The 144,179-nt window shown below is 39.4% G+C and overlaps 3 protein-coding genes across 14 annotated transcripts in view; 1 reads left to right on the top strand and 2 right to left on the bottom strand.

Moving 5' to 3' along the window:
• LOC104150291 (nucleoredoxin-like protein 2) overlaps window positions 1–15,360 on the bottom strand; it is a 17,908-nt gene extending 2,548 nt beyond the window's left edge. Inside the window, exons 1-5 of one of the 2 annotated variants that reach the window (XM_068925561.1) lie at window positions 15,275–15,352; window positions 14,715–15,123; window positions 5,669–5,925; window positions 4,891–4,985; window positions 2,981–3,101 (exon numbers count right to left, since the gene is read on the bottom strand). In XM_068925561.1, coding sequence (XP_068781662.1) covers window positions 5,757–5,925; window positions 14,715–15,016 — 471 coding nt within the window. In that variant the 5' untranslated portion in view covers window positions 15,017–15,123; window positions 15,275–15,352 and the 3' untranslated portion in view covers window positions 2,981–3,101; window positions 4,891–4,985; window positions 5,669–5,756. Of the gene's footprint in view, window positions 1–2,980; window positions 3,102–4,890; window positions 4,986–5,334; window positions 5,926–14,714; window positions 15,124–15,274 lie in introns of those variants that run through there. The other variant, XM_068925560.1, reaches the window with a different exon arrangement.
• Window positions 15,361–29,735: 14,375 nt separating this feature from the next.
• LOC138060861 (spindlin-Z) lies at window positions 29,736–92,583 on the bottom strand. 11 transcript variants are annotated; one of them, XM_068924360.1, is made up of 7 exons: window positions 92,496–92,547; window positions 84,703–84,837; window positions 62,672–62,897; window positions 45,219–45,267; window positions 37,972–38,225; window positions 36,799–37,032; window positions 29,736–33,586 (listed from the first exon to the last, which is right to left on the bottom strand). In XM_068924360.1, the coding sequence occupies exons 3-7, from the start codon at window positions 62,721–62,723 to the stop codon at window positions 33,387–33,389; spliced, it is 789 nt and encodes a 262-aa protein (XP_068780461.1). In that variant the 5' UTR covers window positions 62,724–62,897; window positions 84,703–84,837; window positions 92,496–92,547; the 3' UTR covers window positions 29,736–33,386. The 11 variants fall into 11 exon arrangements, with proteins under 11 accessions (XP_068780461.1, XP_068780452.1, XP_068780462.1 ...); XM_068924351.1 differs by lacking the exon at window positions 92,496–92,547 and adding an exon at window positions 91,013–91,448; XM_068924361.1 differs by lacking the exon at window positions 92,496–92,547 and adding an exon at window positions 91,257–91,431.
• On the top strand, window positions 85,502–120,364 carry LOC138064235 (uncharacterized). The gene is made up of 5 exons (XM_068925916.1): window positions 85,502–85,505; window positions 92,145–92,509; window positions 96,999–97,110; window positions 98,923–99,027; window positions 119,879–120,364. The coding sequence occupies exons 1-5, from the start codon at window positions 85,502–85,504 to the stop codon at window positions 119,941–119,943; spliced, it is 651 nt and encodes a 216-aa protein (XP_068782017.1). The 3' UTR covers window positions 119,944–120,364.
• The last annotated feature ends 23,815 nt before the right edge of the window (window positions 120,365–144,179 follow it).

Here is a 144,179-nt window from a genome sequence, read left to right as displayed (position 1 = left end):
CTGCCTAGGCAAAACAGTAGTTTACCATTCTAAGAAGCTATTCATTTATCAACTGCTTATAAATCACAGCAGGCACAGTTACATTATGAGCATAACGTAAAAGACTTCTCAGGCAACATTTTTATCTATTCAAAACCTGCCTGTGCAGTCTTGTTTATCTAATTGAATTGTCAGGGCTCACATCTAGATTCCCAGCGTTACAGGAGCCTGAGAACACTCCTGTGCTAAATTATATCAACTTTTATTTACCCAGGAGTGTACTGCTGTGCTCAAATTCAGATCTGTTGGATAGAAACAGCATTCCCCTTAGTAACTTCTGCAGTTCGCATTGACAGCATTTCTTAACATCAGAGTCAAGAATTGCATTGAACCTGATTTAGGGAGATTTAAACAAAACGGAGAAGGTAGAAGGTTTAAATCCATCTCTATTACAGATTGGCTCATGTATTTGTCCATGTTCATCGGAACTGACAGAAGAGAATTTAGGGTTGCCTATTCGTTAATACTGCATATACATAGGACATGAAAGTGCTAGAGGTGACTCTTCTCAGTACCTGGTCTTCACAAATAACTCAATCACACGAAAAGCAAAGTCAGCTTGTGCACAGGTTGGAAATGGCATGGAAAGCAAAAGGCTGTTATATATGTTATCAACTGTACCTTTTTTCAAAAGGTTACTTCTTCGCAGTCTACTCTTTCCTGTAGTTGCACAAAGTTACTATTATTTCTTCTTGTATTTACTGTCAACTAAATGCTAAATGAAAGATTAAACTTGTATTGAAAATGCATATGCAAGAAATCATTATAGCATTTGAAGAAACTTCCAAGGGGGCACTACCCACTTTAGATCTTTGTCCTACAGATAAAACCGCATAATTATACACTTTTTAGCTTATGATTAAACAATTGTTAATTTATATTTTCTACTCCCAGAGGAAGCCTAAGATTTTTGATAAACATCACTGTTTTCTGCCTAGGTATATCTCATGCTCCTATCACATCCTAGCATAATAGGTATAGTTTTCTTCCCAGAGCTCTCCAAGGAGTCTTCTAGATAACAGACCCAAAGACTAAAATGTGAGCTTGAAAATTCTTTCACGGCAAGTCATCCAAAAATTGTAACACACATGCATCTATTTTAATGTTTCTGGGACATCATCTCTAAGTAATGCTATTAACTTTGTGTGACATAACCCTGTAGAAACTAGAAGAAAAATAGGACAAAGTTTACTGGCTTGGTCTTTAGTGTTTTTAATGCATTCCATATCTTATTGAACTACACAGAATGCATATGTAACTGAGCTGTTCTATACTATTTAATGTACATTATACAACTGTGCTCGGTAAAAGGAACAGCCACAATTTACATTTTACACAGGTGACATGGTGTGAATTGGAAACAGACATTGTATTAAGTACCCAAGGTAACTGACCTCACTCACATAAGTAATGATTTTTGACATTCGATTCCAAAACCTAGATCTAGAGGAATAGAAGATGTAACTATGAACCACAGGAATTCTCTCTATTGGCAAAAAAAGGACATACAGCAAGGACAAAGCAGCAGACATATTGCAGCTCTAGGTAAAGTATCATCTCTCAGAACCAAAAAACTTCTCATGCTTACTCAGAACATGCGAACCTCACCTTGGACATAAAATCTCAAAGGAAACTGACTTTAGTCAAATTTATATGGTAGTATTAATGCACCCTTTGCAACAAATTTTTGGTTTTTTTTTCAGAGCAAGCCCATTCAGGCTGCTGAAGGTTTTACTGGCTAGATCCAATGACAGACTAACTAGACTATTGTGTTAACAGCTAAACAATATTTGATTTTAGGACAATTAAGCGTGATCTGAAACTGTAACTAGATCAATTATCTGCTTTTTACCCCATAATGCACAAAAAATTGAACTTGGCCTTTTCCATCTGGTACACTATTGCTATTTTATCCCTAAATTGATAATGGCCAATTCTTAGAATATCCATGAACTTTATTCATGGGCACACTTAGCCTTTAGCTGGGGATCATAAAGAAAGTAGTGATCCGTTGTCTTCAGGAAGGCACAACATATGCCACTACTTCTGACTAAATGCAGGTTTTAGACCAGCTGAGAAAGTGTCTGGTTTGTGTTCTTCCACAGGCCAGCCAGCAGTAGGGCAAGAGAGACAAACCACATACGGGCAGTGGAATCCAAGCACGTCCTTTGCAGTGAAGTGATGTCAGATTTAGACTGGCCTAAAAATCCAGTCATTCTAACTCCTTCAGTTTCTGTCTTGAAGGTCTCTGTATAGACAACTGTCCATAGACAATAGCATTTTATACCTATTTGGTTTTTTTTAAAAAAAATCAATGTCTGACATAATTAACAACTTTATTTGCAATAATGACACTGCAAGAAAAAAGTGGGTCAGAAATAGGAATTCTTGTGCAGCACAGTTGACTTGCTAATTAGAAGACAGATATACACAAATTATACCCCAGAGGAAGCAAAGAGTTTGGCATCTGCAACAGAGAAATATTCCTATGGTAAAGGATCATTATTCAGTAGGGAGATAGCTTTGGTGATTAATGCTGAAAGACTCGTTGTGACCCTAGCTGAGAAAGGATCAAAACCCAGAAGAATTAAAAATGAATCCAGGTCTACAACTTTAAGAGAGAACATACTTCGGGGTTTGTGTTTTAGATACCTGTAACGAAATGAATTATGCTCAAAATTTTGCATCTTAAGCATATAGCACCATTTTGCCTTTTAAAATTTATTACCGCTAAGCAATCTTGCCCTTAAAAATTCTACTATTATAAGCATATTACTTATTTGAAAATATTGAATGGGAACAGAACTATTGAAGTTTCACAACAGTAGCTCTTCAGGAAGAAGAAAGAACACTTAGTAGGGAGCAGTGCAATACATGAAGGGGGATTACAGAAATAAAAAATGAGCTGAATATACCAGGAAAAGATGTTGGGTTCACTTACTAATGAAATAAGCAGTATCACCGCAAGTCTGCCACCATACTTTGTCTCTTCCCAAACAATATGCTCAGGGGTCACAGGAGAGCCTGCAGCGTTCATCTGAACATAAAAGCTAGTCATCTTCCTCAAAAAAACCAAAAAACACACTATGAATCAATTCAAAACACGAACAGATAATCCCTACCATTTCTCTTAGCAAAATACTTTCCTATGAACCTATAATAGCTCAACACTGTAGGTTCTTAAGCCATCTTAAGATACATTGTTCCGTAAGTCATTTGCTAATAATGGGCAGTATCTTACCCAATGGAGTAAGAACAGATATTGTTCCTCTTAAGGTTAGATTCTTAACACTTACAAAGGAATTAACCAAAAACCAACTATCAAAGCCACTATGCTACCATCTATTGTTACATAGGAAAAATGTTCTTTCCCTGCTCTTCCCCCATGGAAAAGGGCTAGGTCCCCACTAATATTTCCAAGGTAACTGTAATAGAAGGAAGAGATGGTAGAAAGCTGCTAGAGAATAAGGCATATTTAACACTTTGGCTTTAAGGAAGTTAAAGGGCCAATAATTCCATGAATTCAAGTATTAATATGTAAATAAGTCTGGTTCCCAGTAGACACTGGTTCAAAGAACTAACAAACCTTACTTCTACCATTGCCCCATTGAGATCTGCTCCTCCAACTTCACATGCACAAGGTGCTACTAACAAGCAAATATTTTTTACTACTCTATACCTCCTGTATGTCAAATAGGCATTAATTTAGCACTCGCAAGGAAAATAAGTATTTTGAGATTCCAAACACTGACATGCAAAAATAAGAGCCCTAGGCAGGAGTTAAAACAGATACTCTGTATAATATATAGCTTTACTTCATCATTACAAAAGTCCTGGCTTAATTTGAACCTGTGTTATTGAATCGGTGTGTTTTAACCTATTGAAGGATCTAACTCCATTTCAGATTTAAAATACCAAGTTCTTCCATTTACACACAACCAGCCTATCTTAGCTTAAAGAATGCCTGACATCTAGTATTAGGTCTCAGTAGGCACTTCCACCAATGTGAAGTATTCTGCATTCAGGTAACTTTATTTGTATAATCTTTTGGAAGCACTTTACTATTCTTTTCTCATCTTACAGTTGAGCTGTTGTTTGAAAAACATTTGCCATCAGCTGATCCCAGAAGAACAAGCGGTGCCTGCATATCACTTCCACAGAAAATTCACTAGGGAGCTTAGTATTTGTTAAGAGGTGCACCTAGAGAACTGTTTATACAGTTAGACAATGAAAATTAAAAGTTGTCTGCAGTATCCCCAAATTTAATTTTAAGAACAGCTATGAGACACTAACTTGCAACTCTGCTGATCATTTCAGAGATCTAATACTGTCCATTTTCAATTCAGTTTACTTGGTTTTTTGCTTGTTTTAGAGGAGTACATGACCTCTTATATATTTCTATTCCCCAGACACACATCGGGGGAAAATTTTTCCCTTAAAAAAGAGTACCACTTAATAATCCAGTTGTGTTAAAGTTATCCACACACTCATCTCAGGCCATTCTTTCTATACAATAGTTTCTTCATGTTCAGAGTTGAAAATGAATGCACTGGAATGTACATATATTCTGTCTAAGATCAGACCCTGGGAGCTGAGTAAAACTAGTCTTAGGGATAACAAAAACTTCCAATATATGTAAAGCATATTATATAGATTAAGTCACATAACATGGAAGTGCAAACCAATGAATAAACAACAAGTAAGCAGACCTCATGAGCAAATTGCTAATACAATGATGAACAGACCCCAGAGTAAGGATAAAAAGAAAACAAACAATCAGCATCCTGGTAAAGAAATCCCCATGATGAACGTCTGCCTCCCAGCCAAGAACTCAGGAGGCTAATGACTCACCATAAACCCCCTTTTCTTCTTAGCCCACCAACTGCATGAATATTTGGCCTGGGCCCTCCATCATGAACACTGGCTGTCAAATCTGGATGCAACAACTGGGGGAGGAAGTGCTCAAATTAGACTAATTTAGTTGCATCATCATGCCCATTCATCTCAGATAGACGGTATTTTGTGATATTTCTGTTCCCACATACTTTGGCAAAGGGACAAGATGGAACATACTTTCTCCTCTTACATGCTGATATTCTTTGACTCGACATTAACTTGGGATATAACAACTCCCCTTACAGAACCATACTCAGAACTCCACATAAACCAAAACAAAAAACAAAGTAGTATTTATTCAGTACTGACAATTCAACTAACATGACCCATTTAAAAATCATGCCATTTTCAGTCTAGATGAAGGCAGGCAGAAGACAGACATTAAACACATACTTCATAAACATTTAAAGCAAATAATTTATTTTTCTTGATTAAATGTGCTAATCACCAGAAAAATTGTGATAAAGAAAAATAGGTTTGTATGTATACATAGTTTTAACTGTACAGATCTGCAAAAATCAGATATTTGCATAGATTTCAGAGCTCCACTGTTATTGTCTAAAAAAGGTTTTCCTCCAGTATTATCAGAAATGCTTTGGTTCATACTGAACATAATAAAACAATACAAATAAAACAGTAATTATTTCTTTTTCTGACTTACTGGAATATCTAATCTTCAAGTTGAACTGGAACAAAATTTGTTTACAAGTAAAGACAAATAACACAGCCTTACCAGTTTTGTTTTGAACAAGGCAACACTCTCAAGAGCCCTACAAAATTTTCCATGATGCCTTGTCTTGCTTCTATCTGCAAAATTTTGTTTAGCTAGAAAAATTCTGAAAGATATCTGCACCCTCAAGCCAGTTTCGGAAACAGGATAGCCCTTTGTCTCTGATTTGTTTTCTTCCTTTGTCAGTAATGACTTCTCCGGTTTGTTTCACAATCACCAGTTTAGGAATGGCTGTTATGTTGTATTTCTTCTTCAGATCACTGGGGGAGAAAAAATAAAATACACCATTAGGGAGCATCTTAGGAAACCTTTTAGCCTCTCATGAAGTAAATTCTGGTCAGTATGCATGGGAGAGCAGAAGTGATGGGTGTCTGGGCTTCCCGAGAGCTTGGAGCACAGAACTGGTCAACACAGGGGGATGGATGAGGCTGCAATAGCAGTTGCCCAGCTTCCTTCCTGTAACCAGAAGTTTACACAGTGCAACTTAAGCAGCTCAGGGAGCAATGAGAGTCGCAGCAGCCTTCCTGCAACTGCTCCTCGCTGCAGTCGCAGCAGCCTTCCTGCAACTGCTCCTCGCTGCAGTCGCAGCAGCCTTCCTGCAACTGCTCCTCGCTGCAGTCGCAGCAGCCTTCCTGCAACTGCTCCTCGCTGCAGTCGCAGCAGCCTTCCTGCAACTGCTCCTCGCTGCAGTCGCAGCAGCCTTCCTGCAACTGCTCCTCGCTGCAGTCGCAGCAGCCTTCCTGCAACTGCTCCTCGCTGCAGTCTGTAGTTTCCACAGGAGGGGAGACTGACTCTTGGGGTCTATGAAGAGGCTCATGTAACAGAAGGGCAACACTCACTCCCACCTTGTGTTTACTGGCAAGAACTGGATGCCTTCAGGTCCCTTCTACTGGATAGGGAGGCAACAAAGGAGAAGGATCTCACTTAAATAACTCTGAGGGAAAATATCTAAAGCTGGTTTAAGTGTGGCCAATTCCACATAGCCATTTTTTGAAATCCTCATTAAAGCATGGCATATAATTCTCTATTGTAAGCAGAAGAGGTTATAATTATAGAAACACCTTAAATTCCTTGAGTGAGATAAATTTTTTTTTCCTATAGAAAGCCTAAGCAATACAAAGATTTGGAAAAAGAACCACAAAGATTTAGAATTAGGAGCAAACATCTAAAGTATCCAGGAAAAAATTTCAATTCCTCCTCCTCCAGACACAAACATTTCTAGTGCTCATTTCTCTATGTCAGGAGATAGAAAAATCCAGATAGTCTTTAAGTCTGAGCTATTTGCAATCTATTGTTTTTTGAGAAACTAGTTAAAAACATTTAAAAGCTATACAAACAGCAGTGTTCCATGAAAGAAATCAGGATCTGTTCAAAAACTGATGAGGAGGGAACCTAGGAAAAATTAATCGGGAAAGATTTCTCATACTGAAAGGCAGGAATTAAATCAGGTCAAATTAATGATATATGGAAATTAACATATGGAATGTTAATACTGGAAGTAAAATTAACATTAGAGGAGAAAAAACCCAGTGCAAACAAAAGATCCAAAGAGAAACAAAAACACTTGCTGATACTGGCACACGATAAATTAGAAGGCCGGACTACTCATTACACGCCACAGAGAAGAAAGTACACCAATGGCAGGCTATCAGCCACATGAAGTAGTAAAACAGAATTCATTGTTTACATACATGAGTTGAAAGAGAGGAGCAGCAGGCAAACAAAAGGACTACGCAGCAACAGAAAAGATATCATGGAACACCACATAGCAAACCATTTGTTGCCTGTGTCATGCTCAACTGAAAAGTACAAGAGAAAAAACTTTTCCAAGGAAAACAGTTTAACAACGATGACAGATTTTGTCCTGTAATGAGCAAACAAAATAAAAAGGAGGAAAGAATATGGCATCTACATCTATTTTCATAGATCCTGAATAAACAGGCATAGAATTCTGAACTGAAAGTGGAGCACAAATAAGTATCTTTATTGAGAAAGAAAACCAGAAAGTCTTCCACACAAGAAATTCACTTAGAGTGCTGTGGATGGGATACGCAAAGCATAAGTTTTGTCTACTTGAAAATAGTAATTTACCATGTAGGTGACAAAGTAAGATTTAGGAAACAAGCAAGCCAGCAAAATCAATATTGTGACTAAGACTCAAAAAACCATGAGCATTGACAACCACCTACTGGCAAGAACTTTAAATTTCTTCCGCTATGGCTTAAGAAGTCTTGAGTTTACTGCCATCACAGCACAAAGCTCTGACGCCAAATAAAGAGCAGAGTTCTCGGTTCAGAGTGCTCCTCAACAGGAAGAGCCCCAGGTGTTTCCTGGAACTCCAGAACCAGTTCACAGCACTCCCACTCCAAATCAGAAAGAAAAGCAGAGGAGGAATGCCTGAAGTCTGCCTTTCAGGACTTCACAAAAAAAGTTAAGCTCCTTCCAAATGTATGGCAATAGCAAAAATATTAATTTTCACTAATACCAAAGAAAGGAAATCATGTGTTGGATATGAAGAAACAGGTAGAAAAGTCAGTTTAGAATGTTGATCACAAGAGTCAGAACTGCCCTAGGGTATTTCCCCACCCCTTTTCAAGCTAAGGGACAACACAGCAACACTACTGTATGCCTATCACAAGGTATATTCCTAGGTCATCCTCCACATGTGGATTCATTGAACTAGATGTTCAAATCAGAGACCAGTGAATTAAAATGAATTTGTAATGTTCATTTGGAAGGTAACATTCAAGAGAATATCTTCCAGCATATCATCTTCACAAGAGATAGTCCAGAAATTTAGTGGTAGGAGTGAAAGCTACTGTCACAGACATCCTAATATCTAACAGCAAAACTGAAGAACAAAAAATCCATTCCTCAGCTGCAAGTAGTGCAGCCTATCAAGGAATCCTACAAAGAGTGCCATCCTCATAGAGGAAGATGTCTTGTCTTTCAGAAGAGGTATCAGAAAGAAGTGTGGCTGACATATTGCAGTTCACTTAAAGTACTCTCTCAAGAGATGTAGTCCATCATGAAAAACGACCTTACACTGGCTTACATCAAAACAAGCAGAAATCAAGCACCTTTAGAAGACTCAGAAGAGAAACACCACAATAAGGGGAGCGCCATCCTCCAAAATATGAGGGATATTCTCAAAAAAAATGTAAACGCTAAATAGAAATGGCATGCCTGAGCACCATAGCTACATGCAAGAACTTCTGCTGTATAGGGCCCAAGTACCATACAGTTTTGATTAACTAGAAAAAATATTCATAGCCATTGTGGAAAAATATCAGAAATTGGTACGTGCACAGCTATTCTATGTTCTCCTTGAAAACAGGAGGAGTTAAAACATCACATCTTTAGAACTAAATAAAGCTCAATACGAGTGTTAAAAAAAACACAAGAGGTAAAACTTAAGTGAAGTATAGACCGGGGGAAATATTCCCAAAACAGATCTTCTCTTACAGAAAGATACAAAAGGAAAGAAAAAAACACAACAGGTGAAGGATACCAAAACGTGTCAGTAAGCTGATAGAGCAACACCACAAAATATTTCAAAAGAAACTATATAGTGTAGCCTAGCAACAGGCTTGCTTGCTTACCAGAGAACTCCAAAATGAAAATAAGCAAAGAATCCCCACAAGACTGTCTGAAGTTCTGCAAAAATAGGAGCAAAAAAATCATTCTAAAGAAAATCCATGTAGAAACTAAGTAAAGTTTGCTATCTTGTACCACTGGCACCATAAACAAGATGGGTGGAAGATGCATTTTATTGGTCCAGTGGACAACAGAAATAGCCTGAGGTGTCTGACACAGCTGTAACAGACAGACAAGAACAGCAGGAAACTAAAGGTAATTTGCCATAGAGACTGGCAGGAACTAACAATTTCCATTCCTAAGGAAATGCTTATACAGCTTATCCACTCCACCACAGCACCATGTATATACACAGCTTCTGGACTGAAGGTAGCTTGCACCCAGACTGAAGTATGCACACAAATGCAGGCAAAATCTGAGCAATCAAAATGTGTACCCGAACAGATCTGCAGAGAACACTTCTTGATCACCATGCATGCATGTGCAGGTGCTTGCAAAAACAGCTTTTTAAAACCTACTAAGTTCACCCTCTCCTGTAGGGATCTCAGATGCTATGACTCACCTGCACAGACAACGTATGTACCATATATTAGATGGGCTAACTCCAGCAGCAATTTATGAAATCACTAGCCATAAATAGAAATATCACATGCCACAAAAGCAAACTCAATTCTTTCAGTAAAATAAAGTGATATAAGTAATGACATTTTTAAAATCAGTTACCTAGATACTTCCAGTTAAGCATTAAAGGTACCTTCAGCATCTTCCCGAATGGAGAAGTCTAAGGCCCAAACAGAGAAAGCAGAAGAGAAAACTGTATAAAAGAAAGCTGGGGGACACTGAACTAGCAACATCAGTGCAGACACAGAATGTTTTAGCTAAATACTGTTAGAGATCAGTCCTTGGCCGTACAGAGGGTTAGAATGTGAGAGGGCAATCTTTTATTTATATATGAAATACAAAAATCTAAGCTAAGATTATTCAGACAAATTGGAAAAAGTCATTGTAATTGTTAGGTCTTTGATTCTGAGAAGCCTAGATGAAGGTTTTGAGGGCAAAGTTTTTATGCTACTAGCTGACTAGCTGTATAAGAGGGTTTAAGACTTATATGCAAGAAGGTTTTTGATATATAGACCACGTAACACACCATTTCCATTCCAAATATGGTACTAACCATAAATATTGTATGCTAGGATAATGTGATAACATTTTGACAATATTGGAACTTAACAGCTTTCACTGACTATTTTCGCATGTTTAAATGGTAAGGTTAAGCAGCCACTCTAAGAAATATAAAAAGGCTTTTCTGAACGAAATGCCACGCTTAGCATTTTGCCTCATGACAAACTTATGGCACAAGTACCAAGTCATAAGCTATGAAGCAGCAGACAAAGGGGGAATTTAAGCATTTTTGTATATTGGACAGAGATTCCTGACAGTGATGCTTCATTGTTAATAGCTAGTTTTGTTGTATACAATGTTTTTATTCACCTGTCTTTGAACAGTCTTATATTTCACCCATTCTGTCAAGGCCTTCACACACTTATTAGACAGAACTAGAATGAAACATGAGCTCATATTTTAATTCAAAGAGCAAAGAAAGCTTAAGTCATTTCTTACTCCCTGCTCCTTCAAAAAAATACATAGTTAGTACACACAAAGGAAACCAAAAAGTAAAACAGAGGAAACCAAAGGTGATATACTTTTGTAATATATGACAAAGTGATAAACTTACATTCAAAAGGAGAGCATAAGGCTCTAGCTCAAAGGACCTTTATCTCTAAGTGTCAGAAGCCTTGCTAATCTGCTTCTAGCAGATTACACCGTAACACACAGCTCCACCTTACACCGTAACACACAGCTCCACCTTACACCGTAACACACAGCTCCACCTTACACCGTAACACACAGCTCCACCTTACACCGTAACACACAGCTCCACCTTACACCGTAACACACAGCTCCACCTTACACCGTAACACACAGCTCCACCTTACACCGTAACACACAGCTCCACCTTACACCGTAACACACAGCTCCACCTTACACCGTAACACACAGCTCCACCTTACACCGTAACACACAGCTCCACCTTACACCTTGTTTTAGCAGTGAACTGTTTGCATTGTTAAATGTTAGGGGGTTTATGCTTGTTTATGTGACTAAGAATGGGGCTTAATTTTAAGATGTCTGTTGAGATTTCCAGATAACAGTTGAAAGGGAACTGTTGAGGCTATAGTTCTGAACTGCTCAGATATCTTCACCTTCTTCCTTCTACCTTCCTCTTAGCCTCTCTCTCAACTCTGTAGGTACCAATTCACCCTCACACCTAAAGCTTCTGAATCAAAGCTTAAGCAGGCCCTTTTTATTTTCCTTTTTCAGTAATCTTCTGGGATTCTGATTTTCATTGAGGTGGACAGAACACAAATCCAGAACACACCTGCCTATCTGGCAGCCTGCAAGAACTACTAGCGTGCCATGCACAGCCCACAGAAAGAATGACTGATTTCAGCAGGGCTTCGTATAAACAGCACAGCTGTGGACCTCAGTAAAAACACGGATCCTCATTTGCTAAAATTGGTTGTTAACATGTGCCTTCCTACTCCTCTCCGCTAGCCCCTTCCTTTTCCCTGTTGTTCACTTCCTTCTGGATTGTCTCCATTCCCCCCCCCGCAAGGATCAAAAGCCCATGCCTCCAGCATCAAAATCAACATTTAAGTTGAAAGCAGTCAAGTCATCAGGACCTTTATTTCTTGTTACTCATACTACAGACTATATGAAGTAGTAAAGGTGCAGCTGCACCTCAGGAAAATACTCAGGATTACTGGACTGTTAGTGAAGAGCCCTGAGATCAAGCTCTGAATTCAGATTTTTGCTTCTCTGCAGGTACATGCAAAGCATTACACTTAGTACACTTAGTCCACTATGTTGTGGACTATTTCTTGACACAATTCACCCCAAAAATCATTCCAGATTTCCAAGTATAGATTGCATTATAGATGGCAAATTTAAAATTGGCTCTGTTGTCGCTAGAAGGAACTTCAGACTGCACTGCAAATACATCTTAAGCATTGAAGTCATTAGCTAGCATATTTTAACTTCATTGAAACTTTTAAAGTTTAAACTTTAAACTCATTTAAAGTTAACTTCATTTAACTTTAAAAAACATCCTGTTCTAAATAGCCAGACTGATTTTACAATTATGTTCTTGTTGAGCATTAAAGTAACTAGCATGAATTATAATCTGGTTTTAACCAACACATCTGTCTAGTCTAATGCCTGCTATGACTCACCAGTATCTCTGGAGTCAAACTACCAATTAATTCAAGTTAAGCTTCTTAGGAACTCCTTTATTGTTGTATCTAGGTATCTAAGAAAACTTCAAAGTCATTGACTTTTTACACCCCTCTGCGCTTTGCTCTTTAATCAGCCCCTTCAAACACCACAATATCACAGCTACATGACAGGACAGGCTGTGTTCCTTAGCAGGATTCTAAAGGACTTTGTGGACTGCCATAGAAGAGAGAGTTATCTCCATACCCAAGTCATGTGGAATGGAGGTAAGTCACAGCACAGTTAGAAAGAGAACCCTAATCCCAAGAGGTTGAAGCTGTAAACACATTCCTGCGGCCAGGCCAAACAGCTCGCTGGTTGCAATACCTGTCTGAATCCCATTAGTAGTGGCCAAATACAGTCACTACCTGAGGAGCATCTGGAGAACTACAGAAAATAGCATTGTTATTTTAATCTACTTTTGAGTTAGCGGAAGCTGTCATTGAAAAGACAGACCTAACATTAACTCACAGCATCCTCAGTAGCACCACCCGCAAAAGAACCGACAAAGGATGAAACAGCTTCAGGTTGTCTGCTCTTGAGGCAGTCAAAGTACACTGACAAAACAACATTAGTTAACCTACTCTGAGTTGAATGAGCAGTTAGGGAGTTAGATAGCTCTATACTGGGTAGCACACAGGTATGGATCTAGTGTTAAATGAAATAGCATAGTTACTAGAAAAACGGGAATTGAGTCTTTTGTTAGCTGTAACCATAAGACTTCCAAATCTTCTTCTTGACTTTAGTTACCCAGTCCTTGTTTGAAAGCCATGCATACCCCTTGACTTTGATGACATCTGTAACAGTGAACCCTACTGTCTATGTGCATTTTATCTGAAAGGAAGGAAGTTTCTCTTTACCAGTTTTGAATTCACCACTTATTTCACTGCATGAAACCTTGCTGTTCCTACTTTACAAGATATAGACTATCTGTACCTTCTACTTCTGCTATATAGCCCAAAGTTTAAAAAAGTGTAAAAAAAAATCCCATCTTTTCAGTCTCCAATTACAGGTATTTCAGTGCCCCTAAACAGTTTGTATCTGTAATCCCACTCTATCCTTCTTGAGATGAGGTAAATCATACTTCCGACGGTACTTCAGGCAGATGCTGCATCCCTTGACCTACAGTAACAGTTTTTGGTATTAGCATGTGCAAACAACAGGATAAAGGATAACATCCCTTTTCTTTGTTGTTTTGACCTCAGCAGCAAATTGAGGAAGCTGCCTTCATGAACACCTATTTGGAAACCTACAAGCACAGGACTTTCTCCCTCCAACTTTTACCATTTGTGTTTGTCACAGCCAAACTGTGACACCTGTTATTACATTTCCTCCTCACCTAGGTTACCAGCATCTCTGAAATTCTTCATAGCTTGCTCTGCTCTCCTCCAAGTTCATCAGCTGTAACTTTTACTAATCCTTCCTCTGCCTTTATTCCAGAGGATTAATAAATTAGACAACCCAGCACATCCTTAATGATAACTTCTTCTGGACTAAAACACAATCACTTGATCCTTACTCCCCATTAGTGTTTTTTGGATTCACTATCTATGTCACCTTGTTATTACTCAGGTCCTTCATTGAACCTTCCTTGACACACATCTTTTAATGCCTCAATTATGTAAAACTAACTGTCCTTTATCCATTGCATTCTTTACATACGTAACATGTTAAAGCCAAGATACTATTTTGAGGAAAGTAAGTTTAGTTTTATTTCAGCTAGAGCCTACCTAGAAGTAGGGGAGAGCCAGCTAGTAACAGAGCCACTCTTTAGAGAGCAGGATGAAAGCAGAACCAGACTGTTCAGATGCTGGATTAGCAGTTACTGGCATTTTACATTACAGAAGACGCTGCAACCCGAATTTCTTCCTGTACAAGGAGAAGAGAGAGACTGGATCAGAAGGGTAGGGGGTAGTCCTGTGGAGATGCTGTATCTGAGGCTTGACAGTTAGAGCTACCTTATTAAGACACCAGTACTTTTTGTTCTCATGTATACTTTAGAAACAGGGATACTAACAAAGATGAGGGGGAGGGCACAGCGGTTGAAACCGGACACGCTCTCTCTAGCTGTTACTGCCTCGAGCACCTGCGAGGGAGGCCCGGGGCCGGCGGTACTCACTGCTTGTAGGGGTCGTGGTAGGGCAGGGCCAGCCAGTCGCCGTGCATGGCGCGCATGTAGCCCGCCATCTCCTCGGCGCTGTGGTCGGACGAGACGAAGACGACCTCGAAGGGGGCGGGCGGCTCGCTCTCCTCCAGCAGCTCGGTGTAGAAGTCGCAGAGGACGGGGGTGAAGTCGCGGCACGGGGCGCACCAGGCGGCCGAGAAGTACAAGCCCACCACCTTGTTCTGCAGGGCCTCCTCGGGGTCCACGCTGCGGCCGGCCTTGTCGACGAGGAGCCGCCCGCTGAACACATCCACCATGCTGGCCCCGCCGGCGACCCGGGCAGGGCGCTTCCTCCTCCCGCTGCCCTTACGCCGCCGCCGGCCTTCCCGGCTCGCTCCTCCGGCCGCTGCCCGCCGCCGGCTACCTGAGGGGACACAGCACGGGGAAGGGTGGCACCGCGACTACGAGGCCACACGGCGCCCCCCTTCCCATCTCGCCCCCCAGCAAGGCGAACACGGGACCGCGGCGAGGGCGCCCGCCGGGCCGGGCCTCCCCGGCGGCAGCGCGCCGCTCACCTCGCCCAACGAAACGGCTCCGCGCGGCTCCCGCATGCCCGCGCACGCCACGCCCCCCCTCCCCGCCGGGGCCGCGCGGCGCCCGCAGCCCCTCTCCCCGCCCCCGCCGCCGGCCTTTATAGCCACCCGCCGCCGCCGGCCCCGCCCCCTTCGACTGACAGCAGCTCCCGCCAATTGGCCGCCGCGGGCGGGCGGGCGGGCGGGGCCGCGCCCCGCCCCCTGCTCGCGTCCTCGGGCCGGGGGATAACGGACCCAACAACGGTCGGCGAATTGGAATCGCGGCGGCAGCGCTACACGCCCGAGGGGTCCGCCCTCACCTCACTGCCCGCTGCGGCCGGCCGGGCCCCCGGCTCAGCGGACCTCCCCGTTCCTCCCTCGGGCCGTCCTGGTTCTCTTAGGCAGGAAACCCTGCTGTTGGGGCCGAACACATGGGTATGGCACACGCAGCAGCGTAGGCGGCCGGTATTTTTAACCGTGTAGGGTTACAACTAAAGAGCGCCCACCCGTGCCCGCCCGACTCGCCCACTGAGCAACGTTTCTCTACAGCTGTGTTACCCCTCCAGCAAGCAGACGCTGCTACCGTAGTCCAAAAAAACATAGCGTTTTTCAGAAGAGTTTTTGGAAGTACAGCTTCTCCGTGCAGATTTTATCCTGCTAAACCTTACCAAACAAATAAGATTAATGCACAGGCACGCAGTCTGGATGTACTAAATACAGGCGATCAGGTGATTATCTAAAGCACAGTGAAGTATTAAGGTCAATGAAACGTTCAGGGGCAGGGAGCTGTGAACGTAAGCTATTTGGCTGGGAAAGGATTGCCGGAAGAGCCTACTTGTACAGGGTGGTGTTTTCTAGGTTACCTAGGATCAAGCTGCTTGTTTCACAGGAGGGAAAAATGATCCTATTCATTTTCCTCATAGGCATATATTATTGCCTTAATAGGCTATTACTGAAAACAAGGCTTGATGAACGTTTGATTTTCCTCATTTTTCTGTAAATGCATAAAGGCAAAGTTGCCTTTTTGAGAAAGTAAAGTACCTTTCAAGACTTATTAGAAGTTCAGTATTTTCGATAAGTTTAGTAAGTTAAACAGTCCAGTCTATCTCATACTAGCATCAGATCTCTATCTTTTCACAGAATTGACCCTCTCTCTCATGAAGATATCATCCAAAGGCTGGGATCTGCTTTGGCAGTTTTTGCTGGACATATGCCACTGAAATCTGCTTGTGTAAGAGGCTAGCTATTCTCTATCCAAGGAGAGGAGAAAGCCTCATTTTATTCCAGAGAGTTTACCGTGTGTTTGGCTTGAATAATGTCTTTTGACCCCCAGCTGATACTGAGAAATTAATAAAAATATCTTTATATTACACATACACAATCTTTTTTCTCTCTAAATCAACCAGGATAAAGGAAATTAATGGAGCAAGATTTGGCTATAGGAGATTCTAAATTTTAATTAAAGTGAAATGATGGGATGATAACCACACTTGGTACATAGTCTCATTTTTGTAAATTACACAGTAACTGATTTAAGAAGAATACGAGAAAGTATCAATATCCCACAAAAACAAGTGCTATTTATACTACTTCAAGGTTCTAATTATGAGGCTACTTAAGAATTTTTTTTCAACTATGGCTCCAACTGCATTGCAATCTTTGAATATTCAGTTGATATCCCCCTCTCCCCTCCCCGCCCCCCTACCTTTTTTTAAGCTGTAGTCCTTCAAAAATCTATCAATCAGTTGTACATTTGGAAAAGACAGACTAGTGCCAGGTGTATATCATGATAAAAATACTGAACATTAGACTGGAACTAAGGAAAATGCATCTATACCACATCTACAGGTTGGAAAGCTGATTATCCAGGTACTATACCATACGATGAGACAAGGACATACAGAGATCATCTTTTAGGCCTCTTTTTCCCTTTGGGCTTGCAGGGAAAAATTCCCAGCTACATACAACTCCACAGGGAGAAACAACTGGATGCACAAGGGTGAGCGTAGAGCTGTCTGTACAGAGGTTGATGACAAATGTAACAAGAAGGAAAAGGAATCCAGGCTGGCAGTGCATATAGCTAAAGAAGTTTGATACTTTGCTGCTTTCTGTATCAGTAACTTGCTGAAATCCTATCTGCATGCAAAGGCAACCACTGTTTTCTGGTATTTCTTCTCGCTAGTGCCAAGGACAATCTCATATATGAGAAGTGATCTGTACTATCGTCCGTAAATTGTGTTAGATTATTATACCTCCTCCCTCCCCAAGCATAGAAGGAACAGAAGAAAAGAAAAAGGTTTAGAATTTACTTTAAAATTTGCTTGGATGGCTGTATGGCCAGAACGACACCCTATCTATGTAGGAAGCAGGCACATGCACACATTTAGCATGTGAAGAAAATTATAAGTCATTGGCTGATGTGCTTCAGATCTTAAGTCTCAATGACAGTCAAATTAAACTTCTTGAAACTATTTAAAAAGTAACTATTAAACCTGAGAAACCTCTTTGGGAGGCTTAGTGTGATCAACGCTGCCAGGACATCACAGATTCACAAAAAAAAAACCCAGCGTGAAATCACAAAAATCATATCTTGCACCTCCCTTTGATTTGATTGCAAAAACAATGACACCAACATGTACCAATATAAAAAGGGTTGATTTTATAATTCATCTCAATCAGGCTAGAGCCTTTTTTGGCTATGCATGTTATCTAGGACTCTTCTTATTAAAGGCATTAACACTGCTGTGCTTTCTTCCATTCCCTAATCTTCACTTGGACTGAAAATAACAGAGCTATTTATATAGAGCCTGTGATCCTTTCTCAAGGGAGCATATTAGCTTTAACTAAGACGACACTATCTCAAAACTTGTAAACAATACTCATCCTGTGGAAACCTCTGGCAAATTTCACGGTAAAATAACTGAGATAAAAACTTCCGACCATAAAATATTTGATTTCTGGTTTTGTTAGAAAATAAGCTTTTAAATATTTAATTTACTGTATTACGTTAAGGTGCCAGTAGTTAGTTCTATTTTTTAATCTAAAAGCAAGACTTTCATTTTATTTGCACTTATTGCAAGGATGATCCTGCTTCCCTTGGGTGTTTTGCTTGAGTTACCATTTAAGTTAATTTGCTTATCAAAACCTGGGCTTATAATGAGAATTAAAAAAAAATTATATTAAGAGCTTGCATCATTAAAATCATGTTTTCAATGATGAAATGCTACAAAAGAGACATGAAAGAAATGAAATGAAGGAAAAATTGCCTAAACTAGCCAATATTGCTAACTCCTATATAATATACACTCAAAGCAGCATAAGTCCATACCCCTGTAGTTGCAGAACTAATATTTCTATAAGCTTTGTACATGTTAATGGGGGGGAAAACTGAAAGTTTGTCCTTTTTTTTTTATATGAACATACCCTTTATTCTCTCCTTAGACCACATTCTCCATAGCTGGCACTGTTCTGAGTAGTAAAGGATTTGATTCAATAACCGTTTCTAGAAAGCAGTTCCTTAAGAATACTTAAAATCATTTGCAGTGTGTGCGTGACACTGGATTTTTAAGTGAAAGGGTGCACCAGATTTCAATTTGCTTATAATTCTTAAGCAGTATATAGGAAATACATACCCATATAACACAACTCACATTGACAGATCACATATAAGTTTAGTGGAGCCGTAAGTCCATCTCTTATAAGATAGTAGCAATACACCTTCGATACCCTTGAAAATAACCTCTGTAAGGTAAAACATACCAATAGCTTAACCCCCCTTCTTTAGTCCCTCCCCCAAAAACCAAGCCAGAACAAATGAAATCTCTCCTTAGCACTTCATCTTTAAAGTGCCTTAGTTACCATGAGGCACAAGCACACATCTTTCTGAAACCTATAAAAGTCTCCAAAGATAACTGTAAATAATTTTACACTATACACGAAGCACCTGCACAACAAATGGTATCTCACAACTCTGTAGGGTCAAGATTCTCTCCTTAAAATTAGGAAGAAGTCCTATTCCAAATCCCATTGGGGACTCCACCGTACTTGAGATATGTGTTGTTTCCACACAGATGATTTTTTGACTTATAATAAAGTAAACAATACCTGTTTTCATTTGTCCGGGGAAGCTGGAACGCCAGAGGATATCTCAGGACTGTAACTCCAGATACGGCTACTATAGCCACTCTAGGACAATCACTCTCCATGAATTCATGTCCCTTTCATGCTGTCGGCGAATTTCTACTATTTCAGATGTGATCCACAGAAATCAATGGGAGACTGTTTCTGAACAGCAAATGTTCACTGAATCTTCATGGGTGGAAAAAAAGATGAAGAAGAAAGCGAAAAAGTATTTATGTAACAATATAGTTGTAACAGCAAATGGAAACTCTCCTCTACCAGCTGGTGGTTAAACTCACTTGAGAGGTGAGCAGACCACAGACTCTCAGTATTTTGGACGCTGGCAGAGAAGATGAAACTGAGGGTCAGTCATGAGCCGGAGAGGTTACAGACCTCATTGCCTTTCCCTGCCTTAAAACGAAGTGCAGCCCTCATCAGTCCCCAGCTAGACAGGGGCTTTAAAGTACAGCAAATGCAGGTCTGAACTACACGAGGTTTAATTACTACTGCTACGTAACTTAAGGGGAGATGGAGAGAGCCGCTGACAAGCCAGCTAGGTAACAGACCGATGAAGAGGATGCCTGTAGACCAATGTCCAACAACCTCAACAAGACTCCTGGATGACACTGAGCAGATTGGGAAAGGGGTGTGTGGGTGTGGGTATTTTATTACTTTTATTTTATTTTTTTAATCTATACAACATGAACACATGGTTTGCTGATGTTCCAAGTTTGTGACTGCATGCTTAGGATGTTGATAAAATAATTAGCTGCTTAGGACTGCACAGTACATGATAAGCATACAAAATTTATGATACAATATAAAAACTGATTAAATATACTCAAAGAGGAGCGTTACTTGGATGAGAGCTTGCTGAACCTGTGTTCAGTTTACTCATCGGCACGTGGTTACTGTGTACTCAAAGTACACAAGATGTGTGCTTAATTATACTTTACTTAAAAAATGAAGATGACAAACCTAATTAAGATGAATTTTGTTTGGGCAAAGCTAAACTGAACATTAACTTTGAGGAAGTAAAACTAACAACTGACCTTGGAGCATCCACTTACGTGTGACTACTAGCCAGTCAGAAAAGCTGACCCCAGTGGAGATGTCAGCAAAAGGAAGGCCTAGAAAAAAAGGGAAATATCAGTGGATTAAAGAGTTAAATAGACAGGATAGTTGATACAACTAGATAAACTAGTTGTTTTTTAATTCACTTTTACCTTAGATGGCAATATGCTTTACAGGAGACATTAATTATGTCTGTTATGATAAGAAAACAAGTAAAATTCTTTTCCACAGTGTACACAGTGACTTACAAAAGAGGAAGAAAGCTTTTTAATCTCAACCCAATACATTAACCGGTAAGCTGTGAAAAGCGACCAGTGTATAAAGAAGAAAATACTGAGCCAAAAAAACCAATTTACTATGCACAATCTGTCAACTAAAATAGCTACTGGACATTCATAAGGCTATTTGGGTCTGCCACAGTCGATGCACTGTTTCCTCAGCTGGGGTCACGAGACCCAAACACAAGGGTCGTTATTGCGTAGTGAGCAGTAACAAATAAAATTCCATCACAAATGTTCCTGGCTCTACTGTCCCTGTGTAACCTGAGCAGCCTCCAAACATGAAAGAAATAACTGTATGTTTTCTTAAGTAGGAAAAATAAACCAAATACATAGCACAAGGGTTCTGTAGATTATGATTTTATTACTGTTATTCAAACTGCCAAGCACAAGCATACAACAACATACTGCAGCTATAAAAGGCTAGTTGTAAGCACAGTCTTGCTATTCCTGGGGAAAAGAGATACTGGGACATAGCTCAGTCTTACCAGGAAGAGATCCAGCATCGAGTAAGGACTGAATAAAAGCTGCAATAGTTAATCATTAACCAAAGTATTTTACTATAGAAGATATCATTTAGGTAAGAAATATCCTCTTTTTGAAGCAACAGATTTCATAATTGTTATAGTAAATTTTGGGACACGTCTGTGGGTCCCAGTTTAATACTCATTCTTGGCATAAATAAACAATAGCAAGCATAGCAGGGAGAAAAGAATGGCATGACAAAGACTGGATTTAAGGGGTGGCAAGGAATATTTTTCTTTTAATCAGAAAATACTCAAACCTGTTAATAGATTTTAACTAAGCAAGAAATCCATTATAAGAAAGGCAATAAAACCAGGACTGCATTCTTAGCATTGCTTCCTGGGCTGGAAATTACAGCAGCTTTGAGCATTGAGAAATCAGCATACGTATGCCAATTTCTCCTTTCAGAACATAAAGCCAGATTCAAACATCCTTTGTGTCTAACTTTATCCTCGCTAGTAGGCATCAAATTGCCAATTAGCGTTAGATACTCTAAATGTCAGTACTGTCGCATTTTTGAGTTCCAAACAGGTACGCTAGGGAAGCAATTCTGAGTGATCTAATACAGCAGCAGCAGCAGCATGGCAACAAGGAACAACATTTGTGCCTGCAGCAATGGAAAAATACTGAAATAAAATTCTGCTCAAGTTCACTTGAGTTCAAACACTCTTTCCTCAAGTCTTTTGGCAGTCTGGTATAATTAAGTAGACATTTCTTTGTGATGAGATCTCTGACTAGCTCCCCCCCCCTCTCTCTCAGAGTCCGAATCATCTAACATTAGATCCTGCGTTTCTATACCTTATTAGAAACGTAAGGCTGGATGAAACTTCCTGTGTAATCTAGTTTAGTGCACTACAGTCGCCAGGAATCGTCATCTAATCCTATTTGTGCCCAGAGCTTTGGCCAGGAGGAGTTGGCCTGATCGTCACAAGGACTCTGGCAGGAGGGATTCCAGAGTGTTGTTGCTAGTTCCAGTCACTTTGCTTCAGTAACTTCATAGGCACATAACAAGTAAATGGGCTGTCTATGTAAATACAGCCTCCTATGGCAAGAATCCAACTGAAAAATCGGAGCTGGCTTCAGTCACAGAAAGGACAATATGCATATAATTCTGTCATTCTTGGTAGCAGCCTCTATTCTACCTAGGTTGGCTTACTTAGAACAATTTAATTAATCCAAATATTTCAGAGGATCATTCACAGCACCTAATAAACGTGTTTTCCACAAAGAACTCAAGTCTTGCTTAAAATGAAGCACTTCCTTCCTAGGTTTCTAAATCACATGGCAATGCCTAATACAAAAAGGTTAACTTACTTATTTTACAACAATCTCCAAGTTTTTGGTAACGAAAATTGTATATTATGCATTTTCCATATTTACTGAGAATTTAGGCTGAATAAAACCATTGACAGAACTAGACAGCAAAGTCTAACATTCATGTCAGAACATACAGGTAATATTGTAGTATTTTCAGCCTTCTAAGAAATGCATCATTTAAGGAATCATTTCTGTTTTGGGAAGGTTACACAGATGTCTGCCTAGCCAATCTTTCATATTTCCGAAAAAGAAAAAAAGAGGGGGTCAGTTTAAACACATTTTTTCTTCAATGTAGTTTGTGCTTGTAAATTATGATCCCTGCATATTAGGAACTTGGATTTCCTCGCAAAGAAATAATGCAAAAAATGAGCTAATTTTCTCCTGGCCGACTGTGTAGTAATAGAGCACATATGGGCATGCCCATGTGCACCCACCACATAAGAAGGGCTATTTTCTCAATTATTTATCTACTATAATCCATTTGAAGAGATGCATTTCATGGTAGACAATCTTTTTACTTATTAGTGACAGGGAAGCTTTAGCTTTGGAGAAACGTTAGATGAAGAACCATACTGATTCAGACAAATACACTCTCAAGAACTAAAATTAGGTTGACAAATGAATTCAGTAAACATGCAACTGGCTCACAATTTGTTCCTGAAACAACTCAGTAATAAACATGCTGCAAGAATCATATGCTTCATCTCACAAAGCAGTACGTCTATAAATGCAGTTATTGGTTTATTAGTTTGTTTATATTGGTATATTGGTTTATTTATATGTCTAATGTCCTAAAAAGCAAGCTGAATGCAGCAAGAGCTGTGGACACCGTATGCAATTTATAGTGACAAAGACAAAGTTAATGCTATCTATTTTTTAAATATGTTCTTAACACAACTGCATCCTACCAACACTTGTAGATAATAGCTTGTAAACAACACTTACAAAGCTGTTCATAGAAAAAACCAAAGGCTTGTTCCAGCTGAGCTGAAAGTTTTCTCTTAAAGAATAAAAATAAAGAAAACCTATCGTCTCCCTTTCTATAAATAAGAACGCTACTAAAAAGGCATTTCATGCATAATGGCATCATTTCAGCTTATCAAAAAAGTTTCAGCTTGATTTTAAGGAGAGATGCATGGAATGACCTTTTGTTTCATTAGATTATCATTTTAATTACAGATACATACTGGGGATGACTGTTGCAGAGACAGAGCATGCTTTGAATACTATACATTGTTTTGTAAGCGTACCCTCGTTCCAATTCCCTGTTACGTACCTTTCATCGTTACCAGATAAAGGTCCAGGTCCAGGAAAAGAGGTAAGTCCATGTAAAACATTACAAGGCTGACAGCTAGGAATACTGTCCTGCAAAAAAGGAGGCTGCCAATGCACCTATGTTGCAGCTGCTAGTAGGAGTTTTGGCAGTTTTGCTAGTAGGAGTTTTAGCTGCTAATAGGAGTTTTGGCAGAGCACGTTGACCCCACTGCTATCACTTTACCCAGATGGCTGCAAACGGTCTTCAGAGAGAGTCATGTCTGGCATGCTCATTTTCACTTGGGAACCTCCACTTTTGCTGCTTGCATAAAGGGAATGTTATTTTAATGCTATAATTCTTTGTTATTTATATGATACACACTTTTTCTAACCACTAGACAATCCCAAGACCTTCCCCTTGCTTCTAATGATCACCAGCAAATGGATAGATGTTGAGAACACCTCCACTATGGAAAGGCTGGCGAGGGGAAGGTGGAGTGGGAGGGGATTAAAGAAAGCGGTGATTTTATTTCAAAACTCTGGAATGACATTTAATTTGGGAGAATGAAAGATTTTTAAGACTCATATATCACCTGTTGGTCTCTCTGCCTCATGACATTTGTTTTTCATATAATCACATAGTTTTCAATTAGATACAAAGTTATCTACACCTAGCCAAAGGAACAACAACAACAACAACAACAACAAAATCATGCAAAAGGTTGTAGAGTAGAAAAAGTTCTTATGATATTTTATTCTTGCCTTCAAAGGAAAGAGTAACCTCATCCCAAAGTTTGTTCCAGGACTGAAACAGTTCAAAAGAGGAAATATTTGAATGTAAGTACCTTTACCTTCTTCCTATTCCAGAATGCTGGGAAAGGCAAGATGCAATTCACAGGCTGAGGATCCTGAAGTACCTAGACAGCCTTCTAGCTGTACCCAATAGGACCTCCTTTACTGTCTTGCCCAAAGTCATTTTCCAGCAATCACAACACACCCGAGAAAACTGTGTTAACTCTAAAACAGGTTGCTCCAGGGATGGTTCTGGGGCCAAGGCACAGGAACGGATAATCACAAATGAAACACAGCAAAGAGGCTGGAAGGACCTGGAAGCTTTGAAGCACCATTCTGGATATATGGGCAGATTTGTTGTCCTCATAGAGGAAGATTTAAGTTTTACAGAAGCCTCAGAACATAAGTCTTCAGTACTCACAGCAAAATCACTTCACAGTCCACAGCTCAGGTTGGCTATGGCACAACTTCTTCCTTCAAGATGGACTTGGATGAGCTTGAAAACAAATAACGGAGACTTAGAAGGGGACAGGACTCCCTCACTACCACTGCGTATTGAGACAGAGCCTTCCTTACCTACTGTTTATCACCTTGCAAAGAGCAATACTACGGTATGGGACAGGACCAACCTTAATCTGGCCCAAGGATTAAAGGATTATTGCTTCAGAGTGAGCATTACCTCCTTATAGCAACGGTAGAGAGCCTAAACAAATCCATCAGTCTATTCAGTTGCCCATTGTCCTTTGCTGGAGCCTGCTCTCTCACTGCCATCCCAACAGGGAGTTCGATATTTCAGAGGCTGTTGGCCAGGTGACCCCACCACTCTGCTACACCCTTTCTTCCAGCAGTTATTTCTGCAGCAGCCATGCAAATAGCTAATCCCAGTTTAAAAATACAAAAAACAAAAACAAACCCGACAGAAAATATTTAGAAAAAATAAAAACCATGAAAGTGAATCGATTATTTATAATCGATTATATCAATTATCTAATCAATAAGAAGTTTGCCACGGATATAATCAGACAGTTAATGGAAAAGTAGAAATTTAGTTGGAAGGTGGAGTCCACAGATTCAGTTTTCTCTCTTCAGCAGCACAGGGTAGAATTTCTTTTACTCTTTATTGATCTGAGTGGAAAAAGTCATCAGCAGCGTTTGTCTTTGCAATTTAGATCCTGTCTTGAATGCAAAGAAGCTTTTACCGCATAAAGGAACATCTCGACGTAAAGTGGGAAGCAAATGATGTTTCTGAGGGAGATGAACGCATGCATCACAGTTTTTCTGCAGTGATATTGTTAGCACTCCTCACATTTTCTTTCCTTCTACACACTATTATATTCTATGAATTTCAGGCAATTCTGATCGCCCTTTCCATATTCTTTCAAATTATCCATAAATGAACAGTATAAGGCAACTTTATTTGTTGGATTGTAAGAATTCTGAATTTAGAGCACATCCGAGGTTAATCTGGCCATTTGCCTACCTGAGATTTTAAAATATGAGACGTTGCACACGTTAAACTAATTCCCTGGAGGCCAAGATGCTATGCATCTTCCCCTTTGTACACTCTTAGTTTTTTATTATCAAGTTAAGGACCAGCAGAATGCTGTTTGGACTTACAGAATTAGACAGCACTGTCCATCCCAGGCAACAATGAAACCTAGATTTTTTTTCTTCAGCAAAATATAAACCCCTGAGTTTATTATATATTACTAGCGTCCTCTTAGTTAGCCCTACTTTCATTTTATTGTAATGAACCCTCACTGCCAGTTCCTGATTCAGTAGTTATTGGCTCCATATATGCTATAGTTTCCTACCATCAGGAATTCTGACTCAGGGAGTTAGCTTTTCCATATCAGTTTTTCAGGAAACTGTAAGACAGTTCTCACTTTTTTTAAAAAAAAAATCTTTCCATAATGCCAGCTTTTGAATAGACAACTCAGAGTCTCACTAACAATGAAGTAATTTTGCATTAGGCAGAGTGAATATTTTTTGAAGGTAGAAAGCTGAGAATGGGTGTACAAAACCTGAGATTAGCGAGGATTCCTCATGAGATATAGTTTCATTCTCCCCCAATGCTGTAATGTCTCAGTAGCAAAAAGTTACTTGCACAACTTGCTGTTGCCGTCCTTAAATTTTTGCGTGTGATCTTTGAACGATATTATAGATTTTGTTCTGAATCATTACAGATGTTCTGTACTGCTTCTGCTATTAATGCTTGTTGTTCTTACAGCTTAAAGGTTACTTTGTTTTCTGATTCATTAAATTCATGAGAATTTAAGGTAGACATCTGCTTTTATAAGTTAAAAATGGCTAAGGGTCAGTAATCAGTGCTGTAAAATCCAGTTAATTCCAATTTTTATGGAAAGCAAAACAGTGTTCCCGGCACATATGACTCCAGTGGTAGATCAAAATGTTTGTGAAGATGATTTAAGAAGTCATCCCACAATTCAGTTCAAAGGTGATTATAATACCACATGTAGCTAGTTAGTTCAACAGTATTAAAAATCAGCAGTGCAAATTCTGCTTCTGGTGTAAAACACATAAGAATCTTACTTTTCCTTATTCATATTTAAAGCACTAGAAGCCACTTCAAATAGCCATCTTCCACATAAACTATTATTACACATCCTAGGAACAAAACAGCCCTCCCTCCTAAAACAGTGATTGCTTACATAACATTGCATCGATTTAATTTGAATGTGCATTTAAAGTAGTGTAAAATGTCCTTTTAAATTGCAGTGATTATCTTAATTTATTAACAAAAACAATTCTCTCAAACATTAGTCTAGGTGGAACATGCTCAAGAAAAAATAGGATTGCTGAAATGAAAGTAAGCATACAGAGGTCTATATTCATTGCCAGAGTTTGCTTCAAACAGGTCGGTCTTGGGTACAGACCTGATTAACAACGTGGCATCAAAAAGCATAGAGATGTTAAAAAAGGACTTTGTGGAATACAAATAAATTTAAGGATTGATTTAAAAAATGTGCCAAAATATACGGGTATTTAAACTGTCAGGCTACAAAAGCCATTTGCACAAGTTTTCTACAACCGAAATATGTAAACCGTAACAGTAAATTAAGAAAAGGGACACACAGCAGAAACGTTAACATCCAAATAGAGGAGGAAAGACAGGAAAGCGTTAGGCAGACACCAGTTCATTTACAATGGTTAGACCTCAGCTGCTGCATGTTGTGCATAAACTGCTTCTGTGCTTCAAATTTGGAAGAGAAATTAATTCAGAGCAGCGGAACTAGTAACATGGGAAGAAGAGAGCCTGAAAAGAATGCTTAGAAGCCTGATATCTTTTCCCAGTCTGCCAATCCTAAAAATGACTTTTAAAATGGTAGAATATTGATACTGGCAGAAAAAAAAAAAAACAGTTAAATGATATAACATGTCAAGGCAGAAACTTCCTTGCTAGAAAAGCAAAGCAGAATCAGACTGAGGAAAAAAAAAAAAAAAAACAACCCCACTAAATGTATAAAGCTAGCATCATTTATTACCCAATGCCAGAGGATGGAAGAACATACCTGTCTTCCCCTCAACCTTGTTCTTACTTCTCCTTTTAGTACTTCTCAACCGTGAAGTGCAGCAGCCCAAGGTTCTCAAGAGTACCCTTACAAAAGCTCATTCTTTCCTAAAAACAAGACTCTACCAAAGTCATCAGTAGCTCAGTTACTTGCAGCATGAGTATTACAAAAAATAATTTCAAAATAATTACCTCACTGAGCAAAGAAAAGAACAAGCTATTTCTTTTTGCAAATTTAAGCTGTTTATAGGCACAAGGAGAATTCCAACAGATGTGAAAACAGAGTACAGTATTATGGATTAAAGCTGCTGTGCCAGCAAGGATCCCTCTCCTCACCTCCTAAATCTGAGAGATGTTACTGCCTTCAAGGCACAGACCTCGGCACTGCCTGTAAACCCCCTCCTGAGCAACCCATTTTCAGAGGCAGTTTGCATTACTATGATCACTGAGAACAAAATGTCTTTTTGCTTTTAGAAAGCTCCTTCCCCTCTAAAGGGGCAAAAGAGATGCTACAGGACTGAGCTTGGTTTACCAGCTGCAACGTAGAACAGATTCAGGCATTACAGTCGTAAAATTTTAGTATCCGTGCTTTTTAATTGTAATTTAAGGCAGAAGGCTCACGTAGATTAACATCTGCTTTTGGAATCTGATGCTTTTGTTAAGCAAAGCCTTAGACTCTCCCTAATTAGAAGAATATAAGCAGAACATAAACCTTCATTGGGACCAGTTTCTTAGGCAACAGAACACAGTAAGCAGGACACTGAACTAAGGGAACTGAAGAGGCCTGGGTATTGATCCCAACTGCACCGCCAATACGCTGCACCAGCTTCGGAATACTTCTAGTAGACTTGCTAAGCTTGGTGCCAAAAATATATTTTGGGGGTATCCATATAAGCAGCCTGACTTTCTCCTTTAAAATCAGGGAAGAGGGAGGAATAATGACAATCTCTTCATGTCAGTATTCACAGTCAGGGTTGGTAATTTACCCTTTAACAACATAAAAGAACTAAGTCTTCATGCGTTAGTATGAACTTACCCATCTTAAGAAAATCTGCAGCATTGTTACATTACTCTCTTCACTGTTCGTCACCGCTAATTTGGCTCTATTCTACTTTTTACAGTGAGTAAAACAAAATTCAAAATTTAGTTAAGCACATTAAGTTAAAGCAGACAAACATATCACCTCAACACTGACAAATGCTTCTAGTGTTCCCCACTGCTGAACTACTGCTAACAGTGTGAGCCGTGATGTGCTCTAGAAAGAGAGGCTCCTTCACAGACTTGCATAGCCCCCTGAAGGGGAGTTTTTGTGCCTTTGGTGAAATATAGTTTAAGCTTTATGCTTTACCTCAGTCAAATTCCTTCTGATCAACATTCATACTTACTTAGCATAAAAGAATAAAGACCTGGTTCAATAAGCAAACTTATTTCACAGGGAAAGTATTATACCAGCATACATGGCTCAACATTAAAATAACAGATCCCTTTTTAATTAAAAAACTGAAGAAACTGCTTCTTCACAATCTGAAATCACATCACTACATTTTGCTCATGAGAACAAAGTTTACAGTCATAAGTTGCACATAAAGGGTTTATTTTAAATGTTTTAAGGATAGAGTTACATCATAATTATAAAAATTACTTACAGAATTAAGTAACAGATTTAAAGTGTTTATACTTCTAAATGCAGAGAACAGGGAACTGTCTACATTGTTCAAAATAAAATAAAAATAATGAAACCAAGCTCTAAAGATGAAGTCATTACCTAATTTTAAAATGTGAACACGAAGACCTTTGAACTATACACATACCAAGAACCATCCAAATTGCACTAATGATGTAAAATACAAAAAGCACAGCATTTTCAAGGAACCAGAAACTGTTTTTAACCATAATTCTTTTTCCCTGAAGTGACTGTAGTCAATTCTATCTATAAAGATAAGAAGATAAAGCCTCCATTTTTAAATAACGCATTTATAGAAGGCTTCTACCTGTTGCAATAAAGAGGGTTTTCCCCAAAGTATTTCAGTCTTCATGTAGTCTACTCTAACTTAGTTTAGGGTTTGGCACTCAAAAGAAAGAAGAAAAAAATGTAGTGTTTTGCTAATCAATTGTGATTTTATTTATTCTTGAACAGAATACATGGTCCCTTCAAATGCTGTATGACACATACAACTGGAAAATTACCTTCCGTTGGCACTATGCTCGCCTCACCGGTGCATTTAATCCTACTAACAACCATTAAAACAGCACAATAAGCAAATTCACAAAAAACTGAACACAAAATAAAAACAGAACAAAACCAAAACCTAAACATTTTAACATGCAACTTTAGTTTGTTACATTGAACGTTCTAACCCTCTAAGCATGCAAAAAAGGATGGTCTGCATTTAAGTTTTTTTTCGTTTTTCAAAGTTTTACATGGCAGCCTGACATCACGCACACGCACACACACAATATACAACAATACTACAGCAGGTAAATGAGAAAGGCCAATAACTTTTATACAAAGATCCATAGCTTGTGCCATCACAAGCCCTATGATAATTTTGGAAAGTAATGTTGAACCCCTAGAACAAGGAACCAACATTTAGTTACCAGGGTAACGCAAGCACTGCATGCAGATCTGAAACATGAGCCTAAAACAAAGCCCAAAGCAGATGGGCAGGGAGTGGAATTAGTCTCAAGCCTCAAAAAGGTGGTTTAAGCTATCAAAAGAAATTTTAAGAAAAAGGAAAAGGAAAAAGAAAAAAAGGATGAAAAGAAAAACCCACGCAACAGACAACGGGGACATCTAAAAACAACCATAAAATTTACAGTTTATAGATTATACTCTAATTGGCAGAATATGTGGTGTATTAAAGCGGCTTGCAGAAAACCCACAAATGCAAGCCTAACGCTAAAAATGTTTCAGTAGACCTAAACCTCAGATATTTCAAAACAAACCTTGTATTCCTTAGATGTGTAGCCCAAAATTCACTGTACTAAGTTATTCATGTATCTTGTGTATAATCAATACACTCACTCATTCTTGTGCCACAAATATCAACTTGGGCTCATGGAGCCAGGCTCAGCTTTGAGATTTACATGCAGGACTCTTAAGAGTCAATAGAAAACACATAACAGATCTGCAGGATGAAAACACTGTGTTGCAAATCTGCTCACTTTGTTCAAAACACAAGGAACATTTACGACTCAGGTACTTAGTGCTTAAGGACTGCATTGAGAAGCTATTCACTGAAAGACAATAGCCTGCCTTTGGTTGCCCATGATGAAATACTGGACATAATGCAATATAGTAGCCATGGACAAAGAATTAAGGTATCATATTTATATGATGAGTATTTATTACCATTCAACAGCATAATGAGGCACAAGCCTTAAGGCTAAAATATGAAATCAGGCAAAAAAATTGACAGAAAGGGGCTTAAACCACTGAGTCTTCGATATCAAGAATACCCACAACTGAGGTCATCCGGACCTCTGATCTCTGATTAACAGCACCTCTCCTGCTATCCCTTCCACTAACGGCATAAGGTTGGATAACTGTATTCCTTCCTTCCATCAGCAGTGCTGACTGTCTTCACACACTGCATTTCTGTGAAGCAGTACTTTGAAACTTGCAGAGCTCTGCCTTAATGTAACATGACAATTTTGTTGCTGTGCTGATCATTGTTGCAATTCTGATACTTTTAAAAGCTGCCACACTTAAAAAAAAACTAACCTTGATTTACAACTATCTTGCAAGATTAAAACTGTGAAAGGACTCCGCTCTCGTGGGCTGCTATTTACATCCACAGCCTAATGCAGATGACTGAACCACTGAGACTGCCTATAGCTTCCATTAGATAGTACACCACTGGCATGCAGAACTCTAGTGTTCGTAGAATGAAATTCACGTTAACAGCATACCTCAAAGCAAGTACAACGTACACCACAAAAGGCAACAACAGGTTTAAGCTGTAGATTTGTCCGGACACTCCTTATGTGGAAAAGCCAGAAAAAAGAATATGTTGGGTAGATGCCTTCTTGAAAATAAATGGTTTTTAAAAAAAAGAAAACAAACAAACAAAAAACAAAAACAAAATGAAACAACAACAACAACAACAACAACAAAGAAATGCAGCAGACTGAGCAGAAGGCAAAAAATGCTTCTCCTTCTCTAAAGTAAGTCTTCAAGGTAAAACGATTTTCCCCTTCCCCGCCACGAGACTGCGTTTACCATGTTTAAGGTTAACTACTGTTAGGCTTCTGAGTCCACACACAAACACTCAGGTTGCTAGGTTCTGATATTAAATGAGAGACTACTGATTGCCAATGCGTAGTCTAAAGTCTTCTGGAGTAGCATATACACTGTTACATTAATTTGTGGCACCAAGCACTTGGGTTTTGCTGAGAAGTGTGTATAACAAAACAAATAAAGAAGTACAACATTTAGGACTGAAGGCAGCCTTGTTGCGTGTATATTACTGGTTCCTACGACTTCTAAATATGGGCCATTAACCTGCATTTTCTAATTAACTGGTTATACAGATTAAATATATTTTTATAGTTTAAAGCCTTTTCACTGAAAGGTGCATAAGTCAAACACTTGATATCCTACTGCCCTGTGACTACTAAAAATGCACAAGTATTTCCATGTACTGCAAGTTCTTAAAAAGCTAAATTTGAAATAAAGTGTAGAAACACAGTAGATTGATGTTACTTGGGTTAGGCACTCCTTAATGCTTCACAAACCATTTATACCTTTCAGGAAAGTCACCTCTGACCCAACCCTGAAAACAAGGACTGCCAGTAGCCAAGAAATTAAATTTAATGTTACAAAAGAAGGCATATCAAAAATATCAAACTACACTTGCATGTGGCAGTTGAACAGGTGAGTGCAAGGTTGAAGAAAAAGTTAAAATCTATGAAAAAATTTAGATTAATGATTACAATACTAGATCAACTTTACACAGCTTGAATTTGCAGCTGTTCTTTGCTTTTAACTCCCTCCCGCCCAAATATATTGACTTCCTTCAAGAAAAGGAGTTCTCACACACAAAATGTGTCACGTTCACATAAATCTGTTTGTATTATTCAGAACAAAACAGTTTTGCTGGCAGAGATTGTGGGTTCGCAGGGACATTTAAGCTTTCATTAAACTGGAAAGCAGTCAAGTCTTTGTGTCTACAAATTTTACATTTAATAGTTCCACAAATTTGGCAAAAGTTCACGATGACGTCTAGGATGTCTTCACCAAATCGTAGACATAAATATGGAAATCATCATCAAACTTGATGAAATAGACAGATGGTTTGGCTTCAACTTGATGAATGACCATGCCAGTCCTTTTTGAGCCATCTTCTTTGGCATATTCCACTTGTTTGCCTACCAGGCTGTCCACAACTTCACCTGGTTCCCGTTCTGCAGGAGGTGAATCATCTGCAATACAAAAACACAATGGGCTCTGGTAGATATTTATGGATTTTTCAATATAGAAAACACCTGCAAAGTCTTAAGATGTGTAAGAAATATCACAAGTCTTAAATGCTGAATATGTCCAATACAAGTTGTGTTGGCCCAACACCTAACTATTGTTATGCTTCTAGGAAGTATGACCACAGATGTTTTTTTTTTTTAAGCAATACTGCCTTTAGTTTTATGAAGGTAAAAATGACATCTCAGTTGGTTAGATAACCTTTATGTCAAAAGATACACTTAACACACAAGTTACAAGAAACAAAGATAACTGAACTTAAGCCCACAGCAAAACAAGGCATCGGGGGGGCCCCTTTAACAGAAAGGAGTCATATAAAACCTCTCTCCCCGCACACTTCATTCAAAATTTCAATGCAAGCGTGCTGCTCCCACAAAAACATATCTTCTAAAATGATAATAAATATAACTTCCACAACCAATAACGCTACTAAAAGGGGTTTTTGACTCTACACTGGAATGGATGCTAAGTTTCCTAGAGTCTTTAACTATATTATTTGCTCATCGAGTAAAATCTACCCAGAAGTATCCTCAGATTTTAGACAAGGCCTATGGCAAGTCTGGATACAAAGAGGTGCGCTATTATAACGTGCGTTATTATAACAATCTGCTAATTTCCAAGGGGTTAGTTATAAGCCAATCACAGAACAAATGGGATAAAAGGTATAGATAGCATTGTACCACAGAATTGGAAACTAACCACACCCAACCACAACCAACTGCACCTTCTTTCTCAGCATGCCGTCTGTATGAATAGGGAGAGCTAAACTTGTGTTTTGCATTCCAGGAAGGAATTTTCTTAGTAATGGCCAGACAGCTGTGCCTTTTACTCTGGGAAACCCAAGCCTTTAAATTAATGTCCCTGTTCTGAGTTTGAGTTGGGAATCTCTTACAGATTGCAGCTATCTTCCTTTCAATTCAGTGAGTTGCAAAAAAAATTGGGAGCGAATAGATTGTCTTGACCTACTTACATTTAGAAATCAGTTCGCCCTTACAAATGAAGCAGTATGACAGCTTCACAAACCCTAATGCAATCTGGTATTATGACGACCAAAGTGCATACCCAATTCTAAAGTAGAATTGTTTTTTATGATGCTATTTTTTCTTAAACGATGGCTCATTATTCAAGAGCATCTCTGACAGGAAAAAAAAATGAGATACAAACATCTGCCTGTTTCAATGATTCACTGCTCTTGGTCACTTATTCAGCATTCTGCACTAAACTACTTGCTAGTCAACCCAAACTGAACACTGAGAATAAGGCCAACAGTACTATGTCATGCAAATTGTTACGCTGTAGCTATCAGCGCTAAACTAGAGATTCAGATGGCTCCTTGTGCTCCCCCCACCAGCCACAGACCGCAAACTATGATAGAACTGAGGCTGTCAAACATCTTTCCAAACTTAATAAGTTTCTTCATAAAGTTTTGTTCCATTTCTTCTATGAATGCATTGTCATACATAGTCATCATCTTCTTAATACCAGATCTTTATAAAGTACGTTCCTTGGCAAAAGATGCAAGTTAAACTCTTACATTTCAATTTGTAAGGAATTATGAAGTGTTGACAGTTTCAGTATTGGACCCAGCATAAAATTCTCCCTCTCATCAAAAAAGCTTTAAAGATATCATCTACAGTGCTATCTCTGCACATATGCAAAGACAACTTGAGAAGAGAAAAAGAGGCTAAGAACTCTGAAAGTTCTAACCATAACATTATGGTAAATTCTACCAAGTGTATAGATCTACTCCCAGGTAAATTAAAATCCTATTTGAAAAATGCTGCCAACCATTGACTTAAGAACATAACGCTAATTATCTGAAAAGTATTCTGATTCAGAAAAGGTAGTTCATACTTCAGAGTGTCTTGGAAACAGAGGTAAATAGTAGATGGTCTCAGGATGAGCATTAAAAACAGTTAATCCTTAAATATGGAAAGCACATAAGCCTTTTCCCTTATCTTTCTAAGGCGCAAGAAAAAGCAGACTTCAACTCCCTAAAAAGCAGCCTACCAAAAAAGAATTTTAAAATACCTCCCACGTCCTTTTTAATATTTTAGACAGCAAACACATTACTTGGCACAGATTTGTGCCAAATCCGAAAAACTTTGTTTCGTTTTTTCCTTTAGGAATAGGAAGGTCACTTTTTTCTGTTAACATTTGCAGCTCATTCTTTTAAAGCCACAGATATGTTGTTTTTTGTTAGGTTGGAAAAAAATCTAAAAACGTAAGACTACTACAGAGGTTAGGCAAATCAGCCCCACCTGTTTATCCAGCCAACAGACTATTTATCACAATGCCAGATCTGACAGAAAACAGTCTCAGAAACTCAATGAGTGAATTGTAACTAATACTTACGTAGTGCATTGTGTAACCAGAAAACACTATCTAATTAATAATTTACTATAAAGCCAAAATTCACTGTCAGTGATGTGCTTTTTAGGTGCAGGGGAGAAATAAGAGTAGAAAATGCTTTGCAGTCTTTTATCCTCTTTTTTGTACTGGCCATCCAAATTCTGCGAGAAATCCTTCTCTATTAGCAGGAAAAACTCAAATAGTTTCAGTTCAAGAGGAAAAGAGAAAATAGCCCTAACCTATTGAAACATTTTTCCTGCTAATATGTTTAAACAGGTGAGAGAAAATAAATTTTCAAAAAGATTAGTGTTTCTTTCCTCCAAGAAACTGCCCCAAAATCTTCCAAACCAAAGATACCTACTCAAAATTAATCTGACTATATTAGTTGGTCCCCAAATATTACTCTTATGAGAACTGCTTCAGAAGTACAAATCAAGAGTCATCTCAAGGAGCTGGGATACTTCTGCAAGAAAAACAGTGGAAGGCTTCTAGCTTGCCAATGACCATAAAAAAATACAGTGTAATCTCTCCCACAGTAGTAGGCCTACCTTCATCAGAATTAGGAATAATTACAGAAAACAATTTTCCTGTATGTACTGCAGATCTCATCATTGATTAAAGTAAAATATTCCAAAAGTTGTTTAAAATAGATTTATTTTCAGTTGTGCTGTAACCTTTGTTAGTTGTGATACTTAAGGATCTCGTCTGTTACTCCGTTTTACATCTTTCCTTTCTATAAATAAATGATAAGCCAAAAGAGAGCTGCCACCTTCGAGAGGAACAAAGAATTAACCGGTCTACTTACTGGAATCAGGCATAATGCGAAGGTCACCTTCTTTATAATCATCTAAGAGTTGGTACATATACAAGACAGGATCTTTCTCGTAGGTAATATAAAACCATGTGTTCATAATAGGAGCTCGAGCCAAGACCATCCCCCTCCACTCATCTTTTGAGCCATCCTCTGTCTCAAACATATGTTCCACAGCTTTGCCAATCATTGTGTCTGCCAGGTGGGCATCACTAATTCGAGATGAAGCTAAAATGACAGCAGTTCATACATAATAAGTCCATTTAAAAGCAGAGGAGTCTTGTCAAAAATAATCTTTATCTAGCTTCATGACAAACTTAAATCAATTCACATACAAAACAATGTCTATTCCAGAGCGTTTAATATTAAAGAATTGCAGAACTTTAGGAACGGTAACATGTTAAAATAATCCTTATCAAGATTTTCCATCACTGCACCCTCCAGATTAGACAAACTATCATAACGCAAGGTATTGAAGAGAAACCAATCAAGACTACAGCAGTGAAGAAGGGATGTCTTTTAAATACACACTTGGGGGGGAAGGGGGAGGAAAGGGGGCCATCACAATGCAGCTCTTCAAATTTATTAATGAAGGTTTTGGGTTTAGTTCCCCTGAACCTTTTGAACTTGACTGTTTGAAAAAAACTGTAGTTAAACAATCCAGTGTTAATTATGAAAACCAGTAAGTCTGGTTACTAGTCAAGTTACTTCACTTAGAAAATGCTTCTTTTCAATTTAAATTAATACTTCAGGAATGTACACAGGGAAAAAGGTGACATCACTGTCAAAGACACAGAACAGATAATGTATAGTCAAGACAATCCTCAGCTGGCTCAGAGTTTCAGTTTTAATAGAAACCTCAATGATGAGGTTTTAGATGAGCTTCTTTAGATTCTTACCCTAAGAAGAGGAAGACTACAGAATATCCTGCAGGCCATTTAAAGACAAAAGACAGGACTACACTCTCTGGTATCACCAAATCTTTGTGAAATCAAGAAAATTTAAATAGAAGCTTTAAATTACCTGCCATGTGACAAAAATTAATTCAACTAATAAAATTCAAATGTTCAACTTTTATCTCAGGGAAAAGTCAGGAGAGATTAGTGGAGAACATTTACTATTAAATGTCAACATATGTGTATGTGTGCATAGGAAAAAAGCACTTACCAACTCTGTCTGGAAGGACTTCAAGTGCTGAAACTCTTTCATCTTTGTGCAGTTCTAGTCCATACACACAATCAAATCCATCATACTTTATAAGATAGAGAGAGGGATTTACAGGAACTTGATCAAGAACTGTGCCCTTCCACTGTGTTACAGGTCCACTCCCTTCTTTCCATCCATGCTGTATTCTGCAGCCTACAATGTTTCTTCGTGGCTGAGAAATGGGTTTGCTTGGTCCCACATTGTTTCTGTGCTTTCTGTACACAGATACAAACATAGTATTAAAAAAAGCACATATTCAAAATTCTACTCTGGATAAGAGCTACATGCTTTGTTTTCAGAAGGCAAGGTTTACATATAATAAGCCAAAATTATAAAGATATATTAAATTCTAATGTGTGTAACAGCATACCTCACTCAAATGAGGGCTTAAAGCATATTATTATACAGCACCGTAAAAAGAAAAAAAATCCCCCACACTAAAAAGTAGTGCAACACTTTTGAGATGTTGTATAAGGTTGCTTTCATAATATAAGCTTCCAAAGTGAGTTTGCTTCAACCGAAGAACTACTTTAGCCCTTGCTACACTGAATGTCAAAAGTAGAACTCACCTGTTAAAACCCTAAAACAGGTCTCAAAGAGCAAAGTTACCAGAAAGTATTACAACTCTGTTACCTCGTTGCTCTCTGCAGAACAGTAAACATAAAACCCTTACCCCAGGAGGAGGAAAGCAATGGAAACAGTGGTGGTGGACCAAAATTCTTCCCAGGTACTTTTTTTCCCCCTAACCTGTGTTCTCTGAGGAACCTGAAGGAAATTTAGCTTCCCTCTGTGCTTAAAGATTTCTTTGACTTCCAACGTTTTTAAAGACACATGGTAGCAACAACATTCCTCTAACATTCCTTTTTAGCATAACACAAGAAAAATATATAAAGGGAACAGCAACAGAAGAAATACTTCTTAAAAGAGAAAGTGGACTAAATGCACTTTTTGCTCTTCCTTGGTATTTTATGTTTCTTTATGCAACTTGCACCAAAAGATTACCTCTGGTGAACATCCATTGGCTGTTCTGATGAGCAGTCATGTAAGCTATCGGACACTTTCAAACCACTGAAACAGTGTTACACAAATTTTACTCTACTCAGTTATTAACAAAAATCATAGAAAGTTTTGAATACAAACAGAAGAAACATACGAATATTACTACAGTATATTGCTGACAAGATATGCACGTTATATATATTTTCGCATGTTACAATACACAATCATTCCTAAAACTGTATTTAGAGGGCTGTCCGATTAACACTCACAGAAATGTTAACTAGTTCAAAAACAAATTTCTGGATTAGTTACCCCTTGTAGCATACTTAATTTAAATGACAGCTAAATACGCACAACACACTAGCATGCTTAAAAGTAACATCTAAAAAAGATTATTCAGTTGCAGAATTATCCATTACTATTAATTGCAAAAAACAACATTCCTCCTCAGACTACTGATAGTGACCAAAAAAAAAATGTCTCCAGGGATGATAAAAGCTTTCAGAGCAGAACAGTCCTTGTACGACAGAGATCCAAAAAAGATAAACAGCATTCGTACCGGTGAAATCACATAAGCAGTCTTACAGAATAAGGAAAGTGCTGTAGGATATTAGAACGCATAATGCAGAAGATTTAATCCTAACTATTAAAAACAAGATCTTTAATAGAAAACAATTTCTTCAGCAGCTTGTGCTCCCTCCAGACTTTCATTCTCCGTGAAGACGGATCTTGAAAGACCCAGGAAATTACAAGCCTGTCAGCCTCACCTCCATCCCGGGAAAGGTGATGGAACAGCTCATCCTGGAGGTCATTTCTAAGCATATGGAGGAAAGAAGGCGATGAGGAGTAGTCAGCATGGGTTCACCAAAGGAAAATCATGCTTAACCAATCTGAGAGCCTTCTGTGATGGAATGAGTGGCTGGGTCGATGAGGGGAGAGCAGTGGATGCTGTCTGCCTGGACTTCAGCAAGGCTTTTGACACTGTCTCCCAAAACGTCCTCCTAGGCAAGCTCAGGAAACGTGGGCTAGATGAGCGGACATTGAGGTGGATGGAGACCTGGCTGAATGGCAGAGCTCAGAGGGTTGTGATCAGTGATGCAGAGTCTACTTGGAGGCCTGTAGCTAGCAGTGTCCCCCAGGAGTCCAGTCTTGTTCCAGTCCTGGGTCCAGTCTCGTTCAACAGACTCATCAGTGACCTGGAGGAAGGGACAGAGTGCACCCTCAGCAAGTTTGCTGGTGATACCAAACTGGGCGGAGTGGCTGACACACCAGAAGACTGTGCTGCCATTCAGGGGGACCTGGACAGGCTGGAGAGCTGGGCGGAGAGAGGAACCTCCTGAAGTTCAACAAAGGCAAGGGCAGGGTCCTGCACTTTTGGGGAGGAATAGCCCTCTGCACCAGGACAGCCTGGGGGTTGACCTGCTGGAAAGCAGCTCTGCCGAGAAGGGCCTGGGAGTGCTGGTGGACAACAAGTCAAGCATGAGGCAGCAGTGTGCCCTTGTGGTCAGGAGGGCCAGCAGTATCCTGGGGTGCATGAGGCAGAGTGTGGCCAGCAGGTGGAGGGACGTGATCCTGCCCCTCTCCTCAGCCCTGATGAGGCCTCACTTGGGAGTGCTGTGTCCACTTCTGGGCTCCCCAGTACAAGAGAGACACGGCACTACTGGAGAGAGTCCAGCGGAGGGCTGCCAAGATGGTTAGGGGACGGGAGCATCTCTCCTCTGAAGAAAGGCTGAGAGAGCTGGGCCTGTTGAGCCTGCAGAAGAGAAGACTGAGAGGGGATCTGATCACTGTCTACAAGTATCTGAAGGGGGGATGTCGAGAGGATGGGGCCAGTCTCTTCTCCGTGGTGCCCAGCGACAGGACAAGAGGCAACGGGCAGAAACATAGGAAGTTCCATCTGAACATGAGAAAAATTTTTTTCTTGTGAGGGTGACTGAGCGCTGGAACAGGTTGCCCAGAGAGGTAGTGGTAGTGGTAGTCTCCTTCGCTGGAGATATTCAAAACCCGCCTGGACGCGATCCTGTGCAGTGTGCTCTAGAGGTCCCTGCTTGAGCAGGGGGGTTGGACTAGATGATCTCCAGAGGTCCCTTCCAACCTTGGCCATTCTGTGATTCTGTGATCTTAGCAGGGAGCTCCACATCACTATTTTTCAAATTTCACTTTTGTCATGATGTGATCTTTTCAACAAGAGCAGCCTGCAGTTTCATGAGGACCATATACTCCTATCTCTCATATCACAGACTATTATAAGAACACGAACGTGTTCCAGTTAAAAGGTAATTCCTCAAAGTTGATTCTACCTTTACATAGAAACTTAAACGTTTCCAAATTCTGTACATCTCAAAAGGTGGTCTAGTTTTTATTCGTCTTACCTTTTTTTTTTCTTCCTAAATTATAACGGTCTCAGTAATATTTTATTATGAAGAAACAAGATGAGAAATCTAGTCCTTGGGCACAAGGAAAATTAGTTTGTTCAAGGTCACGGCCAATTTTACTTTCAACATATAAAATATAATGCTCCTCACTGTTTAGAATGGAAACCTTTAAGTGAAAAGTTTCACAGTCACTTTAAAGATTATGATGGAAGGAGACTACATAACTGAGCTCTAACTGGTAAATACTTTTTAAAATGCCTTGCAGTGAGCAAAAAGCATTATAAATGCAGTTACAAGTCAAGCACCAGCTAGGCGTACTCAAAATTGAAGTTTTTCTTTGTCTGAAGGCTGTACTGCTGAATAGCCATTCATTCTTGTTTCATTCATATTGTAAGAAATAGGATTTTCAAACTAATAAATTACCAAAGAAAAACTGTTTTTCCTCGCATCTGAACATGTGATAAGAAATAAAACATAGGTTTCTAATTGACAATAAATAATAGCTACCAGTATACTTCCATACTCGACAACAGTAACCAAATCAAACCTCTTTTCATCTCACTAGCATGTTGTTTCTGTGATATGCAGAATAACACAAACGTACGTAGCCTTTTGAGATGCTATAGTCAGAAAAACAAACAAAATATTTTCCTTCTGTTTATTAGAATTATCTCTAAAATTCCATATAGATTTCATCTTAAAGATTGAGATAATAGATTTCCCTGGATACACAGAACATATGGAGACAGGAAACGGAATAATAGTAATTCCTGAAAATAGCTCTTGATGCATCAGATACGTCCTCACTGCAAATGGCCCTTCGATCGCAGTAAGTTTCAGACCCTCCTATCTCGAAGGCATTCAGTTCGTAAGTAAAGCCTCGCTACATGAAAAGTGTCATTAACAGAACTAGATAGTTCACAGATTTAGAGACTAGACAGAAAGAAAGAAGACTTCCTAGTTTTTAAGGCTGTATTTAAATGGCACTCACACAAACTTCGGCTTGGCAGGTACCACCAGAAAACTAGTGTAGTGCAGGACTGCTTAGGATTGGTAGCAGTGAACTATTCTTTCAGAGTTATGCTTAAAAGACAAACCAGCATTTATAAAAGGAGCATAGCAATTACCAATAAACTAAATCAAATTAAGTTATTCATTTAGGTATCCTATTTTTTCCCTGTTTATCTCATCTGGGAAAAAACACCACACACTAAAGTTAAGGAAAACACAGAAGGAAGAAAGAAAGCTATACTCCTCCAACATGCAAAAAAGGCACAATGGAGAAGGACAAAACAGAAATCTATAAAATAGTATGGAGGAAAACAGCAATGGTCAATACAACTTCAGTCTTTCATTGTGCCAAGCAGAAAAGTTATTAAAAACAGGGCCCAAAACTTATTGGAGTTGTGATGTTACTTCAGACTATCCGCCACTACAGCAGGATGGCAATCAGAGAATTATTCACTACTTTTCACAACATTCAGACTATGAGGCACATAGGTTGAGGCAGAAGTTTCAAAGCACTTTCTGTGCTCTAAGAAAAGCAATTATTCAGTTGTGAAATTAATCTTCTTAGGACACTACAGGAGCCAAGATGACAAGATAGTTTAAAGTGGGATCAGAAATTCACAAGGGATAAATTCGCTGGTACTGGAACTGTAGGTACAACCTCTGCCTCAAAGTTCTTCAATGACCAACTACAAGAAACCCGGACAACATATGAGGAAAGGATTAGTTTATACTTACACTGTGTCTTTTAATTTACACTTACACTCCTTCATTATGCATCAAGGGCGGAAAGAATGAGAGCCAAAAGACTACTGACTGGTCTAACAGTGGGGTCAACTTTGTATTCATGGAGATCATCACTAGCCACTGACAGAACACTCAGAAGAACTGCCCTTTTGTAGCTGACCTATAACCACGGGAACCTCTTCCAAAAGAGTCAATGCTTAACTACCATTTTAGTCAAAGAGAGCTGGAAGACTAATCTACATAGCTCATTTGATCATTTTCCTGTTTCTGGATCATGCCTTCTTCCATTCTGTTGGCTCCTCCATCACCCTCAAACCTTCTCAGTCCAGTTTAAAACCTCACCTAAGGCCTTCAAGAGCCACCACACCTGTTCCTCTTTTCTTTAGATAATTACCGTACAAGTCTTCATAAATAAATCAATGACAAAGTATGCACTACTAACTCGTGGTATGCTGTAACAGCTCCGAGTAGTATCAGCATACATTTTTACAGTCATTTATATCCTACTTGTTTACTATGAACACGTCTCCATCTCCACTTACTGTTACCTGTTCATTTCAAAAACCTAACTAACAAACAACTCTATACTAGTCTCTCATTCTCAGAGAGGTCAGTGAGCAGAAAACAAGAAGTCACCTCGGTCTGATACAAAATAACACCTTTACTAAACATTTCTTAATCAAGTAAACTAGACTAAATTAATATAAAATAGAGTTGGGTGCTTAGGTTAAATGCCCCAAAATCATGTGACTTAGGATCACAAATTAGCATGCCCCATAAAAGCCTTCATGCTAACAAATACATAACCTATTCAGGTATTTAAAAAGTGTTTATCAGCAACAACAAAGAAAAAACTAGCCACCCTCAAGTACAAAAGGCAACCCACCTCTGATAGTCTTCCCATCATATACTCCTTTCTCTGAGCGGTTGAAAAAGAACAAGAGAAATTAAGTTTTAACCAACTCTACCTGTCTCTAGACACACACACACACGCACTCGTGCGCACACGCACGCACACACACACACACACACACACACACACACACACACACACACAAAGTTTCTCTCTGCACACACACGCACGCACGCACGCACGCATGCACTCGTACACACAAAGTTTCTCTCTGCCTTGTAAGGAGATAAGCAAGAATGGATAATGAAGAGTTGGTGGACGGGACCAGGGCAGTTTTACATCAAGTGTTGTGCCTGGGAAACATTGATAAATACTCATTCAAGTAAATTAATTGCAGAAGATATACCTGCCAGACAAATTATTTTAGGTTGATGCATACTGTATACCACCACTACAGGAATTTATACTTAAAATATACGTATTAGCATTTTAAGAAGTTTCACCATCCCCAGCTTTTTTAAGAGTTCTCCCATCAGAGACATAGCCAGAAGTAACATTTAACTGTTAGATACTAAGATCAATCACGTCCAGACTATTACCTGTTTTCTCACATTTACTCATCAACATTTAGCTGCTATTTCAAAATGTAGTAGGGAAAATACATGCCGTGACTGTGTAGGATAAGCAGGTATCCTTTGCGCACAAACAGCAGCTTACTCATAGACGTGTTTCGGTATGCTCTTCATTAAAAAAAAAAGGTTAAGAATCCAAAAGCTAGAGTTGCAGTGACCCAAAGATTAAGCATTTCTAAGATTAAATTCAAATTGGGTTTTCAGTAAGTATACTTCACGTGAATAATTTCATATTGACGTGGTGACAATGCATCAGGTTTCTTCTAGATAGCAGAGATCCTACAACAGTACATATGCCTGATTTCTGGCTTGCAATCCCTTTTCTCCAATTTCTGGAGTAAAGTACAGAACTGTTTTCACAGGATAAACTTCTTCCAGAGTAATATTCAAAACCAAGTTTAGACCTCTATCAACAGAATGCTCTTTCTAATGCCCTCCCAAAGAATTCAAGTCTGACTGTACACGCATATACTGGCTAAATACAGCTCTGCATGATTCTCAAGAGCAAAGAGACTGCAACAAGGCAGATACATTTCTAGAACAGTACTTTCAGTTATTGAGAGCTACACTTTAGCAAAAATATTAACAACTTACTTGTGGGAAGTTCTTTTCTTCATCATGCTAGCAGAGACTCCTGCATGACCTACAATATAAACGATGATGGAATTATTGAAAAACAAAGTGTGTTCATACACAATGCCAAAAAAGCTATCTTACAAAAAAAATTATTTCTGAACATCAAAAAGTATAAAAATCAGACACTTCATTTAGTGGCCAATCAATGAACTCCTAAAACGGGAGGAAGCTCTGGAGGACTGGCAGGGCAAGGGCAATGCACCCAATGAAGCTCAGTGAAGGATGTAGGGAGTAACTGACCACCACTGTTGCAAAGAAAGCTCAACTTATCTAAACACAAAGGGGAATAAGAGCAGTCTTTGTTCTAGATAACCCACTGTATCAGTCACGCAAATCAACTGGCTGTACAACTGTTTGTCCTTCAGTTAACCGAAAGGATGCAAAAATATGTCTTCCTAAGTTAGGCAGACCAAAGTGGGAGGGTGCACAAATGCACATGCCTTGCTTCCCCATCCCAGCTACTGGGGACACCCAGCGTTGCGATGGTGAGCACACCAGTACAAGAATCACATTTGTATTGCAATTCAGCTGCATATTGCAATTGCTATACTTGGCTAAGTGTAGTTTGTACTTGCATTGTCATTTAAATACATTGCTGTATCACTCTGCTAAATCAAAGTCCAGTGTGACATCAAATAACTTCAAAAAAGTTAATCTGGTATTTAACTGTAAACCCCCCACTTGTGGAATACCTAAAAGAACCCCATCAAAGAGTATTGGACTCGGACACATATATAACTTAAATGTCTATCAGTAAAAAGCCTTGTGCATCTGTAGATCTGTGCCTAGCATTTCATCTTTGGATTCTTAAATTCACACCTACAGAGAAATACAGTTCCTCGACAGCTCCAAACCTCCAAATCTGCTAAATGTAACATTATGTTCATGTTCCTGGCATAGCTTTGGCAAATATATTTTGAAAATTAACTTTCATAATAGTTGTAGAGTCACACACAAGAGCCAAGCACTGAAAGGACCACTAACCTTAAGAGTTTCCATGAATATTTTAACCTTTTGATTTCAGATAGAGAAAGAGAACATATAAAAAGTGATATAAATGGCAGAATTGTGGTAAGACCACATCTGAAGTTTCCCCACACATGAGATTTTACCGAATCCATGGGAAGCTGCATCTCCAGTTGTAATGACAGCTAGAATGTTTTAGGTTTCAAAGATGAAGCCTTCCATGCTAATAGCTACAGTAAAGATCCTAATTGCAATTTCAGACTATTACAAGATGAAGTAATTAGACCTGCCCTTTGCGCATGCTTATAAGAACTATTACCTAGAAATTAAAGATACCACAAAAAGTCCGATGAGAAACTTAACAGACTTTGGAACTTGACTATTACTACTAAACAAGCTTTCTGATCATACCATTAGCCACCCCTTTAGTCTGTGAGGAAAAAAGATCTAAAACACAATTCTTTTTTTAAAAAAAATCTGTTCTCAGTGAGTAAAGGAACAGTTTCAAAAGAACATGAACATGCAGATTTCGCATTTTACATTCCTAGTTGATGAGGTAAAGTAAGATTTTAGCTAAATAAGCTCAAGTAATTAAAACAGTATATAAAAGCATCCACATATTCAGTAGAGTGGTTCAGCACAAAATTTGTTCACAAAGTCCTTGAGCTGAAGACAGAAAACATTACATAGGGCATAAGAACAGAGGTCCAAAGCAAAAAGCTTTCCAAAATGAACAGAAAAGGAGCTCTACAGGAACACAGAAGGAAAACAAAATAAACAAAAAAAACCCAACCAACCTACTAGAGAGGCTGCAAGAACCACAGAAGAGAAGCTAGGAATGGGTGTTGGCCCTCTTCAGTAACTCCTTGCCTCGGGCACCTCTTTCTTTTGGTAGGATTCAAGCTCTACAGCTAGATGTCTTCTCTCTCATGTTCAGTCATGTATAGAATTTCTTGGCTGAGATCGTTACGCATGAAATGACATACTGCAAACTACCAAATGCTGACAGTGAAACTCAAGTTAAGTTTAAGCGGTGACCTTTGGTTACACTTTTTTGCTGTCAGGTGAAAATGAGGTTGGTTAATAGTTCCTGATTACAAAACTTGTTTGCTCACATACTGAGCTCTAAGCCAAAGCCAACTAAGATGAATCGGTGCTGTTTAGCTCTTCCTGTCAGTAACTTAAGATAGCACCCCAGTTCAATACTGCAAGTTACAGCATTTGATATTTAACATGAACATAACCTACTTAGAAGAGACAACAGCAAGGTACGCAAAGATCCTAGAACAAATCCTCCCTAGTATTGACTATAAGCCTATTGGTCACAATTCACATTTGTATTTTGTATTGCCTGAATACATTAACATCTCAAGGAAATGCATACTCCTTTTAAGTGCATTTCAGGTTAAATTACTGAGCTGTATAGCATTTCACGTGGCTAGACATCCTCTGAAATTGTAACAAGAGTTCACTGAACACGTCTTCCTTACAGCAGCTATAGACAAGGAGATAGAACAACACAATATCTTTAAAAGATCATCCTAAAAGATTTAACATTGTTTAGTTTTATCCTTACAAAGTAAGGCTAAAACCAGAATTACCTGATGATCTGCTTACCTCAGTCTTTCTTTATTCAAGTAAATTACTTCAGTAATATAGTTCTTCCATTTTATTTTAACTGGAAAACCACAGTAACTCTACAAATTACTTGTACAGCTGTCACGGAAGAGTGGGGAGTGATGCACTTCATTCGTAAGAGAGAAGCAGTGATATGTTTTATTGAGATAAGACAGTAATTTAACAAAGTTCAATTGTAAACAAGACAGTGATTTAACAAGGGTCAATGGCAAGGTTCGCTTGATTATTTATTGCGTGGAGGACAGGGTCAGACAAAAGCATCGAGGAGACTCTCCTGCTGAGCCATGAGGTTCAGAATAGACCTGCCTTGCTCTCTAAACTCCAGAGCACAATCACAGAGGTAACTTAGCAAAGTCTGCAAAGTTTCAGCATGCTATTAGTCACTTACTGAGGATCTGTCGCGGGCAAGGAATCTCTCAACCTCGAGGAGTAACCCTGAGAGGCGTCCCTTTTCAAGGGGAGATTCACCACCGTGCAGCCAGCTGCCCTACAGGAGTGCTCAACGGGCTCTGGACTGCAGCGTTATTTAGGGGGTAAGACGAAAGGCATATATGCGTACCAGCTGTACCTTGGCTGGTGCATGTTCAACTAGTCCTTGGCTATTGTGCCAGATTCTGCTCTGATGCAGCCATCCCGACCGCTATTGATGGTTTATAGCCTTCCTGAGGGCTACTGTCTGAGCAGGGCTACATGCAAACGATCAGGCTGGGGGGCAAGGGGGAGCACAGCATCACACTTCACCCAGTGATTTTAGTCAATTTATCTGATCCTTCACCGCATGGTGGTGCGGTCACCTTTTGCCTCTGTGCCATAAATAATATATTGATAATTTATATGCTTACAGGTCCCCGGCAAGTAAACAGTTTTACCATACTAATTTATATGTTTTGGGAGACTGAACTTGGGTTATTTGCTTTATCATGTACCAAACTCTTATATATAATATGATTATTAGTAATAGACATAATAATGCTACAGTTAGTAAAATCACAACTGGATGAAGCATGAGATTAAAAATTCCCATTGCTGTTGGTGACCATCCTAGAAGAGTTTCCCATCAATAATGCTCTCTATTCTTTTTCACTCTTTCCAGAACATGGTATATTTCTTCTGCATCACGATGAGCAGTTATTAGGGTTCTTTGTCCATTGTTTTGGATGTATTTCAGCAGCTGACACAGGTCATTATGTTGCAGCAGTTTTTTCACCAATGTAAGATTCATTCCGATAGGGGTAGACAATAAATCTTGATTTAATATATAATTAGATTGTAACAACTGATGAGAGTTAAGAGGAGCTGAATAATTAAAGTCACATCCCATAATTTCAGTAACGTTACAAACACAAATATTTGAGTTATTGCTAGTATCTACAATAATGTTATCTACAAATATAAAATCACAAAGAGTTCTCATACAAACATCTTTTCCCAATATATACACGTACAGTTTCAGGGGTTTCATCGGGGTGTATTTTGAAACGTCAAACATTTTGTTCACTGTCAAGACAAACATCTTGAGCTTTGACAGTATTACTCTCACAAATAAATCCTTCTTGTTCCCGTACAACACATGCATTAATATCACCAGTTTGCCATTTGTTTCTGTTTTGCCAGGCCCATACTCTATGCTCTAACGGATAGAATATAGTTCCATTGTGATTTAATCCCAGCACAATGACTGGGTATATGGTGTATACCAAAGCATTGCATATTGTTAAGACAAAAGCTGTGGCCTTGTTGCTGATGAGGTCATAAGTAAAACTGACTAAATACCACCAAGATTGGAACTCCCTTTCAAATTTAGTTGCGTTATCCCAAACTATCTTTCGAATTTCAGTGAGTAAGGTGCCCTCTTCACCTTCTCTTACAATTGCTGCTGCCACAGATAGCATCCACATTTCAGCCGGGATACAACTAAGAGCTAGTGAGACATTTCTTTGAACTACACCAGGAGCATCCATGGTGATCCCCTTCATTGTTTTTTTCCCATTGAGGCAATGTATCTGATAGAAGCCATTGAGTAGTTCCTAAGGCTAACAAAAAGATTGCAATGGATGTTCTAATTTGTACAGATCACTTGTTGTGCTTAGTCTATTTACGAGTGCTTTAGCATCTATACTAGTTAAGACTCCCAATCCTGTTCCTATGATATGGGTCACATCTCTCCTTGTTTGTTTTAGAGAGGCGAGGGTTATCCCATGCAACCGTGCTGACCATCCTGCATAGGAGGTACTTAGAAATGGTGAGCAGGTTGGTTTGATTGTGGGGATATTAACTTGCATCAACAGTTCTACTCATTTAAGAAACCATGATAGATTAAATAACACTCGTTGCTGGCCTGCATATTTGATCGCATATGGTCCAATGCTAGAAATCTGTGGGGACAGCGTCCTCTTGTCTGGCATGATAACTGGAATACTTGTTTTAGAAGGAAATGTTGCAGTTGGGGTTACTGCTGTTGCTGCTAGTACTAAGTTCAGTAATTTTTATCTTAAATTTGAAGGCTAGCCCCTTTTTTGTGCCCATTTTGTGCCCATAGACATGTCATATTCACTGGATCTACCAAAGTGAAGCTGTGCCAACACTCATTAATGTAACAATTTTCCCTAGTTTCATCTTTTGAACGTTCACTCGCTATTTGAGTAGCAGAACTCCCATCAGGTGGAACTCAGCCAGAACCCCTTATTGGTCAGCACCCAATGCTGCCCCACTGTTCCACTAATTGTTTTAAGTGGCTTGAGCTATCCCAACTCCATTCATTTTCCAAGTACACTTCATTTCTGTGCATAACCACTGTTACCAGGTTCAATCCTTTATTTTTGGAGCTTAGTGCCGTACTCCTCATATATTCAGTACGGGCATGAGACCATGGCCAATTTATTGATCTCCTGTAATGGGCCGAGGCAAGCAGTATCATCAGTGTGCAGGCAACACGCCCAGACATCCTATGGGATGCTGTAAGGCAGAACAGATAGACTTGTTTTGGTGGGGCGAGTCCAAACGGGTTACCCCAGGATTAATGAAGGGTGGATCCATCTAGCACTACTTCTGTGTTTGACACCACTGCTATCAGTAGCTTCCCAGGCAATTAGGCCACAAGGTTTAGTTGGTTTAGAGTCATAGGTACAGTACCTATAGACAGTAAGTTGACCACGACAGGTTGTCCCGGCTGTAATATTATTAGATATCTTCCTTTTTCAAAAGGTGGAGCACCAAGCCCAATTCTTGCAAAGAATGCTCAGCTTACAGGGCTTCCAGTAGGCCCAAACAGATTATTCAATTGATGGAGTACTTTGGGAAGTCACATATCCCATTGGGCCTCATGTGGTTTGAGACTCCTTTTCAATAAGCCATTAGCTCTTTCTACCACCCCATTTGATCGAGGATAGTATGGTGTATGGAATAACCATTGAATTCCTTCTTGTTTTGCCCAGTCTTGCACTTCCTTATATGAGAAGCGTGAGCCATTATCACTTTGGATAACATCAGAAGTGGGTAGATTTGAGAACCAAAACGATAGCCCTCGTACGGTATTTCATCCACTGGCCTTTTAGCACTTAGTCACCGTAAGCAGGCCAGAAAATACTTCCACTCCTGTAAGAATATATCAATATCCCGCAGAGGGTCTGAATGGCTTGATATAATCAATTTGCCATGTGGACCATAAAGTTTTTCCTTCGTTGATATGCAGATGTGGTGTTCTAGCAGGGTGATCTGCTTGTAATTTTAATCTACACTGGGGACGTTCTGTAAGAACAGTTTGACAAGTCTCCCTGTTTACAGGCCAGCCCTTACTCTGTGCAGTAAAGTAGAGAGCTTCTTTACCTCTGCAGCCTAGGTTTTGATGTAACCATTCTCCCAACCAATACTACCTGAGATCTAAGGTGATTTTCCTAATTTTTTAAACTCATCTACCTTTTGGTTCCACTTTGAGGCAGGTTGACTATCCTTGGCATGAGCTTTCACCCATCTCATCCTGAATAGTGTTCTCCAGGCTATATTTAGTAATAGTTGCCAATCTTGGTTTCTCCAAACTGGAGAACTATTTATTTTCCAGTTCAAGGCTTCCCACTGACACAGCCATCACGTGGCACCGGCCCACACAGCATAAGAGTCTACATGTTTTTTGCTCCATTCTGTGCTGCCAAAACCACTGCTCTTAATTCTCTTACTTGTGCACTGCCTTCACCTTCTTCTATTACTTGCTTGCCAGTAGTACTATCTAATGCAGCGGCCTTCTATTGCCATTTACCATTTATCTTTATACCATATATAACATTCAGCCTTTTTGCTGAGGCATCAGTGAGGCAAATATTTTCTGTTAGCGTATCCTCAGTGAGGGGCAGTGCATTCAGTATTGGTGAATGTTTAAAAGGTTGTTGTAATGCTAAGGGGTCTGTATCCACAGACACCTGTAATTTGGTAACCTTAGTACATCCTTCAGTTAACTGCATGTTTTCTGCAACAGCTGTTAGGTAAGCATACCATTTTCTGACAGTGGATTTTTATGCAACTCCTTCTGGGGGAGCAGTCCCCTTTAGGATTGCTTCTAGCAAATTAAACGGTCCTCTAGTTTGCACACATTGTCGCTGGTGTATTTTCTCAAGGTGTTTAACTGCTCATACTAAAAATAAAAGTCCTTTTCCCCACTCAGAGCATCGTTGTTCTGTTTCCTTAAATGCAGTTGAGCTAAATAATAAAGGTCTTTTTGGTCCATCGGGACCAGTTTGCAGTAAGTTACAGTAAGTAGAATACTTGGCAAAACCCCGTTCAGCTATAATGGGGTCGCAGGAGTATACTGGTCCCAATGACTGATATGTTTTTAATTTCTTCTGTTTGAGTTATGACTGTCTCTTTCTGTTTTAATTTCCACTTCCAGAGTTTGCCTTTCCATAAGGATGAATATAATGCACGAGCAATAATAGAGAATCCAGCTACATGCTTCCTTCAGCATCCTAAAGTTCCCATTTACTGTTGTAACTCCTTCTGTGACTGAGGCATTTGCGGCTCTTCAATTTTTTTTAAAGTGTCTGGAGGAATTACTGGACTGCCTGCTATCCACCAAGTACCTAAAAATTTTACTTCCCTACTTGGTCCCTGACATTTTTCAGGTGGCACCTCAATTTCTGCCTTAGGCAGCGCTTGCCATGCTGCTGCTGACCTTCCCGGGCAAGTTCCTCCAATTAGAATATCATCTATACGTGGGGAGTTTCACAAATTCAGAAAACACAGCATGAGCAACCATAGGTGAACATATTTAGCCCTGTAGGAATCTGTTAAAGGTAAATTTTTAGGGGCAGAGTCAAAGGGGCAGCGTCTAGTTGGAGGCCTGTAGCTAGCAGTGTCCCCCAGGAGTCCAGTCTTGTTCCAGTCCTGGGTCCAGTCTCGTTCAACAGACTCATCAGTGACCTGGAGGAAGGGACAGAGTGCACCCTCAGCAAGTTTGCTGATGATACCAAACTGGGCGGAGTGGCTGACACACCAGAAGACTGTGCTGCCATTCAGGGGGACCTGGACAGGCTGGAGAGCTGGGCGGAGAGGAACCTCCTGAAGTTCAACAAAGGCAAGGGCAGGGTCCTGCACTTTTGGGGAGGAATAGCCCTCTGCACCAGGACAGCCTGGGGACTGACCTGCTGGAGCCCCCCCCCTCTCCTCAAGCAGGGACCTCTAGAGCACACTGCACAGGATCGCGTCCAGGCGGGTTTTGAATATCTCCAGCGAAGGAGACTACCACTACCACTACCTCTCTGGGCAACCTGTTCCAGCGCTCAGTCACCCTCACAAGAAAAAAATTTTTCTCATGTTCAGATGGAACTTCCTATGTTTCTGCCCGTTGCCTCTTGTCCTGTCGCTGGGCACCACGGAGAAGAGACTGGCCCCATCCTCTCGACATCCCCCCTTCAGATACTTGTAGACAGTGATCAGATCCCCTCTCAGTCTTCTCTTCTGCAGGCTCAACAGGCCCAGCTCTCTCAGCCTTTCTTCAGAGGAGAGATGCTCCCGTCCCCTAACCATCTTGGCAGCCCTCCGCTGGACTCTCTCCAGTAGTGCCGTGTCTCTCTTGTACTGGGGAGCCCAGAAGTGGACACAGCACTCCCAAGTGAGGCCTCATCAGGGCTGAGGAGAGGGGCAGGATCACGTCCCTCCACCTGCTGGCCACACTCTGCCTCATGCACCCCAGGATACTGCTGGCCCTCCTGACCACAAGGGCACACTGCTGCCTCATGCTTGACTTGTTGTCCACCAGCACTCCCAGGCCCTTCTCGGCAGAGCTGCTTTCCAGCAGGTCAACCCCCAGGCTGTCCTGGTGCAGAGGGCTATTCCTCCCCAAAAGTGCAGGACCCTGCCCTTGCCTTTGTTGAACTTCAGGAGGTTCCTCTCTCCGCCCAGCTCTCCAGCCTGTCCAGGTCCCCCTGAATGGCAGCACAGTCTTCTGGTGTGTCAGCCACTCCCCCCAGTTTGGTATCACCAGCAAACTTGCTGAGGGTGCACTCTGTCCCTTCCTCCAGGTCACTGATGAGTCTGTTGAACGAGACTGGACCCAGGACTGGAACAAGACTGGACTCCTGGGGGACACTGCTAGCTACAGGCCTCCAAGTAGACTCTGCATCACTGATCACAACCCTCTGAGCTCTGCCATTCAGCCAGGTCTCCATCCACCTCAATGTCCGCTCATCTAGCCCACGTTTCCTGAGCTTGCCTAGGAGGACGTTTTGGGAGACAGTGTCAAAAGCCTTGCTGAAGTCCAGGCAGACAGCATCCACTGCTCTCCCCTCATCGACCCAGCCACTCATTCCATCACAGAAGGCTCTCAGATTGGTTAAGCATGATTTCCCTTTGGTGAATCCATGCTGACTACTCCTCATCGCCTTTCCCGGGATGGAGGTGAGGCTGACAGGCCTGGACTTTCCTGGCTCCTCCTTCTTGCCCTGTTTGAAGACTGGGGTGACACTGGCTTTCTTCCAGGCCTCAAGCACCTCTCCTGTTCTCCAAGTCCTTTCAAAAATGATGGAGAGTGGCCTAACAATAACATCCACCAGCTCCCTCAACACTCGTGGGTGCATCCCGTCAGGGCTTGCGGACTTGTGGGTGTCAAATTTGCCTAAATAATCCCTAACCGGATCCTCCTCGATCAAGGGAGAGTCTTCCTTTCTCCAGTCTTTCTCTCCTGTCCCCAGGGTCTGGAATTCCTGAGGACTGGCCTTAGCAGTGAAGACTGAAGCAAAGGCAGCATTCAATAACTCTGCCTTCTCTATATCCTTTGTCACCAGGGTACCCACCCCATTCAGCAGTGGGCCCACATTTTCCCTAGTCCTCCTTTTGCTATTGATGTATTTGAAGAAGCCTTTGTTGTCCTTGACATGCCTTGCCAGATTTAATTCCAAATGGGCCTTAGCCTTCCTTTTTGCATCCCTGTATACTCTGATAACATTCCTATATTCCCAAGTGACCTGTCCCCTTTTCTATATGCTTCATTCCTCTGAGTTTTGCCACGAGTTCCTTGCTTATCCATGCAGGTCTCCTTTAACATCTTTTAGTTTTATCCTTACACAGTAAGGCGAAAACCAGAATTACCTGATGATCTGCCTGCCTCAATCTTTCTTTATTCAAGTGAATTACTTCAGCAATATAGTTCTTCCATGTTATTTTAACTGGAAAACCACAATAACTCTACAAATTGCTTGTAGAGCCCAAGTGCAATAGCATCCACATAGAGTCTGAGCTGTTTCTAAACTTCAAAGGGAGGGGGGGGGGGGGGAAAAAAAGTGTTGCCAACAGTACTGCTTGCTTTCTCCCTCTGAAAAGCATCTTCATTACTACTAACAATATATACTCAAGCAGTGCACCAATAAAATCCTTGCAGTCAGTGAGGATTTTGAAATCTAGACAAGTATGATTAAAAAACATTAGACTCAAAGTGCTTACGGAGTTCAAGAACATGTACAGAAGGACAGCTTGACTGAGTTGTTGCATTGCCGTAGTAGCTACACACATAATACATCAGATTTCCCTGCTTAATCCCATTCCAGCCACCGAAAAACTAAGATGATATCTGGGTAAGATGGTAGTAGCATACCAGAGCTGTCTCAAACTGCTGTTTCTTCCTTTCACTATAAAAAGCATCCAAAAGAAAGTAATGCTTTAAAACAATAGCTAAGATAATTACAGACATTAAAAAAAGAAGTTACCAAGCAAATGCAGTTTTTGCAATTCAAGAAACTCGTTTCACACTTGCAAAGATCATACACAAAATAATGCTCTAACCCTCAAAAGTGCAAAAGATGTACACATTCCCATTTGCACAACTGAAGCATGAAAAAATCCATTTCCCTAATAGGTGCTTACACCAAAATCCAGAGATGGCACAAAAAGGCCCTATGTTCAAACAGGCACATAATTTGATGTGCCGCCTAAGCACCGTACATTAGCGGTAAAAGTTTGGTGAACCACCTCTGCAACCCACAGAGGAATAGCTATGGATCAAAAAGCACCTCTATTACTTTCATCTCTTTCTTGTGAATTACTATCTGACTCATGCCAGGATTAAATGCTTGTTTCAAGCAGTTAATGTAAAGCAGTCTTTGAATGGCTGCAAGTGCTATTCCTTTAAAGTGACAAAGCTCACTATAACAAGGTCACAGTAATATTTAGAAATGCTGTTTGGTTTTTCTTTTCCTTAGAGGAATTTAAAGATGAATTAGGATACTAAATTTCTTCTCATGTTTTAGTCCTGTTTATTTCATTTTTTTTAGATTACAGAGAGAAACAAACAATTAAAACATAAGACAGATATAAATCTTATCTTACTAAGGAAAGAAATTAGCTGTGCATAGGACTTCTTTCCCAGTTTAAAGAAACCGAATAAGCTAACCGAATAAGCTATTTGCAATTCTAAAAAGACCTTTATTTGTAAATGCATATTTCAATGAGTAAAGTCTAGATGTTGTTAGCGTTACTATGTCTTAATGACTTACGATATTTGAGAGCAAATAAGAATTCCATATAGTTACAGATATTTTATAATATAAAAATATTGAACCAGAATATGAATATTTTTATTAAAATACGAAAATAAAAACATCCTGGTTCTGAAGAGCAAGGATCTTGATGTTACGTAATCTTGCGGGAAAGCGATTGTTTTGAAGGAAGCATCTACTTTAAGTTAGTGTTTTTGAGGAAGAATGGGAGAAAGCAGCAGCTGATTCTAAGTCACAGCAAAATGGTGGTGGTGGTGGGGGGGAAGCTCTACCTAAGCCTCATCATACACCGGTACCAGTCCACAAGCTCCTACTCACTTGCCCATCTCCTTCGGCAAAAAGGCTGCCAAACATAACAAGCAAAGCAGCAATTTTGCTTATGCAAGCTCTTGAAGCCCCTAGTACTATCTAACCCTTGTTCTTTTATCGCAGAAGTACAATTAGCATTAGTCACTGTCAAGCACTTAATTCACAACAGAAAGGTATTTTAAAAGTTCCCCAACAATTTCAAGGGCAATACTGTTATACAAGTCTGTCAAGTGAAGAAATAGTGTACTAAGTGTTTTGGGGTCAAGCAGAGTTTGGTCTCAAGCTGTAATGTGACTTCAAAGATGTTAATATTAACTGGAGAACAATAACAGAGAGTTATTAGATTCTATATAGCATGAATGCCACTGAATGAAAGGGTTTAAATTCCTATCCTTTATCTCCTTCTAACCATGGAAGGACAAGCACTACAACTTTAACTAGAATACTCTGAAATCCCATGTTTTTAGGCAAAATAAACTTTGAATAATTAAGTTGATCTTGAATCCTTAGTTTTCCATAACAAAGTTATTACTGAAAAAAAATAATTTAAAGTAATTGGATTATTTTTACCTCTCTGTAATAAGCTGCCATGACTCAAACGCCGATAGATTTGAGGAAGGAGAAATACATTTACTGCTCAATCCCTTAGGACTACTAAAACTAGTATCTTTTATAATTCAAAGTCAACACAAATTCCAAGTTCCAGTCTAGAGCAACAGAATCAAGCATTTAATCATCAGCTTGTTCAAATAACATGCTTTTTGAGCCTGGGTTAATTCTGCCTATAATGGATCCTTAAAACAGATCCTTATAATTCGACAGTAGATATTAGTAGAAGAAGAACAGTAACAGAAGTAAACTTACTTTCAGACAGCTGAGTCAAAGGGGAGTACATGTTTTGGCTTGAGGGGGACAGGGGAGGGATGAGAAATAGGAGAAGAGAATTGGGGCAAGGACAGGAGAAGTTACTAGCAATGTTTTTATTGCTGTCAAATTAGATGGCACCCTCCATTCAGTCCATTAAACGTAGAAGGGTTGTTCAAAACACACCACAGCATCTTATTTCTCAGAGTACTTGCTGTCTTTGCAACAGGGAGCAAATTATATTGCAGAGGCTGCTGCAAGAAAACCATATAACCACATGGGAATTATTCTTGCACTGGTAGCTACTTCAAAATTACTTTTAGGGACCGAGAAGTAGTCTGTAGATATGTTTATTCACACACTATTAGACCTAATATTGCTCAATGTGACTTACAGAGTTTGGGGAAGGAAAGGAGTTCTTTTCATTAAAACTGTGGTAAAATAAATAGTGGTAAAATGAATTTCCAACTCTGCCGAAAAGTTGCACTACAATTTTAACCAAATCACATCCGAGAGAGAGATCTCTTGTCCTAATTAACAGAGGTAGTACCAAAAAAAATTTATACTTGCTTTTAACTTGAACAAACTACATAACCAAGCACGTCACTTAATGCTTCCTAGCCCTTTTATTTATTAAAATATTACTTTATCTCTTCAAGCCATCCAATAAAGACATTGAGATTGTTTCTGGCCATCATACAGTTTGTTACCTCCCAGAGGCACAGAATCTCACCAGCTGGGAAGGGCTGCAGAGGACCATGACTTCAACTTTTACAGTGTAAAACAGAAAGGCTAAACATAAATATAAACAAAACAAGGACAATCATAACTTATCTTATAGGCAAATATACTAGATGGCATTAATGGCAAAAAAAAAAGTCTATTCCTCTAAAATGGGGAGGGCTATCATGCGCTAGACAGGCACAGGCACGAAGCCATGCACACAGCAGCTGGCTCAGTTACTGAAACTGTATCCTGGAAAGCTACTCTATATTGTAACAAAATCACAGAGACTGCAGACACACACTACTGATATAAGACAAAACACAAAACAAGTTTGGCTTTCCTTACTTTCTTCATCTTCAGTGCTATCCTTTATTTCTCAAGATGGAAGTATGAACTCTCTCTCCCAACAGAGTAGACTTAAAAAGCCTGGATGTATTGATCAAACGTATTTCTTCCTTCAAAAACCACTTTACAGCGGATAAAAGCCTTTCCATTGCTGGTAGGCAGATGGGACAGATAGCTTTTTGCAGCCTGGACATGATCCCAAAAATCTCTTAGAATTCCATGATTTTACAATTTTATATGATGTACAGATAAAATATAAACACAGATCAAATATAAAAAGTTGGGAAATGATCTATGTGCTTTTACTTTATCTTTAATTAGGAGGAAAAATTAGCAACAGAAAGAACACACCAACTCAATATATAACCTGCTCCTATATAACAATTTTATAGGTAGAATTTGTTATTAAAAAAAAAAGTTTTCTAGTGAAAGTATCCAGTTCTCCTGAAAATAAATATCTGTTCAGGCAGTTTCTGGAAAGTGATGACTATCTTTGAGAAGGGAAGGTAGCGAGATGTGTCAAAATAAGCAAAGATACTTGCATCAATAGTTCTTTCAAAAAGCAAATCCTGGTTAAAAGTTACTTACCATTAATGTAAAAGATTTTTTTTCCCCCCAGAGTTGTTTACAATATTATGCAGGTTAGCAAATGTTGTTAAAACCCTGTCCTTTGTTAATCATTAATAACTATTTCAAATCAAGTAATTGTCAAGTCCAGTAATTAAACCATGTTCTTCCTATTGAAAAATCTTACCACTAGTAGAATAAATCCCTAACGTCCCCAATTTTAAGAAAATGCATGCCAGCTGTAAAAGTCTATAAAAGGTCACAAGTATTACTGACACCTAGTTAATCCTAACGCATAGAACAGGGAAGATTTTATGATAATTTCTGAAAAGTAGTTCTCCCCTAGCAAATACTATTAACGCGCAGTTGAGAAAGATCTCTTCATCCGTATGTACCTTTTCTTTTAGAAAGAGATTTTAGAGTTGTCACTCAAACCACTTTCTAATTTGGATTTCTAATTCCAGCTCCCTAACACTTGACCTTGTTGTACTCTTGATAGCATTTTCCCCCCAACAAGTTTTTTTTTTTTAAAATAAGATACAATCAACTCGCTGTAACCTTAATTTATATCACATTACAAGGTCTTTCCGCCAGCCTTCAAAAATCACTTGATAAACTCTGATGAAATCAATTACTGCTTTTGCTGTTCTTTTCAAAGGGAAATTGTCTGCTGTGATAAACAAGCATTGTCTTCCATGCTCACTAGCTGTGTTTAAAAATCTTGTGCCCTATTTTCATTATAGCGTGCTATGCAGTCTCACAATGATGGCAACCTGTTGCACTCTTTCCTAATATGCATCTCCATGTACAGCAGATCATTCCATCCCCATCCTATCATATAGAAAAAGGTAAAGACCTAACTATTACATATTACCAAGCAAAAATGGCATCTAAAGACATCCGAGTTCAATTCTAATAATGATTTTGCATGGGACAGAATGAAGGTGCCAGTTACAGGATAAACTATAATGAAATAATAGTGGAAAGCATGATCAAGTCTCCCTCTTTTTTATTTCAATAGAGTTAGGAGGACAACAAGTAATGAAATTTTCTATTCAACATGTTAATACAGTAGAATTATCTAGTTTAAATTAAAAAAAAAAAAAAAATCTAGCCACAAAATTACCCTCTACATAAATTTCACATTATGACATGTCAAATCTGTGCTGTAGAGATATTGTTCATTGTATATCACAGTTAAATTATTAGATAAAATTCTTGCCTTAAACCTTAAAAACCTACCATCTGAATTCTTTGAACTCTCACAGTACCCAGCTAAGGCTTAAAAGTAACAATACTGGAATAAAGTGGGAGGTCAAAGGTTGCTTTCCTTTCTTTTCTCTCAAGGATTACAATTCTCCTTCCACAGATAGTCTAGTGGTGTTAAGAAGAAGGATGACTCATATGAGCTGGTTGAATGAAAAGCCATTGAAGCAAGTATCTAAAAGTTTGCACTGGGTCTCTCCTTTGAAACCATCTACTGAAAATATTTGCAGGAGTTATCTTAGAAATTGCTAAATTTTTCAGATGACTGACAGCAAAGCAACTTTAATGCAAGCTAATCACAGGTAAAAATGGTTTTAAAAGTTACCAAAAAGCTTTTAAAGAAATCTTGCCAAGGATCTCTCCTTGGAGCCAACACTGCAAGAGTAAAGCAGTCACTCAAACTCCTTTCTTCAGTGCTGAAGAGTGCTCAAGGCAGCTAGCCTGCTGTGGGGGTGTTCGGCCACTGCCTCCCACCCCACGACCAGGAGTGCGATCATCATCATAACAACAAAGGAAGAGAGCTGAACCCTGCAGCAGCCAAAAGCTGCACTTGTCTTCACTCAGTCGCTACTGGCCTAGTGACTCCACCTGCACCTTCCCCTGAAGGGTACAAACAGGTTGGCCCCAGAGACGTCTTTGGCTCTTCGTGGGTGATAGCAGGTCTGCGAACTTGTGAAACTCCTCGGGACGAGGACGCTCTCCCACAGTTACTTCCCTGGGATTGAGCGTACGTTGGCCACTGAGGCAACAGTGGGTAAGATCAACCAGAAATGGCTTGCCTAGTTCATTTATTTGAGCAATTGCAATTAGTATAGATTGGCTAGCTTCGTCTGTTTACTAAGTAGTTACCATTAGCATAACTTTTAGTGTAATTAGCTCAACTAGAATACTTACAAGTTTCTAATTTAATCAGAACTGCTGCTTTGTACCACTGTAAATTTTGATCTTTGAAACAAGTTGTGGAGTAGTCATGCAGTAAATCTCCTTCTCTCCCTCCTCTCCTCCTTCATCTCACACAAAACCTACACGGTCTGGGACTGTAAGGTAGCTGGTCATCCATCCCATGACAACACAGAACAAATTTTGTTGGTAACTTGATGCTTTTCTTGTCAGTGCTGATAATCCTTACTACAGAGCACACAAGACTGAGATTCATTAGTCTATCAAGCTGCAAAACTTAACTTTTACGACTGCTTTGGCTAATTCTGAGTGGTTACTCTTCATTTTGGCTTTCTTGAAGAAAGAATTGCTTTAAAATACTTGGACTAACCTAATTTAGGGAACACATATTGTAGTAATAACCTTTGCGCACATTTAGAAAAACCTTTTCAAGAGATGCTCTTTTACATGCTGATCTCAGCTTCTACCAAACCATTAAGAGTTTTATGGCAAGTTACAAATATGTGGGGAAACACATTACTCCACTGTTCACTCAACCAACACTTCTGGAATGAGCAAAAGAGAAATCTTCTCCTCAAAATGTCAGTCTACTTTTACCACAGATTGTTTCCCTTCCTTTTTAGAACTGCACTTAACTTACAGTTCTACTAAACCTTTCATATGATAGGCCACTAAACATTTAACTAAATCTGTACTGCTAAATTAACATAGGCTTTTTCAATTCAACAGTTTCCATAATGAAACTAATCACTGAATAAATAGCTTCATAAAGCCATTAGTATATAAGAAAGTCTACAGAATAAGAATACTTTTTTATCCACTAAAAAAAACAAACAAACAAAAACACCTCACCTGCATCAGCTCTGGACCGCTGACCTGGTGATTTTCCAAATGGGGTCTTCATTCATCTGTGTTTAAGTGAGCAGCAAAGCTGCTGGACTAGGGTGAAAATCCAGTGCTTCCCAACTCCCAAAATATCTTCTTACTCTTAGAATAGGACAACTACTTATTAATCCACCATCCAACCATGGATTTGCTCTTCATCAAATGTAGAAGAAGCACTTTTAATTATATTACTCTGAAAAACAAAACAGACAAAGCATAAATAGCCTGATTTGAGACTTAGTTAAGATGAGCATTAAAGTGAAACAAAATATTTTCACTTTCGTGTTTAACAAGATGTCACTTCATAGTCTGTCATTTCAAACACATTCAGCAAAGAGAGGACAGGCAGACAAGAAGACAGCCCAACGTTCGCGAGGGCTGGTACATTTCCTCATGTACACAGTGCAAGTTCCATACAGTGTAAAAGAACAGGAAAGTAATTAAAGCTACCAGATTAAGTTATCCACAGGCAGAAGTACACAGTAAAACTTCTTCAAAGCCACTTAACTTAGTACAGCTTAGCGTCTGCCTGAAACCAGACAAAACTGCATGACCTTCACCAGAGGTAAAGCACAAATCAACTACTTCTGTTTGTTAAAGATAAAATGCTTCAAACTCCCACACAGCAGAATTACTTCTCTACAGATAAGTTTAAAAAATTCTGCAGGAAAAAAAAAAGCTTAAGACTCAAACGGTACCAAAACCACAAATTCTAGTGCAACAACTACTTGACTTGCCAGTTGGTAGACCAAGTCATTAGTTTATAGAAGATCCGCAGAACTGCGTGGTGATTCTCTATACCTAAAGTCATTGGATTCTTGAAACACTTAGTCATCACATTCCTCTAGATTAAGCAGGCAAGTGAGGACAACTTTAAAAAAGTCCTTCTCAGGACTTCAGTTCGAGAATCTTGTGATCACCTAAAAAAGTTCAAAGAGCTACATACACGGATTTCAGGCTAACGTCGCTGGACAGCAGACATATATCCCGATTAATACGTTCATTTCTATACTGCCTGTGGCTAAAAGAGGTTAGGTAAACTCATCCTTCCAGCCCGGTTTCCTTAAGAAACGCGACTGCTGTAATCATATTCTCTGTAACCCGTCAGTCAGTGTTGGCCGAGACTGCCTTGCACTTCTCGCCAACAGCAGCTTTGGAAGCCACTGCCAATTTTGACAAAAGCATGACCGACACGGTCAAACACAGAGGAATGGTCCTAACTAACATCCCAGTGGTGGGAGAAGGTGCGCCTTATGTTCATGCCTTACTGAACAACAGAACGTACAAGGAATTGCCTTGAGCTACGGCATAGGTATGCCACAGAAAACTGTATTTACACCTTCTAACACTTTGTTAGCTCTTCCATGAATCAGATCCACTAATTCCTGAGAATATCAGAGCAGTGTAGATTAATATTCCTAGGAATAAAGAGCAACAGACAGACAGACAAAATTAAACACTCATTTCTAGTGTTCCTGGTTTAAGCAAGCATTTGGCAGTTTGTAGTTTTTGGAAAGATCTATACTATATAAGGAAGAGCAAGCTTTTTAGACATCCACAGCCAGGAAGTCATGAGAATTTGAGAGACTGAAGTTAAAAACCCCTTTAAAGGAGCTTAACAGTTTTTCCACACTCCGTCTCTCCTGAAAGCTGCCAGTTATATATAATAATTGTGAACAGTACCAGAAGAGCAATATTCAAGGTTTACAAAGCATTTAAGAAACAATAGGAAGCAGTTAGTTTGCTATTTAACTAGAGAGAACACAAAGTAAGATTTTTATTTTTTCAGCTGAAGCCATCAAAAACATGTTGATATAGATTAAAACAGATTAGTGCAGAGGCATCTCTGATTATTGAAGTAAATTCTGAATTCAGAGCACTCCTCTGACACATTTCCATATTCAGTCTTATAGACACCATGTACACATGCAAAGGAAAGCCACTTTTCTTCTACAGAAGATATTATGCTTCAGAGAGAATAAACTGAGTATTATGCCTTTATAATTTAATAAAAAAAATATTAAGACTTAGCAACTAAAAACACCATTTCCAGTAAGCTGTTGACTTATCATCCGAGAAGGTGAAAATATTTTATAACATCTTTATGCATCATGGGTTTTTTTTCCCCCTCCAGATTTCCAATCCATGGCAAGCTAAATGTAAGATACTGTATAGACATTTTAGTTTCACTGATTCTGTAGTTATATTTATCAAAAAAATAAAAACAAAAAACAGGCTTTGACTTGCTACCAGTTAATACGTGTTTTATTTGAATTATCTGTCCCCAGTCACTACTACTCCACAAATTTGAAGTTATACTTCTTAAAAGGAGAAAGACTTCCTAATCCTTTAAAGTCACAATTCATTTGTTAACATTTAATGAAGTGTTTCACTGTGCTCTCTGAACCTAAGGATATCAGAATACTCAAGTGAGAAGCTGATTCTCCAGCTCACATTTTCTAGAAACTAAGCCAGTAACTTTCATTAATTCAACATTTTACTTACAACTTTCACAGAAAGTAAATGAAACAAACTTTCCTAAAATTAGTATTCTGAATTCCTAACACTTCAGTTTCATACTGACAGTTCTAAAGACATTAATAAGGAGAGAGTAAAACAGATATTCTAAAGAAAGTGATGTACTTCGATAACACCTTGAAGTACACAGAACTAAGTCTCATTTGCCTTACTAAAAATAAACCAGAAAAAACATACAATTTTGACATTTAAGCATGATTAACAACAAAGCAGCACGTTTAAAGTTATTGTGTGTATATTGTAAATCCTTAATATGGAAAAAAATAAAGGAAAAAGTCAACTCACAAAATTCAAAACCTTTTATTACAAAGTTTTACTACAAAAATCAGTATTTAAGAATACCATGTTCCATATAAAGGTACAACAATTCTTAATGGACTTGTGACATACTAAGTAGCAACAAGCCATGCTGCTAAGGACGGAGGGAAATTCCTGTTAGAAGTATGTACTTAGGTTGCCTTATGAAATGATCTATTTTTGAAGGTAATTCTGTTAACAGCATTAGCATTTAGTATTTGAGCAATCTGAAGTGAGAAGCCATTAAGTCCCTTTGAAATATTTCAGTAGGACTTCTGAAAACAGATGTCAGCCTTTTTATTAAAAGCCTAGTGTACCAATTCTAAACCCACTACTTTGTTCTTTCATACAGCAAGCACAACACATATGGTATTTTTGGATCCAATCTAACACATCCAGAATATACTATGCTGTCCTTACCCACTACCAGTAACTTTTAGAGGAGAGGTGTCCCAGCCTACCAGTTATGGCACTTGTCACCCACACCCGTGTCCCCAGTAACTCATTTGCAGGTTTTCACTTGAAGATAGACATGCTGCTAATTAGCAGCATGTCAGCTCCAACTACTCACCAGCCCGGGCGTTTGGCTTGTTTTTACCAAAAAAAACCCCAAAAACAAAAAACAAAACCCACACACACTCAGAGCATGTTTTCCTTTTTAGGTCAGAACACACTTAAAAAATTGAATGTAGCAGCTAGGTGAATGCTTTGTATCATCATATTGTTCCATTTTTTTTGGATTTTGAATTTTTAAAATGTCATTCATCATACTACAAAACCAGTACAATCATACTATCAGGGTAGGGATAGGGAAGAAGGCAGTATCACAACAGAAGAAAATACAAGTATCACCTTATGCTTCCCCCCCCCCCCCCCCCTTTTTTGCAGCATAAAGGTAAACGGAGGAAAAAACAGCATGCACACTCAGTAGGCAAAGGCTATATATTCCTTATAAACTGGTTTAACCCCCTCCATACACCCATAACTACTTAGAAGCATTAAAATAAAGACTTTGTTACATGAGCCTTTAACTCCATGAAAATACAGACATAAGTTTCATGCTTGTTTCCCCTGAAATTACAAGCATTTCCTTGCAACCCACAGCACAGTTGTTTACTGTATTCTACCCAAAAGCTTCAGGACCCTATTATCAACACTGAAGAGAGATGTTACATTACATAGCACAAAAACATAGCTGCGGTAATACACAACTGCAAAATCAGAACATATACCTCTCTGATGCTATATACAAGCTTGCAGCTTCTAAAGAGGCCGGTCCCCCACCTTGGGCGCTATCAGTACACAGGCCTTGTGGCACCACCTAGTGGGCTCCCACCTTTTCAGTGTGGCATTTAAAAGAGTCACATGCAACTGGGCACCCAAGTTTGCGCTGACAGCTCAGCGGATGATCACCCTAACAAGTCACAACACTGTTCTGTGAAAGGAGACATGCTGAAGTGAAATGGGTCAGCGCAGAGTATTACCTACCAAGAAATCTCTTCATTTCCATAATTCAGTGTGGAAGTGCTGATACACATTTTTTGTTGAAGTAGTATAATGGTTTTGGCACACACAGGTTGAACGAGGCAGATGTTACTTCTGTTCTCTAATTCTTATCTTAGAAATAGAAAGGATGATCCTATGCAAGTCTGCCTGCTCCTCCCCCTCCCAAGACACCAAACAAGGTTAAAATATCCCCTAATCAACAACAAGAATAAAAATACATAGCTGCTCTTAGTTTGTGTTAAGAGATACTACAGCTTTGCTGAGCTATTAGAATTCAGCCGCTCAAATTCCACAGAAGTATCCCACAAACCTCACACGGCATATCAAGATTAAGAACTTTCCTTCCTGTCACTGGGATTTAGTAGGAGTATAACCATCTGATGGCTAAGAAACCTGTGTTCACAGAGCCTACTTAGTATCTAGGGATTTGCAACTGACAACCACAAAAAGCAATAGATTTCAGCTACAGAGTTATCAGCTGACAGACTCAAAATCAAGTACTACTTTTCCTCCCCTCTGATATCCTCAGCTTTTCCTCTACCCATAACTGCTATCTGCCTAACAGTGCATAGACACAAGCAGCACTGGTATACAATTTTTTGCGTATATACACAGTTGTAAGTTACATTTACTCTATATTGATGCAACGGTACGTTATGAAACGGAGGCTGAAATAATCTGAAATTTGTGCAAGCTACTCCTTGTTGAAAGGGCTATCTATACAAGTGACTCTTCTTGACAACGGGATTATAAATGCTGCACAATTTCTGCCAAAGGGGAAAAAGATTGTGCTAAAGTTCATCTGTTTTCCTAGGCATTTTCATGTTAAAAGAAAAAAGAAAAAACAAAAAACTACTGTATATAGATGCTTTCAGTAAAGCATCAGCATAATACAATTCATTCTACCACAAGCACAGTTAAAAGACCTTAAAAGTGAAGCAAGAAACAAAAAAACCTGACCAGATTACATTCAGATAAATACATGCTTTTATCTTCGGCACATACATACACTCAGTGAACTCTAGGGATCGGATCATAATACTTTATAACGATCCAGGAACTGCATAAAAAAAATGTTTCTTTTCGCAAACATCAGTATTTTAACTTTTTGTTAACAACACAGAACACAGAGAAAGCCTAATGCAATTTACATTTTTTTTTGCAATTTTAGCATAGGCAAATAGATACATTAGATAAGGATTTTACCACAACGTAGAGTAAAAAGGGGTCTGCTGAGAAGGTTTGGGGACAAGAACTCCCTATCATAGCGCAAAACTAGGGAAGTCGACATAATTTAGGAGCTCTTTCAAAAAACCGTAGAGAAAAAAAAAAAAGTATTGCAAGAACAACTATAAACAGTAATATTAGTTTGAGGAATTATCCCAATACTTGTTCCCTTAGATAATGCTGACGACTCCTACACAAAGGATATTAACCTTTCAGAAATCTTCCTTCTGAGGTAACAGCTTGGACAAGTTTTGTCTAAACCACCTTGCAGCACACGTCCTTAGTTTAGCTCTACTAAGGTTAGAAACAGTATTTCAGGTGAACAGGTGAAACATGGCTTAATTCCCCCCCCCCCCCCCCCCCCGGCCCAAAACAATGTTATGAACTTGAAGCATTAGTGTAGTTTTAAGAGAACACATGCAAATAGCAACCCTTGAAGACTGCATTTAAAGTTCTTTAACAGAAAAAAACAAACCAAACAAAACCCAAAACCATACCACACAACTAGATACAGAAATGCTGAAAGTAGCATTTCCAATGTTTCCTGCCCATACTTGTTTTTCCTCTTGAATTAGCAAGATTTAACTGTTACTGAGACAGACTGCATAGTTTGTTCTCTATTTCCACTGAATTTTCCTCATAACATACAAATCATTAAATCACTCAGTCTCTCTCACTTTATTCAATTTAGCATTGAAGAGGAGAGCATTTTTGCAATTGATTTGAAAGAAACTGAGACAGATTGTATAAAAATCAGTCATTTTACAAAGGCAGCAGCAAGATTTCATTACAGGGTCAGTACTACAAAACAGTATCTTAACAAATTTGCTTTGCAGTTTAAGTTTCAGGGGCTCAGTGGCCACCCCCTCCTAATGTTTGAAGGCTCTCTCTCATGACTAGTTTTTAGAACTCCCGTACTACAATTAAAAACACCACAGCATGAAAGCACAGGGTTCTCACCAATGTCACAATGCACTGATCTCTGACTCAAAAATTAAATTTACTACAGTTTAAGTGCTAAAACAAATTCCCCCTCAGAGAGCTTATAGAATGGTTTTTAAGCCTAGTTTGCAGCACTCTTACGCTTGCATAGCTGGTTACTGTGGGAGATGCAAGGCACTGAAGCTGTTAAGTGTGTTCTTATCTGCATTACAGTCCCCATCTGTCAAATATTCAGGAACAAAAAAAAGCCAAGTAGGATTTTCCACCTTCTACGGGAAAACACCCAAACCAAAAACCCAAATCCAGAGCGACTACATCTGACACTGCCACCCCGGACGACTGCTCCAAATTAGAGGAACAATACGCTATTTCCAATTCAAGGACCAAGAGTTTGGACATATTTCACTGGCATCTGCTCTTTGAGCAGCCTTGGATTAGTGGGAGAGAGATCAATTTCAGGAAGTTAATTCTAAGCACTCTACAACCAAGGGTAGGGCGTTTGTCTCAAACATTCACAGAAGTATGCATCTCATTCTTAAAATAAAATCCACATGTGAAAAATAACCATAAAATGTGAGGTTTCCCAAATGTTTTCCAGCCCAGTAATACACTGGATGGTTCTGACTAATGCTGCATCACTTGAATTCGTCTCTGAAGTTTAGCTGCTTAGAAATTAAGCACTGAAGGAAGCAAAGCCTCCCAAGTATTAAAAACTACTTTTTTTTTTTTTTTTTTTGAAAGTTCAGGTATATGGAACTGAACTCCTATGTTAGAAGCATACCAAGAAGATATTTTTTTCAAGCACTTCTAAATCCTGCTGCAATCAAAGAACTATTTCAGATATTCTGGTCATTGACAAATTAAGGCAACATCACCTCCTCCACATCTCACTGGTTTGATATTTTGCTAGCCTTAAGACGACAGTGGGAATTCTATATCCAAGATGAATGCACGATTCTACCCTTAAAAAGGGGCAGATTCCAGAAGTGACATACAACATACGTAATTCCAAAGGACTCCCGGGAATAGCATTGCGTTTGCAAGTATCAAAGATTCCACTCAGTAGGTCACAGGTGGAAACAGAGAATGAAGAGCAAACCATCCAAGAAAAATTGACCTTAAATACCTCCACTGGCAGACCTGCTGTTAGTCTAGCAGAGCGCAATAGCTATCTGAACATCTGTACAGTGAGAACACATATGTACCTCAGATATATTTAGACTTATCTTAAAAAATAGCTAGAGTAAAGCTAGCACAGATAGTTAGCCTTGTAATAGCAGTTAAGATAAGGCACCATGTACTGCAGGACAGTCTCTATGGGCTTCATCTTATTACTTTCCCTCTCAGCTCCTTCTCAATCTTCATATCATGTTTTACCTACCTAAATGCATGGACAGGCATTTTTGCACATTATCGCTGTCTTCACCTGCTGTTCAAGTATACCTTTAGAGAGAGTATCTGGCTTTCTTGCTCTGCAGAATCTTTCACGTGGATAAAAACAGCATTTTCATCCCATTCAAACACCTGATTTAACATTTTCAGTATGTCTGAATGCACCATAAGAACTGGTATTTACCTTCAGGTTGTACCAGTCTAGGTTTTCTATTTAATCTTCAGTGGGGCAGGCATGAGCTCCGAGAACAAGCTGTCTAAAGATTCTCAGCATGCAAAAACAGAAATCGAAGCCTGATCCATCAAGAGACAGGGAAGCATTCTCTTCAATTTCCTCAGTATAAAGCTAGGTAAGAATCTCAACATAACCCGTAAAAAGCTCCATTTATGAACTCACAGATCTCTCTCTTCTTTTCAATCAGTACAAGAAACCACTGTGCAGGAAGCTTTAATGTGCAGTTATGACAATGAGACCCCACTCTAGAAGTCTACAGAGCTAAGAGAGCAATGCTTAACAAGTTTTTCCATCTAGAGATTTATTTTCTAGCAATAAATTAAGGTCAAAGGATAAGGATAAAGGATAAAATTGATCAGAAGTTTAAAGACAACTTGTTAACAGTTAAGGCACTTGAACAGAGCTGCATCTATCTTCATGCAGACTTCACAGAAGGTCAAAGGACTACTTTTAGAGAGCACCATAACCATCAGACATTAAGAACAGAGTTAAGTGCTCACCAGAATTAGCCATTACTCTACACTAAGTGCCACCCACAGATTATGCAATTGAACTGGCTGCCTCTGCCACTTAACAAGATCTATAAGTCATCATGTTCTCAAGTGCAGACATGACAGTACGCCTCAGTATCTTCAACACATTTTGCAGCAAAGTGTAACTACCAAATAATTAAGAGTAACATTTTTGAAGCTGATGCTATTGAATAAAAAAAAAAAAAAAAACCACACACCACACACCCACCACTCAACTTCACCACCTGGGACATAAGCAATTTTGAATGTATAAACTGATTGATCTAAAATCACTGATTACAGATTCTTTTCAGAGAGTAAGAATCATTAGGAAGAAGTGGTAACAGAACCCCAAGATATATGTTTTTGATCAAAGAAGTCTAATAAACAAGCTTGCTTCACAACATATACATTAGGATAGCTTCCCTTGATCTTTTTACTCCAGAAAATTCTATGCTACTATGAACCCTATAAAATACATCCCAAGATCAAGTTATTATAGAATTGCAACATGAACTGTCATAACCCATGCTATTGGAACTCCAGCGTGATAATGAAACTGTTCAGATTTTACCTAGCTTTTATATTTTGCAGTAATAAAAAAAAATCGTTCAAAGAATATGCAGAGTGACAAAGCAAAGAAGCAACATACAATACAGTGCATCCTGAAAACTTTTGACTCTTATCCAAAAACTACATTTAATAGTACAATTCAAAAGTCAACCCCCAGAAATATCGATTTTAAATTTGACCTCTTTGTATACATATATTCCTTGATAAAGTGACAACAACAACAAGACCCTTTTAAAGTTTTATTCTACAGAAGGTTATGGAAAATTTTTCTGTTGCTCAAAAGTATGTAGCTAAATCTTTGCAAATAGTTTTTTTTTTTTTAAACAATAGAACCCTGAGTGCTTTCTCCACACACAATACATTGCTATTAAATAAGAATTAAACAAATATTGAAGGTCATCTTGCACACGTTACATTTAAATCACTTAGTCACATACTGCTTTGAGTATAAAAATAACTAATTTATCCCAAGTTCTTTAGAGCTCGGCCCCTTCTGACAGTCCACCACATTTTTAATATGTGGATAATAACAATCTTAGAAGTGAGACAAGCCTTAATGTACGCACAATAAAAGCATCCATTAATACTGCGTACATACTTTTCATTCTAAATCTGTAAGGGTACACAGTCCTCCCTAAGTGTTCATAACACAGCTCCCAACACGTTCAAGTGATTCCATCAAGGCTATCAAGTTGAGTTCCTGCTACTGACAGGACCTAGTTTGCCTGGCTCTACCCACATGTATTACACATCAGCTTTCCTCTCAGACTGGCTAGGTCTCTTGACCTGCCAAAACCATTTGCTGCCAAACCACAGTTGCCCAAGCTACCTGCCAGAATACTGAGTTCAAGCAAAACAAGTCTTTCACTTCTTTCTGAACTTGGTTTAAGATCTTGCTTCCCAGACACCGCCTACACAAAAACTCTTTCTGTATTGTCCTTCTCCTGACTTCAGCTTCCACCCTTTCTTTCATTTACCTAAGTCACTTTGCCATCTCTTTCTAGAAAAACTCTTCCAATCATCTGACAGTGACCAGTCTAATCATTCGCTCAATTTTTCTACATGTCAAATCCTCATACAGATATTGAGATCACTGCAGCAATTTTTCCCTGTCCCAGCCTCTTTGCACAGCTAGCTGGAACACATGCTTCTCAGCGGTTTCAGGTTTCTCACTGAGGGTTACTTGTCATAAAGAGCTGTTAGCAATGACTTCTGAAAACCTCTGCATTTCAGGCAATACCTAAATCATGCAAAAAGAGTACAAAGCATAACAAAGAACACAAATACAAGTCTTTCTGGTGTTCAGCAGCCCAGCAAATGCCGCACTCCCCAGTCACAGTTACAACTCTACCCAACTCACATGCTGCTAGATAGAAAGAATATATACGGGGGGGACTTCGGAGAGCTTTGCTGCCAAACCTCAGTAGGTCTTTGCTAAGCACGTGTGAACGGCAATTGTCCAGTGCTTCCTCGTCCAGAGTTAAAGAGGCTTTCATGGGGGGGGGGGGTGTAGTTATGCCCTCATCAAAGATATACTACATCCTTACCAAAGATAAATATTCTTGAGTTTCATCTCTCTGCTTTAAAAGATGAGATATTACATCCAGAAGGCTATAGCCTCTTTCTCTGGAAAAAAGAAGCAAAACTATTTTTTCCTACTTATATCATTATGAAGACAATTAAGCTATTTGGAGTGAACTTCTAAGAAGATTTCAGCCAAAATCGCTTAAAGCATACATCCAGAATGAGAGATGCAAGTCTTAATGGCTGCTCTTGGGCTGTCAAGGCAACTGCAAACAAGTGTTTACAAAATTCAAAATTTAAGTATGAAGTAGCTTCCAGCATAAACAGAACTGTGGACAGACTCACAGCACTACTTTCCCCCAGTACCACAGCTTTCTTCTATGCCTTCTTCAAAAGTCTTTCCCACCCGCTATGGCATCCCCAGAGCATGCCATATTAACTCCGAAATGAAAGGATACCATTTGCAATCCTTAATCTTAGAGCAACGCAAATTTTGACCAACTCCTAGCCACTAGCGTTCCCATCATTTTGTCATAAACGGCATGTTTCTTCAAAGCTTTAGAATCCATGGTCCCTTCCCTTTTTGCACTCTGATCTTGCATTTACAATTAAATCCAATAAGCCACTCAAACTCATTAAAAAGCCTATAACAGAAATTCAGTTCCTCAGCTGCTATTTTAACAACAATCTAAAAGTGGCTATGTTTCAGTAGCTTGTAATTCACTAACGCCCATTACAATCTAGTACCAAACCCTCCTTAAGGAATTTCATTAAAAAACAAAAAAATGCCCACACTTTTTATCTGATATTTCATGCCTCATTTTTTTTCATTTAAGAAAAATCTACCAGCTTTGATTTTTTTTTCCAGTTTGATTCAATTTTAAACTGAATAGTTTTCAGCCAAATTCTGAAACGGATCACAATTAGTTAATCTTGTTGACAAAAATAAGTCCCACTCAATGACCTCCACATCGCTTTATTAGCTCTAATCCCACCAGTGAATACATAACAACTGTTGACAGCAAAAAACTATACCTGTTATTCATATGTGAGATCTTCACCTTAAGAGCCTGAAAAGTGAAACAGACTCTACAACCAGGAAGAATTTTATCTAGTACAACTGAAAATAAATTCAAACACTAGCAACAAATATGACAGATAAGCACTTTGCAAACATTAAGCAAGTGACAGTCTCAAGGTACACAGCATGAATAAGATACTTGGTCTTTCTTTAGAAATATAGGTTAAGTTTTCCTATTTTATAGGTAAAGTTAGTGAATTCATTAAGACTAACAACAGGCACAGATTACCAAAAAGGAAATCCATTATTGTTCCAAGCGCACAGACTACTATTTTTTTTTTTGGGGGGGGGGGGAGGGGGCTTAAATTGTTTCCCATCTATAGAAGGCAATCATATAATACCTTTCAGACCTGCTTACCACCCATTTTTTGGTTGAAACAGTGGGTATGTAAGCATGTTTACTACCTACACGTTAGTTTGTTCTCTGCAGCTGAAGAAGTTTCCAGAGAAGTGGTGTTTTCTCATATCCAGTGCTCTTCTCTCCTCAAGTTTGAGGCTTGCCCTCTTCTTCTGCATAGTGTTCAACATGTGACAAAAAGCTACTGGTATGAGAAATGCTTCAGGTACTGTCAATATTCTTCTGGAGGCAGAACGTTCTAGCTGCAAACAATACACTGAACACTTGGCCAGATTTTCCAGAAACTCTGCGCATCTGCTTCTCATGCTTTTTTTAAACAGGTTCAAAATCCATCTCAAGCTTCTCTACAGAATTAGCTGTTCCTAAATGATCTTCAGAAGCACATATGTACCTCATGGTAGCTAGTTCCACTGGCAAAGCACTGGGGTTTTTTTTCGGGGGGAGGGGGGGTGCAAACAACTGGAAAATTAGTATAATTCTGCCTTGGGCATGCCAGTTTCACCACCTTGTAAAATACCTAGGCATAAGTTCAGGTCTTTCCTGTCCTTTAAAACAGCAGCTAATTTTTCCACCTATTGCCAAAGTTGAAAGTTCCTGTCAACCGTCTGTTTTAACACCTACCTTGTGCAATCACATCTTTTAAGAGCTTAACTCCTAGTTTCGATCACATTTAAAATCTGTCTACCTGTAGAGTTGAAATCAAGTTCCATGATCCATGTAAATACTGGTTGAGTTCTCCTAACCCAGTATAATCGCCAAGTAGTAAAAATTAATATTGTGATTTAATTTAATTTTTTCTTTAAAAAAAATTAAAGGGATGTTTTTTCTGTATTGGTAAAGTTAGAGATGAAGTAAATGTCTCTCCTGTACTGACATAAAGATGAGTAAGGCTCGGTAGGAAATAAACCTCTCTTTATTCCCTTAATTTCCCAGGATGCTGGCAATTAAGTTATGACTTCACTGACAAGTTGGTGAATTTTATTTCTTCCATTAGGAAGCCTTAACACTTAATTCTGCTAATATGTAGACAGCTCAGTCCCCTAACAGACTACGCTAATCTAGGCGCTCAGTAGCAAGATGAATTTTTCCACGCTGTTCTATTCTTCTCTTGATATAACTTAGGACAAAAAGTTACCCTAGCTTTTTTGGAGAAGACTTTTTACTCAGCATGCAACCCTAAATCAGTTTAAAAAAAAAAGTATGTAAAACAGTATCCTATAACTAAACTCTCAAGTTGTATTTGATTTTCATCAGCATTTCCTTTTGCTATTTTTTCTGAGAAAAAGAGTTACTAAATCATACAGAAATCAAGCAACAATTGTCCTAAAAACGTCTACACAGCCTACAGCTTTTCCAATTATTCCCGAGTTGTTCTGCGTGCTGAAGGCTTTGGAAGACAGCTACTAAGTACATTTCCCCTCCCTGTATCATTTATAATAAAATAGCATTATAGAGAAGTAGGCCTTGAGGAGCTCAAAACGGTCATCTGCTTCAGTCTGCTTCCTTGACGAAAAATGATTTAGCTATAGTCAACCTTCCAAGCTTTGTGTTTTCTGCTTATTATCCTTCTATACCTTCCAATTTTAGGGAGTTTATTTGTTTGGTTTTTTTAACAATATGCAGGCCCAAAAAATTTCTTTTAAATTTTATAAGCATACTTCCATTTTTATCTTTCAAATCACTAATAGAGCTTGAAAGAAAACTAATTTAAGGACATGCCAAGTTTATCAGAACTCAGAGACCATGTAAAAAAATTACACCTATAAGAATCATCCACAGTTGAAGAAACTAACCCTTCTAACAAAAGCTGCCTCTCAGAACACACCTACAGTCTGTTTGTTCCTTTTGCTACAGCTGCCATAAGGAGGTTAAAGCAAGCACTAAATAAGCAACATTTTCCATTTGAAGGCTAACTGATCAAAGAAACAATGCAACTTTATCCCTTTTCAGATCAACCTAAGAGATGCTTTGCTGTTTGATTCAAGTATGGCACAGAGTTACCAAACAAGTTCTGCTGCTAATAGCGTGAGAAATTAATTCATTCTATCTCCCTATTTTTTCAGCATCCTACCATCCTACTAGTACTTCCCAACTTTTTTCTTTTTTTTTTCTTTTTTTTTTTTTTTTTAAAAGTAAAAGCTTTACTGCTGTAATAAACATAGGCACTTTTAAAATCAAGTTTTTTAAGTATTCGGATTTTATATAAAACATCTACAAAAACATACGCTGGCAGATTTTTGCAGGGGGTTGTACATAACCAGCCATATGCAACAGCCAGCTGCCTGTTCTGATACAATTCCCCCACCTGTACCTCACCGTAGCTAAGAAAAACACTTTTGTTCCACTACATCAGATTTTCCTCCCAGAAATTCACAAAAGCTTTTGTTACTGTTGTGACATATCCTTATGAAGTAAAAATACCATAAGACTGTAATAAAATAAACTAATAAATAATGAGTAAAAAACTTCCAGAGACACATTTTGCTATACAACAAACACCCCCAAAATCACCACATATTAAAGTGTCTGCAAGTATACCTCAGCACCTGCATGAAAGCAGCCACATAAAAACATTTATGTCAATCAACTTCAATAGAAAAAAATTATCTCCTCTACACTCACAGCAGCAGTTGTTTTGAGGGACACCTCTTATCCCTCAACCAGGCAAGCAGTAAAGTGCAGTGCACTAATTCTACGGAGCAAAACAATCCAAGATGTAGGACAAGTCACTATTAATTTACAAAATCTGTTTCCTTCAAGAATCAAAGACTGACTAGTAGTTACTGGAAGCTAATACAAACTCAAGAGAAAGCAAAAACTTTCTACAAGTGATTGTAGACAAACTCGCCACCTTCCAACCTACTGGATCAGTGACTAATCTCACTGTTTAAACTATTCAGAGCTCTCCGAATGCACAAGAGAATGAATCATTCTTTCTGCATTGCACAGAACTGAGGATACTATCAAAAACATTGCTCTTTGCTGAAATTTGTGCAACTTAAAACTTCCATGAAATAGTCTAGTAGAGCTCCACAATAAATATGGCTGCAACATGAGACGTTATGCATTAGAGTCAGAAGTTACTAAAATGAAATACAGAATAACTTTGACACTCACTACTGAAGGAACTGTACAAGTGGTTTTGGAATGTATATCCAAAGAGCACTAATCTTTAAACGCTAATCCTGAAGTCAAATGTGCTGGTTATAAGGTAAGTGACAGTGATAGTAATATATTAGAATCAGAAAAGCTGATGATAATAAATCAGCTGATAGTTATGATTAGCTATTGGCACGGGAAAGGGAAAAAAGCTGGACATCAACACATGCTGGCAAAAATTAAAAGCACTGACACAAAACTGAAGCAATGAAAGCAGTAAAGAAAAATGAAATTCCTGAGGTAATAGGGTTGGGAGTGGGAAATTACACATGCACACCATAATCAAAAAGTGATGGAAGGAAAAAAAAAAAAGCTCATTTTAAATACAGGTTTTGAATTCAGTCTTATTCCAAGTAAAATTAGCTTTCTGAAATTCCTCCAGGTTTCAAGGGAAAAGGACAACTATATGCCTGCAACTTTAAAAATAAATAAGCCAGAGAACAAAAGAAAGCTAAGCTCTCCAAAAGAATATATTGCAAACAGCCTTGCAGTTTTGGTCTGGTTTTGACGGCTCAGCTCAACAGTAAAGCCAGCTATTAAACATTTGTCTAACATTAAACTAATTTAAATGTAATAGTTTCTTACTTGATCTGCCTCCCACATTAGCAACATCACAACCAGATTCAATAATATTTGGCTAAGGGACTGAATGACATTTTGCCATATGTTTGCCCTACGAGGAATTCCTTGTTTCCTACATTAGTCCAAAAAACACATACTGAAATTTGAACATAAGAAACAAAAAAAATTGGATCTGAAGGTCAGTATTAAAAACAAGCATTGGCTGTTCCCACCGAACAGGAATCGGGCAACAGCAGGAGGAAACGGTGGATAGTGCCAACTGAGCTTACAAAAACTTAATTAAAGAAATCAAATGTACTCTTGTCAACATGTAATTTTAAGTTCCATATGAATGCATATATAGGTTTTTAAACAAAATCTCCAACTTCTAGTTTATTTCCTTCCAACAGCTGGGAAGAGCAGGTCAAACATTTATCTACGCACAAACCTTTCACAGTCAATCTTTGACTCAATCTTTGACACAGCTATACTAATTTTGCAAAACACTTTGCCAATTATTGCAGAATTATGCACACCTTCGATATGAGAACACTAAAGACATATATGCACCGTGCACTTTTAAAAAGTTCTTTTAGAGTTGTACTCCATGCCTCCTTCATGCAATGTGGATAAACAAGAACCCTTCTGTTTATTCTGAAATGATTTTTCTATGACAACAGAACAAAGATTAGGAAGGCTGGAATTCTACACTTTGGTTTCAGTATTTTTCTACCCTTCTACTATGGAATCATTATAAACAGCAGTAACAGTTTATCTAATTAGCTTTAAAATCAGTGGTAAAGTTCAACATTTATTTGGGAATACTAAGATACGACTTCATTTCTATTCATCCCATCACTACAATTCCTCCTGCGACTTTACAAAACATGCCAGGACTCTTTGAAGCACCAAGAGTTTTTAAAGCATCCACATATTTATTCTTACAGGTGACGCAAAACTAAGAGAGCTTGGGCCTCTATCCTACCCCAACGCTGCGTAAACCTAGTACTTCTTCCAATATACTGACCAATCATTTCAGAAATAAACAGTACTCCATACTTTAAAAGAAAAAAATCTTTAAAGGTAATGCTTTCATCAACAATTTGAAGATAATTTACTACTGCTTCAAATCCAAAAGAACCTTTCCTGAATTCCTTTACCCTTTAGGAACTCACAAATCCAAAGGTAATCTTAACTCTCTTAATTGTTCAGTCTACTTCAAATTACCTTGCATTTAACTGCCTGGCAAGAACATGCACAGGCACCAGGGAAACAAGCTGTCATGGGTCAGATGATGCAGCGTAACTGCCTTACATTGTACACTTCAGCATCACAGCAAACATGAAGCAGCTTAGCTTCTCATTATTAAAAGATAACCATCATCCTTCCTCCCCGCCAAGTCCAACAATATATGCACAAAGATAACCATTTCCCAGGACATGACAGTAGTAGCTTATTGCTATAGAAGCTACGTGTTTACTACCATTCCATGGTAAATGCAAGTTAACTTTGAGTTGCATAATGCAAGTATTTTGTCCTTGCTCATTTCCTTACAGACAGAGTTGAATCAATTTATTATAGTTGTGAACAAATTTACAAGCAGACTGGTTTTGATAAGACCGCTGAGGACAGATCTCAGGAATTAGAGATAGAATATTTCTAAAATAGATGTTTCTATTTTCTATTTAAGTGTGTCCTCATACATGATACTTAGGTCATTAGCCTTGCTGTGAAGACTAAGTTTAATTGCTATTGTATAAGTTTGAGAAACATTGTACTAAAATCAAAAGGATCGCCCAATCATTCTGGAAGAAACAGTCCAGGGCATATCCCTGCTGTTAAGAGAAGGTAGCGGAGTGGTAAGTTACTATCACTTGGCTAAGAAGTCTTCTAACCAATCACTGTAAATCAAAGTCTTGGGTTCACATCCCTTCAGTAGAGTGACTAATCTTTCATTGATGCTTTGAGCGCCATGCATTTAACAGCCAGTTCTCAACTACCCAGGCTAGCAGAAACTGAAATGCACACCTGCCAGCTTTGAGGGAACCTAGGTTTGACGTTTTATTTTAAAGAGGAGATGAAAAAAGTAGATCTGCCATTTGACAGTCCACCTTCTCAACCTTTTTGGCTCACTAGCAATCTGTGGACCACAAGCAATAAACTGCTCTAGGATATGCATTTTGAGATCCGAGAGTCCAGTAGGCTGAGAAGTCACTGCAACACTAAACTAAAAATAAGCATAATTAAAATATTTTCCTAAACCAGACTTAAGAATGTGAGGTCATTTATTTTTGTAAGAGCAAGTATCTTGCTGACATACTTGAAATGAAATTTCTTCTAATGCAGCAGGCTTACACAGCTGCATTCATGGAGGGCCACAATAAAGAACATTTTCTGTTTCCCACATTCAGAGGTGACACAGTTCATGCTTTAGGAACCTCTGATTAGAGTCTACACCCAATTACTGCAGCTGTTTTATAGCTTACTCGCAATGTATTGCAACATAATCACTATTTGTTTTTAAGATAAGCAGTGGCAGACCACCAAGGTGGGGGGACAGGGCCAGAAATCAATCTGTCAGAAGATGCTAAAAACACCACCGTTTGGGATACTAAGCCAAACAATTATACATCAATAGTCAAGATCTGCGCTACAGCAATTAGTTTTAAAAGCAGATTCAAAATTCTTATCATGACAAATCAATATTCACAGCATTGATTAAAAGATAAAAATTTGATTGATTTGAAGCTCAACCTAAATAACCAATGAAGATATTGACAAATTTCTCCAGCATCTAAAAATAAAACCCCGCAAAACATTGGGGCGGGGGGAGGTTAGAAAGAAAGCAGTTACATGGCATTAGTTCTGTAACCAAGCAAAAAGATAACAAGCTGTTCCGTGAGCCCATTTATTCACGGTTGAGACATACATGCCTAAACTCCTCCCATAATCAACACCACAGTAACTGCAATCCTGGCAGACAGTTCTGAGTTTATTACAGACAGTGGCTTGGGCCTCTATTCTACTGAAATGCTGACTGCCTCTCCACTGGTAAAAATTTAATTCTCTTAAAAATCAGCTGATGGGGAGGAGGAAAGGAATTAGAATAAAATCGTTGGGTAAATTAACACCGCATGAGTGTCCTCTAGTCAAAAGAAAATGGACAATTTCACTAAAAATTACCAGCAATGAAACAGTAAACATTAGCATTCTGCAAACTGATGCCTGACACCAATACAAAGATCCAAAGCCTCTATTCAAAGCACAGAGAAGTTATCTGTTCTCCCTACAGACCTGATTATAAGAAAATCTCATGGACATGATTAGGCAATTAAAATCAGTGGCAAGTTTCACTCTGTCTTTGCATGCTTAGGGGAAAAAAAAAAAAAAAAAAGCACTCAGGGAAATGACCTCTTGCCTTTTACTTGTGTCTTGAAAAAGCTGAGTAACCAGTCATCAAGTGAATCTGCCCTATCTATTTTTTTCTTCACCTCCAGTCAGTTTAGTTTAGATTCAAAGCAGCTTTTATGTAAATACATTCAAGTAACTGTTTACATTGGCAAAGTAAATCACTTAAGCAAAAGCATTTGCTGTTAAGAAGCACAAGTCTCTTGCGATGGGACTAACCGATAAAGTGATCTGGTGTTTTTCCATATGAATAGCAGAATATCCACTGTCTATGATGTTAATACCAATCTCAACCTAAAGAGATTATCAACTTTAAAGGGCGAATAGCATTAACGTCCAAAGCTATAAAGTGTAGTAACAGTAAAGTGCTGAATTTTGTTTTCAGTGCTCTCTTACGAACTCTAACTACAGCCAATTATGCTAGTTTTTTTGATAAATTTGGAGGCTCAGTGAGAAAGTTCTTTAAAGTAAAAAGTGTTACTTGAAGCTGAGTAGTTAAGTTGTAAAGAAATAATTCAGAGACCAGTAATACTAATCATTTATATACTCTAGCCAACACTGGAATCAGCTAGGGCAAAGAGAACAACTTTTTAATTAAACTGCTTACTACACTGGGTTTTTCTGCTATATGACAACCCTCTCCATTGTAACATCACATATCATTTCCCAACTCAGTAAGGTTTTCTCTATTTATGCACAGGTCTTTCAGACTTTCAGTGGAAAACAAATATCACATCTTGGGTAAGTAAAAACTGGGGAGGTGTCAAGCTGTGAAACCGATGGCTCTTCCCAGAAGGGGAGGGAAAAGCCAAGAGCAGATCAAGGAAGAGAAATGCACAAAGACAAAGAACTGGTTCAGAAACTAATGGATATCTGCATATTCATGAAAATAATGAGAAGCAAAAGCTCTTAAAGAGATATTTAAGAGGACAAAGAACTGTCTCAACTTATTTGCTGAGAAGTTATTCAGTGGACTGTGGGAAAAGGTACTTTCCAAGAACACCTGCATGAGTCTATGAACAGCTTTTGCTTTAAGCTAGTTTAAGTCACAGAATTTCTTTTAAATGAGCTGTCAAAAACAACCTGTAGCTCAAGAATTCACACTAAATTCAGTGCTCATCCTGTTTGCTGGAGTGTTTTTTTTTTTTTTTTTCCCAGAAAGATACCTGGTATCCTGGGAAAACACCACTCCCTCCCTCTGCAAAACAAGACACCAACACCTAGATGTGTGAGACAGTTCAGTACAGAAACAAGATAATTTTATTTTGGAATTATACTTCAGAAGATTATAAAACTGGAAGGACTGCCTGTGAATAGACTTATTTGGCCTTGAGTAACTGCCTCTACAAGAAAGCAAAAACGGCTGCCTCAAATATTTCCTCTTACACTCTAACAGCAGAAAGGTGAAAAAATGGTGGCAAGACTCAGAATGAAGACCACCTTGGAATCATTTTTGTTCCTTACCACACCTTGCCTGTCCTACAGAAGATAATGTTCTTAAACCCTGATAATAAACTCTATCAACAGCCCTGCTTCTAAATTACTTCATTGTGCATGAAACAAAAATGGAAAAGAAACAGGGTAGTTCATTCCCCGAGATAGTACTTCAGAGCGAGAACTTTTATCAGAGACAGCTGTAGGTCTTCTTCATCTTCCTTTCAGCTTGGAAATCTCTACAGAAAACTTTACGTCTGATCAGCACTAGATTCACTAGCACAAACGCTCAGTTATGCCTTACACTTTCTGAGATTTTGCATCAGCCTAGGTACTGGTACTAACAGAAGAAGCAAAAACAAAATAAAAATGGAACATTTTTCCTTTTGAAAATACACAGACGTGCTTGCAGAGAGACTAATCATCTTTCAGTATATGAAAGAAGGTTGAGCTTGCTCAGCTGAAGAGCAGAGGAGAAAACAGAAATCCAAAAAGGGAAGGAGTTAGGTATTTTCCAATCTCAGATGGCAGAGTATACCTTCCCTTATAAGCAGGTAAGGCTTTCTAGAAGTCTGCCCTATGGACAAACAGAGCACACACAAGAACAGACAACCACACCTTGGCCTTTCAAGCTGATCCCTGCTTCATATTTCATCTTGCTCCACCTCCAACCAAACAGACAGCCTCCCCGAAGTGAACAGAGGCCCCAATACTGAAAACGAGGATGTCCATTCACAGACAAGAGTCCTTTCCCCCACTACTTTTCCTCCTTCAATTAAGTTTTGTACTTTTTTTTTTTGGCCGGGGGGAGGGGAGGGGAACACTCCCTAGAATGACTCAATTCAAATTCTTTTCTCCAATCAAAATCTACACTAAAAAGCTATCAATAATGCAATCTGTTTCCTCCCCCTCACTCCATTTTTGGGGCAAGTTATTACTGTTAAACAAAACAATGCTTTCTGTTCATTATTAATACAGCCACATTCCCTAGTCATATGAAATGACAGAAACTTGCCTTACTTTTCTTTCTATGTATGCCAACACAGGTATAACTGAGCGTAGGAATAAACCCAAAAAACTTTAAAGCGAACTGTTAGGATAGCATATGAACCAGAAGAGAGTTTACTTGCCATCGCTGCCTTGCGGCTGCCATCTAACAGTAAAGTAAGCTTTTACTGACCAAACAGGAGAGCAGAAGATCAAAGAGATGTAAATCACAACTGCCGATATCAGGAACAGATCAGCAGTCACCTGAGGTGCCTTCCGCAATCAATGGACCAAGGGAACTTTCCATGCCCATCCACTTCTAGAGCAGCCTCTTCCTCCTCCCTTCAGCAATGCAGAGCCCATGCTGCAGGATCCAAGGTTAGCCTTTGGAATGCTCCCCTATTCACAAGATATCAAACATGAGTGCCCAGTGCTCTCCAGTTTCCAAATGCAGCAAATATCTGCATATTCCTTAACTACAAAAGCATTTAAGAGGCAGATTCTTAAAAAGTCTTTGCACCACGTGAAAAGCAGAGTTTTCTGCTAAGCTCTTTTCTGAAGATACTTGTGTTGGCATACATTCTGACTTGATCAGCTCTCTCACCCCTGCACTTCCACTGATGGTGAATGAACCATTAATGAATTTTTTCATCTTCTTTCAACATTAAGACAAAAAAATCTTTTAAAGTTGATTAAGGAAAAAAATACATACATTTAATAAATCTCTCTGCAACTGGAACGTTCCAAGGTGAAAGTAGTAAATTAGTCTCTGTGGGATTTGCTTCTATTCTAATCTCTCTTTATCGTTCTTATCACTGCCTAAAACGCACAAGATTAAGGAACAGGATGGGCAAGAAACTGTCCAGAATCGTACCAAGGTGGTTGTGTCTCGAGTACAAGATGGGTTAGACAACCTACATCCCCCAAGCCTTTTTTTTTTTTAATGTCAGTCCTAGAAAATTGAATAAAGACAATCTATTCTCCAAACATTTTACAATTCAAGTTGAAGACCAGAAATAAGCTAGACAAACAGAAGAGAGCAGATCCAATACTCATCAGTACGATGGGTACTCATCTTAGCATACTGGAGACCTAAGCACTGTACCGCCTTTAGAAGCCTTTATGTTTACTAAGGCATTCAAAAAAGGATTGCAAGAAATGTCACCAGGGAACTATTCCAGAACATGCTTTCTTTCACGCTGCTCGGCATGCAACACGTGCACTACATCTAGAAAGCTGGGAACTTCCCAATTTAAAAATCTCTACAGGAAAAAAAAAAAAAAAAAGGTGCACTGTGGAGGTAAGCTACCTTGGTTCAACATGCTAGGGAAGAGTTTTCATAGGGAAAATAAATACTAAGCTAGAAAAGTTATTTCTGCAACAGAAACAGTTATTTGATCTTAACATATATCAGACCAGAAGTCTGATGTCTGGCATGTCTTTCAATTATGTTTCTTATAGTAGGAGGTCACAAGCTAGTAAAGTTCAAATTTACATTTAAGTGAGACTAATACAAATTCAGGCAAAAGTCATTTATAGGAGTTTTGAAAGGAAGTAAAATGTACCTAGCTTACATTTTACTGATGTTAGCATGATGGCATAAATCTTCTAGAAGAGCTTAGTCTGCTTTAGGAGAAGTCAAAGAACGTTACTGGAAAAAAAGTCAAGGTTTACTTTTTTATTTTACAAACAACTGACAGCATCCAAATAGAGGAATACCACCCTAAGAAGTGACACCTGTGGCAGACATCAAATTGCCAGGTAATATTATACTTTACAACCTAACCAGCATAGTAACCTTAAAAGACAATTGAGTTAGAAGTGCTCCCTGTATTCTTAATTGTTCTGGACTAGCAGGAATCTGGAGGGGGAAGAAAAAACAAAACAAACAGACAAACACACTAAGCAACACAATAGATAGAAGTAAAAGCCTTAAAGGCACACACTCAGAGGGAATTGTCATCTTAATAGGCTGCTCCTGAAGTTATACAGTTACTTTGGCAAGGTTGGGTACTGAGGATTAAAGAACACCTGTGAACCATTAGAAAGACACTCTGGAAGCAGAAAGACAGAAGATCCACCAATGACTTCAAACACAGCAACACATTTTACTGGAGCACTTGAAGAGCACTAAAGCTTTTCTGAACTTGCTGATACAAACAGTCTTAAGATAATTTCAGGAGACAAAAAAGGCTCCTACTAAAGACTCTGACACCAAGTTAAAGGAACAAAAGGCTCCAGAAGCAAGCATTAAGAATGGTCAGGTTACTGCACATCACTCCCAAGAAACGGAACTGCGGGGAATGAACCCAAGGTGCTCTAAATGAAGTAGGGTACACTAGCTTCAACATGGCCAGGGAACAGGATCTGCATAGAGCTATCACAGAAGCAGCAGCAATGAAAATGCAGAAATGACTTCACAAACAGCAAGAGGATTTAGCAAATCAGCCACCATCGCTGAAGTTTTCTCCCTTTAAAAGGTCAATGCAAATCATTATAAAAGCAACTGGACTATTGGTGACAAACACAGTAACAGAAAAAAACCACACACTTCTGTCTTGTTCAAACTACCATCTGCAATAGAAGGGTCTAAAGTTCAGAAACGTATACAGAATGGCTGCTACTAGATCACTGAAATCCACAGAATTACTCTCGAAATTAAGATTGACTTTCATCATCAGTAGATGCAGACCTTGAATACCACATACCACAATACTCAACAATGTTAAAAAACAAAAAAATCACATACATGCACAACCCCCCCCCACTAGCCTACAACACATCTAAATCACCTTGCAATAACTGCAAATGTTAGAATGTGATTAGGTAATATTTAAGTCTAACATTGTCATCATCGTTCATGACAACGCGCACGTATTTCAACAGTTTATGGAACCACTACAAAAAAGTTTCCAAGTAAGCAAGCCAAGCAAGGCCTCATGCAATGTTGATTTAAAGCAGTTTTGTAACCTACATTATAGAAAGAAACATGAAAAGGGAATCTCCATTTGCAGAAGCATTCTCCTTAATCATCCTGATAGCCAAATCAATTCACCTCCTAAATTCTGCAAGCCATCACAAAATTCGCATTTTAGATGAAGACAAAGTTAAACCTAACCACTATCATACAGTGAAAGCATTAAGTACTGTATATCACTGAATATCACCATTATTTGAAAATTAGTAATCTCATGTTCATTTTTCATCAAAATCAACTGTTCATAGATAAACACAAATTTGTTAGTTATACTGTTTCAAGGAACTCAACACTTGTTACAGATGGGGATGGAAGCTATCTGCATATATGTAAGAGAAAGGTCACATTCCTCATTCTTTTAAGTCATGTGGTACGCTGACATCTAGGCAGTATTTGCCTTGGATAGCAAGTGGGCTACATCTTGATATGTGCATAGTACTGATTAGGAAGAGCAACAAGCAAGAAAGATCACTATTTGCCTTCAGATCATAAAAAGTACCAAACTCAGAAGAGTAATAAGACAATGAAAAAAGGCGGCAAAAAACCCCCCACAGAAATAAAAAGTTCAAACCTAGTTTCGGAGACAAGGGATCTAATCATCCAAACAGAAAGCGAGTTTTCATGTTAACATTTTTTTCCTTTGATTAGGCTTCCATGTTTTAAAGCTGTTTTTTAAGCCACTTTGTCAAATTGGTTTTCCGAGTCATCTGCAGAAGCCTAGTCTCATGCCCTATCATTAAGAAGTCAAGTTTGACCTTTCTAATACCTGGGGGAAGAAGGGAAGGAAGTGTGGGGGCGGGGAGAAAAGAATTAAAAAAAAAAAAAAAACAACAAACGAGCAGGAAGTTTACAGCAGTAGGCCTTTAATGTCTACGTGAAAAAATAATGGCTGTTCATCTTCTTCAGAAAATAGAATCTTATGGAGAATTCTTGTTTCATTTGTCAACAATTAAGCAAGCAATGCACTACATTTAATCAACTTTAAAACAGCTATTGCATCAGCAGGATGTTTACAAATCCCAACATGTCAAAGAGTTCAGCTTGGCAACAGCTGGCAATGAAAGACACAGAATAAGAAGTCGAAGGAAGAGCATTATTGGATCAGAAAAACAGAAAAATACTGATATATAAGATGAACTGCAAGTGTTTGCTACCTTTTGGACTTTACATTAAGTAGAAATTTCACAAATACTTAGAGCTACATTCAGTCACGATTTGTTCCTCAATCAAGGATTCATTGAAAAATATTTCCTACGAAAAGAAATCAGTTCATTTCTGACATCTTCCAGAAAGCCTATCACAGTGGCCGTGTGTTTCCTGTAGCCTTTTTGTTTTGTTTTGTTTCTTCCCCCTCTCCTCAGTTCGTCTCATAATACAAGCAAGTGAACAGTTTTGGAAAAGAGGATTTAGCAAATATCTGTTTTTTAATTTTGGCTAAACATAGTCTAACATTATCCACAATGACAAGAACAGTGGAATGTCTTAGCAGCACCAAAGGCACAAAGATTTGGCAGGTTCTTCAACTAGATCAGCTCCCCAAGGTACGCTAAGGAAGATCAACACTGATTTTTGACAAATTCATCTAACACAACCAAGGCAGGAAGAAAAGTCTTCTAGGTATCATACAAAAGAACGTAATTACAAGTTACAGCAAGGACGCCATAAAAACAACAACAAACCCTTATAAACCTAATAACGTGGAGCTGAATTTTATGGAATAGCAGCAAAAATACCATGCACATCAAGACTACTTTGAAGTGAATTTGCTTTGGTCTAAACCCATTATTCAAACAGGTTCTTGTGGGTGGATTGTTTATTTTTATTTTGTTTTGTATAATTGTTTATTTTTGGTTCTGGAGCCAAGAAGACCAGCTTCAGTATCAAAAGCACTATTCAGAGGGAGGAGCTGCGTATCTTAGTACGTTTCACACTTCTAAAAAGAAAGTCATTAATAGCAGTCAAATTTTGAAATTATTGCTATATCAGTGAATGACAATGTATCTACCACTGACAAGCTATTCCAGTGGTTCTACGAATACTACCCTCTTGGATAGGTTCTTAAGAAGTAAGGAAGGAGGAAGAAAAAAAAAAAAAGTGTAACTGCCTGCTGTAGGAATCTACTGGCATATCAAGTTACAGACTTTTGCTCAGACTTTTCCATCTAGAAGTAGTACAGTTAGCTCAGGAGCCATGACGTAGATACACATTCCAAAATGATCTTGTAACTTGGATGACTCCACTTAAGTTTTACGTTCTTGTAAACTCAATATTATCATTTATTTTCTCCTCATCTCCAATTACTCAACACTTGTTAAAAGGGATCGCAAAAAGCAGAAGAAAAAACAGCCACAGATTTAAGAAAAATATTTATATAAAATACTTAATGCTAACACTGAAGTGTAGTAATTATTTACTTCTACCTCGGTAAAAACTATGCGATTATGGTATGCCAGTGCTTCTGCATTTGATGCTTCCCAAAGCAAAGCAGCCAAAGACCGCAGAGTTAGGGCATTCCTTTAAGGCACCATACTCAGATATTAACAGAGGTTATGGCTATCAGTGTGTACACGCTTTGAATAAAGATTGTGTCTTTAAATATAATCTTTTAAAAATGAACCATTTACTATGAATAACAGCAACGTATGTGCCTAGAAAGCAAGAGAAAGCATCATGTCCTTCACACCTGGGGCATTCATCCTTAAGTTACAACCTGGAATTAATTCTGTTCCATGCCAGACCATTTTAAATATGCCCAAGAAACTACCAGCAAATGTTATTTTGGCTTTACGTCATTAAAAAAAAAAAAGCAATTAAAATATAAGCAATTTTCATCGAAGCCAGAAGGGGGTGCTCTGAATAACTGAGGTGGGGGGTGTTGAGCTGAACATTTGCCTTGTGTGAGGAGGTCAGAAACATGCTGTCTTCCTTTAGTTCAGTAGCTCACTTAAGTTCACGATGCCATGCCTTTTCTACCAAAAGGAGGGGGGGGGGAAGGGAATCTGGAAAGCAGAATCTGGAAATCTGGAAAGCTCCTTTTAACAAAAAGGAACTGCTTTGGTTTGTGCTATTGTCATCACAAGGGCAAATTAATCTGTGACACAAAACTAGCTACACAAACAGACCTAGCAAGTGTTAATTCCAGTTTTCTATCCCATGATCTGCGAGCTATTTCAGATACTGACACTGAGAGACAGGGAAAGCCAAGAAATCCATAAAGCTCATGCTATAGTTTTTAACCTACACAACGCCTATTCTGACATAACTAGTTCAGCTCTTTTTAAACGTGACTGTGCTGAGTTGATACCTGATACTGAACTACATCCTAAAACGAAGGCAACGGCCCTAGATCATTCTGCCAGTGTAACACAGTATTTCATCCCTGCCAGCACTTTGGTGCATCAGCCTCCCCCCACCCAAAAAGAGAAAAAGACGCGCACATTCCAACCAAGCCTCTCTCAGCAGGGCTCGGCCAGCTCTCCCCCTCCCGCCCTCGCCCCAGGCCTTGCCAGGTTCCCAAATCCCCTCTGATTTTAGGTTTCATTTTGTTGTAAACAGCAAAACGAAAGGAGAGAAAGCTTCCAAAGCGAGGATCCTTACCCTTGAAATCCCGCCATGCGCGCAATAAGGAGGGTGAATTGTTTTTCCTCTCCTTTTTTTTTTTTTTGAGGGGGGGTGGGGGGGATGGGAGATGGGGAGGGGGGAAGGAGGGGGAAGAAACAAAAGCCTAAACGGAGGAGCGGCTTAAGCGGCGGAGCCCGAGGGAGAAGGCGGAGAGCCTGGTGGAGGCGCAGGGCGAGCGTCAGCCATGTTGTGTGTGTGTGTTGGTCCAGTATTTACAAACCTGCAGCTGCAGCAGCGCTCGGAGTCTGGGAGCGAGGGGGAAAGAAGGGAGGGAGAGAGAAAGGAGAGGAGGGAGGAGAGGGAGGCACGGAGCGAGCGGGAGCAGGGCGGGAGGAGGGGGGAAGCGGCGGCGGCAGACAAAGGAAGCCGGCGGAGCCCGAGCGGAGCGCGCACCCACACGCACGCACGCACACACACACTCACACACGCACACGCGGCCTGTCTCAGGCGGCGGCAGCGCCGTGTGCCAGCCCGGCGCCGTAGCCCGGCGGCGGCGGCGGCTCCCCCAGCTCCAGGCACCGCGGCGCGGCCCGGCCCCGCCGCTGCCGCCGCCACCGCCGCCGCCGCACTCACGCCCCCTTCGGTCCGCTTTCTGGCGGCGCGGGGGGGCCGGGGCATGCCTCCCCCTGCCTCCGCCTCCCCCTGCAGGCGCTATCGGCAGGCAGGCTTATCTGCCGGGAGCCCCTCGGCGGGCCCCAGCCCGCGGCACAATAGCCCCGCGCAGAGGAAGGGGGGGATGTGCGGGCGCCCTCCCCTCCCCTCCCCTCTCCTCCCCTGCGGCCGCCGGCGGGGGGTGGGTACGGCCAGGGGCCGTGCCGGGGGAAGGCGGCGGCGGTCCCCCCGGAGCCCGGAAGGGTGGGGGTTGCCAAAGAGCCGGGGCGCCGCGGGGGAAGGGAGGGCAGAGACGGCAACATGAGCCCGGGGGGCCCCGCGGGTGGAAGGGCGGGCGGCCGGCCGCCCGGCGGCGGCAGCTTCCGGCGGGGGCGGGAGGGGCGCGGGCCGGGGAGGGGGAGGGGGACGGAGCCGGGACGCCGCGAGTGAATAAATAATGTCGGCCCCGGGGGAGGGGAGGGGAGGCTGGGAGCGGCGGCTCCGGCTCCCCCCACAGCGACTCCCTCCGGCTCTGCCCGGTACTGGGCCGGGCCAGGCCAAGGGCGGCGCGACGGGCTGCGCTCCCCCCCCCCCGCCCGCCCCTCCCCCGCTCGCTCACCTGCCGGCGGGACGGGCGCCCGGGGGTGCCAGGCGGGCGGCCCGGGGGTGCCAGCGCTGCGGCCGCCGCAGCCCCCCTGCCTCGCCAGGCCGCTCAGCTCCTCCGCGGCGGCAGCGGGGACGGCTGCGCCCCTCGTCTCGTTTGCCCCCCTCCGCCGTCGCCGCCGCCGCTGCCTCCTGCTCGCCTCTGCCACATTTGGATCCCCCTCTGCCTACGCCAGCTCCGCCGCCAGGATAGAGGCCTCCTCACCTTCCTGCCAAATAGTGAGCCAACCGCATCGAGCCGTTCAAAACACAGGGCCGGGCCCCGCCCTCCGCCACCGCCGCCTCTCCCCCTCCCCGCGCTGCCGCCAGCGCGCAGGCGCCTTGCCGCTCCCGAACTGCGACAGGAGCGCAGGAAGCCGTCCCCCGCCCAGGCCGCCGCTGCGCGCCAGCGCGCATGCGCACCCCCTCCCCCGCGGCCGCCGCCGCCGCCGCCCGGCGGTGCCCGGGTGCAGGCCTCGGGGCGCAGGGCCAAGGCGGGCAGGTTTGAGGGTGCTCGGCGCCTTCCCTTGAGCTCCCCGTTGTTTCCCTGGGCGCCTTCCTGCCCCCGAAACGGTTCTGTCCGAGCGATGCCCAGAGCCGCGCCGGCCGTCGGGCTTAACGCAGGGCAAACCAGCGGTGCGCGGCTACCTGAGGGCAGATCCGTGTTTCACGGGACTGCGCACAGTGCTGGGGGGCGGTACAGATTGTGGACTCGGAAGTTGGAGCATTGCAGGGCCGAAAGAGTTGGGTTGAACTTACCGTGGTCTCTAAGAAGGGAGAGGAGAGGGGGAAAAAAAAAGAAAAGCAGAAGACTGCACTTGCTCTTCGGAGGAGAGCCACAGTTATTTCTTTGGACAGAGAATTAGTTCCTTCCATGGGATTTCTTTAAAAACTTCTCCCCTTCTACGTGGTTTGTTCTTGTTGTGATCTATGGAAATTGGAAACTTAAAAATTGAAGAAAAAATCTTAAAAAAAAACCCCAACAGTTAAACAAAACCTGTGATCACAATTTTTTGGGTAGTCCTGGTAGACTTTCCTGGGTGCTCCCCAACTTGCGGCTTCTGCTAGGTTGAAGGGAAATACGTGCGATGGCAGTAGGGGCAAAGCCTACAAGTAGCCAGGACTGCCTTTAGCGTGTGCCAGATGCACAGATGAGTGTGACCTACTGAATCATTAGCGCCACATCCAGCGACACCTAGAAAAGAAGCAGCAAGCTTCTTCACTACGATGATGGACAACACTTTCAAAGTAATGAAACGTGCACAATGTAGGGAACGAAACGAGGAAATTCGATAAGCCGTACCAGGGTTTTTCAAAGAAGAACATGTGCGAGCCATCAAAGGAAGGAAGGAAGGAAAAGAGCGAGCTGCAGATGCTCTGCTGGAATTGAAAATAAAGGTTTAGACAAAGTGGTGAAAATAAAATGCACGGTCACCAGATCACGGTCCATCACATTTTGCTACATCATTCGGGGATATAACTCCAAGAGCCAATCATAGCTTTAGACTGACAAAAAATGGAAAACATCAGCAAGGAAAATATGTTCTCCTTTGTTAAATAATTGCTTAAAAAAAACCCAAAGGTTAACAGGTGAGGCATGGTCTACGTTAAGTCAAACATTCTTTTCCTAGTTAGACTTTGGTGGGTATAGCATTATGTGATGTGTTTTCTGTTACAAACGTTTTTGGACAAAAGCTTCAGTGCGTGTTGAGAGCCCTGAAGAATTCTTTATTTGGCTTCCTCTCCCTTAAGAGTCAAGCACTGTTTGACTGAAGGACATCATATTGTGAAATCAAAATGCAACTTAACCTAATTAAAAACATTTTGAAAATTGTCCTTTATTTTACCAATTAAAAAAATAAAATGTGCATAAACTTCCTAGTCTTCTTGGATGCTTTGAAGAACTGTCTAGTTTGGCTAGGAACAGAACGGCTGAACTCTTGCTCTTGAGAAGCTCTGGCTGGGAACCAGGTTCCTATGGTCCTAGAAAACTTTACTTTTCTGACATCCTCCCAGCCTAAAGCAAATCAGCCTTTACTACTGAAGAATCACAGTCCCTTTGACTTGATGGTAGAATGAAGAACCCTCCAAATCCAAGTGGCAAGATCCTTGCTTGATAATGAAGTGGAAGGAAACAAGGCATCTTGCCTCTGAGGCTGATCTGCAATTAGCATCTTTAAATGCTGTGATCACCTGGCCACTTCAGCTTTAATTTCACCGTCTCTTTGAGATAGCTACCTGGCTACCTGGCAAATTTTGTCTTTTCCAAGCAAGTTGCTATAAAGCTAACACAGGAATTTACCAAAGTCAACAGAAACAGAGGCTTCTTTCCAATGTGTTTGCTCTCTGACGTTGTTACGGCATTGATGAAATTTATTATGCTTGCAGGAGCCGATCATGTATCTTTTAGCAACTTAAAAGAGCAAGAAGTTTAAGATTCAAATTAAAAATCCAAATTTAAAAATTTCCTTTTTAAATGAATGCTTGCATATCACAGGAAATCATTCATAAAGCTCAATTTTTAAGAGAAATGCTCTAACTACTACTGAAGTAAAACTCAGCTGTAACTTCTAGGAGCAGGCTTACAAAGAACTGGCTTCATTTAGGATTGAAAAATATATTAAAAAAAATTGAAAAACATCTTTAAAAGAAATTAAGTCAGTATTTCAGTCTGCAAATCCAACAACTAACTCAGATTTGAGAGGCTGACTTGGGTTTCTCAGGTTGAATTTGTTCAGCCTTATTTTTATTGGATTGAATGAGTTCAACCAAGTAAAAGACTTGCAAAAGCAACAACTTAGACTAGAGAGTTGGTGGATTTGCTGTAATACCTACCTACCTACCTACCTACATATATGTATGGCAAGAGACTCATCCTCAAGATCAGGTCTATGTGGGAAAGTTTTGATGGCAAAGTTCTCCCCTCCACTCACCTCATAGTTCAGTGTCAATCCCACTTTTACCAGTGTAGTTGCACCTATTTTCTAGATACAGGATTCCTACTGTGTATCACGGAATGATAAACTACTGAAGAGGGGGGGGGAAAGGTCTAATAAATTTGCCTGGAAAGAAAAGTTATTTATATTAGCCAGACATACCTTTAAAACCGATAAAACTTTTTATCATGTAAGATGAGACCCTTTGGTCTCAGCAAGAGAGAATACCAAATAAATCATACTATAGTTGCAGAAATTTAAACCCTTTCCCTCCTACTCCTCACTTGCATCTTCCCTCCTCCCCTTCACACACACACACACACACACACACACACACACACGCACACACACACACACACGCAGTAGTCCTCAGGCTGCTGGTAGACAAAGTATAGCAGGTTTTCCCTCCGATAATTTAATTTCCAAGTATGTGGAGAAAATCGCTATGGTAGCCAAAGTAGATATGTGCTGCAAATTATACCTTTTCCCCTTTATTTCCTTTATATAGACTTCGAAACACGGGAAACTTGATGAGCAACTAAATTTGCACATATGTGGTATTCATTTACATCTTGGGAATTTTTCCTTTATAGCAGATTCAGAAACATTTGAGACACATGTGCTGTCTGTGTATTGTACTTAGTACTGTTTCCCCAGGGGAAACAAATAATAATATAAAAAAAAAGAACCTGGCAGGGAAAAACCTCACTGTGACAAATCTCAGGGAAAAAAAAAAAGACATGACCTCCTAACTTCACTTATTAGTAGCTTTCAAAGAAGATAGGGAAGCTCTAGTCTTTCAGATATTTAGTGCTGAGTTAGGAGAGGAAAACTTTGTAAAATATTGATCCATTTTTTAAGTTAAATTCATTTCCATGAGAGAGGAAAAATATCATGTAGATAATTATGTGATTTTTCTTCCAGTAATGTTGGATTAATCAGCAAATATTACAGGCTATATTAAAGTTACACAATGACCATATGTCTCAAATTCTATTTCAGTTTTCCATGATATTTACATGATTTTATTTAGTATTTTTTTATTGTCACTTGTTGTTCATTCACTTTTAATGTATAAAGTGTTCTTTACTTTTTTTGCTGTAACTACAGTCATGTCACTTGTAGTTCAGATGCGTTTACTAGTTCTTATGCATGGGTTGTATAAAAAGAAAATTAAGCACTGATCTGTTCTGAGCTGATATTGAAGATGAAGTATGTACATAACTTGGTAGAATGATTTGCAGTATATTAGTGCTGTCTCAGCTGTGACAGTCTAAGGAAATAAATGAGGCTGCCTTAATAGGGGTATTTATCAAGTCAACTTCTAGCACGATGATGAACATAAAAAGCAACGACAACCAATAGACTTCTAGGTGCGTTTAAACTCATACACTAACACATCTACTTTCATAAAACCAGCAACCATCTAAAACAACCTCACACAAAACTTTGGTTACGTTAGGCATAGCTGCACTTGCAATGCTTAACCTGAAACAAATAAGGACACCAAAAGAGGACAATTCACGGGGGAAATATTGTCTGAGTGGCTCAAAACTGCAAAGACTCAAAAACCCCAAAACAAAACAAAAAAACCCCACTCAACCAAACAACAACAATAAAAAAACCCTGCACACAGAGTTAATGCAAAATGAAGCGATAACCCGCATGACCATACCCGCATGGTTATTACATACGACTCTATGTTGAAAATTCCATGGGAATTCATTAAGTACACACTGGAAGTTCAAATTGGAAGAAGATTTGCATATCAAATAAACCCCATTTCCCCACAGCCTCATGGGACTCCTGAGGGCCAGTCTTCCAGGAAGCCACATAACAAATGGAACCAGACTGCACCAGAACAAGAGAGAAAAATTTTAGCAGCAGATCTTCGCAACTATCACAGTAGGTACCTCCCGCAACTGAATAATCAAAATATAGGAACTCTATATGTGCACTTACCAGAATGTGTCCATTTCATGCATCCTATGTCTTTGTGGGAACAGCATGGGTTAAGCAAAACAACCACCGCTTACCAGTATTGAGCCAGATGGACAGTCAATGAGGGATGGAGACACCTGCTTAATACTAGTGTAGTAGCATATTTTTCACTAACTTTTCTTCTCCTTTTTTTTTTTTTAAGTCGATAGCACAATTCAGTTAAATTAAGATGAATGGTTCTTAGCTTATGTGTTTTTAGTTCTGTTCTTAGATATGTTATTTCTGCTTCAGTATTAAAAAAGCTTAAATTTTGCTTTGTTTTTGCCCTTCCTCCCAACATCCATTCTTATTCTCCTCCCCCTTCTCCATCTCCATTAGATCAGTAGATACAATAACAGGTATTAATTCCCCTATAAATATTGTACTTACTGTAACTGAAGAGTCTTGTGTGCATAAATGCCTAAATGAAGACTGCTGAGGTTTTCCCATGCTTTTTGTGCCAGGCCCAACTAGAGTACCAGACATAACTGTTTCATGTAATGAAACTCAATGATCTACAGTCTGAAAATGTGTCTTTTCAGTCTGTTTTGGTTTAACAAACAGCACTATTGGAATAGTCAACCTGAGCGATCTTCCATAGTCTGGAGCCAAAATGTAGCAGACAAACAATATGTATTTTTAATCTACAGTTAATATACAATATAAGAATTATATTGTAAACCTTGATATGAATTAAGAGACCCATTAACTTACAGAAGTTCTCAACATCAACAGGTTATTTGATTTAAAACTTGGACAAGAAACACATCTAGCATTTAGGCTTCAGTGCAAGAAACTTGGTTGTTTAATGGCAACTTTTGCCCCGTCTCCCCCCCCTTCCCAAAAAACCAGCTCATAGTATCTTAGTAGTCACTATGGTTGCAGCATTTTAATTATAGGTGATTCTTCCATCCCTTTCTGTGGGTCACTTTCGACATTTAAACACTTTAGATGTTTCTGTATAGTGTATATTTTTAAAATAAAAATTCACCCGGACATCTCACAGGTAAGTGAATAGCACTGGAATATATTTTCTTACAGTCTTCCTTAGCTGAGCACACGTCTCATGAAACGGAGCAGATTAATTTACTCTTTTGTCATATTTTCCACACCCTACATAGATGATAACAAAACAATCTACAGTGTTGTAAACAAATGTGGAAGTGTTTCATTTAAGTGTTTCGTTAAGGAAGGCATATTCCTCTCTAAGCAAAATGAGAATTTCACTTTAATTTAATGTAGAAGTTTTGTTTTAAGTCTCCTTTACACTGATAAAGAGTTATATAATTAAAATCAGGTGACTATCGGGGAGGATAAATAATACCCCACAGAAATTAATATTGAAAAACATAGGAAAGTGCCTCACACAGTTCTAGCTAGACTTTTTAATGAACCAAGTGCATCTGAAGTAAGCAGTATAGCCTCCCAGCATTTACACTTCTCTTGGTAAATTTTTAGATGTAGGAGTTTTGACCAAGTAATAATCCCATGCTTTCTCTTAGTAAGCAAAGTTGTAGCTGATGCAAAAATACTGCAGAAACAAAGTGGACTGAAAAATACGCAGGCAATTTTTGATTCAGAATGGATTTGTTTTCATTAGGAAAACAAAACAAATGAGAAGTTCCTACTGTTAGGAGATGTTTACAGTTAACCTCCCAAAAGCTTGCCATGCAGTGATGTCTAACTGCTTGTAGAAATTGTCAGTCTTTGTAACAGGATTGTATGTGAACACCTCAGGATTTGAGATGCAGTTACTGTATATTGTAACAAGATCAAGGACGGCAATCCTTGAAGTTTTTCTGCTTGTGGCTCTGAAGAGCTTAGAAGAATCTTTTCCATCAGGTAGGTGGAATTTATTTTTTTTTTTAGACAAGTAACATAGAATGCCAATTAGCAACTTCAGCATGTGCCCTAATTGGAAGGAGGGAGCAGTGAGCGTAGCTAGAGATACCAAATGGGGATTTGGGGTTGTGGCTGCATGTCCCTCAGTAGTATTAAGCTTTTGCTACCTCCTTTGCAGCTTATTCTCTCCTTCTCACTCCCTCATGCTGTTGCATTGGCACAGCTGTTTCTGAATAACATCCACGCTGCAGCAAATTACGTACAGACATGCGCACACACACACACACACACACACACACGCGCACACACACACACACACACACACACACACACACACACACACACACACACGGAGTAGGAGGGTTAGGGACAGCAACTCTGTGAACTGGCGCTACTTGACAAATGACACTCTTAGTTTAGCTAGATGTAGAGAATTGTAATGGAAAGGTTCAGAATGGTATTAACAGGAATGTCTGGGTGTGGAAGCACCAGGGGAACCAAAAGCAGCAGAAGAGATGTAGGAATGGCATGTGTTGACACCTAGGTTAGCAGGTCATCAAGATCCCAGCACATCTGAATGCATCAACTCAGGACAGCCAGATGGGGAGAAAAAGGACAATCAGTAAATCCTGGTGATTTGCAGCAGTGGGATGGGATTGAGGAACTAATCACTATCAGCTCCCAAAAGGATCCAGGAGATGTGTTGAGGACTTGATACCTGAGCTGTTCCTTGTCTTCTCTGTCACCATGAGGAAGCCTGCAGAAACATGTGGTTGCCTGCTTCTTGCTGCCTCGTGCCGGATAGGTTGCGTGCATGTAGGCTTGTGTGCCTGTGAGGGTATGCATGTGACTGTGTGAGTGAAATCAGTTCTGCTTTAAAATTAAACCACTTTCCCTTCCTGTAAGGTCTCACTTTGAGCTTTGCTACTCGTGTTGCAATGTTATTTCCTACATGGAGAGCTATTTTGCAAAAGGAATGTAGAAAACTGAAAGAAGTTGAGAGGAAACTTGAGGCTATAGGTAATTAAACTGAGGCCTCTTCTATGAGGATATCTCTCATTTTGCTTGACAGGAATAGAGCTCTCTTAAGTCTCCTCCGTTAACTCAGAATTGCTGTGTAATGTGCTGTTGAAACATAAATGCATGTTCTAGCATGATAATTAGTATAACTTGCCTAACTAACAACAGTATTAAAAGCGGGTGCTGACTGAGCACAAAAGGGATGTTGTGGTTACAGCCTCTCATTTCACCACAGACAGAGGCAGATCACATAATCTAGACACAAGATAGCTAGACACTTTAGATAAGGCCTGTGATGAGTTCTCAGACCCTTTATGTTTATACCTATGTATACCTCTTGCAACATAACTATCTCCTTGAAAATTAGATTTAGCCAATCTAAATGTAAAATATGTGGAAACAACTATATTTTCAAGAGACGCTTTTGGCAGCTGAGGTATGTTCAATAATATGACTTACAAGGCACCTATTCTTTCTCTTCTCAGGTGTTATCAGTTTGCCTTCTGTACATGTATTGTCTTAATTACATGCTACCTAAGCTTGTGCTTTACTTTCCAATAAGCAGTTTTCTTCAAGGCAGATGGGCATGCTGTAGCTTTTACCAGCCAGACACTTCTCAGAGGAACACAGCGAAAGGACGAGAAGCGGCAGTCATAAATTGCAGCAACGGAAATTCTGACTGGACTTAAAAGAACAACTCACTCCCAGTGTGAAGGGTCAAGCCTTGGAACAAGCTGCCCAGAGAAAGTGTGGAATTTCCATTTTTGGAGAGTTTCAAAACTCAGCTGGATAAGGCCCTGAGCAACCTCATCTAACTTTGAAGATAGCCTTGCTTTGAGCAGGTATTTGACCTCCAGAGGTTCCTTCCAACCTATTTTTCTTCTGTGATCCTATTAAGGAAATCCCAATTCTTTAGTGTCTTCATCCTGTTTCTGCGCTAAGGATCCCTTCTTGTGGAAGCAACTCTGAGCTTTTCTAAACAGCTATTGGAAAAAGCTCGTATAAATGCATGAGACTGAAATACCATTTCATTATAAATCAAGACGTATCAGGGAAAGTTCCCCCTATCTTTTTGTAGTGAAGATCAAGCAGAGATAATTTAACAATCAGAAAAGAGACAGGAAAGCTGTTACGTACATTGTATCTGGCTAACGTATCTACCAAATATCGTGTCAAGAGACAATTCAGAGGATTAAACTGGACTCTTCTTGTGAATACAATAAGGATGCAACATGCATTTCCCTCTGTAGGCTACAGTTCCACTCGTTTGCACCTTTCGAGGCAAGCTTTCACTCCTGCAGGCCCTGGCAGCATGCAAGAATGTGTATCCCACTATGGGCAACATCATTAGTTGATGCAAAATAGTAAGTCCTCCCTTGTACTCCGCAACTGCACCGCTCTTGTTTTTCTTCTTCTTCAGACATGAGTGTGGGGACCAGCCCCGCTCTTTTGTCCTCAGTTGCATAAAACTGAAGGCATAGGTTCGACTGATAACAAAGCATGAGATACAACAGAGGAAAATAAGAACCAGTGAAATTAATTATGTAGACATTTTCAAAATGCTGTGCTAATGCAATTCATTTGCAGATGTTAAAAATAACTAATTGTTTTGTTACTGGTAGCATATTATTTTAAAGTCACAAAACAAGCTTGTTGAAGAAGAAATATCTAAACAGATGAGATTGCAGTTATTTGTGAATTTCATCCAGAATCTGTTATTAACATTTATATATAAAGAATAATATTCTCCCCAACTCTTTGACTTGAAATCGTAAGCCCGTGATAAATAGCATTTAAATGCTAAATTTACCAAGCCAGACAAGACTGATGCAAGCCTGAATCATTTCAGATTTTCGCCACATCTATATTTCCAGCAGTACAGGATAGTTTACATTTTTATGGTGCTAATGTATTGCTTAAGATTCAATGAAAGAGATGTGAATTGTCCATACATCCCTAAAGAGAAAGAAGCAGAAAACAACTTGGCATTTGACATTTAGATCTGCATTTGTTTCATTTTTAATAGTTTTAGTTATCAGGGTTCAGTTGTTAGCATGGGATGGAAGAAAGAGACAAAACTGAAACAATCTTATTTAAAACAGAGAATGGAAATCACTTGCACGATTTGAAAACTTTTCTTTGTCATGCTCCGTATAATATGATGTACCTACTATCTGAGAGGAAAAAAAGGACATACGCTGGTAGTAAAATTATGTAATAATGTCACTGAGTATCAACCTGAAAATAAACGCTCTCTACATATGGAGAGACACACACATACACACGGGGTTAGTGGATAAAAAGACTTGTCGGCATCAAATAAGGAGCTATGTCTGATACTGGAAATGAATATGACATAAATAACTCCAGTGAATAGATTTGTAGGCCTCTGAGCAGATCTGGACAGGGAGTCTTAAAAGCATTTCACTGGGTCCAGACGACATCTCCACTGAATCCTCGGTATCCCTCTGCATGCCCTGGCTTCTTTAGCAAGGTGATCTGTGCAGAGGCAGGGAGGGAGCCAGGTACGTTCCTGTAGCTCTTATGGTCTGGATGACTGGTGAACCAGAACTATGGACACCCTACAAAATACATCTGCCCTGTGCTTTGAAGACAAACCTTGGAAACATTTATGATGGACAAATATCCTGCCTTCCTCATCTTCTCAAGTGGCTTGTCTAGGAGTCACTCCTCTTCTAAATGCAGTGTAGAGGTGGCTAGCAGGGCTTTATGCTCCAGGGATCCTTAAATGAAAAAATAACCTCTTCTGAGATGTGACTATCACTACACGCTTCCAGCAACCCTGAGGCTCAGAGTTACTGATTTTTATCTTGCGAAATGCATCGCAGCCTGAGAACAGGGAAGTCCCCAAACCAGCCTGTGACCATCTTTCATCTACTTTCTCCAGTGTTCCACGTATAAAGAATCAGTTTCAAGAATGAGAATGAGTTCCTTGGAGTGGCAACTTAATGGGTCCTTAACAGTTCTCAGGTGGAGAGTGACAGGTCTCTCTCTCCTTCTCTCTCTTTTATCAAGGGAAAAAACATTTAAGGAAGTAACCTTGACTGTTAGATATTATTAGATGTTTTAAAGTTTGATTTTTTTTTTCAAGTAACCTATAGATAGAACTAGGAAATGCTATCTCAGCTCACATGAAAGTGTCAGAAAGGGTGATATAAAAATAAGTACATCTTTGCTTCATATTTTTATAAACCTGATTATACTCTTCATTTCTTGTGGAAGAAGATCTTTAGATACTTAGGAAGCAAAAGGACACCAAGAACATCATCAGTGCATATCATGTTATATATTACTTTTCTGAAATCTCTAAAAACCTTGAATTGGCTGCAGAATAAAGAGGAATCATGAAAAACAGACTAACTATAAATACAGAAGAGACAAACAGCAATAATCAAAAATTACATATCGACAAACAGTAATAAAACCTCAGACCATTACAGTCATATGGCATACATTGATTTATTACTAGAGCCAATAATACATAGTTGCAAAACAATATATGTTATATGTGGGATGCGTAACTTCTTGTTCACAGCCTACCTGCTCAGCTGTGATCATAAAACAAAGAAGATTCCTGTAACTTGCATGATGGTAACCCCATACCCATCTTGTCGGGGCTCAGCTATTCTTTTTTGCAGGGGAGCAGGGAGGTTGCTTCCAACTTACAGTATTGTTAGCATTCAAATGAGTATGTTTAGATACTGTTACTATAGAGGAAACCAGGTAAAACTGCTTTCTTTTTACTTTTTTATGTCTTTCCTGACTAAATTCTGTATCTAAAATACCTTGTCTTTGATGATTGCTGTGCCAGTCATGCCTTTGTGTTACATGATCTTAAGACTTTTTTTAGTGCTTTCTATCAACAGTAATCAAGGATCTGATTGAATCTATAATTGTTTGTATTGCTGATTAAATAAGGAAAGTGAAAAAAAGGGGAGGAGACAACAGCACAATAGATGACCCATGTGCTTTAGCAAAATGATGTTGACAGATACAAAATGACTCTACTGCTTAATTCCCTCCCCCACAACTGCTGTTTCTTATAACATGGATAATGTTGTGAGGAACTGAGCACATGTCGTAAGAAACAATTAGAAGCTACGCATATCTATGTCTACTTGGAAAAATCATACACTTTTCTGTGTAAGAAAGGTGAGGTGGAGAAAACAATCAAAGAAGAATCTTATGGAAGAACAGTATTACAAATTACCATATCCTTGTCCATGAATAAATGGGTTTTCATATTAGTTTGCTATCCTTACAACCAAGGGTACTTCTGAAGGAAGTGATTTACGAGGTGAGGTGAAAGAAGGCATATTGTATATACAGTACTATACAATGAGAAGATGAAAAGAAAAACAGGAACCAACCAATATAAAGTGTATTATGAGGTGTCTGAAAAGTTTAAACAGGGAATTGACTGATCAGAAGCAAAAAGTGGATATCACAATCCTCCAGTCAACCCATCACCACATTTTAAAATTCTATAAAGCAAACAGATGAGTCTGAACCTATTTTCTGTTATGCAATCAGAGTACGTATGAATTAAAATATATAATATAGCTAACATCATTAAGTTAACACCACAGTATTAAATAGTTATTTTAATAAGGATACCAGTTTTGCAGAAAGCAGGTATGATAAAATAGTTTTGAATCATTTAATATTATGAAATATATTTGACAGTGTTAAAGGAGGGAGGAAGGTGGGAAATTGGTGGCAGAGGCTTGGGAAGAACAGACGTGAAAATAATAGCGGTCTGTACACTGCTTTTCAAGAGTGCCTACAGAATTATCCAATCTTCGAGTCGCAAATGGATTGACACTTACGATAAATATATTTATGCAATACCACAGTTAAAAGTGGCACTAAGAATGTAAGATACTATATATTTCAAAAAGAAGACATATCGTAGTGTGTTTTAAACATGGCTATTAAAATAGAATTCAGAAATGTCAAAGATAAGAGAGCCATAGGAAGATAAGAACTACCTGGCATGACAGGAGTGTATAGCGTGATTTTCAGCTTTTCCTTATTTTGCAGATAGCTAATATTTCACTAGATATCCCCCTTTTCTTCAGTTTAATCTCACTAGCTGAATATTTACATTTCTTTAGGCAATCTTACTTGAACAGCATGCTTCAGGACTAGCAGTGGGAGGAAGTATTCCCGCCTTGCAAACCTACTGTTCTCTTAGAAATGGAGAACTTGCCTCAGCACGGTGTGGGCTGCGAAACACAAAGACCCATCTTTCTATTGCACTTCAGTTCTGCCAGCCGTTTCAACCCAGCTGGCCAAAATCTAGCTCAATTCTGAAAACACACTTTTGAGTCATTTAATGTGTATATTTTGGTATCAACAGGACTATTCATGGCATAGTGTTTGCAGGATCAGGGACTGTAATTCTATCTGAACCAATACTATGTCCATGCTCCGTGAAACTCTTGTTGACTTTGGACGTTTTTCCTGAGAGCAAGATCAGGCACTGATTCCCCCCACCCCTAAGAACCAGTGCCTCTTTCTGCTTTTCTCCAGTAGTAAGTAGGTCTACATTAGGGAGTTTAAGGAGTCATTATGTAAGGGATAAAACTCCTCTTCAGTGCAAAGAAGTTTATTTTCTTGTTTGCAATGGGAGATGTTCTTCCACGATTCATGGCATATATAGGCATTATTTTTTTAAGGATTTGAAGTTAACACCTCAAATGTTTGTAACTTGCAACAACAGTGGAAAATGGCAGTTTTGTGGGTCTGGGAAATTTGGATCAAGAATGAAGGAAGTCCTGTCTGATTAGGAACAGCTGAAATTTTATTGCTCTGTTTCACATAAACATTTGTTACAAAGAGAACCTGAGAGAACCATATTCGCCTTGTGTGAAACAAAATAGTACTAAGTTGTCACAGCTGTAATATTTAAAGCCACAGTGTTTTTTGTCCACCTCACTCACACAATTGCAACACTATGGAAATCAACAATCACATGGATGCATTTGGATGGTTTCCAAGAAATGGCAGAACACACAATATCCCTGCTACTACTGTGGTAAAAAGATTCTGTGGATAAAAGTCCACCCCAGGCAGAGAGCAAGCATGCAGCACTTTAAATATCACTGCAGCTCAAAGAACAAACAGAAAGAAAAAGAACAGAAAGAAAAACAAGCAAAGAATTTCTCAAAAGTGAATCTAATAGAAAAGTTTTACGACAAAAGTTTTTTCACATAAGCGAGTTTGGGTTATTTCCCTTTGTCCTTATATTCTCTTAAAGTGCAAGCAATGAGGTGTTACTTGAGACTGAGGAAGCAAAGCAGGCAAGTTTGATTTCATTTTTCCAAGACATATGAAGAAGCAAATGAATAAAAATGACGTCGTTTTTTTAATCAACTGTTTTCCTTGCTTTTTAGGAGGGTAGAATTTTAAGGGAGTTAAGTATGACAACAAATAGCAAATTGCCTTTATAGTGACTGCAGCTCTTTAAGATACTTAGTGCTCATGTTGTCATTGAGGATATATGGCTGTTGCAAAGGAGTATGGAAAGGCTGCTTGTGCTTATTCTGCATCTTGCTGGTCGCTTGCATGTACCCTAATGGCATGCAGGTGGGAGGAACCACCTACCTTTAAGCCCTTTCTCTGCCTGGAATCCAGATGATAAGGCTCCAAACTGTGGGGGAAGTTGGCAAATCATGGGAGTCATGGGTAAAGACGATCTAAAAGAGACCAGTTTTGAAGTGAATGTAGCTATGTTCTTTTTCTTATAACTGAATCCCAAACTTGGCAACTTGCGTATGGTTTGCTCCTCATGGAATTTTTTTGAACAAGACCAAAGGACTGATTTGATGCCATCCCTTAGGACTAACAGTAAATACATGAATTGACTGAATATGATTGTTTGTCGGGGGCAATGTGTACCAGAAGACGATTAGGAGCAGCAACAAAGTATTCCCTCGGTGCCAGAAGCCCTGGGAAAGTGCGCCTAACATGAAGACTTGTGTCAGTGCCAAGACGGGCAGGTGCCCGTGAGCCATCAGAATGCAGATATTGAAACTAGGACAAGGACGTGAGAGAGGGAAGATAATCTTAATGCAGAACGCGGCTTTTTGGTAATGTAGCAAAGCAAGTTTAATCAGTAAACACGGCTGTATTCTTACATAATAAGGGTCCGGTATGTAAGAGAGGACGAAATATGAAATAAATAATCTTGCTTCACCATACGCAAGGTTCGTGTCTTCATCCCCACAATTGTTCACTATATTTCACTTATGCATCCTCTACTAAAGCATGCAATGATCTAATTTGCATCTGTCGTGAATGAACTCCAGGAATATCTGAATGAGGCACCCTATTAATATTATATGTTGTCATTTACAACCAGCAATCTATTTTGAAAATTTGAGGCAAAATCCATTTTCCTTTGCATCTGCAACCAAATGTTTCAGGTGATTTGTGAATGGATTGCATTTTATGGAGATAATGTATCTGTGCTCTTTTGACACCTGAAGTATGCAGCATGACAGCGCACCCTCGAATTAAGTCCTGGGGAAAACATCAGTAAACATGATACCATTGGTAACATAAACGTATGGCAGGTCTCACTTTTTTATTGCCCTTACGGTGAAAACAACAATAAGGATTTGGCATAAAAGCTTGTTTCTCATTTGTGTGCTGCTAAATGAGTCTAGAAATGAAATATTCACTGATAGATGATGTAATGAGCAAGGCATTAATGGTTGAAAGGGTGGTTCTATTAAAGAAAATAATAGCAGATTTAGTCTGTTATGTTGTGGTAATCTGGCTCATGAGGGAAAATATTTAGGAAAATTATTTTAGAAACCTCTATGAACTATTTGATGGAGGAAGAAAAACAGATGTCCTCAGAACAGAGACTGGCCATCTCATATTGCTGCTAAATTAGCTTTTGTACATCTTACAGACAGTCCTACTTACTTTAAAGACATAGCCCAAAATATTGGGATGAAGTTTCAAATGGAATTCAGCTTCCACTCCACTGTCCTACTAGAATACTTCTACTGCTAACTCTTTGGAGTTTCAAAGACCAACTTCTGTCCACTGAAGGCACCCAGACTGTACCCGACATATCCTTGGTCTTGCTTTAAGTCCTAAAAAACATGGAATCAGGGGAATCTCAGATTTCTACAGAACTGGGAATCAGGAATCTGATATATGCATGCCTGCATATATCAAGATGAATGCATATCTCAGATATGATGCAGATCAAGAAAACATTTTCTGTGGACATAAATCTTTTCTACTTTAAAAGTAAATTATCAGAGAGTCTTCCTTGGATGTAAAGAGTCCATCTCCAGCAGACTCATGACAAGTGTTGTTTGATGTAGAACCTTTTGGAGTCTGCTTGAGAGTATAGAGATTTGCAGTAGAAATACTAAAATTTGTGTGAACAAATTATGAATGTACATGTGTAAAACCACAAGAATACACTGGAGAAAAAGGGTTAGATGAATGGCATGTGTTGATGGCACCTAGAAAAGCAGATCATCAAGATCAAAGCACATGGTAGAAGCATTTCTCATGATCAGGAAAACAAAGGACTGATTGAAGCCATTAAGAGAAGATGGCAAGAAGATAAAGAGAAGAGCTAAAGTCATAGGCCACCCAAATAAAGGAGACAAAAAAATGAGTAAATCAGCAAAGTTGCACAAGGATTCGTGAGAGGTGTGATAGGGTGAAGAGGCAAAAGGTCTAATACTGTCAAATCCCAAAGGGTATGTACCAAAGGCATGTTTGAAAATCACTTCCTTGTTATCAGTCACAAGAAACTAGGAGACATGACAAAGACTTGAGAGTGGCCATGCCTTTCCTTTTGGGTCACACACAAGAAACTTTTGCCAGACTAATTGGATACCCACATTTTGTGTCTTGTGAGTATGAAAAATTGAGTATGAAAGGATGAACTGAGTGAAATCAGTTTGTTTAAAGTAAAAACAATCTTTACCTGCTCTACTGTCTCACACTGAATTTGCTACAGAAAAAATTAGGACATTGACAAGCTGGTTGGCTAGTCTGTCAGTCTCCCCTGACAGATGTGTGGCTCTCATATGGGCATGCCAGTCTCGTGAAGGTATGGTTTCACGGCATAGAATGCCTGACCTTCATCCAGCTATGTTTTGTTTAATATGTTGCTATGGAACTGTCTGCTACTTGAATTGCAGTTCTTCTCAGGAATGGATGAATAGGCTTCCACGCTATACATGTCCTCAGCTTCAAGGATGCGCCTGCATTCTTGATTATGGAAGTGATACATGCCTGAGGGTTATTTAGATAATCTTCCTCTTTGACATCACAGTCTCCTCCCATCCCCTTTATTTTTATATAGTATCGGATTCTATCTGGTAGGAACAGATAAAAAGAATTAGTTCATGACTTGTATTAAGCGGATTTGCCCATAATGTGAGTAGCTCTAAATATCTGACCAAGAATTATTAATTCGAGATTCATGGTGAGAAAGCTTAAATGATGGACTGATTTGAATCATTCCTGAAGTGATCCCAGAGGAAATAATGCAAATATTTTGACTCAGTTCACTTGAAATTCATATTATTTGATGGTCAGAGATGGATCCACAGCCATGAATCTAATTAACAGATGGTATGAAATATGCTGATTGTTGGCTAAAAGTTTACCAGTTAAACAGTCACATTGCAGTTGGGAATATCATATGCTTGTGCAGCAGAAACAAACAGAACAAAAGGTTAACACTCTTTTGTTGGTAATGTCTGCTTTTAAGACATTAAAATACTTTTTTCTTTTCTAAAAAAGAAAAACTTTCAGCAGTTTCCTGTGGATTCTTGGACATGGAGTGAGATCTGTGGCAGCTTAAGAAAGACATCCTACATAAGCCAGGTTCTCCTAGATACAGATAAAAATTTTTTACTTAAGATTCAAAGCACAATGTGTGAATAAAGAACCACAAATGGCAAGCAAAACATAAAAATCACACGTAACAGTGGTAGAAAGCCTCTAACTGAATAAAATGGAAAGAAAACAAATATCTGAATGCAACACTTAAAATTGTGCCTCTAAGATTATTAACATACCTTGAAGATGGGATCCTTTCCAACCTGAATTATTCTATGGTTCTGTGACGGCAAGTCAGCTTACCAGGGAAGAAATTCCACTGGATATACTTAAATTGCAAAACTAAATTGTAAATACAAACTTGAGGCATCTGCAGATGCCCCCAAAACCTTTGGAAGAACAGAATTTAGTGAAAGAGGAATATCATCCCAAGGCAGAGGACTTTTCATCTGCTTATTACTAACACAAAATTATCTGTATCTGTATAATGCAAGTGTATACTATCAATAGCAAGTTAACATAATCTGTGTAAGGCAAACAAACTTGCTGATTTATTTTTTTTACACTCAAGCTATTTTTTGACTCTTGCTCTCAGGAAAATCCCAGCTCATTTCTCAGTTTTCATTTTTCTCACTTTCCGTTTCTTCTGGTCCTATTTCCAAATAGCCCAATTAAAGGCAAACTACAGCTATACAATCTATAACTGTTACTCATGTTTTGCTGAACTTCTTTGAACATTAGAAACAGCTCTATGTATTATCTAATATGTACTGATACATCTAAGATATATTTATATCTATATGTAGATAGTATATATAGCTAGGATACAGATATTAGAGATATCAAATGTACTAATGCCTATGAAATAAGTTGGGGTCATTTGTTACATAGGCTAATTATGCTACAAGTCACAAGTATAGGAACACAGAGCTTTGACTTGAGGGGAACAAAGTGAATTATACATGAGAGATCATGTCTTGGGAAACATCTTTCAAAGCAAATCCTCAGACATACACTTCTCTCTCCTAAACCTACCTTGATTTATGTATCATTTGTAATCTATACTGTGTAGCTTATAGGGCACTTTATTTTATGAGTTAACAGTAGAATCCTATCCTCTCCCATCAACCCCATTGTTATCAAATCCTGATCTTGCAAATATTTTCTAAATATTAGGTGTCAGCACAAGCCAGCTTCATTAATTGTTTTATAAGATCACTCAGCACAAAAACATCCTTATCACCTCGTAGTTGCACACTTCAGCCTAATACATGAGTATCTGGCAAGGTTAGTGCTTTTTCACCCTGCTAGCAAGAACACAGGCTCTCCTCTGAGAGTGACATCCTGTACCTCTGTCTCCCCTTCAGACTAATGCAGCTTTCATATCGACATATCTTCTTGGAATCTAACTATTTTCAACTTGCAAAACTAAAAGTTTGAAGATAGGCAACAAATATATATGTTGCAGAAGAGAAGCCATCACATCTCTGGAATACAGTCCTACATTTATAGATGTGTTAATAGAAAATAACTGGATAAATTCACAGTTATTTTTTGTGCCCCCTTTTCAAAGGAAAACAATTGTAGAGTCTTGCACTGCTGCTGAATCTTGAAGACTTGATTTTGTGAATCAGTCATCAAGATGGGAGTAACTCCAAGGAACAGTCTATCTATAATGTGGGCTGATCTGATATCTTGACAACTTGGGTTTATGGGTAAATGTAAGATCTCGGTATTGCTACTTCAATTCATTTTCTGGATACAGCAGTTGTATAATTATAATATGATAAAGAAAGACACAAGGAAAAGTAATAATTGCAGCAACTTACGCTATAAAGATGCAATAAGGCAGTCTGAAGTAATGTTTGGGTTAAGTTCATACTCTATTCTTTCAAGAAGAGCATGAAGGCCTGGAAAGCGTTTTCACAACACTCAGAGCTCATGGCTAGTGAAACCGCAGGCACTCCTATGTTCAAGGTGTCTGGGCTCTATCAGTGAGTTAAATATACATGACAACTCTACTAGCGAACCCTTTGGTGGGGAGCCAACCGTTAATCTGAGCTTGAAAATAAATTAAAAAGAGTTGGAGATATCCTATTCACTCCTGTTATTCTCTGGAGCAGCTTTATGAGTGGTTCAAATTAAGCTGAAACTGTGCTGTTGCCGACAGGTCTTACCTTCTTTTGCTCTTTGATTTGCACTCCTACTGATTATCCTGTGTGGGCTCTATTTGTGTGGTGAGTTGGAGCAGCTTTTCCATTGAAAAACGGACATATACAAAGGAAAAATAATAAATTTTCCATTTGGAACAGTGTACTGGGTCGGGGGGGGGGGTGAGAAGAGAAATGGTGGGACTGCCCCTTTTGTCAACAGCTCTGCATCTGATTCATGTAATTACAAAGTTGCGTCAATGAAGATTTTAGGGTCAACATTTCAGATAAATCTACACTCACCTTTGTGTCTTTTATACAACTGTGATGAATTTAAGGGAAAGAACAAACATTTGAACCCCAGAACAAATATTTGTAAGAGCATTGCAAAAATCATTAGATATTCTGACCTAGTATGGTCAGTTCCCTCCAAGTAAGATGGCTAACACAGGGGAATTCAAGATGGTCACGAAACCTAGACATACCTTTGCATTGGCTGGCATTATAGTCTTGTTTATCTAGTTAATTAACTTCAAGCATCTAACATAACTGCAAAGGGTGATGCGCTCAATTTCCAAATACTTGTTCCAAGATGCAATCACTTCTGCTTAGGTGTAATCGTATATATTTAAGCACTTGTGGACAACCTCACTATGAAGGTCACTGCCACTTCCTTTTTAATGTAAGATCAAAAAGTTTCTCTAAAATGTAGCTGCTTCTGGCAAGATTCTAGGAAGCAATATTTTTCTAAATGCCAAAATACCTGTTGCTGATGTTTCCTACTGTTGAACTTGAAAAAACACCTTGTAAAGGAAAAGTACACAATGTTTAAATATTGATTTATTTATATATTTAACTTACCATACACATCAATACTGCACGGTCTAATCTAATCTAAATACTATTACTGTTCTGCAATTATATTTAGGTCAACTCATACATTTTTCAACAACAGTAAATTAAGAATCTACACACATAATTACATGAAAACAGATTTTATAATCAAAACAGAAATCCATCAAGATGGTAGCATTTGCATTTACCGCAGAGCTCATGTTTATATTTTGTCAGTTTGAATTAGTTCAGTGTTCAAAGCGAAAGATTCAGAAACTTTCAAATAAATCCTGTTCTACAAAATCCCCATCCTCCTAACTGGAAAACTGTCAAGGACTGCTACTAATGTATAATTGCTTTAATGACCCAGAAAATAAATAGCAGTTTAGGCTATGTGATACTCTGTACAACATGTCTCTTGATCCTTTATCCTAAGCGTGTTTTCCCTATGATCTTTTGTCGTATTCCATTTAATACAACATTAGTTTTAAGAATTACAGATACAATCTGTGCCCCAAAGGAGTGCAGAAAGGTTTAAAAATAGAAGACAGTGGTAATACATACTCTTCTTTTTTCTTTTGTCCTGCAATCTGAATATCTGCTTAGACCAGGATTGATTGGGAATGCATTACTATTATTCAGAATATATAATGTTATCTTGTATAGCAGAGTACTATATTACTCTGCTATACTCTGAAATTATGTACTGTAAAATAGTCCATAAATAAAGTTTCATCACAGCTATGCAAGGTATTAACACTTTTGATTTTACAGATAATTGTGTGACATCAATGGCAGGATGAACACCCCAGCTTTTTAAAATAAATTCTGTACGGAAGTATATATAACCAAGAAGTCCCAACTTCCCAGCCCATTTTTCTAACTAAAAGACAAACTTTTCTCTAAAAATTGACTGTTTGCAATGAGACTTTTCTTTGTTCTGCATAAGACATGCTTACGTGAACAAGACGCTTATATAATGTGTCTCTGGTATTGAGAAATTAACTTTGTAGTGTAGATTCAATTTATTTAGAGGACTGACAGACAAAAATGATAAAGGAATGATATGCTTTGCAGAGTCAGACAATCAGATGTCCATGAAATCCTAACTGATTCTGTGAAAATAATATTCTGTTATTCAAGGCTAAAAGTTGTCGATTTCTTTTCCCCATTGCCATGGCAGCCTTCCTCTCTGGCATTGTTACTAATACATTCACCTTTCCAAGAGAATGAGAACCACATCTGAAGATTAATTTGCAAAATGCAGCTATTCATACTGTATAGTCTTTGTGCCACCTACTGCTTTTCCTGCCATAGCCAAGAATGTCAGAAACAAAGTTCTATTTCATTCCATTTCTGCTACTTCAGAAATAAGATATGAAATTGAACAGAAATAATGAAGCTGGGTAAGTGCAGCTTTCAGGGTGGTGGACAGCTTGTTTGTACTTTAATCCTTTAGTGGATATATGAATGCAAATTCCAGCTTGAACGGTCTTGCCACAGGGCCGGAAAGAAATTAGAAAGCAAAAGACTTCATCACTCTTAAAAAAAGAGGGAAAAGAGAAAGTTTTTAGGTAGCACTGACTTCAGATGTGCTTATTCAAATCTCTTCATACGTCAGAGGAGGGCTTGTTACAGTTCAGAAGGCAGAGCATTCAGAAGGCAGAGTTTTGTGATCATCCGTAGAGGTTGTGCAATCATGCTAAGCCATTTTCTTTCTCCTCTTCTGATCCTGGGCTCATTTTATTATGGTGCTCAGCATTCTGGCAACACAAATAAGCTTAGCAGCTTGAGGGCTTCTTGCTCGTGCAGATCCTTAGTAACTAAGAGCCTTTGACAGATGCTAGGATGATCAGAGGTTCCCTGCCGACGTTCTTGTCAGGGTGACAGGGCCTATAAATGCTATAGAGTTGGTAATTTCCCTGTATGCTAGAACACCTGTTCTGTACCCAAGTCAGTTGTGGCGTGACTTTGTTCTGGTGGAGAAAGTTCCTCTCTTCTAGGACAGGAATAATTTTTGGTGTCCTGTCTTCAGATTCATGTAAGCAATAGCGTGATTCGATGCTTCCTCTTTGAAGGGAGTCTTAGTAAAGTCTTAGACAAGTCTTAGGTAAGAGAGGACATCTCTCTGTATAGCTACCTGAGAAGCAATAAAACCTTTGAAGTACTATGACATCAGAAGCCTCCCCAAAATGACAAAAGTCTGTATGAGAAAGGGAAATTTGAACAAAGAACTAAAAATGATCTTTATAAAGAATCACCTGTTATCAGTGACCTCAATGGGGAGAGAAAAGCTTGGTAAAGATCTACCTATGAGATGAGATGTATGTTCAGCAAACACTTCTAAAGACGGGTATATTATAGAGTATTGAAAAAGACTTAAAAATAGTGAAGACAGCAGAGTGCTTTATTAACAAACTTCTTCCTGCCAGCTCTCATCTCCAAATAGTCATATTTCAAATTTATTCAAATGAATGCATTGCAGTATAAAATGCATATGATCTATGATTTTTTCCTTCTCCCTCTGTCCCCCAAACAGTACCCCCACCCTTTTACCAATATGACTTTTTTGCTGAGGCAACCAACCTGTACCATAAAACAGAGGATTTGACAAGATGGGAGAAAATTCATGGTACGAGGTTTAGGCACATGGATACAAGGTTTAGAAACCAGGATCACAGAATCACAGAATCGTTTAGGTTGGAAGGGACCTCTGGAGATCATCTCGTCCAACCTCCCTGCTCAAGCAGGGTCACCTAGAGCATATTGCCCAGGATCACATCCAGACGGGTTTTGAATATCTCCAGCGAAGGAGACTCCACCTCCCCTCTGGGCAACCTGTTCCAATGCTCTGTCACCCTCACAGTGAAGAAGTTTTTTCTCAGGTTCAGATGGAACTTCCTGTGGTTCAGTTTCTGCCCATTGCCTCTTGTCCTGTTGCTGGGCACCACGGAGAAGAGGCTGGCCTCATCCTCTTGACACTCCCCCTTCAGATACTTGTACACGTTGATGAGATCCCCTCTCAATCTTCTCTTCTCCAGGCTGAACAGGCCCAGCTCTTGCAGTCTTTCTTCAGAGGAGAGATGCTCCAGCCCTCTAATCATCTTGGTAGCCCTCCGCTGGACTCTCTCCAGGAGTGCCATGTCTCTCTTGTACTGGGGAGCCCAGAAGTGGACACAGTACTCCAGGTGAGGCCTCACCAGGGCTGAATAGAGGGGCAGGATCACCTCCCTCGACCTGCTGGCAACACTCTGCCTAATGCACCCTAGGATCCCATTGGCCTTCTTGGCCACAAGGGCACACTGCTGGCTCATGTTTAACTTGTTGTCCACCAGCACTCCCAGGTCCTTCTCGGCAGAGCTACTTTCCAACAGGTCAGTCCCCAGCCTGTACTGGTGCATGGGATTATTCCTGCCTAGGTGCAGGACCTTGCACTTGCCTTTGTTGAACTTCATGAGGTTCCTCTCCGCCCACCTCTCCAGCCTGTCCAGGTCCCTCTGAATGGCAGCACAGTCTTCTGGTGTGTCAGCCACTCCCCCCAGTTTAGTATCATCAGCAAACTTGCTGAGGGTGCACTCTGTCCCTTCCTCCAGGTCATTGATGAATATATTGAACAAGACTGGGCCCAGGACTGACCCCTGGGGGACACCACTAGCCACAGGCCTCCAACTTGACTCTGCGCCATTCACCACAACCCTCTGAGCTCGGCCATCCAGCCAGTTCTCAAGCCACCTCACCGTCCACTCATCTAGCCCACACTTCCTGAGCTTACCTAGGAGGACGTGATGGGAGACAGTGTCAAAAGCCTTGCTGAAGTCCAGAAAGACAACATCCACTGCTCTGCCCTCATCTACCCAGCCAGTCATTCTGTCATAGAAGGCTATCAGATTGGTCAAGCATGATTTCCCTTTGGTGAATCCATGCTGACTACTCCTGATCACCTTCTTGTCCTCCAGATGCTTAGTGATGACCTCCAGGATGAGCTGTTCCATCACCTTTCCCGGGATGGAGGTGAGGCTGACAGGCCTGTAGTTTCCTGGCTCCTCCTTCTTGCCCTTTTTGAAGACTGGCGTGACATTGGCTTTCTTCCAGTCCTCAGGCACCTCTCCTGATCTCCAGGACCTTTCAAAGATGATGGAGAGAGGCCTAGCGATAACATCCGCCAGCTCCCTCAGCACTCGTGGGTGCATCCCATCGGGGCCCATGGATTTGTGGATGTCAAGTTTGGACAAAAGATCTCTAAAAGATCTATAAGGACAGGTCAAATGAGCTGGGGGTTAAGGAGGGAAAAATGAAGCGACACTTAATAACAATCTTCCAATATGCAGAAGGCTGCTGCAGTGAGGAATGGAATAATCCAGTCCTTTTATGAACTGGACAAAACAGGGCATTGTTAGCAGGTGAGATATAGTTTGGAAACTAGCAAAAACTTAAAAGTAGATAAGCATAAAAATAAGTTGATTAAGGAGATCATAGAATCTCATAAACCTGAAGAAGGTTAGGAGCAAAACAAATACCTATCTACCAAATACACATCTATGTATAGTTGATCCTTTAGAAAAGGTAATGGACTAGATATCTTATCAAGGTTTGTCGCAGTCAGATTTTCTACGGCTTATGAACAGTGTTCAGAAAATGGGGAAATGATATACTGTCGTAACACAAAAGAAAAGTAGTGCAAGTGATTAAAACCATTTGACATAGCGTACTGCAGAATATTTTGAACTGTTCTGAAACAGACTGAAGGAAGTGGTTAAAGAGAAGCAAGAGAGACAGCAGGCTGGATGGAGCAGATTTTCACTGTAATGCTAATCACAGAGGGAACTTTGGTGAGCCTGCCCTGCCCCTGCTCCTTGCAATTTTCAGAGAGGGTTTTTTGTGCTTGTTTAAGTATTTGATGGCATTCACCAGCATTCACTCAGGAATGTCTACAGGTATTATGGCTTGAAAACAAGAATAACGATCATCATGAAAGTTTTCCAGCAAGGTTTACTTAACATACTTGAAATAAGTCCCAGCTTGAACAAATTGTTCAAAACAGACACTTGAACCAAGAAGCTGCCTTGTCTCGCTCTGCTGTGTGGCACTGCCATTGACTTAACCAGGAATGGATACAACACAGGCGCAAAATGCCAGAAAATCTCGATTTTGTTGACAGCTTGGGTCTCCTAAATGACAGTTCAATTAGCATGCTGAAAAGACAGGCAGCTCTAAGAAAAGGGAAGGAGATAATACAAAAATGAAAATTGTTTTCATATTTTTGCACAAGCATTAGTTTGGAGGGCAAAGGAACAGAAGAAAAGAAAAGAAAAGAAAAGAACCTGGTGTATTCCTTTATCTCAGCATCAGTCAACGGGGATGGTTGAAGACAGTAACGTCACAGGTTGGCAGGGAAGCAACATTTACCACTTGAAGCCAGATTTGTTCTGCAAAAGCGTACCGTGTAAAATCCAAACTATCAATCCTTCTCAAATGTTATTCCAGTCTTAACATATACCAATTGTTAACGGCACTAACTGACACTTGGACTATGCAGAGGTAGAAGGCACCACTCTGGAGCAAGGTTATTGCATGTTTATTACCTTGAAATCCACGAATCGCCAGGACACCTCCAGGAACCTTGCAGGGAAGTGACTGGGCTGTCCCAGCCACCGAAGAGCATCGGCCCTGGCGAGATTCAGAAGGGCGTGGGTTTAAGGCAAGCTAATAGGCTACAGTATGGGGTCCAATGCATGCGCTATCAGATAACAAGGGAAGCAATAATTCTTTAGGAGTACACAAGTCCGGAGTGACACTGATGTGGTGCAAGTTTGAGGGTCGCAATGTGCTTTTTCTCGTGGATTCTGCACAGCAAGTGTTTTGCAGCGGGAATACTTGATCGGTCAGCATGTTCGTAACTCCTCGCCTATCTTCCACTGTTTACCCGCTACACAATTAAAGCTGAGAATCCCTCGGAGGCCCAGGGAGGCAGATCTATATATATAACCTTGAAATCAAATGACTTAGAAAAAGTGTGGATGTTAAATGGAATGAATGTATAACAAATGCTAAAGTTCAGCAGCAAGTTAAACATCCCTTTCTCTAAAGTTATTCATAAATAAAGTGGAAATTTGCTCCTCTTATGAATGAAATCAGATCATTTAATGTGGAAGACATGCCACAGAGCAGCTAGAGGAGCACATCAAATGGACTAAGGTGAAAAATTCCTATATCAAATATTACTCAGAAACAAAACATTTTCTTTACATACAAAAAAGCAAAGAGCAGCTCAAATAGACAGGAATGGCAAAGTTTTGTTCATACTTTAATCAGTTCCTGGCAGTATGGGAAAGAATCACATTCTTCCACTAAACTTTAATGTCCGGGTGTTATGGCTGGTTCTAACTATAAACCTTTTTCTTAAATAAGCGGGATCAAATGAGCAGCCATAGAGGTACCAGTGATTAATTTTTTAGAATAGAGCCACAGCAGGTACATTTTGTAACATGCAGTTCTCTCAGTTGTTCATTTTCTTAGAAATCTAAGGAATAAAAGATACAGTCATTGGGAAGGAAATGTTGAACTCATTAGGGCAATGAGTCATGCAGTGCTCTGTTCCAGCAAAGATGAATCTTAAATGTGAGGTGCAAGAAAACTAAAGCACAAAACTCTGTAGCTTTAAGTAGATGGCAGGGTCCAGCACAATGTGCTAAAACAGTTCCAGACCTTCCTGGAGGAAAAATCCCATTGAATAAGGATGGGAAACTAAATAGCTCCTATTCTCTTTCCCCTTTCTATTAAGTAGTTAGCTAGGCAACACTCTTCTTGGAAGATGATAGTGTAGTCTCATCATCTGAAAGACCTCACTATCTTTCAGCTGTATTACAGAAACTCAGTATACCTAGGCATCATGTCATTAGCGCTTAGGAAACTCCAACTAGTACAGAGCAGCATGCAATGTTTCCTCAGCAACAGCTTATCGAGACTAATTGTTAAACATCTGCATTGTTTTCCCATAGGATTCCCAATGCAATTCAAACACCTGATCCTTTTCTTCAAGGCCCACCATTGCTTGAGCCCATGATACTCAAAAGACTATTAAAAACACCATGATGAAAATCGTGGTTGAGTTTAACTCTTATGGCATAGTGGAATACTCTGGAATGCAAGAAAGATGAAGCTCATCTAAATCTACTTGGCAGCTGGCTTCTCACTGCTTGTCACTATGAAATGACTTCCCTAGGGATATAGGGATCATCACAAATGTACCACTTTCCATGCCATATGCAAAATGTTCTTTTGTTTGTTTGGATTGTTTGTGACTGTCTTTTCTAAATTATGAATATGTGAAAGTGTCACTGAGTAAGTTGATGCTCTTAAAATATAAACTCCCTCCCTTCCTCACCTACTCTCTCAAATAAGAGTAAAAAGCCATTAATTGACTATGTCTCTCTTCTTGGAAAGATGGAAGAACTAGTAACACATGGTAGCTATTGGCCATGTTGCTTTTCTCATGCATCTATGCTCTAATGGAACGTGCTTTAATGAGAGTGCTCAACTCAGAATTAAAAATCTATATTGAATTTAACAAGTTCTGCAAGTCCATTTGTAGGTGGACTAAAGCTGTACAAATATGTTTGTTTTGCCATGTCCTTCTAGTGTGAAGAACGGAAAATTTTAGCTGGGAGGAGGTCCATCTGTAAGTTCACTCTCCCTGTTGAGACACTTTGGATAATCTGAATTGCTTTCTCTTTGAACAAACGATGCATTTCTCATTGAAAACCTGTTTCAAATTTTAAATTGTTCCTGTTTGTTTCACTGATCCTACTGCTTCTTTAGCTTTTTATGTGAAATATACATGTTCTTGAACAGAATAACCCTACCAATGCTTTTGTACTGACTTTTCTTTAGCTTTAGTTACTGCCATGCCTGTTCTTTTAAATGAGAAGAGTTTGAGTGTACCCTGTCACTAACTCCAAAGTGATCAAAGCATGTCTTGGGATTGTGTAGAAATTGAAAAGACCCAACAAAAGAGTCATCCTCATAAATGAAACTAAGGCACAGAACTTAGCTGGAAAATGCTGAGGACATTTTGTGTGAAATATGCTGAAAGTAATAGACATTTTAAATTGTTGTGAGAAAGCAAAAGAGGCTTCAGATGCTTTTGAATACTCATCAGAGGAGCACAAAGAATTGCAGCTCACATGTACTCTATTTTAAACCTGGTGAAATAATATTCAGATTACTCTCTAAATACATATACGCACAGTAGCATGCTAGCTACTTAAATGACTTAAATGTAATTCAAATACAAGCTTAGATAGAGGTATACGCCATGAAAACAGCACAGAAAAAAAAAAAAAACACGTAACATATAATACTATTAAAATGCAGAAAGCAGTCAACCAGATTTACTGAGTAAAACCCTGGCTCCATTTCAGACTTGGGAGTTTTGCCAAAAATTTTAATGGGGCCAGGATTTCACTGTTTGCATTCTATGATAGAAGAAAAAGGGAAAAAAGATTAAAGGTAAAGAAAAGAGGGAAAGAAAATTCATATTTATATTCAGTACACATATAAATTCACAAATCTATGGATTTCATGTATAATGACAGCTATCAATGTTTGTCAAAGTGATTTAATATTCTTAATGAAGCCTTGAAATGATATATACTTAATAGATGGGAAAACCAAGGTACACTGAGATTATTAACTTGTCCACGGCAGCAGTTTGTTTCAAGTGTGGTGGGATAATCCAGAGATTGAAGATTGTTATTGACAGAAAATGGAGCAGAAAGTACGATAACTGCCTTTTTCTGTTCAAGAGTACCATTGCTAAGGAATGTCTATGCATATATGAATTGAATTCAGTAATTATCATCTTCATGGAAGGATATTTGTGCTTGGGGAAAGTGCTACCGAGCCTGGAAAGAGTGTTACTAAAATAATCTGGCTAATGATATGCCCTTTATGAGATTGTTCTTTCAAGGTGGGTAAATTGTCTATGTCACTCTGGGTGACTGGTGAGGTGGCTGCCAGCTTCAGGATGATGACAGCATGAACGGAACACTTGAATTTTCTTACTTGATACGCTGTTACTTCAATTTCCTATTTCTCCGACAGTTTGTTTTTTTTAATCTGCTATTGTTTTTGACTGCATGCCATTTATCCTTCAAAAATAAAGACTACAGAGAAAGATTGATTTATTTATATTCAGGATGATTCACTAATCCTTGAAAGAAGTTGTTTAGTCTTTGGTGAAGAAGAGAATTTAAGTTCCTGGAATGATTCCAGTTTTCTTCAGTCCTGAGAATTCCTAATGAGCTGGGAAGCATTAGGAAGAAAAGGAGAGCAGATCCAGTGTCCTGTCAAGCAGTAAGATAGGAGACTAATGAGATGGAAGCACTGGTGTTCATATACAGGACCCATAAATGAGGAAAATGCAATGCCAGTTCCACTCTGGCCAAAATCTTAAGCAATAACATGGGAATGCAGGTGCCAAAGTAGAAATGCTGGAATGGGAATATGTTGGTACAGGTGACCTAGCTGATTTTTCTCTGTGAGATACTGCTGAGCCAAGTACAGCGTTCTTTCACCTTGGCAGAGCTAGACAGCATTCTCATATCAAGTCTTTGTTTAGACCTCTTAGCCAGCATTTCAAGTGCAGAACTAGTATGAGACAACACTCAGTCCATTTGTTTGAAGGTAGTGCTGTCTCTCAAAGCATTTTTCTCCTAGATTAGTACTCCACTGTAAGTATACACCTGATGATTTCCATTCCAGTCTTTTCAGGAGCATACCACAGGCATAGATCCCAACACAGGAATAGGCTTTACAAACTTTTACAAAGATAACTGCCTTTTACTTACACAATCAGGAACAATTAAACATAGACAAAACAGCCAGTAACCTGAAGAGTTCCCCACTCTGACTCAGGTTCCCTCCTGAGAGTTTAGGAAAGAGGCACCCAAGAAATCCAGACGGCTCTCATTTTCCCTGGGCATCTATAACAGCACCCCACACTATGCTCGGATGGCTTGATCAGCATTGCTGCTTGCCTGGTGACTTGGCTGGTAGGTGATCTTTTGCTGATAAACCACTTCTCCCAGCTAGAGGACAGCCTACCCTTCGAGTATCCCCGTGCAGTAGAGAATCATCAGGTTTAATGACTCTCTATTGTTAGCCCTGGTGCTTTACTCCCTTGAGTACCAGCATAACCTGGAAATAAAACACAAAGGAAGAATGGAAAATCAGCTACCAAGTGGAGCATACAGCAATGACGAGCATACACATACAGCATGTTCATGATCTCCAGCAGAGTTAATAAGCTTTAAACCCTTTAAACCCCTAAAAACCCTAGCATATTCTAGAAATTGTTAAACTAAATTTAGCTAACTAGCTATTAGCACTCAAGGAACTGTCTGAGCTCAGGAGCAGTCTGTTTAAAAGTTTCTCTTATCTTTTGTTTATGTTTAACAGGACATGAGACGTCATGTTAATAGCAGCCATTTCTTAGCTGGAAAACTATTTCACAAGTTGCATCCATTTGTTACAAGGAGAAACCTGAAGAGAAGTAAAAACTTGCTTGCTTATTAAACAAGCCTGGTTTCTAACGCATAGAAGTGTATGGTGTCTTGAGTAGACAGATGAATTTGTTAATTTTTCACTTCCATTTTTGTATATTTTTCTCATCTCTTTCACCTATTTGCACTTAATAAGCATCTATGACTTCTATAAGACAAAGAACTGTGGTGCTTAGAAAGTAACCCAGAGACCATGGTGCCCTATCAGAAAAGTATATGCTTTTTGTGTGGTATGAGATTATCACACTGATAAACCATAAATTCTGGAAGAGGATGGGAAGAAAAGGTGAGAAAAAATGAGCAAGGCATACAAAGTTATACTCGTAGTACATTTTTTCTGAGTTTCTGGACATAGCAATGGCTGAGGTTTATAAAAGACCAGGAGAATATTGCAAGGAAAAGCGAGCATGCAGTGTCAGCCGTTGGCACGGCTCTGTGGAACAGCTTCTTTATACATATTGGCTATCAGTCCTGTTTAATAAACACTCCATCTCATCCACAGTAGAAGTAGGAAAAGGAAAACTTACAAATGAATATAATGGCAACAGGGACTCAGTAGATTTCAGGAGTATATTTGCTTGCAAAATGATTTTGTTAAGAGGAGTCCAAGTTACCTCCACATGACAGTTCTTCCTCCTACCCTTAAACTTCTTCAGTGTGAGAGTTTAATTCTTCAAAATTAAATATGCAAAAACTAGGAAATGCAGTATTACAGTTCCAACAGCATGGCAGTGACGTTCAGCAACAAAAGCCTTTGCAAGAATGTTGTAGTCTTGTGAGCAAAGAAACCGCAAACTAGGAAAAAGTAAAGTGCAAAGTTATGGTGATATCATTGACTCTCACAACTGCAGCTGTGCCAGAAAGCTCTTTAATCCTGGAGGTGAAGGTGTAACAAGATCCAATGGCTGTAAGATGGTCTCAGGAAGGTTCACACCATAACTGCACTTTGAATAGGAAATATAATTAAACATTGGAACAAATAGGAGAAATCATACATTACTTGGAGACATAAAAACCACAGCTCATTACAGGATGAGATGCAGGAATCACTAGGTGAAGTATATGAGCTTTACTCAATGAGTCAGCCTAATTGGTGATTAATTAATTCTGGTCTTCTAGTGATGAGTGAGTGGAGTGTTGCTGTTCTTTACACAACAAGTATAACAGGAAGGAAAACACAGGCACCGTGGGGACTGGATAAAAATGTTTACTAAATATACGCAAGTTGAGGAGCTGAGCTCTCTCTGTATGCCCTCTGCTGCTCTGGCTTGCGTCCGGGATCCTCATAAAGAGAAGTAAGAACTACGTGGAGGCCACTAGGGGAGCTTAAAGAGTCCAAAGAGTACACAATTTCTATATGCCTCAGTGGTCTTCGGGGTTTTTTTTTGGTCCATAGGTGACAATACTAACCAACATGATTCCTCTCAACCTGATTATAGCAGTGATGGCTTTCTGCGACTGTGAGCCAAGTTTCATGGATAAAATCCTGGCCACTCTGGGAACGATTCCAGGACAAATGCATTTGGATTAGAGAGTGCCTGGAAGGCTGGGCTTTGAACAAAAACAGTACCGTAGCGGCGTTATGACCATGAATCTACAAATCTCAGTTTGCGGATTTCAAACTACATATCTCCACTTTGTACTAAATCCCTCTCCCAAACTGACAACATCTGTTCAGAAAGAGCACACGATCTAGGGGGATCTGGAGGATTTTTAATTGAAGATGGGGGTGACTGGAAACAGGGAAGTGAAAGACTCCTGGAGAGGATGTTTTGTTTCATGATCATTTTCTGCAGGGGGTGGAGAGAGATGAGAGGCTAACATAATCCCACTTAATTCCTGAGAATTCTTCTTCGATTAGTCACACTCCCAGCTAGAAAAGGGTCTGCTATTCTTCCTGTTAAACAACTGGAGATCATGACTGTTATCTGAAAAGAGATAGCAGCGCATGCACATGCACATATGCACACACATTCTTTCCCTTTTATTTTCTGATTCACGGCTGAAATGTGACTGTAAGAACCGATGTGAGCAGAAGTAAAAAGAAAGCTAAATACAGCTGACTACTACCGATACATAAGTAATATATTGGGATTATAGCAGTTTGTCAGGTAGCTCAAGGATTAAAGAGATTACAGGTGACAAGACAATCTCATACCGAGCTTGCTTATGTTACACCAATCTAACATCTTCTGCTGTTACTGAATCCTGCACCAGTGTAAACAATGGGAGTTTCATCAGTGCCATCACTGGCAGGCAGTCTGGGGTTTTAGATCCACAACAAGGACAGCCATGGGGTAACTTTATTTTTACCAGCAGTTGCTCCAAATATATGCCAGTGTAATAGATGGCACAATCTGGAAACGGATCTGTGACTACATTTTCAAGTTAAGTAAACATTTACCTTAACATTTCCAGAGACAACATACAGAATGTCATCCCAGTCAAAATGTGTGAGAGTAAACGGAGAATATAGAAAATGATACTTGCTCAGGAACTGAAAATTTATGGTAATTCTAACCACAGTATTACCCCTTTTGACCCAAGTGCCCGGTCAGAAATTCACGTCATCACAGAGGTTATGGAGGAAGAATGATGACGAAGGGTGAAGACAGAGAGTAGTATCTCTGATACAAAAATTTTTTTTACAAATATTGTCTAAAGTCTCTTCTCCTGAATACGAGAGAAATTAAACACTGGGAGGCAGTTTGTTCATTCACAACCTCTTGCATTTGCTGTCTGATCTGTAAGCTCGCTAAGATTTTTCTCAAGGTTCTGCTGCCTCTGAATCTGTGGCCATTTACATTAGCCAATAAAGCTCAGTGTGTACATACTTCTAGCTCTAAACAGATTTGTAAAACTGGATTTTGTTTTGGGCTGGAGACTCTTTTTGTTTGAAGCACTTTGTGCAAAGATGCAAATGCAGATATCATCTGTTGTCTTTCTACTACCCAGTGAATTTTTAGCACCTACCTTTAACGTTCCAAGTAATCTCAAATTGAAAAAATGATATATCAGCTTCCAATCTCCTCGAGAACCTTTTTTTTTCTTTCTCTTATTCTTTCACTCCTGACACTCTAGGGCAGTGGTTTGTCTATCTAGATTGTCCACAAGGAGTTTGAGAAAGCAAGAAACGAAACACATCATTGTCAGAGTAGGGTAAGGAGCAACAGCGGCCAGTGGCATGGCTTGGAGGGTCACCAGGACATCAAAAGAGAGGATCATTTTTGCTAGAAATAGGCATGATTTATCTAATAATAGATGCCTCTTTAAAAATTGCTTCCTAGAATTGTATTTGGGGAGGTAGTCCAACATTTTGGAAACTTCCCAGCTCATCAAAAGTGTGGTTATTTCAAGCAGTGTTTGTAGCCAAAAGCATATATTGCTTAGATGAAGGACTAAATCAACTCCAGGGACAGAAGCTTGGCAGAGTGACTTGGCTGACCTAACAGCCAAAGTGTAAGTAACTTCTAGCGAACAGGCACCTCAGCCAAATTTGAAAGGATTTGGTCTCACTAGCAGAAACCTCTATTCAATCTCACTAGAGAAACTAATTTTTTGCTCTGTCCATCCTCACTGCTCTGATTCCTTTATCTCCCCCTTGATGCGCTTTGCCTTTCTTTTCCTTTCTGTTTGTTGTTTTCTCTTTGTACTTTTACTTTGACCAAAACATTTGACCCATAGACATAAAACTAACAAAATCAGTAGGCTACACAACTGACAGACAACTGCAATCCAGAGGGTGAGGGGGCAGAAACAATATTACTGCATAAATTCATGACACAGAATTAGCTCAGTATGCTCAACTTGTATATATTTATAATGTAAACTCTTGCTACTGGACAAAGGGGCTCTAGTTATCTAAAATTCCCTTCTTTTTCATCTTCTCTCCTTTTTGATTTTTTCCCCTGATAAACAAATAAATTAATTAAAGAGAGAGAAGGAGAATCCTCATTTAAGCTATTAGCCTCATTTTAGTGATCAAGTTAAACAAAACACAATTTGCTGCTCCTTCAAATCAGCTTAATTAATCTAGGAGAACTAAATTAGTCTTTATGTTGGCTGTATTAAGGCCCCTTGTTAACTGGCAGAAACATAAGCTCATTATATGCCTCAGTATTCATAAGAAATGCAGAATTACGGTCTGCAAATGCAGCTATAAAACTAGAAACAAAAACTAAGTAAGTACTTCATGAAAAGGAAATTATTTTTGATATAAACATCAGAAACAAAAAAACAAGACAGTTTGTCTTTTACGCGCCTAACCTTAAACATTTTTTCTTCTATTTCCTTGTGAAAAGGAGTGTACAAAAAGGGGAAAACTTGTTTTTTCTTTTCCTACTAAAAATGAAAATAATCTTTAAATACTTTTAAATAATCTAATATGAAAAATAAATATTTTTTTTACTACTTTAAAAAATACCACCTGACTTCCTATGGATCTATGTCTCTCCTGTTTGCATGTTCAGATAAGTAGGAATTCTTTTTGAAGTTTCTCCCATTGTCAAGGCACTAGAAGGCTCCGTTCCATGTGGATTCTTTGTTGCTTAATAATGTATAGCCTTTCCTGTGGTTAAGTGGCACTAGTAAAAATTTTTTGCTGTTCCCAACCTCACCCCTCCCCAAATTTTTAGGAAGTATGTTATCTTTTAATTTAAATTCAAACGGAAGTTGAAAAAACCAACAGGTCCAAAACTTATGTGGGTAACAAGACACACAGACAGACATGTAAATAAGCATACAGACAGTCTAGTTGCGTAAGTGTAGCTTCCACAGAAAATCATCTAAAATATTCACTTAAGTGATTTTTTTTCCCCAGTAAATAGAATACAAAATATTTATCTTGAAAACACACTTTTCATTGAGAAATATTCTGAAAAACAAACTAATCAGCTCTAAATGGAACCCATGGGCATGATGTGGGACCAGAACTGGCAATAGAAATGAGCTGATGTATTATATTAGCTAGTCAGGACATAGTAACCGTTATTGCACTGTGTTCAAACATATTCCCAGGAATAGAGACGGTAGGGTTCTCCTCTCGCAAAAAATTTGACTTGCCTTAGGAAACATGAGATGACTCAGTAAAGGCTAATGTTGTCCTCACATACCAACTGAAGAGATTGGTCACTTGTATTTTGGTGGCTGATATCATCTGGAGCAGCTTTCGCAGACTTTTTGTAAGAAGCTGTTGGTATGTAGCCAGAAACACATTTGAACATGACAATGTGATTTGTTTTCTCAAATGGGAATGACTGCAAGAATGACAAGCATACAGCCAAATTCTGAAGAGCATTTAAGGGGCCCTAAATTGTCATGAGTCACATCCTCCTCTTTCAAAATTAAGGTTGAGATTGAAAAGAGGAGTTAGTTTTCCAGGGATTAAATTTAAATTACCTTGAACAAAGTTATCTCACAATTTATGCTAGCATATGCTACCGGCTGGCTCTCAGAAAAGAAGGCCACTGATCATGTGCAATTGATAAGCAGACATACAAAATAGGATGCTCTGCGTGAAATGTACTGTGAAATGTAATCACGTTTCTACCCTCTAGATTAGGTGTATTAGGCCAAATTCAGGCCCAGTTGTAGTTTCCCTGTAGCCATCAGAATTTGGTGCATTAATCAATAGTAATTCAGGCATAAGGAAGATTGATATCGCTTGCTTTTTGGTGAAATAAAAAAGCCTTGCAGGCATGATACTTCCATGCTCAGGTCTACTGACAGTTGTAGCGATGGCACAAATTCTGTAGTTTGGATCATTTTAAAAAAATTTCTCATGATCACATGAATATTTGTTATTTACCTGTATTTTTCCTCCATGTTCACTAGAGGCTGCCATATTACTTGTTGGGCAGCAAACAGAAGCTGTTTAGAACTGTTTTCCGATGAAAGTAGAAACACTGGTATAAGCAAAGAATCCCATGCTCCAGGTGTTTTAATAGAAGGCTAGAAAGTCACTTCCCACTCGGAAATCTTTTCTACAACACCTCCACCATCCCCTTGGAAGAAAGACAACTAAGGATCTATGGGACCAGTACTGCAGAATTCACAAAATCTCAGCATCTCGGCTGAATAGGGAGAGGACCAGTCACCTACAAAGAACCAGTAACCTTCTTGTATTTATTAGGCAGCTTTTGCCATATGGAACAGGACTTTGGTGAGGATGAACTGAAATTTGTTTCATGATCTTCATACTCTTGGAGTTGGTACCAACGCTTGTTTGAATTTCTAAGAAGGCCTCAGATATAGATTCCCCAAAGTTACCCATGACAGTAAATTTCTCTACCATTAAGTTGAAGTTACCTCTGGAAAGCAGTCACGGCTATTTTTCAAATAGTACAATAAGGAAATTGCTAAGAACGTGCAGTTTCAGGTTAGGAGGCTTACTATAGGTATATAATAGTAACTAACTAACCAAATAAATAACTAATACTTTCATGTTTAGAAGTTGGGTCAATTATAATGACGGCTACTCTGAAGCTAATCTATCCTAATAACTATATATAAAAACATATATGTTTGCTGTTGGAATGAGAGTGTGGTCGTATTGGATAACATCATTCTCATTTGAAGAATGAGAAATGATTGCTGCCTGGTAATTATAGAAAGTAGTTAAACTGCTGTTAAACTAAACATACATAGTGGGAACTGCTTGTCTGCTGTGAACACAAATGAATAGAAATCAAATCTAAAAATAATGGGAAAGAAGAGAAAGCAGAAAGCACTGTAGAAAGAATCACTAGGCTATATTGTACCACTTTGATTTGCTGTTTATAACCTTTTACATGGGATGATAACAACTGTCAATAAATCAAACACTTCAGTTTTGATAGCTTTGAGTCATGACACAGAGAAATGATTTTATTGCAGTTAAGGATCCCCAGTTAACAATTATAGCGTAAGGATCTGACAGCATTTCTCTAAGAAACTCGTATGTTCAAGGATTCATGAAATATCTATGAGAGTTTTGCTGATATTTAAGTGTGAGAAAGTCAAATGTTTAATATAAAACAAATTGCAGCCAAAGCACAGGCCTTTTGCACCCATAAAGTAGAAGAACACTGTATAGAATATAATTAATATTTGCATGCCTTGAACCTAGGCATAAGCATAACAAAATAGTGTGTCTGGCAACACTATATAAGCATTTTGTAATGCTGTAATACTGCTAATAGCAAAACTGGCAACAACCTATAAGCATTTTGTAACACAGTGAAGCATTAACATATACATACTACCTAACTGCAAAGGGGCAAATGGAGACTTATGGGATAGCTGCACAGAGTGCAGGAAAACATGTGAACAACAATTAAAGTAGTAAACTTGCAAGATAGAAACAAAGGATGTAGAACGAGCAGGCAAAATGTCTGGAGGAACCAGAATAATCCTGCAAAATAAGCAGAAAAGTTGTCTGGTGGAACCAGAACAAGTCCACTATCCTAAAAATAAGATAAACAGTGCTGGTAGAAGATGAGATCTCCTTCTTTTTTGTGGTGGAGGGGGAAAGGAGCATAAAAACACCAAAGGTGAGCAAAGAAAAATGGTGAAGAAAAATGTTGCCCCCTTTCAGCTGCCTTCCTGTTCTTCAAAGGGCTTCTTCAAGCCTGAGTGCCAGGACCTTAGTGACTAATACTGTCAAAGACTATGGCCATCAGAGCTAACAACATGGCATCAACTCCTTACAGCTAATTTAGAATGAGATTATTACAAACTGTTTGAATATGTAGTGCTAATAACTGATAGCAAATAAAAACTAACTGTTGGCAATGTGTATTGTCAACGAATGTCTGTCCACTATAGCTTTATTTTGAAGTTTAAAATTAGCCTGATGTTTCAATCTGCTACGCACTCCCATCAAAGCAATGTCTAATTCCCTGATACATATTTAGATATTGCAGAAGATTTTACCATAGATTTCAATTTTCTCAAATTAAATGACTCTAACAGACCTAATTCACCTTATCTTTTGTTTTTTATTATATCAAAATCAATCATCAAAATATCAAAAAAGTTGAAGTTCATAACATGCTGGGTCTGGGTTTGGAAAAAACCCTAAGTTCCAGTTTGGTCTGGGAGGAAGGTACTCATTACCAAGCCTTTTTTTTTTAAATATGAAGCCTGGAGTCATGTAAAGGGTTTCACAAATTCTGCCAGAGGTGATTTCCCATGGTGTGGGTGGTGCAAACAATTGTTGTGCTGTAAGTTTGGAGGAATACTGCACAAGCTTAATATGGACAAAGGAACGTGAAAACATATTGGAAATACCAAGTGACTTTGTGGAAACTTTGGGCGATGCTGCCTTCCTTAGAAACATAGCCACTACCAATTCTTATATAGTAAGTTATGTTAAGTCCTTAGCTATGTTGACTAATTTACAGGACTACTCCAGAGTAGCTTCAGTACCAGGTGGCTTCAGCTGCAGAAACAACACGAATGCAATTAGATACTGTGTCACCTAGACCTGCTCTGTTGTTCTCATTCTCACTAGCATCCATGGAGCTACAGTGCCTCCAGCATGTTAAGAAATCACCCAAAGTAGAGGTCAGACTTATTAGGAATATGAGCTTCCTTTAAAAAACAGAAGTAGCTAAGCCATGAATGCACTCATTTGCTGAGGAGGGAACAGTTTCATTTTTAAAAGAGTGCATTAGCATAAAGACAGTTATTGCAATGTACAATTCTACAGAAAAGAAGCTGTTCTGTCAACCTCAGTAATTATAGTTAATTGAGGTTAAATCCAGTTCGCAAGAGATACTGTTGCTTTACATGGAAGTAAGAAAAACCTTAGCTATGAGATTGAAAATACCACTATTCATTTCCCTGATGTAAAAATCCCTTCTTTTGGTTGCCATGAACAGATGCCTAAAATCGTCCCGTAAGGCTGTTCTGGAACGGGTAAGATTATAAATAGCCTTCCACAGTGAAAAAAGGGGTGGAGTGTGGTTGTGTGTTTGCTAATTCTGAGTCATCAGGCTGACCAAACCCACGAAACAAGGAAGAAGAGATGATAAATGTGACCATACAGCAAAACTGACCACGGTCATCAGGCCACAATGGGAAGTGGATCCCTACAGATCAGCTGACTAATTGTCATCTACCGTTATACCTTCTCTGAAGGAGGGAAAAAAAGACACAAAGAAAAGTCAAACTGTTAATACACTTTGACACACAAAAGTAAACAAGCATCTGAAACTCACAGCTATCTAAAGCTTCTCCTCAGTTAGAAGCTATGATAACTTTGAGATTGCGATAGTCTGACTCATACTTGGGAGGGCAGCCTTCTGGCCTTTTCAGTCCAAAACCAAGATACTTTTACACCCACAAAAAGCAATATTTTATTTAAAAATTAGTGTTTGTTGACAAATTTTTTTTGTAATAAAGTTTACTACAGTTTTAGCTGATCCCTTTTACTGTCTTTTATGCAGTCAGTTGTTTAAGAAGGTAAGTAGTTCTCTAGATAGTTGTTTAGCTACTAACCGATAAGGATTTTACTATTTAATAGTCAATTGCTGACAATAAACTGGAACCTGTTTTACCATTTTATAGTGAGGTAACCTGTTATAAGTGTTACCAGTAAGGTAAATCTGTTATTTGATCTTTTTTCAAACTACAATCCTTTCCTGTTTTGTCTTTTGTTTTATTCCTGTTGGACCTATAGCACAGCCTCAGCATGGGTAAGATATTGATTCCAACACAGCCAGAAGTGAAGAGATACCGTCTTTTGGAGATTGATCTCCCTGTTCCTGGTTTATCCAGATCTGTCACTGCCATCGTGGAGGAACAGAAAGTTCCTCACTGTCCTGGTGCCACTGGTAGTCTAAAAAGCTTTAGGAGCTCCCCTCTACTGAGAGCCATGGACAGAAGCAAACGGTTAGTTACCCCCTGGGTTAGAAAAGGGTGCCACTAGGACCATATAACCAACAGATGGAAAGCGTAAAGAACGTAGTTTATTTTCCTTGACCGTGACATCTCTCATTTTGAGAGTCTGTAAACACTTAAAATGTATCTATTTTATGATAAGGATACTCTTTATCACTTCTGTTCATTATTTCTATAGAATATATGGTATTGATTTCAGAAGCAAGCTTTAAGTCTGAAAGGAGAGCTGTTAGTTTGCAATTCCTGCCTTCCATACTTACAGATGCTTGCGCTTGTGCCCCCCATGTCCTTGCGCTTCCTATCTGTCAGGTGTTTCTTAAACCATAGTTTCCCCAGGGCAGAGGCTTTTTGTTCTCTCTTTGTACAATAACTACCACAGTCAGGTCCCAGTCCATAGCTAGGTCTTTTATGTACTAGTGTAAAATACACATACAAAAACTTACAACAACCACCAAATATTTAATTAATGAACATGTCATAACTTCTCTTTTACAAATATTGGCAATTGCCCGCTAATATATATATTTTAGATATAGGAACACATCACACAATCAATTTTTAAGGACAGATTTAAAACAGTGGGGAACCGGCTTGACAACTGATGGCATAAAACAGCCTATTTAAATTTGAAAAGGAGACATAGCTTAATACAGAAAAGCAGATGACTGAAATGCCTGTCCTCCTCAATTCGAGTGTGAAAAAGTAAGAGGCCTTGGAACCGCTCTCCACAAAAGAAACAGAAATTTTTGACCTGTTACCGAGTTATTTCAATGTGGTCCATATCTGGGCCCTTCTATATGAGGCTAAGATTCTGCTCTTAGCTTCTTCACAATCTCTGCATTGCAGGCAACAGCTTTGCTCTTACAGCTTGTAACTGTGAGCAGAAAAATTGTTTGCAAAGACTAATCTTGCTTTCTTAGATCTGGTTTCTCTTTTTCTTGACTGCCACTATTACAGGATATTTAAAATAATGATTCTGATTTTTTTTAATGACAGTCCAGCTCAGGAACTCATCTATTTTGTTGTATATAAGAGCTACTCTTATCCTAATCCCCCAACACAGAAGTAAAATCCAATAGTCAGAAGTTTCATAAGATAGAAAGGTTTTTTTTTCGGCTTTTTAGAGCTCACAGAGGGCGAAGAGATGAATTTTCAAAGATTTGATGAAAAACACCGAGTCATAATGGAAAATGCACTAAAGATAGTAAGGTGGGAATTTAATTAAAATACTGACCCACAGCTGAAAAGCAGCCAGCTGAGCAACCTACTGAGATTAAGTTCTTATTCGCCGTATCTGAAGCTAGAATTCCACCATGAACTGCTAACTGGGTCTTTATACAAGCACATAAGAGCTCAGTTGTTCATTTGGTGCTGGCTTGTTGCTATGATCTTGGTCACATGATTTTGGCTTTCAGTAGACTGTTCACATTCCTTTGAACTGTTGCATAATAGAAAGCAGTTGCAGAGCATGCTGCTGAACGCTTTGCTGTTCTTCTTTTAGCTTTTCCTCATCATGGAGAATCTCCTCCTACAGAGAAACTGGAGATTAGGCCTGAGATGAAACTTCCAGATACAGCAATTAGCATGGAGAATGAGTTATGTCATGATACCTTGCTACCTAGCCACCCTCCAGCCAAGCTTCAGAAGTACTAGAGAGCTACTACTCTGGCATATTACATTTTCAGCTAAGTTAAAAATTGCAAAAAAAAAAAAAAAAACCCCACCAACCCCCCCCCCCCCAACAAAAGACACAAAATACCCAGAAATTAAAAACTCCACAAAGTTAATCCTCATGGTCAAGTGGAAAAGATGTTATTTTGGGCAGATCCTTCAGTAAAGGAACATAAGAACATGGAAAATGTAATTCTGGATTTGTAGGCAATTGTCTTTTCTTACATGAGGTCTCTGGAAGGCAGAAAACCGTTTTATCCCAGGAGGATTTCCAGAACCCACAGTGGATCTAACCAGGTTGCAGTCTTTTCCCCTCCCTATTAGCATTGCCCAGTGTCAGAGGTCGCATGTCATAAAGAGCAAGCAACTGTACAGTCAGCTCCTCTCCCCCCTCCTCAACATCACAGGAGCAGCCAGCCTTGCCAAGAAAGAGCCCTTCCAAATCCTTGGAGGTACGCAACATCATGAAGAGACGGCCGCTCTTTTTGGGGTTTGCTATATTAGGGTTATCAAGTTTAAAAAAAAAAGAAGAAGAAGAAGAAGAAAGAGAGATAAACAGCACGTCCTTTCTGTTGGGTTACAGGATGGTAACATTTCCATCCCCTCTTCTCAGAAGGGCCCGGGCACAAGTCAGGTCATGCAACTCAAATGCAGCCAGCTCCTCCCTCTTCCTCTGCTGCCTCAGCACGAAGTGCCTCACTTCCCCATGCTCACAGACTGAGGGGGCTGGGGAAAACTCTAGACAATAAACACACAATTACTTGTCACATATGCTATTTTTAAAATCCAGGACAGAGCAGCAATCCTAAAGGCTCTCTTTGGGGGTGCTAGAATATGAATCTAATCTATGACTCCCCCTGTCAATCTAAGGTGTCTGGCCAGCAAATTTTGCCCTTGCTTCCCATCTAATCACAGTTCCAGTAAGTCAGGCACCTCTGAAAAGCCCAAAAGCAGCCTCATGGGGGGCTCAGCATGACATAATGGTGGTATGAATAGCATTGCCTCAGTTCTGGTTTCTGTGTGGAAACCTGTGGCCAAGGAGAGGATGATTCTTCAGAAAGCATTTAGCATTTACTTCCCAGAAAGCTCTTCTCTGTTGTTTGATCCTTCTCATTCCAAAATGAAAAGGGCAAAGCAGGGTCTGCAGAACCTTTCAGGTGGCTGGAGGGACAGCTGTGCTACGCTGTGAGCACAGGCAGGCGGCATATACGTCACTACATATGGCAGAGGTTAAAACCGCTGTCTATTCTTGCACAGTCAAACCCCAGCTCCAGCCTGAGTTGTGTCCTCTGTCCATGAAAAGACTTGGAGTCGTGTTCTTGACCTGCTCATGTTATGAGAAGGAAAAACATCCAAGTTTCACCTTGTAGTGCTTTCCCTCATTATAATTTCAGAAGGCTATGCTTACCCTTACGGTAATAAAAGAAAGGCGTTTTGATAATAATAATAATAAAGCTTGATTCTTCATGGGCAAATTAGGATATTTTAAATGTATTCACAACCAATAAAGCCATATAAGAAGAGGGGGCTTCTTAGCTTCCTAAAAAATAAACCTTTTTTGGGTTCAGTTTCTAATGTGGGAATTTCATAATAATAAATTAGAGAGCTATGGTGAAACAAAATGCGTTTAACATTCATACAATTGTTGCCTCCCTCATGTCCAGCAAACATAACTAAGAAGCTTAAAAAAAAATACAAGTACAGTATTTGAAAGCAATTTAAAAATGTTACCCAGAACTAGTAGTCAGTGAATTGTTCTAACAGTTCCCTGGAGTATTTAGATAATGGCGGTTTTGTATCATCTTGGTATGCAGTGTTCAAGAAAGAAGAAAAACATTTTGCAGTAAGAACTGTGCCCAAAGCACATATAAAAAGGATCCAAATGGAATCTTCAGTTATACCCACAGCTGTACAACCTCATTTGGAAAAAAGTTTACCCTTAGTTTACAGATCCCTTTTCTTTCCTTGTCACTCTCCTTTCCTCTGGCTTTGAGCCAGGCTTCATTTGGGCTTTGTACTTTCTGAGAATCTCTTGCAGCTCCTGATTTTAAAATAAAAAAATCACAAAAATGAAAATATATCCCCAACATCTTATCATTTAAATATATCTATACATGGCAACAGATTAAAAGATTATCTAGTCTGATCTCAGACAGGTCATCTTTAAGATAAAACTTCTCTGAAACACATTCCCATTCAACTTGAGGTTCTCCTAATTTCTTTCTTCTCTAACCTGTATTTTATCCACTTTTCTGCTTAATAAGCAACAGCAAATGCTTTGTCAAATGCAGCCATTTACTATTTCAGTGTCTGATCCTATATATCCCTGTCCTCATTCACTTGAATAAGCTTTGCTTGTGCGAGGAGTGGTAAGTAGTGAACCTTTATACCTGAATAGTGGAACTTGCAAGTGAAATCTAAAACCCCTTCTGTGCCTGCCCTGAACATCTTTCAATATCATAAAGAAGAGATATAAGCAGATTTGAGATCATTGCCACAGCATTCCCAGAACAGATCCTGTACAAGTCTGAAGTCACCTAAGTAAGGATTATTTTTATGTGCTGGGTCTGCAAATTGAACTGCAGCTTTGAAGAGCATGTTGCTAATGGCCTAATTATGTTGCTTGAAAAAAGTTCTTAGATTAATAGCAAAATTGCAAATGAAGATAAACAAAAACAAATTAGGAAGTTAAAGTATGAGAAAAAATGGTTTTAAATTAAGTTTAGATTGCCTGGAACAAAATAAGGTTGCAAAATAAAACTACAAGAATATGCAGCTTCAGAAATGAGATCACTGTACTTTGCTAATGTTAGCATAATCATGGTAATGAAGCATACAGATAGAGTCTGTGAATGACTGAAATGCATGATTATTGTTGTTGATGTTGTATCAACTTTAAATAGACTATGGCTTAAATATATCACTTTTTGGAATATTAAAGGGTGCACATGCTTAGTGTTTACATTCTCTTTTGAATTCCGTATTTCTCCTGAAAGAGAGACTACTATTCTCATTGAACATTGAACATGAGACATTGAACTTACTATTCTGAAATAGCTGTTGTCAATTTATGGAGTTAGGAACAGAGTACTATGAGGATTTATTTGCAGTCCTTACAATTCAATTATTTTCTGACCACTGAGAGGCAATTTGGAATCTCAAATAGGTACTGAGCAACTAACCAGCCAGCAGTTATGCAAAACAGCACCTTCTCACAAAATGTACCTAACCTGTTACATTTACTACCTAAGATACATCTCCACGAAGAAAAGGTCAGGAAAAGTCAAAAGAATCAAAAGCATAGAGTCAATGAAAGTAAGTAAAAGCAGATTAAACTTCTAATTGGATATCCTCTCCTAGTAGTAAAGCGAGTTTTGAGTTTGTCTCACTGCCAGCTCCTGTACAACTTAGTCTTATTTAGTCTTACAGAGCTAATACAGCTAAGAGGAGCTGACCTGAATTTTACTGTGGCTCATGTATGTGAACCATTCAGCCCAAAGATTTTTATGGTGATGTTGCAGCCAGTGAAAGATTATTTTTCCTTTGCTCTAATTACTAATTCTGCCTTCTTTCTTTGGCATTTATTACTGGACTCATTCAGGCAAAAATATGATGGCCCATGCTTGACTTTGCTGTTTTTGGTCTGATTAAAGGAGGACTGGAAAAGAAACTTGTAAGAGCACTGGAAAAGAATGAAAGTAGCTGCGCTTACCCAAGCAAATCTGGGAGCAGAAGCTCAAAGAGATGAAGGGAAGGCTGTTTTTAAGTTTCCATATTCAGTGGAAGATGTTGTGTACAAAAAGCTATAGTCAATCCCAATGCTGGCATTTGATTCCAACTGTTAAAATCTTCCTATTGTCTCGAAGAGAGTAAGTACTAGGAGATACAGTATTCTGGAGATGTTTCAATGGAACGCTGAAACAGATTTAATGTATCAGTCAAAATAATACTAGAACCAAGAAGTCAGGAAAGGAGTAGTTTAGAATAAATGAGTTTTAAAGTTCCTCTACAAACAGCAGTAAATCCCTTATTGGCCATTCAGAAGAGGTGTTTTCAAAGAGTATAACAACCCACTTGAATGATACTTATTAAACACCACTGGTTCTTTAACAAGACATCTCTTCACCTCTGGCTCAAGTTACTGTCTACATAAGGAAGATGTGCTTTAGTTTAACCACTCATTTTGCAACCCCATTTCTTCAATATTCACTCTCTATGCACGAAATTTTATAACAAATACTTAACTGTAATTCAGCTTAATACATTTTCACAATGCGCTAAAAAAGCTCGTTCTCTTAGGCTGCAGTTTAGTTAATACTTCAATACTTATTCTGCTGTCAAAAGAATCAGTCCTACTCTCAGTTACCCTTGGCTTACACCCGCTCGCTTGTTCCAGAACAGCTGTCTGTGTGGCTGCAGGGTTAGCTAGATCAGGGAACTTGTCCAGATGAAAAATAAGTATTTTGCTCATTTCCTCCTCCCACCTAGTTCCATGATTCACTTCACTGCATGGCTACACAAACACTTGTGCAGGAGCAGGAATAAACAGCCATGGGTAAGGCTGCTTCTTTTGGCATTGCAAGACCACTGTGGCAGTTCAGCTTTAACAGTTTGCTCCTATCACTCTGCTAAAAGCTTCCTAGTGCGCACGCATTCAGAGTACAGTTTGCAAAAAGGGAAAAAAGTGTGTTTCTGCTGCTTCAGTATGAAGTCAGCAGCCTGTTTAAACTCACTTACATCATCAGTTGAAGTCCACTCTCCATTCTTTCCTGACAGGTACCACCTAGGCAAATGCGAGACTCAGGATGGTGCAGCCCACAGAAGAGGGGTTTGCTCTGAGGGGGTGCTCCCCAAGAGTTTAGGAATCCCAGGTGCACCACGGCCAGAGCAACAGCACTGTAGGGCTGCTGTAGCCCTCCAGTGACCCCATGAGTGCAGAGCAAACCTAGTCAGCAAAGGAGAAGTAACACCACTGACTCACACCATAAGCATCTAGGTACTGTAAAATTTCCTACTGGATTATCTGTTGAATGTGCGTACTGATAGCTGTTGAATATGCATACTGCTATCTGTTGACCATACTGCTGAGCATCCTGTTGACCATCCTGTTGGTAGCCATACTGTTATCACCTGAGGCCATCTGTCCTATTGTCCAACTGTGGTCTGGCATTGATTGACTGAATAATGAACTAAGCCCGGGGAGGATAAAAGAAAGGAAGCCACATACCTCTGTGTGGACTCGGACTCACTGTCAGCTGGCCTGCAGATCTGACAGCCCACGCATCAGCAGGGACGCCCCTGATGCCAACTGCCAGGGAGAACCTGAATCATCTTGGCGCAGCTCAAGCGTGGTGAGAACAATCCAGGGAAAACTATACCAGAGGGGTGGCCCATAAGGACAAGGAAAGGGCGAGAGCGGTCATTATACCGTGCATCCAAGAACAGTCATTGTACTGTGCATCCGTGGCTTAACCATAGAGCTCTGATATGTGTATTCTATTTTTAGTTCTTTATTATACTTTTTAGCTTTGTTATACTTGTAGATTGTCTGCTGTTAATGGTTTAGTGTTGTCCAGTGTCCATCATATGTGTAGAACTGCTTAGCTCTAATAAATTCTTATATCTGACAAATGATGATCTCTTGAGTTCAGTGCAACTAATCGCAGCCCGGATGCCGCTCTAGTGGTGCGTAGCACTTTCCACAGAAGCATATATTTTTATTCTGTGCTATGGAGAAAGTGACCTGTAGCAAAGAGGTGGAATAGAGATCTGAGGAGTGGGAACTTCTTAAACGTTTATATGTCTGCCCAATAAGGGCAGAATAAAAGGATCCTACTGAAAAGTTAGTGGAGAAGAGCTACTGCTTAATATGTATGTGGAGATATTTTTGCACATAGACACGCCCTTAGAGGAGAGAAAAGCCAAAATCCTACTGCATTTGTAGAATAAAAGGGGATCTCAAGATAGAAAAGGGGGAGAAAGAACTTCTGAAGAATAGTGTAAGGACTTCTTGCACTAAGTTTGGAGCCACTGCTTTTAGTGAAACTGACAATTTTGGTAAATCAGGTTCAAGAAAGATTAATTCTAACTAGCACTGGTGAAGAGAGAAGCTATTAAGATCACTAGTCTTGTCAGGCTATTATTTTGTGTTAAAACTGAAGATTAAAAGGATTCTGTGTGGTTAAACACAAACATAATCACCAGTAAGTATGTTGAGCACAACAAAAGGAAAAGACAAAACACAGGAAAGTAAAAAACTGGAAACCCATACCTGAGGGATGAGGGAACCCTACCGTATGCCTGCTACTGCTATTTGTAGTGGAAGAAAATAACTCCTTACACAGGAAGCTTCTCTGAACTCTTTTGTAATAGCACGAATGCCACTTAGAATGGACACTGCCACAAATAAAAGGTAAAATGTGGAAGAGAGATGAAAAATGAAGGAGAGACTCGCAGGGACAATCAAGGGCTGTGGATCTAAATCTGGCAGGGGCAATCAAGGGCTATGGATCTAAATTCTGTTTAAAAGACCATGCCTGTATAGAGAATTAGGTACCTGCTTCATTCTTCACTTAGTAGCACAGGCACTCAGTAGGGAAGTCATATCAATCATCAAGGCTTGCAGGATTTTTGAGAGAGAGGCTAGTTTTATAGACTAGATCATTACATTAGTTGTAATAGCAAGCAGCAGCTCAGATCTTTCGAGCTCAGAAAGAAAAGAGCCGGATGTACAGTAATAACCTTGCTTTTCAAGGTAATTTGCTTGGCAAAGTTCTCTCCTTCTCCTGCTTCCACCCCCAAATTTAAGTCAGCTCAATGCTGAATGAAAGGGTTTGCTGCAGAAGGCATAAATATGTCAGGCATAAATATCTTAACATAGTTAAAGGACAGATTTGTGCTAGGGTTGCCAAAAACCAAGTTACATTTAATTACCTAGAGTACTGCTCTGGAAAAAAAAGTGTAAAGCCTTGTTTGAACATCTCTAGGTTAGCACAGAGAGAAGACAGATGAAAAAATTGCTATGATTCATGGACAACTTAGTGAACCAGAGACAAGGTAGTGTAGTTGAGACTTAAGTTCAGCTGCATGATAACTTTCTGTCATTGCATCTGAAGAAATACATTTTTCAGAATACAGAAATGGCAAGGGAGATCATTCTTCTGTTTCACAGATAAAGAAATTCAGATGCATTTTTCCTGTAAAAGTGAAATAGATATTTGGGGGACTTTTTTGGTGGCTCTGGAATAATTTTCTGAAAAGTAGGGTCATAGTGTAGAAGCACTTAAAACTAGGTGCCAAAGCTTTCAGCAGTGAAATTCTACAAAATAAAACCCAGTTAACCCCCCTCCCCCAAACCTTTACCACAAAACCAAAAAAAATGGAGAAACAGAGTTGAATGTTACGGAAAAAAACCAGACTATTAATCTCTCAGAAGAACAGCAGGCTGCCTTGGAATTTGGTAGCCAAGGGACATAACAGCTGGCTAAGTTATGTAGCGACATATTACAATGTCTGTGTGGAAATAACCCTCAAATAGCCCACTGTGGGAAAATGTTACTACATTTTCCATCTTGTTCTTTGCAGTGGTAAATTCATATTCACAATGGGGGATCATTGCACCCCCATCAGCGAAGGATGCAGGGCAGAACAGGTGCTCAAGTCCTAAGGAGAAAGCAAACAAAGCAAGTTCCAATGCAGTACATCAAAGAAAGTGTTTTGGAAGGAGCTCGCTGCTGCAAGATCTTCCAGAAAATACAGGAGAGAGGCTCAGTCTATTCAAATTTCGGCTGACTTGTTCCTACTCCTTCCTGGGCGCTGACCATTTCCTCTTGAAGGCTGCTGACAGATTCTTGTAGGCCACCTCAAGACCATGGCCCAAGAGGTTTGTAAATTTGTCATTACATTTTCATTAATATTCTTGAAATAAAAATGTATATAGTCTCCATGTGTAATTTATTGCTAGGTTTTTTTTAATAGATGGGAAAAATGAGAAGGGGGGCAGCCCTGCTGCCTTAACTCCGTGCTGGATTTATTAATTCTCTGCCTATCGTATTCCTCTTTGTATCCCACAAGGACAGTTTCCATTTATAAGAGTTGAGAGAAATCACATCCAGCTGGCTGTTGCCCAAGAAACTTCCTTCATGTAACCCTCATTTAGTGGCAGCATTTTCAAAATCTGAGGTAATACAGAAAACACACTGGGGGTGCATAAATGTACAGGATCACACCAGGAAGGTCATTCTATCATGCAGAGAGAAAGAGAAGTGTGGAGAAAGAGAGGTGCGGCCATACTAGTTGCAATAATTATATTGCATGCTGATAGTCCCAGGATTATCATATCCCAAAGGCTTTCTATAGTCAGTGTTTAGGAGGGGGAATTCTAGGTGCAAGTCTAACATCACAAGAGGTTCTTGTTCATGTCCATCTGGCAATAACCCAAAGGAGAAATGTTAGTTACGAAAATGAAGCCATTATTTGTGGTACCAGCCCTTCTTAGAAACCTGCCTGCTGCTGTTTTCTGAATTGCTTAGTGTAAGCTTCCTCCCCCTGTTGAAAAGCAGAAGTGGCCTGAATCAATTAAAATTCCAAGAAAGGGAAAAAGAGAATATTTGTTTTTATGTTTTGTGAGAGTTATAATGCAAATATGCTAATGTTTGCAATTTTATGTAACACAAAACAATAGTATCATTTGAAGTGGAAATTGGTGCTTCCAGAAATCTGATGTTGGAAATCCATGCTTCCACTAGGCTGACATGTAGAATGGAGTAGCACAGAGTAGGATAAGACACCTGAACATGCTCAGCATACAGCCTGTTCTAATCTTTTGAGATGGTAACAAGCATCATTGGCTTCCTCTCTTTATAGGAAGGAGGTACATTACAGAAGCTGCACAATAGCACCCAAAGTAATGACATTTCATAGGGCTGAGGCTATTCCAGCAGCAAGACCCACACATCATAGTCTGAGCTGGCTGTAAAAATTTCCTTCAAGTAGGATAGTAGATGTCATTTTTTCTTTAGACAAAAAAAAAAAGGACATTGTGATTTGAAACTGTACGTTTTCTATATGGATATGCAGGCATTTTTAGCAAATTAAGAATACCACATTCAGTTGCTCAATAGCTATGCTGTGATGTGCAGAAGGGAATCTGACAAAACAAGGACTTGCTTTCCAGGCGCATTTC

This window comes from Struthio camelus, chromosome W (assembly GCF_040807025.1).
Source record: "Struthio camelus isolate bStrCam1 chromosome W, bStrCam1.hap1, whole genome shotgun sequence".
NCBI lineage: Eukaryota > Metazoa > Chordata > Aves > Struthioniformes > Struthionidae > Struthio > Struthio camelus.
Note: the sequence above shows the minus strand (reverse complement) of the source record. Positions and strands in the feature narration are given on the sequence as shown.

What these genes read in the sequence shown, in the direction of transcription:
- LOC138060861 (XM_068924354.1), bottom strand. Translation starts at nt 62,723, where the DNA reads ATGAAGACCCCATTTGGAAAATCACCAGGTCAGCGGTCCAGAGCTGAT. An exon ending in GCGGTCCAGAGCTGATGCAG is followed by an intron (nt 45,268 to 62,671) that starts GTGAGGTGTTTT and finishes TTTATATTGTAG; the next exon opens with GTCATGCAGGAGTCTCTGCT. An exon ending in TCGCATTATGCCTGATTCCA is followed by an intron (nt 33,587 to 36,798) that starts GTAAGTAGACCG and finishes TTTGTATTGCAG; the next exon opens with ATGATTCACCTCCTGCAGAA.
- LOC138064235 (XM_068925916.1), top strand. An exon ending in CCTCACCTTCCTGCCAAATA is followed by an intron (nt 92,510 to 96,998) that starts GTGAGCCAACCG and finishes ATTTCCCCACAG; the next exon opens with CCTCATGGGACTCCTGAGGG. An exon ending in AGATCTTCGCAACTATCACA is followed by an intron (nt 97,111 to 98,922) that starts GTAGGTACCTCC and finishes TGAACACCTCAG; the next exon opens with GATTTGAGATGCAGTTACTG.